General features: G+C 43.0%; 1 protein-coding gene and 1 long non-coding RNA gene across 2 annotated transcripts; one reads left to right on the forward strand and one right to left on the reverse strand.

The window, feature by feature from the left end:
- Positions 1 to 15,746: 15,746 nt before the first annotated feature.
- LOC141132956 (hexokinase-2) lies at positions 15,747 to 92,338 on the reverse strand. The gene is made up of 18 exons (XM_073621979.1): positions 92,079 to 92,338; positions 76,189 to 76,351; positions 56,820 to 56,968; positions 48,428 to 48,547; positions 45,495 to 45,590; positions 42,922 to 43,021; positions 42,368 to 42,551; positions 41,493 to 41,648; positions 37,994 to 38,227; positions 36,208 to 36,512; positions 34,778 to 34,926; positions 33,225 to 33,344; positions 30,659 to 30,754; positions 26,893 to 26,992; positions 24,556 to 24,739; positions 22,632 to 22,787; positions 20,747 to 20,980; positions 15,747 to 19,796 (listed from the first exon to the last, which is right to left on the reverse strand). Exons 1-18 carry the CDS (start codon positions 92,139 to 92,141, stop codon positions 19,652 to 19,654), a joined length of 2,754 nt encoding a protein of 917 aa, XP_073478080.1. The 5' UTR covers positions 92,142 to 92,338; the 3' UTR covers positions 15,747 to 19,651.
- LOC141134653 (uncharacterized) lies at positions 78,393 to 90,483 on the forward strand. Its single transcript, XR_012243258.1, has 3 exons — positions 78,393 to 78,591; positions 83,241 to 83,334; positions 89,899 to 90,483. It is a non-coding gene; the product is annotated as an uncharacterized lncRNA (long non-coding RNA).
- Positions 92,339 to 144,179: the final 51,841 nt, after the last annotated feature.

A 144,179-nucleotide genomic window follows, 5' to 3' on the forward strand; every position in this document is an offset into this window, starting at 1 on the left:
TTTCTGCAAGCCCTTTACTTCTTCTCTTCTTTTTCAGCCTTTCACTCTTTACTTCTTTTTCCTCCCTCCATTCCTTCCATTGTTTTTACTTTTCTATACCCTTCCATCACTCATTTCTTTCTGCCATTTGTTTTTTCTTTCTGACCAATTCTTCCCACCTACTTATTGCTCCTTCCTTCTATATGATTTAGGTATATCTAATTTTCTTTGATTATGACAGAATTAAATCATACAGCCTTCCAGTACCACCTTGAAGGTGCCGTAGTCCATCAAAGCATCCACAATGGAGGTCATATTCTCTTTTAATCTTTACAAGTTTCCAGAAGCATTACTTTGAAATCTATTAAATTGACTAGGTGTATAAGGAGACACCAAATTCTAAAATATTCAATATCATCATGTGGTGAATGCTACAAAAACTCAGCATGGTCAGGGGGCATCCAAGAAGTATTTCACACAGCCTACTTCTATTAATGAGTTTTCAATCAGCAGGTGGTTGATTTTTTAGAATAATTCATGTGCCGATGAATAAAAAGTATATGGTCTTAAAAACCCCCATATATCAATCAAATTTAAACACTCAATAATTTAAAATCTGCAGCTCCTTGTTTAATGTTTTATTGATTTAGCCAGAGATTTATTCAAGTAAGGGTTCATGTTTCTTTCTAAAGTAATATTATTTGGTGTAAATTTAGGGAATCTGGTAGACAGCTCAGATTCCAACAGAATAAAGCTTGCATGCTTCTTTTTGGTTCATACGGTATACACTTCCTAGAAAATATTGTTCTCAGATTACAGGCAAGAGATCGAAAAGTACTTACAATTGTACATCTTTGGAGGATTTCTCAGATTGCCTTAAACTTATATTTGTTTCCTCTAACATAAAATCTACCTTTAAAAGTTTTAAACATGCAAATACTTGCTTTGTTGATTGAAGTACTAAGTCCACTTAAGTTGTATGTGCTTATCTGGAATTGTGCCATACCAAATTAATAATTTAAATAGTTCAATACAGCAAAAACTTTTTTTTTAATTTCTCTTCTATAAAGTCCAACTGTAGTAAATGTTATATTTCTTTTTGAAATGCAATGTCTTCAATGGGGACACAGCCAAGGGCCTTTTTTATGGCGATAGGTAGTAAGATAGGTAGTATGTGCAGGAAAGGAGTGCAGAGGGTATTATGGGGAAGGAAGGGCAAATATGTGCAGGTCAGGCAAACAAAGGTTATGCCAGTGAGTATGTAGTGTCCCCATGCTGAGGGTTCATACTGTAAATCAGTTCCCACACAGAGGCCTACTGTCCACTTTTTTGTAATGGTGGGTCAGGGAACTGGCAATGCTAGAGGGAAAGGTGGTGCTGCTCAGAAATCACAGTTCTCATAAGATACAGGTGACCAAAGTCACATTACTGCTGTTTCCAATTAATCCCATCCTAGGGGGTCCTAAATGCTTTTCCCCAGTAGGAGGTGTGTTATAATGCAGATCTCTACGTGATTCTGTCTCTTCTTTGTCTCCCTTTCCAAGTATCCCTAACTCTTACCACCAGGTCCTTATACCTCCTCCTTGGGAGTATGGTTGAAAGACATACCAGCTACCTAGCAATCCCTGGATAGAGCTACCCATAAAGTAAAAATCTTTTGACTCACAAATGCTCATTACTAGACATGTGCACACTGAAATATTTTGTTTCGGAATTTCGGTTTTGTCCGAAAAATACATTTATTTAGTTACTCCCGAAATAATTTTTTATTTATTTAGTTTCGTTAAAAAATGCATTCATCCAAAAATCTGAATTAAGGTCGAATCTGTCACTTGAAGGCTTATGGTGTCTGTCGAATGTTCTAAGAAGATTCGACGAAGCAGCTAAACTGTACGACGTCGCAATCGTACATTTCCGGTCAAATGCTCCGCCCACAAGCTATAGTAGAATTCTAATTTTGTATGACTAGTAATAATTATATTTACTAGTCAACCAACATTAGAATTCTTCTATAGCCTATGGGCAGAGCATTTGACCATAAATGTCCGCTTGCAGCAATCGTATATTTTTAGCTGCTTCGTCGAATCTTCATGTCTCTATAATGTCGAATCTTTTCTCTCTATGTCGAATAATCTTGGACTAATAGAGTTAGGTTAGGCACATTCGACCGCAGATTCGATAGACAGAGATCGCTATTGTCAACATCATGTCTTCTATCTATATCGAACTGTTGTCGCAACAAAACGAAAATAAAGCATTTTTTATGTTGGTTCTTTCAGATTTTGGATTCTGCGTGTTCATTATTGTTTATTAAAACAAACGCGTAAATCCCCGAAATTCGGGCGAAAATGCATTTGGACAAAAACGAATGCACATGTCTACTCATTACTGATCTTTCCGTAATTAGCAATCAAACCAGTAAAATATTTGGTCAAAGCTATACAGATGAATGGCAAGTGCAAAGAAATTTGGATCATAATGTGTAAAATAGCAGTAATTATAAAGCAGCAGCATAACACAAGCTATTCATACAGAGTGTTTTATAAAGGAAGAATCAAGATTTAAATCAGTGTCCAGGAAATGGGCTCACTAAAATTTAACCAGGTAGTTCAGGGACAGGGTAGTTGGCCTGAACTCTGTCAGCAATATCGTGGTCATGAAGGTGGTGAATAATGAAATTGAAAAGGTTGGAAGTATCAGTGGAATTGGGGACAATGGAGGTAAAAAATGTTACACCAAATGTCATCATGTTAACAGCACTGATTGTCAGAACAGTGGAGGTAATCCTTGGCAAGGTTTTGTCGTCAGTAATTGCTTTAATAATTGGAACAGTGAAGTAGCGACTCCCACTAAGCCAGATTATGGAATAGAGCCTAAGGTAGACCAAGGTGTCATATCCCTTACACATATTTAACAAAAAAGAACAAAGAAACTGGGATTTTTTAATGATAAACAAAACCTGAAAAAAAATGACATATATTGAAGACCCATGTAAAAGATTACAATAAATACAGGGCTGATACAAAACTGCTGTGACAAAAAAGACCACCAATCCTTACACGTCATAAAAACATAGCATACCTCCCAACTTTTTGAGATGGGAACGAGGGACACCTATTAGCGAAAGTATGTAGGCATAGGACACACACTCTTGGCACGCCCCCTTAAAGGAGAACTATACAAAAAAAGATTTGTTAAACCCTCGTGCTTTATTTTTACCACTACTATTTCTTTATATTGGCATTTGAAATATACAAATGCAGCAATTTAGAAATTGGATGAAAGGTTTATCTCTGGGAAACACTTTTTGAAAGATAGAAAGTGCATTTACAGTTTTTCTCCATTATTTTGGCTCATTTCTTGAAACAGAAATGACATTCTCAAAACAACATGGACAAATCTCCAAACCACTTGGCAATTGCTCACAACTGAATTGAATTTCTCATTCATTTCATCAAATTGCAAATGTCTCAGTACATGTCTCAATGTCTCAGTACATCTTTCAAATGATTAAGTACAAGTAGCCTACATTTAGCATAATTTCCAAGTGAATAGATCTTGTTGATCTAAACTGATTGTCAATTCTCAGTCTAATGGTTGTTCTCTCCAAAACGTGTCAGCATCATTTCATTGTTTAAGTCATCACATGCACAATAGTCTGTTCAATATTCAAAATTATTCAGGAACATAATACCATGAATACCATATATGAATCTCTTGGAACATTTGATAAAATGATTACAGCAATTGACAGTCAGGTGTAACTAGAACTTGACTAACGAAGGAGGAATTGGAGTTGGTCTCAGATGACCAATCAAACAGTATGTTTAGTTACCTGACAGGTGCTGTCCATGATTGTGAATGCTGCCAAACATGTATATATAGAGCTTGACCATGCAGGACCAGTACAATTTCTGAACATGGAGGCACCTGGCCAAGTAAATGAACAAGTGCAACTGCCTGCTCGAGGAAGAGGAAGAAGAAGAGGAGGAGGAGTAAGGGAGCGTGGTGGTGGAATAGGGGGAAGAGGCCGAGGAGCACGAAGACACCATGCTGTCCCTGATGAAATTCGGGCCACAATTATAGACCGTGTCATCAACCATGGCCTCACAATGGCGGAGGCAGGTTGCCGAGTGCAGCCTAATGTGCCTCGCTCTACAGTCTCCTCTATCATCCAAACCGTTCGCAGGGAAAACAGGTATGTAGTCAGTCAATGATGAAATTATATAATGTATAGGACAGGACACTGCATAGAGCAGCAAATATGTTTATTTACTCATTTACATATTCATTTAGTGTGTGTGTGTGATAGGCCTACAGTATTACAGTAGTGGGATGTTACGTATGATACTAACAATGACAAGAAAAATATTGTAGAAAATAAACTATGGAATAGTATGTAATAGTTTATTTTTTTAGAATATTGATGATACAGTTTACAGTAGTATTCCAGTCACTGTGCAGTGATGCATTAGAATTGTGGTAAAGTTACAGTAAATAAAACAACAATACGATTACATTGGTAACTCATTCTGTATGGAATACATAAGGTAGAAATTAGGAATTGGGTGTTGTTCTTTGAATTCTATGTCTAGGATTGGAGAACAACCTGGCACGGGTGTCCGAGGAAAACTTCTCAGTGAACAACAAGAATAAGAGATCTGTAACATGGTGTTTGCAAATAATGCCATCACATTGAGACAGATCCGCACTGCAATCCTGCAAGACAATGCCATATTCCAAATTGTCAACTCTATAAGCATCTCCACAATAGCCCGCATATTGAAGAAGCATCAGATGACAATGAAGCAAATTTACAGGGTACCATTTGAGAGGAACTCTGACAGAGTGAAAGAGCTGCAGTACCAGTATGTACATGTAAGTCAGTCACTGGTTGTCCATCAAAATAACCTTTTTACAATTACTGTAAGCAGTGGTTCCCAAAATGTATTGGTTTCAGTACCCACTTTATCTGATTTCTGAATCCAGGTAATCCAGGTATGTAAGTATTTGATTTACGTATCTGATTTATAAACATTTTGCCTAAAAACTGCAGCTTACTATATGATGCAATTATCATTATAATCCTTATTTTGAAGAATATAACATACAATACAATACAGTTTTTCTCCATTGTTTTGGCTCATTTCTTGAAACAGAAATGACATTCTCAAAACAACATGGACAAATCTCCAAACCACTTGGCAATTGTTCACAACTGAATTGAATTTCTCATTCATTTCATCAAAATTGCAAATGTCTCAGTACATGTCTCAATGTCTCAGTACATCTTTCAAATGATTAAGTACAAGTAGCCTACATTTAGCACAATTTCCAAGTGAATAGATCTTGTTGATCTAAACTGATTGTCAATTCTCAGTCTAATGGTTGTTCTCTCCAAAACGTGTCAGCGTCATTTCATTGTTTAAGTCATCACATGCACAATAGTCTGTTCAATTGTCAAAATTATTCAGGAACATAATACCATTAATACCATATATGAATCTCTTGGAACATTTGATAAAATGATTACAGCAATTGACAGTCAGGTGTAACTAGAACTTGACTAACAAAGGAGGAATCGGAGTTGGTCTCAGATGACCAATCAAACAGTATGTTTAGTTACCTGACAGGTGCTGTCCATGATTGTAAATGCTGCCAAACATGTATATATAGAGCTTGACCATGCAGGACCAGTACAATTTCTGAACATGGAGGCACCTGGCCAAGTAAATGAACAAGGGAAACTGCCTGCTCGAGGAAGAGGAAGAAGAAGAGGAAGAGGAGTAAGGGTGAGTGGTGGTGGAATAGGGGGAAGAGGCAGAGGAGCACGAAGACACTATGCTGTCCCTCATGAAATTCAGGCTACAATTATAGATCATGTCATCAACCATGGCCTCACAATGGCAGAGGCAGGTCGCCGAGTGCAGCCTAATGTGCCTCGCTCTACAGTCTTCTCTATCATCCAAACCTTTCGCAGGGAAAACAGGTATGTAGTCAGTCAATGATGGAATTATATAATGTATAGGACAGGACACTGTGCATAGAGCAACGAATGTGTTTATTTACTCATTTACGTATTCATTTAGTGTGTGTGTGTGTGTGATAGGCCTACAGTATTACAGTATCTTACCTCAGTGGGATGTTACGTATGATACTAACAATGACAAGAAAAATATTGTAGAAAATAAACTATGGAATAGTATGGAATAGTTTATTTTCTACAATATTGATGATACAGTTTACAGTAGTATTCCAGTCACTGTGCAGTGATGCATTGGAATTGTGGTAAAGTTACTGTAAGTAAAACAACAATACGATTACATTGGTAACTCATTTTGTACAGAATACATAAGGTATAAATTACGAATGGAGTGTTGTCCTTTGAATGCTATGTCTAGGATTGGACGACAACCTGGCATGGGTGGCTGAGGAAAACTTCTCAATGAACAACAAGAACAAGAGATCTGTAACATGGTGTTTGCAAATAATGCCATCACATTGAGACAGATCCGCACTGCAATCCTACAAGACAAAGCCATATTCCAAAATGTCAACTCTATAAGCATCTCCACAATAGCCCGCATATTGAAGAAGCATCAGATGACAATGAAGCAAATTTACAGGGTACCATTTGAGAGGAACTCTGACAGAGTGAAAGAGCTGCGGTACCAGTATGTACATGTAAGTCAGTCACTGGTTGTCCATCAAGATAACCTTTTTACAATTACCATAAGCAGTGGTTCCCAAAATGTATTGGTTTCAGTACCCACTTTACCTGATTTCTGAATCTAGGTAATCCAGGTATGAAAGTATTTGATTTACGTATCTGATTTATAAACATTTTGTCTAAAAACTGCAGCTTACTGTATGATGCAATTATCATTATAATCCTTATTTTGAAGAATATAACATACAATACAGTAAGAAAAAGGGTCAAAGAGCTGCAATTACAGTAGTGCCTCCCATGTAAATCTATCTAATACTGTGGGTTTTAGTGTAACATTTCAGTAAGTCTACTCATTGATAATTTTTCCCCTCCCCTTTCTGTCAAATACCCCCTGTAGTACCTCTGCATAGGGTACATGTACCCCAGGTTTGGAACCACTGGAATACTGGCCAGTAATATATTGAACTTGTGTAGAACATTCCTATGTAACTGTCTGTAACTGTAGTGTATGACTCTTCTGTATGACTGATTTGATGTTTTCTTTTTTTACTCTATTGTAGAGAATAATGGCATTGGAAGGAAACGAGACCTCTAACATACTCGTGTATGTGGATGAGGCTGGCTTCAACCTGGCCAAGGGCCAGAAGACGTGGCCGAAATTTTATTGGCCACCGGGCCACGGTGGATGTCCCAGGCCAGCGAGGGGGCAATATAACTATGTGTGCTGCCATTTCTGAGAATGGTGTGGCCACTCACATCCCCAGTCTTGACCCATACAATACACAGAAGCTCCTCATCTTCTTGGACCGCCTTCATTTGGATTTGATCCCTGAAAATAAGAGAGGTCTCATAGGGCCTCACCTACCACAATATATAATTGTATGGGACAATGTGAATTTCCACCGTGGCCTGCTTATCAGGGCCTGGTTCACTGCTCATCCAAGGATGGATATGGTGTTCCTACCACCTTACTCTCCTTTCCTCAACCCTATTGAGGAGTTTTTCTCCGCTTGGAGGTGGAGAGTGTATGAGCATCGGGCTCAAGATCAGAGGTCCCTGCTCCATGCAATGGACGCTGCCTGTGAGGATATTACAGGAGATCAGTGTAGGGGATGGTTGCGACATGCACGCCGTTTCTTCCCTCATTGCATCGCAAGGGAGGATATAAGATGCGATGTTGACGAGAATCTGTGGCCAGACAGACAGCAGCGTGTGGATGGGCAGGAGGGCGAGGACGGTGGCCAGTGAAGAGATGTTACAGTAGTTGTGAAACTCCAGCTTTATTTACAGCATTGTAGGCTAAATGTAATTTTCCTTGTTTTTTTTTTGTGTGTTTATATTTTCGTATATTATGCTGTATACATTTTCTTTTTACTCTGATGTATGGAAGTTACTTTGTGTGTGAATGATAATGGTTACAATACTGTAAAGTAATTTTTCCTTGGCAGTATGAGTGCAATGTGTGATGTCAAACCTTGGAGGCTACTCTTACCCTAAAATCTTTTCTTTTTTCAGTATTATACACAATTGTATTCAGTTAGCTAGACAAAAACTGTACAGTAACCATTTTCAATGAAGGACTGGGCTAAGACTGAAAGGTGGACATGAGGGATATTTCAATGGTCCTCTGCCATAGAGACAAAACAGCTAAACATTTTGACTTGCAGCGCTTACACAATGCCAAAGGGACAAAGCATTTTGGGGGCACTGACTATTTGAACGAGAAAGAAATTTATTTTTAAGACATGAGTGAACTGTTTTGGGAAAGATATGAGCTTTTGAAGGTGAACCATGGTGTTGTGCTGAACCATCCAGGTTATTTTGGCAAAAGCACCAAGAGAGTTGAGAATGTCTGGTCTGTTTCAAGAAATGAGCCAAAGCAATTGAGAAGAATCTTTGCCATTTTGGGGGCACTGACTCTATATATGGGAAAGGAATATGGTTTTGAAGCATGAGTGAACAGTTTTGGGAGAGATATGAGCTTTTGCACGTGAGTTATAAAGTTGTGCTGAACTGTAATGCCCCGTACACACGGTCGGACTTTGTTCGGACATTCCGACAACAAAATCCTAGAATTTTTTCCGACGGATGTTGGCTCAAACTTGTCTTGCATACACATGGTCACACAAAGTTGTCGGAAAATCCGATCATTCTAAACGTGGTGATGTAAAACATGTACGTCGGGACTATAAACGGGGCAGTGGCCAATAGCTTTCATCTCTTTATTTATTCTGAGCATGCGTGGCACTTTGTCCGTCGGATTTGTGTACACACGATCGGAATTTCCGACAACGGATTTTGTTGTCGGAAAATTTTATATCCTGCTCTCAAACTTCGTGTGTCGGAAAATCCGATGGAAAATGCGTGATGGAGCCTACACACGGTCGGAATTTCCGACAACAAGGTCCTATCACACATTTTCCGTCGGGGCATAAGACTGTTTTGCCAAATGATCTTAGAGTTTTGAGAATGTCATTTCTGTTTCAAGAAATAAGCCAAAACAATGGAGAAAAACTGTAATATACAACTATATAGATCAGACCAAAATGAGAGACAAAGGAAAGAGAGACAGAGGGACTTTGTTCCTAATCAGGGACAGTTGGGAGCTATGACATAGTTTCCGATCAATCAGATCTTGACCGATTGTTACACGTGGGTCCGTCGCATTTCTGTTCCTAAAGAATCTTCATTAGGGATAGAAGAAAGGATGGTCTAAAATACAAAATATGTCAGACGCATGTTCATAGAAAGACAATATGTTATACAGTATATAGAATGGTTGTTAATTCATAGCAATGATCCTTAAAGTAACAGCTTGAAACATAAACAAAATCAGCCAAAATTCTAAATTGCTGCATAAGGATGGTTGCCAGTAACCCACACAATGAACTGGCCAAGGGGACACAATGAGTGGCAGGAAGACCTCCCAATAGGACTGTGTAAATATTGAATGAAAACATAAGTACTTACAGTATGTCTTCCCAGCTCACTTCTATGGGCTACGTGCACAAAGCTCCAAGAGGTTCTGCAAGAAGGATGGCACTAATGTGCTGTCTGAATGAGCCCTTAGGCAGTGGTGTCCCCTGTTTGAGGGGTTAATAATTAGAATTCTGCGTATTTATCAATCTAACAAATCACAGAGGAGTTAGCCCAGTTAAATGAGCTGGGGAAAGGTGATAAATGTTTGTAAGGACCTTTTCAGAGTGTTCTTTCCTCCTGCGCTTCTACTTAGGAGGAGTTGCACTGGTACTCTATGTTATCCTGGTCCTTTGCCCAGAGAAATTCTACCTGAGAACTTGAGTTATATCATCTGTCGCAATCAAGAGCACCTGCCCACACTGAAGTGGATCTAAATTCGCCCTCAGGAAGAAGAAGACTATTAAATATTCTAAGCTTACTTGCAATCAGGACCATCAATATTTTTTTTTTTGGGGGGGGGGGTAGCCTTGGGCACCTGGATTTTAATAAAAGGGCTGCGTGCGCAGTGTGCTATGGCACTTTATGGGCATGGAAAAATAATCCTAACAGTGGGAGGGCCTGAAAACTTGTACCTACTCACTATGTACATAATAAAATATTGCGCAGTCCTTAACCCAAAAAATATAATTTTATTACTGGGCCACTAGCTAGAGTCAGATACCTATAAAAGTAATCGGTAAAAAATGAAACTCTTCCAATACTGTACATATGTTTTTCTACACACAGCCTATCTTGATGAAGAACTTCAATAACATAGTCACTAAATACTGAGCAACTAGCAACTGTTGCATAATAAGCATAAAAAGTGCCGGAGTCAAGAATATGTCATATGCAGTCCAGGGGGCAGGGGTTAGGCATGCATAGTGTACAGAGCACAGGGATAAGAGTGTGTAACGCACAGAGCACAGGAGTCAGGAGTGCACAATGTACAGAGCGCAGGAATCAGGAGTGCATAATGCACAGTGTGCTGGGGTCAGGAGTGCAGAATGCACTGAGCACAAGAACCAGAATTGTGTAATGCACAGACTAGAGGAGTGTGTAATACACATAGTGTAGAGGTCAGGAGTGTGTAGCCAAGGGGTCATGTGTGCAGGCATAAAACATAGGGCACATGGATCAGAAATACATAACATTTAGAGCTCAGGAGTGCATAATCCATGCAACACACGAGTCAAGAGTGCATAATGCACAGAGCACAGGGGGCAGAAGTGTGTAACAAACAGAGCCAATCATTTATTTTATCCCTTGTATGGGCATCTTTTTTTATTATTCTATCAAATGATAACATTGTTATTTATTTACAAATACAGTACATAGTATTTATCTCTGTATATACCAGTTTGTTTATAATAAACTTTCTTATAACGATTCATGCATAAGGCCACGCGCCTTCCTTCTTCTTCCGTACATGTAATGAACAGAACGCAGGAGTCAGGAGTGTATAATGCACAAAACCCAATGGATCAGGAGAACATAACTAACAGAGCACAGGAATCAAAAGTGCACAATGCAAAGAGCACAATGATCAGCACTGCATAATACATAGAACACAGGGGTCAGTAGCAGTGGCGGCTGGTGCTCAAAATTTTTGAGGGGGCGCAAACAAACTGAAAAATTCTGTAAAAAAACATCAATTGCAGCCACTGTGCCATCAAATGCAGCCACTGTGCCATCAAATGCAGCCACTGTGCCAATTAAATGCTGCCAGTGTGCCCAACAAATGCTGCCAGTGTGCCCATTAAATTCTGCCAGTGTGCCCATCAATTGCAGCCAGTGTGCCCATTAAATGCTGCCAGTGTGCCCATCAAATGCTGCCAGTGTGCCCATCAATTGCAGCCAGTGTGCCCATCAAATGCTGCCAGTGTGCCCATTAAATGCTGCCACTGTATCATCGAATGCCGCCAGTTTGACCCCCCTACCCGCTCGCCATCTTACCTTGTCTTGGTGGGGCAGCGGGTGACAGTGACAAGCGGGGTCCTTCAAGCCAGCGTCTCCTGCCGTCCTCATCTCCTGTCTCCCATCCTCTCCTCCTGATAGGTATCCAGTAGCGGCGCCTGTGGTTTCAGCCAATCAGGTAACAGACCAGAGCACCTGATTGGCAGAGAGGCGGTTCAGTGTTAGGAAATATTTAATTTGCTTTCCTAACACAGCTGAGTGAACTGCGAGCGCCAAGCATGGCGCTCACAGGTCACCTTTTTTGACGCCTATTAGAGCCTGTGGCTCTAATCAGGTGCTTAAAAAACACGCCCCACCGCTGTAATTCAGGCGCCCCGGACCTGAAAAGGGGCCGGAAGCCTTAATGGAAGGTGGCCGCGGAAGCCATGGATAGATTCATGCAATGCATGAATCTATCTATAGTGCACAGAGGGGGTGGCAGGAGAGAGGGGGCGGCGCCTGTGCACCCTTAATGCACGGGTCGCCACTGTAGTACATAATCAATAGAGCTGAGGAGTGCATAACACACAGAGCACGTCATTACCACATTCTTATCTATGGACCTCTATGTAATTGCAGATTGAATAGGAAAGCAGACACCAGAACCTTGATCATATCTGCTGGGGACTTCCCTGTTGTTCTTAGCTATTATCATTTTGTTTTTAATACATTATTTGCTGTATCTTATTGTTTCTGATCCGCTTCTGCGGGCTATTTGCAGCCACCACCTGTCAACATGTACTCTAGCAATGGCTGCACAGCATTTCTCCATATGGATTTCCTGATGGTGATGACAATGGACCATACATGTGTACATGTGGTCTCCATCAGAAGTCCATGTGACAACACAGGAGTACAATTGAGGCACAGGAACAGAGTGTTGTCTAAAGAAGTGCCTGAACAAAGAACTTCATGGCAACATGCAAGGTAATATTTTATTGAAAGCTGACAATTTCATAAACATTAAAATCTACACTGACATGTTAAAACTTACATAAGATCTTAGTAATTACTTTACATTTACTTTAACAAACATCAAAGCGTCTGGTGCCTTCCTGACCAGAGGACCAGTGAAAATTAGTGCTTTCAGGCACAATGAATTGTAGAATCTGTTGTTGATTAGGATACTAGAATTTCATTTCCCGGGAGGCTGTTCTTCTGTCTGCAAATGTATGGAGTATGAGTCTTTGTAAATCAGACAACAATTGATTGTTTTTCCTGTTAACATGTTTTTTCCTAAAAAGAGACAAGGTAACATTAAGTAAATTCATTCTGGAAAAAATATGCTATTATGAAAACTTTTATGTGAATGTGCATGTCTCCATTATAAACATGACTGTCTTAAAAAAATGTCATTAGCCTTTTACCAGGGTAACCCTTCATGACCAGGCCATTTTTTGCTATTTAGCAATACGTTATTTTAACAGGAAATTGCTCGGTCATGCAACGCTGAAACCAAATGACATTTCTATCATGTTTTTCACTCAAATAGAGCTTTCTTTTGGTGGTATTTGATCACCGTTGGGTTTTTTATTTTATAAACAAAAAAAAGACCAAAAATTTGGGGGAAAAAAAAAACAATATTTTTTACCTTCTGCTATAGAACATCCAATAAAAAAATAAAATTTCTTCATAAATTTAGGCCAAAATGTATTCTGCTGTCTTTGGTAAAAAAAAATCCCAATAAGTGTATATTGATTGGTTGGTGTGAAAGTTATAGCGTCTACAAACAATGGTATATATAATAGAATTATTATTTTTTATATATACTATTAATGGCAGCAATCAGTGACTCATAGTAGTACTGTGATAGTGTAGCAGGCAATCTGATACTAACTAACGCAGTGGCGGCCATACGGGGTGCAGGGGCACCTCCCCCCTATTTCATGCACCCGGCCTCTAATCTACATGCAGGGCACTGGATGCATTGATTTCAATGTTTTTTTTTTTTTTTTTTAAAGTACATGATTAGAGCCTGTGTCTCTAATTGGCTTCAAAAAAGGGTGGGCGACAGAGCACTGCACCCTGAGCCCACCCAGTTGAGTTAATATTTGCCGAAGCTGCCCGCGACCTAGATGGGGTAAGTGAGAGGCTGGTGGATGAGCAAGCGATAGGGGGTGGGGTTTGACTGAGCAACCGACTGGGGGGTAGCGCCCCCCCCCCCCCAAATAAATATACAGCACCAGCTGCCACTGGCTGGGAGGTACACTAACTGACTAGCTGCCACTGACATCACCAGTGATGCTAATACAGTAATCAGTGATAATACTATACACCGTCACTGTACTAATGACACTGGCTGGGAAGGGGTTTACATCCCAGGGTAATATGAGGGTTAAGTGCCTTACAAGTGTTAATGTGTGTATTATGTGCTGCATTTTACTAAATATCTGTTTGTTCCCTCAGAAACAAACAGAGTGTTCCCTCTGTACAGAGCCCTGTGTACACCCCCTGGCAAAAATGATGGAATCACCAGTCCCTGAGGATGTTCCTTTAGTTGTTTATTGTTGTAGAAAAAAAGCAGATCACAGACATGGCCAAAAACTAAAGGCATTTCAAATGGCAACTTTCTGGCTTTAAGAAACACTAAAAGAAATCAAGAAAAATAATTGTGGTGGCCAGTAACAGTTAGATTTATAGAACAAGCACAGGGAATAAATTATGGAATCACTCAATTCTGAGGAAAAAATGATGGAATCACCCTGTAAATTTTCATTACAAACACTAACACCTGCATCAGATTAAATCTGCTTGTTAGTATGTAGGTAAAGAGGGTAAATTATCACGCGGTGTTGCACAAGATGTTGGTTGTTCATAGTTGGCTGTGTCTAAAACATGGACCAAATACAAACAATGCTGGGTCAGTAACGTCACAAGGGGGCCGTGCCTTACCTATATAAGAACTGTCAAACAGTCGCAGGTGGAGCTTTTTTTTCATTTTTCCGGGTCCGGCGGTGGCGGAGGGCGGCGTGATTGAGGATGATATATATCGGGGGACATTTTTTAAGAATTTTTAATAAAAGATTTTTCAAAAAAAGTCTGTGTTTTTATTTCTATTTGACACTTTTTTTTTGGTGAGTGGATAGGGGTACAATGTACCCCTTACTAATTCACATGGGGGGGCAGGATCTGGGGGCCCCCTGCCTGCAGACTCCCACAACCACAGCACTGGGTTGTGGAAATAAGGCTGCAAATTCGGGTGTTCGCCGAACAAGCGGTGTTCAGGCCAAACTTTTGCTTTGCTTGAACTGTTCACCCAACTCTACTAGCTATTACAGTTTTGTAACATGACCTACATGTTTGTGTTTTTGTAGCATGACCCACATGTTTGTTACTCCAATGTATAAGTGACATGTCTGTTCCCCTTCTAACCTTTCAGGGGACCCAAAGATGTTGGTATTGGGGTAAAACCTGACTACTTATTCTTATGCCAGTGAAAAATGTGATTGATTTGATACAACACAGTTTTACTTAGGCCAACTTGTAGTGTGCTAAAAAAAAAAAACACCTTTCTCCTTTTTAACCCTTTTGTGACCAGAGTTTATTAATGCCTAGATGCCCAGTGGGTGTTATACTATGTCATAGATAATAATCACATAATCAGGAACCACTCTGGTTAGCTCCTGGCCCTCAGTGGGGCCAGAGCTGGCAGTGACTGACAGAATTCAGAGCCAGTTGCAAAAGCTTCGGCTACTGTCTCTCAAAGGGAGGATGTTTATCAATGTATTGTATGTCCTCTACTGGAAAACAGTAAATAGTTTTTGGGTGGGAGGGGGTTAAACCTAAAACCCATGCAATTAAAAAGATAGCTTTGAAGATATATGATACAATTTAAGATGTGCAAAGATTGATTAAAAAGGCACATTAGTTGGCCATGAATTGTACACCCTCTGGCTCTGGGTATTTTTGTGGCCCCTATCTACCCCATTCATTACATTACATTCTTTTGGCCAGTAGCGTGTCCTCTATAGTAACAGGAAGTGCAGGTTTTCACAAGGCCTCAGATGTGGATATGGCCAAGACTGCAACCCCCAACACCACTCCCATATAAGTAGCAGAGAATAACAGGCCTTCCGTGATTTTTCTGTGCGTCGGGAAACTTTCATTTACTCTCATGTGGGCATTGGTCAGTTAAGCATTCTATGAAAGACCTTTAATTAAAATAATGACACATGTGGACATGTTTCATGTTTCTAAACAGCTTTATTAAGTTACAGCTACAAAAAAGTTATTAAAATAGCAAATATAAATAATACTCAGCTTCTCAAATTAATATATAGATGAAAATGGTGAATTCTTTTTTCTGAAACAATGATACGGTGCATTAAGATCAGCTAGTAAACCCAAATGAATGGAAGTAAAGCTGCAACTTAAAGAGCATAAGTCTCCACGACACCGTGGAGACATTCATTTTGAGTGTCAAGAGAGTATTCAGATTCATGGCTCTCATGCCTAAGGGGACTATGGAAAAATGCATCCCTGACATTAAAGCACACAAGTCCACATTTATATGTGTGACCAAACTAACTCAAATCTGTGGAACCCATTCATTATACAGTATATGTTGCAACCAAATGACAACTCCTTAGCCATACGTTGCCCAAGTGCAGAATGTAAATAGGATTCAGTGAATTGTGGTTTTGAGCAGCCTGCAGGAACCCAAACGTTTACAATGTTGTCACAGAGAAGCCTATCTAGCAAAAAAACCTATAGGCTTCATCCTGCAGCTCTCAACATGGCTGCATCCGAAGTATAAACATAACAGGTGTTCTTGAAGACCACATGTACCAATCGTGTTACATTCCAGCGCAAGAGTAGGATCCCATCTAAACAGTAGTGTGTCAGCAGATGGAAACAATTTATACAAGCATATGTATGCAGAAATACTGTATAAATCTACACAGTTGCATATTTAGCAACAAATGTCAATCTATGTGCTTTACAGTTACATAGACATGCAGGCTCTGTGTATAAATTAGATTTGTGCTATTTACATAATATATATACCGTATATACTGATCTCTTTGCATCTGATGGTTATGTAACATATTAAACAGTATTATTCTTTGGAAGAGGCAACTGTTGAAAGAGCATACAAAGGGTTACAAGTTGCTCCACACCAGTAACTTTTCCGAAAAAAGATTATCAACAAACTACACAAGCTTAATATAAATTAACAATATCATATTAATACCAGCAATAATAAACTACGACAACGCTACAATTAACATTTATGTAAAACATACAAACAGATCCTTGGGAGCTGTAGAGCTGCAAACCCAGACAGATGCCTTATTGCTGAATTTTATTGCCTATGCTTTAATTTGGGACAATCCTAATGGACATATAGTCCCATCCCTACAATGTACAGTCCTCAAGTTTGGTATAAGTTTTCAAGTGTCACAGGATATATTAACCTCATGTAAAAAAAAAAAATACTGGAAAGACAAAGTGGAGACGTGGCCCTATAAAAATGATGGGTGTAACCTGGGTGTTGAGGCCATCACCTTTACTTTACTTTCCTCCAAGTTTTAAAAATGAGACCAAAAAAAAAATCCATAAACTCACTCATAAACCTATATTCAAAATATATGTCAGCCTAATAATTTACAGGGGTAGTTATGTACAGATCATAAAAAAATACTTGTCAATATTAAGGCAGTGCATTGCCTGGTTTGAAGAAAATATATTCTATTTTTAGGGGACTTTATTGGATATAGGTAATAAAGAAATAATTGTTTTTTTTTTGTTTTTTGTTTTTAATTGCTAAATATGTGCCACATTAATTATACAGTGAAGAAGACTCTGTAAGCCATGACTAAATCCCAGGTCTTTTGAATAGTTATTTTCTCTAAATGCTCTCAACAACAGAACTGACTACAAATTTGACATTTGTAATGATCTGAATCTCCACTCTTGAACTGTTCTCATGGATTCCTCAATCTTTTATATTATTCACTTGCAGCCTTCCCCTGTGCAAACAGAAGTGTCAGAACCCCCTTAGAGGTTCTCCTTTCTTCTGCCATGTCACTTACAATTCTACTTCCTCATCTCCTCTTCCTTTCTCCATCAGGGTCCCCCAAGGTTCTGTTCTTGGACCCCTCCTATTCTCAATCTACACCTGCTCCCTGGGTCAGCCTCCCATGGGTTTTAATATCATTTCTACGCTGGTGACACCCAAATCTATCTCTCCACCCCTCAGCTCACTCCATCAGTCTCCTCACGCATCACTAATTTACTTTAACAGACATATTTGTCTGGATGTCACTCAAACTCAACTTGTCCAAAACTGAGCTCATAATATATCCTCCCGCCCCTTCCCCTGACGTCTCTGTCAAGAGCAATGGCACAACCATCAACCCATCCCTGACCCCTCCGCTACATTACTAACCTAGTCTCAAAATACCAACTAAATCGTCTTCTTCATTCCTCTCAAGACCTCCTGCTCTCTAGCTCCCTTGTCACCTCCTCCCATACTCGCCTCCAGAACATCTCCCATCCTTTGGAATTCCCTACCCCAATCTGTCTGACTATCTCTAACTTTATCCACTTTTAGTCAATCCCTGAGCAAGGAGTGTATCGTCTACTGCTCCAGTTTACAGCCTGGTACAAAGCTCACATTTAACTCTAACAAGGAGTAACTATATGTGAATAGCATCACACACACCTATCCCTCAGAGATTGGGCTATACATTGTAACAAGTTGAGAGTGGCAATTCCAAGTCTTGCAAATGCCCATCCAGCTTTGTTTCTTGCAGCACTTGCTTTTTAGGCTGCATTCACACCTGAGCGTTTTCAGCTCATAAAACGCTTATTGTAAAACTCCCAAAAAATTGCCCAACAAGCAAAATCCCATTAATTTCAATGGCACCTGTTCACATCTGAGCGTCTTGTCACCTGAAGCAAAACGCCTGAAAAACGCCCTATGCTCAGAAAAGAACATGAGCTTCTTTGGGGCAGATTACTAATATCACTAATATATGCTAAAAACAAAAGTGATTTTTTTATACAAAAAACAGTTTCGTAATTTCCAGGTCACCCATTTTTTTTTTTTTGTATACTGTGAGATTGCTTGGTGGTAATGAAATCTGTCTTTGTGAGGACAAATTCATTAAAAGTACATTTTAACTTGGATTTCAATTAATGCCAAGTAATGAAGGAACAATATATGCTTTAAAACATCTCTCATCAATTTGCTATGAGGAGCACAATGTAATTTATCCTTGTAAATTGTGTTTAGTAAATTAATTTCGAACTCCAAGAACTGCCAAAAACCACTGTCACTCAATGAGAGCAATGTGCAGGGCTGACAGTGGCACTATTATGTGCATTAAATAATCCCTACCAGCCATCTAGATGATCTAGATTTAAAAGCAACAAAATATCCAGAACAATACCAGAACAATGCTAGCCACACACAGCTTTTGACCAAGTTTTACCAACTGGTGTGTATTAGTCTTGCCAATTTCAATCTCACCAATTAGGCTCTAAAACCTTTCTTATTATTTGGTTATTGGTAAAACTAATCAAAATATTAATATGCGTTCAAACTAATGCTGGTCAATTCAGCCAATTATATAAATAAACTGGATTTAACAATTTAAGATTGGCCCACCATTAGGGATTTTTGTTGGTTATTTTTGGCTAAATGGTACTATGTATGCCCAGGTTTGTATAAGCAGATCTGTCACTCTTTACAATAAAAAAAAAATCTGATATTGTCTTTATCGCACTACAGTTTCTTGGGCAAGGAGTTTAAAGCAGAAAATTAATATTTAGCAACAACTAGCAGCAAAGCATGGAACTCAGTGTTCTGTAACACTGCATTGCCAATGCTATTTCCACTCATCTATCCTACAAAAAAGTGGAAAAATATATGATCTATGTACAATATATATTTCACTGGAACAAGTCTGGTCAACTACGTATTCCATATCCTCGGTGGCATAGGTGTCCAAGAATTTCACTGATCACCCAGTCCAGTGGTGTCTATGGTATGTGGAAGTATGACCATTTGTGGTGGCGTAAGGAGTCTGTAACAAGTCTTTGTACAGGAATGCAACAGTCGAATCAAAGGTTTCCTCTGCTCTAACGTTGGCCTGCCTCCCGGATCCTGCATGCTACGGCTGTGATGAGTGCTGCTCCCTTTCCACTGCCATCTTCAGACTGCATGAAAGTCACCTGGCACTTTGGAGACAGTTCTTTCACAGTTTGGTGCATGATGGTGGAAAAGCTGCAAAGAAATTTTAGAAAAGTATTACACCAATGAAGAGCGTTGTAGCAAACAATACAAATTTGTGTATGCACAAGTAAATCCCATAGAGATCTGTTGGAGTATATATCAATAGACATGCAGGGCTGAAACTTATTGGACTGTTAATGCATGATTGTTTGATTAAAATAAACAGCAGAGTTTGTGAGATTAACTGTGTACAAGCAAGGGTACAACTATAGCCATAGCAGGCAATGCAACTCTTCTGGGGCCCAGAAACACAGGTAGCGCAGGTAAATCTGGCTATCAAGTGATTGATGCAGGTGGCAAAAACATTTGTTTATATTGAATATATATATATATATATATATATATATTAGGGAAACAAATATACAATTGGTAGGAAAGCATTTATGTATTCTGTATTGCTAAAGGAATTAACCTGGAGAATAGAAAAGAAGCAGGAAAGACCATTGATTTGCTTGGGGCCCCAGTACACCTAGTTTTGGCCCTGTGCACAAGGATGGATAGCTCAGTTGTTTAAAGGCTAATCATTTTTATACCTAAAGATCACCAGCTATGACCTATAACATCACTTTATAGATGCTAGGCATTACATGATGTTATTGTACCAGTGGTGGGGTGGTTGGGCTGCTTGAAGCACCTGGATAGTTAGTTTAGCCAAATGCATTTTTAGCTGCATCTTTGACTAATGGCACTGCAAGCAGTATAAGAAAAAATGGATACAGCTACCACACCTACCACAAATCACTATACTACAGAAAACTGTGTCTGCTAGTTTACTCACAATAGCTCCATAATTCTTTTTATGGGGACATAAAAAACTAAGTTGCCTGAAAAATGTTATGTAAAATGACAATTTTTGGAGATGACTGAATCTAATTTGCCAAAATGCCATGAATCTCCATGACTTGATTATTCAAATTTCTTGTAAGTTTCATAGGACTTACTGTGGGTGAAGCTTATACAGAGTTCCATCCACACCCACTGTGACTTTTAGGTTTTCCAGTCCACGATTTTCCCTAATCTTGTCAACCACAGCGGCCACCCCAGCTCCACATAACTGCGCTGCTCTCCGGGCCACGACTGTGCACACCTCCTTCACAATGATACTGTCATCACATGTGCTGTCCAATCCAAGGTGCTGGAGAATGGAGCGCACCTGCAGCAATGCCAAACGGTCACTGGCAAGAGAAGACAAAAACGAATTAGGTACCATTTAAGACTTTTAATCTCCTTAGGATACATGCACACTGGCTTAAAAAAAACACTGCTTCTAGAGGAGTTGAATGTTTTGCCTGTAGAAGCAACTCAATGTTGTCCTATGTGTCCATGCAAAAAAAAAAAAAAAAAAACCCTTCTGCTTTGCGTTTCTGAGAGCAGTTTTCTGGCAGAAAAAAACGCTAAACGCTATTAAACGCCTGTACAAAAACGTTTTATATGTGCGTTTTTTTTTCAGGCATAGAATCAGCCCTGATTCGTCCCTGAAACGGGGAACAGGGACGCACAGCACTCCTGTGCGATCCGCAGCGCATTATAGTGTGAACCCGGGCCAAAACAATATGGCACAGAAGAAATATGACAGTTGCAGGTCTGCAGAGCTCTGCAGCATTCTCTGATTTGGATGAGGTGAAGAGCGGTCATGTCACGATTCACACTTTGTCCAATCAGAGAACGAATGTGTCTACATTTCAACACTACTGTTAACTTAGAAAGTTTTAAGTCATGTCTAGTCCACTTTAAGGAAGGCTAAAAACATACAGGTATGCCCTGTACAAGGTTGGATTTTCTGTCGGAAAAATTGCGATCAGATTGTGTTGTCGGAAATTCCAATCGTGTGGGCTCCATCGGACTTTTTCCGTCGGAATTTCCGACACAAAGTTTGAGAGCAGGCTACAAAATTTTCCGACAACAAAATCCGATCGGTTAAATTCCGATCGTGTGTACACAAATCCGACTCACAAAGTGCCACGCATGCTCAGAATAAATTAAGAGACGAAAGCTATTGGCTACTGCCCCGTTTATAGTCCCGACGTACGCGTTTTACGTCACCACGTTCAGAACGATCGGATTTTCCAACAACTTTGTGCCACCGTGTGTATGCAAGACAAGTTTGAGCCAACATCCATCAAAAAAAATCCATGGATTTTGTTGTCGGAATGTCCGATCGTGTGTACAGGGCATTACAGATCAGAGCTGGACTACACTATGCACGGGCACAAAGTATGTATTAGATGGCTTCCAGACTTAGGGGTTCATTTACTAAAGGTAAATAGACTATGCACTTTTCAAACTGCAGTTCTGGAGTGAAGTGCAATTGCTCCAGATTTTGGTAAATGAGTTAAAGATTCACTTTGTAAAGAATACCCAATCATGTACAAGGAAAATTAAAAAAAACAGCATTTTTGCTTGTGATTGGATGATGGAAGTCAGCAGAGCTTCTGTTCATTTACTAAGATCTGGAGCAACTGCACTGTGCAAAGTGCACCGTCTATTTATCTTTAGTAAATTAACGCCAAAGTTGAAAATGTGTGCAACTACCATCTCTACTTTTATTAAAATGTTAGAAACAAGTTTTAAATAGGATTGTTTCTGCTGTATTGAGTGATTTGGAATCCGTTTAATGTATTTTTTGTTGATTTCCTCCTTACATGTGCAACTATGATGCTAGTTTTGTAGCATCATAATATATATATTTTTTATTATTAACTATGTTTTAGTTAAGTGAAGGAATGTTTATCAGTAGAACAATAGATGGAACTCTTGTTATATGATCATTCTACAATGTGGTGAAAGAGACAAAAACTGAGTAAAGTGTCTTTCCCATGAACTTACCTCTCAATCTGAGACAGAAATTTTGTTTCAAAGATGCCCCTTGTCTTGAGCCTTTCAGAGATCTTTCCACGGAACAGGAGTCCTCGTTTGGTAAAGTCTATCAAAATATTCCTGACTATCTCCCCAAGGTACATGCCACTGATCATCTTTTCAAACCTGAAATGAAAAGGAAATTTACTCATTTTGTTCTGACCTTCATCACCATCATGCAGTACAGTATGCCATGGTAAAGCATGGAGAGAAGGTCGATTCTGTGTGTCCTATAACAGCCAAAGCAATTATATATCTTTAGTGCTTGTTTCAGAATATAGAATGATAGTTAGACCATCAGTAAGCCCTCATGCACACAGGCTGTTAAAAAAACGTTATGAAAACGCCAGTATCTTTGCAGTGATAGCGTTTTTGAGCGTTTTTCCGCGTTAGCGTTTTTGAGCGGTTTTTTTTTTTTCAAATTTTTATTTTTTTTTTCAATGGTTTAAAAACGCTAAAAAACATTGGTGAATGACGTTTTTGAGCGTTTTTGAGCGTTTTTCAGCGTTAGAGCGTTTTTACAGCTGAAAAACGTCTCTCAGAACCCACTGGTCCTGGGTTTTTTTTACAGCTTAAAAACGCCTATGCCACTTGCAGCTCAAAAACGCCTAGGTGGGCATGAAGCCATAGACTAACATAGACAGGCCTTTATAAGCTGCAAAAAAAGCTCAAAAAAGCAGCTGTAAAAACGTCCGTGTGCATGAGGACTAATAGTGAGATGTGACAGCTGCTCTACTTTTATTATAGGCTAGTACATGCAAAGGGGTTACAAACCACCCAGTCATTGATTGTTTTGTATATATAAAATGCAATGTCATAGCAACATGATTGCTGGCAGGAGGAATAAGCAGGGTGCCCTAGGTTGATTCCTGCTGACATAAGCATCCCTGCCTGTCAGTTTCTATTATGAAGGAATGCTCCCCAGGACTACATCTTGGTTCTTGGGAATCAAGGCAGTAGCATTGTTTTGATTGGAAATAATCAATGTCTGCATATGGACAGGTACAGGGATGGATGGGCTATGGTTAGGGTTGCCACTTTTTCTTCAAGCCAAACCCGAACACTTTAGCAGCGCAAAGCAAAAAAAAAAATATTTGTATACACTATAGGATTGTAACAGACCTAAGACACCTCTGGGTGCTCCAAAGAGAATAGTAATGCATAACGCATAGTGCTCCCTCGCCCTTCTGTCAGGTCCTGTTCTGCGCCACATTCCAGTCTGAATAATGTGTCCGGGTTTCAGGGGGACTAAAACCCGGACACATGATTCAAAACCCGGACTGTCTGGGTGGATCCTGGACAGGTGGCAACCCTAGCTATAGTAGGGATTTCAGTGCATCAGAGGCAGTGTCGTCAGACCCTTAAGAAAAATTAGCAGCTCACTGGATTTCTGGCAGGATAACCAAGAATTTTTTTTGTACTTGTGATATTCTTTGTTTTATTTTTTTGCCTAGAGATAAACTTTAAGTATTCACCATATACCAAATTAATTTATACTTGTCTTATGACAAGAACAATGGGCTGCTACCATGTAACAAAAATTAGAATGACAAATACTCTAAATTAACAAATACTTAGACCAGTCCTGTAGGTGGATATGTATTATGTTTGTGACATATATCCTTTGTATCTGTCATTGTAGAACCAAATCAGCAGTAATGGCTTGCAGGAGACAAAGCTAGAGATAATAAGGCCAGTAGAGAAGTTTACTCTCTAATCCACCCACTCTGGAGACACAGGATGGCACATCAGATATGCACACATGACACTTTGTCAAAATAAAGCCGGTGCTCCAATCTCGGAAATCTCACACTTGACTTTTCAGTGTTTCCATGACAGCTAGATATGATTACTTTTGTTTTCTGTTGGATTTTGGTGTCCAAAGGAGACATACCTCTGCTTTCCAGGGTTAAGAGACAGCTCATCCACCGACTTGTCAAACTCTGTACGGAAATCTTCCAGACAATCATTATCACCGAATGCTCCCCACTCCATATTGATGCACATTCTACCTTCTTCTCCCTCCACCAGATCCACATTCCTCATCTCTTCCATGTAACAGGCATTACTGCCAGTACCTGACATACACAAAGAAAAGAAATATTTAAAGAATGGTATTTTGTATATAAATTGATAAACTGATTACACATTAAGATCGTGAGTTTTTCAGGAAAAAATTATACCCCTACTACTAATGTCTTTACTAAAACTTCCTTTTTGCAGGGAGTTTAAGCCACAAGTTTAAAGAGACCCTATCAACAACTAGAAAAATGGCAGATAAATCCACAGAAAAATACATTTTAAATGCTTACCTGCAGTGTTTTTCCTATCAATAAATACATTGTTGATTTCTATGCAATGTGACTTTGAACTTGCTAGAAAATGTGACTACTTCAAAAGAGTAAATTCCTTAAAATAGTCTCCCCCCCCCCCTTATGCATGTGCTGGCCCAGCATCTCTGCTCCTCCCTTACTTCCATATACCCAGTGAAGTGAACAGCCTCAGGTGATACACAGGGATATGAAACAAATCCTCCTACACGAGTTGTACCTGTTTAACTGCAGCCCTCTCTCCTCTGTAGCTGTTCAAAGGGCTGATTTTTAAAGCTTATCTTTTTTAAAGCTTATCTGAGAGTTCAGAAAAAAGGGGGCGGAGAGCTACGCTCTGCAGAGCTCAGTAGGGAGAACTTTGAGAGCTGATTGGAGGGAAGGGGAACACCTCCCTTCACACAGCACACAGACACAGAGCTGAGGCTGTCAATCTGCTGGAGCTCCCGTCCCTGTCACCATTTTTCTCTTGGTGTCAGGAAAACTTGTCAAAAGTGATGCATGCAGATAGCAGAGGAACGAAGCAGCAGACAGAAATGACACTTATGCCGCGTACACACGGTCGGACTTTTCGTCTACAAAAGTCCGACGGACGCCGACGGACTAAAGCTGGCTGACAATCCGATCGTGTGTGGGCTTCCCCGGACTTTCAGCGGACTTTCAGCGGACTTTTCCAGCCGCAAATCTGACAGACTTTAGATTTGAAACATGCTTCAAATCTTTACGTCGTAACTACGCCGGACCCAGAAATCCGCTCGTCTGTGTGCTAGTCCGACGGACAAAAACCAACGCTAGGGCAGCTATTGGCTACTGGCTATCAACTTCCTTATTTTAGTCCGGTGTACGTCATCACGTACGAATCCGTCGGACTTTTGTGTGATCGTATGTAGGCAAGTCCGTTCGTAAGAAAGTCTGACGCAAGTCCGCCAAAAGTCTGACAAATGTCCGTCGAAAGTCTGTCGGACAGGCTGTTGGACTTTTGTAGCCGAAAAGTCCGACCGTGTGTATGCGGCATTAGTGATTTTAATTGAGACAAGTACACACTATAGGGGGATATGCTTTGTTCATATTTCATTTCTAAGGTTTACAACCACTTTACAGCAGAACTAAAGTTTTGCTGTCATAAACTGCAAGCAGGCAGCCTCTTTATTGCAGAACAGACACTGCATGTCTCGTCTGAAAAAAAAAATACACCTACCTGCCTGCTCGCTGTTTTCGCCGGCATGTAAAATGAGCTGCGTATGTGCAGCTCTGCTTATGTCACTGGCACGGTGGTCCCTGTGTGATGGGATGACCGACTCCTGCACATGTGCAAGAGTGCCGCAATCCAGCACCTGTCAGTGAAGACTGGCACCCAGCAGAAGATGCCGGCTCAGTGAGGAACAGGAACCATTGAAGGAAAGGTAAGTTTAGCTCTGCTTTAACCTTCTTGAATAATCTTTATATAATGGCCAGGGGAAGAGCAAAGAGGAATATACTATAGAGTTTCATTTGAATAACATTTTGGAGTCTGCTGGGGCTGCAGACATCATACCAAAGATAGTGGCATCCAGCAGCAGCTTCAGGGCTTTTGGATGTCTACACAAGGGAAGCTTTTACAATGCATAAAATACGTTAAATGCACATATAATCTTATGGAAAGATTTTTGTTGAAATGAATAGTCTGGTGACAAGGGCTCGTTAAGTATCCCCCATAGTGTCCAGTTTTGTTCTGCTTTGTAAGAAAAATCATACTCGAGGTCCATATCTAAATGGAAATTAATAAAAAGACCTACAATACTGTGACTGCTACAACTGCATATGTTCACTAGAGCATTCCCAGAAAAATAATTGGTTCTGTCCATTACATCCACAGTTTTCTTCCAGATGGCTTTTGTATTCATAAATGTAGATTTACAACTTACCGACAATCAGTCCCATTTCACAATATGGGTCTTCATAGCCACATGTCATCATGGTGCCCACTGTGTCATTCACAACAGCTACTACATCCAAGTCAAACTCCTGTGGAGAGCAGAGGAAGACTAACGTAACAACTAGTCAGGGATTTGAATGGGTACTCTAATTATACACTAAATCAAACTGCCCATATTAAACAGTCACAGCTTGGAATGTTGGATGAACATTATTTAGTTTGTATTTGCCAGCCAAACGTATATACAGTGCCTTCCAAAAGTATTCACCCCCTTGGCATTTTCCGTGTTTTGCTGCCTCACAACCTGGAATTAACATGGATTGTTTGAGGATTTGCATCATTTAATTTAAAGAACATGCCCACAACTTTGAAGATTGTTTTTTTTTTTATTGTGAAGCAAACAACAAATAGGACAAAATAACAGAAAAAAAATCAATTCACCCCCCCTAAAGTCAATACTTTGTAGGGCCACCTTTTGCGGCTATCACAGCTCCAAGTCGCTTTGGATAAGTCTCTATGAGCTTGCCACATCTTACCACTGGGATTTTTGCCCATTCCTCCTTGCAAAACTGCTCCAGCTCCTTCAAGTTGGATGGTTTGCGCTTGTGAACAGCAATCTTTAAGTCTGACCACAGATTTTCTATTGGATTGAGGTCTGGGCTTTGACTAGGCCATTCCAACACATTTTCATGTTTCCCCTTAAACCACTCAAGTGTTGCTTTAGCAGTTTGTTTGGGGCCATTGTCCTGCTGGAAGGTGAACCTCTGTCTTAGCCTCAAATCACACACAGAGTGGTACAGGTTTTGCTCAAGAATATCCCATCTTTCACTCAACTCTGACCAGTTTCCCAGTCCCGACTGCTGAAAAGCATCCCCACAGCATGATGCTGCCACCACCATGTTTCACTGTGGGGATGGTGTTCTTTGGATGATGTGATGTGTTGGGTTTGCGCCACATATAGTGTTTTCTTTGGCCAAAAAGTTCAATTTTAGTCTCATCAGACCAGAGCACCGTCCTCCATACATTTTGGGAGTCTCCCACATGCCTTTTCGCAAACTCAAAATGTGCCATTTTGTTTTTTTCTGAAAGTAATGGCTTTCTTCTGGCCACTCTGCCTTAAAGCCCAACTCTATGGTGCGTACGGCTTATTGTCGTCCTATGTACAGAGACTCCAGTCTCTGCTGTGGAACTCTGCAGCTCCTCCAGGGTTACCTTAGGTCTCTGTGCTGCCTCTCTGATAAATGCCCTCCTTGCCCGGTCCGTGAGTTTTGGTGTGCAGCCGTCTCTTGGCAGGTTTGCTGTTGTGCCATGTTCTTTCCATTTGGTTATGATAGATTTGATGGTGCTCCTAGGGATCATCAAAGATTTGGATATTTTTTTTATAACCTAACCCTGACTTGTACTTCTCAACAACATTGTCCCTTACTTGTTTGGAGAGTTCCTTGGTCTTCATGGCAGTGTTTGGTTAGTGGTGCCTCTTGCTTAGGTGTTGCAGCCTCTGGGGCCTTTCAAAAAGGTGTGTATATGTAAGACAGATCATGTGACACTTATGCCCCGTACACACGATCAGAAATGCTGCCAGCAAAACTCCGATGAGAGCTTTTGGTCGGAAATTGCGACCGTGTGTATGCTCCATTGGACTTTTGCTGGCGGAATTCCCGCCAGCAAAAGATTGAGAGCAGGTTCTCTATTTTCCAGTCGGAAAAAGTTCCTATCCGAAAATGCGTTAGTCTGTATGCAATTCCGATGCGCAAAAAAACACACATGCTCGGAAACAATTCGACGCATTTTCGGAAGCATTGAACTTCATTTTCTCGGCTCATCGTAGTGTTGTACGTCACTGCGTACTTGGCGGTCAAAAGTTCAGAGAACCTTTGTGTGACCGTGTGTATGAGCGGAAGCGGAATTCCGTCGGAAAAACCATCCAAGATTTTCCCGACAGAAATTCTGCTTGTGTGTACGGGGCATTAGATTGCACACAGGTGGACATCATTTTACTAATTATGTGACTTCTGAAGGTAATTGGTTGCACCAGAGCTTTTTATGGGCTTCATAACAAAGGGGGTGAATACATATACACATGCCAATTATCATTTTTTTATTTCTGAAAAATAGTTTTATGTATATATTTTTCTAATTTTACTTCACCAACTTAGACTATTGTGTTCTGATCCATCACATATAATTTAGATTAAAAAAAACATTGAACTAAAGGCTGTAATGTAACAAAATAGGTGTGGATCCCCATTCTGACAGGGGAGGAGAGAGAGATCAGCTGTTCCTAGTGATCAGGAACAGCGATCTCTCTCTACTCCCAGTCATTCCCTCCCCCTGACAGTTAGAAATAACTCCCTAGGGAACACTTAACCCCTTGATTGCCACCTAATGTTAACCCCTCCCTGCCCGTGCCATTTATACAGTGATCAGTGTATTTTTATAGCACTGATCACTGTATTGGTGTCACTGGTCACCAAAAAGTGTCACTTAGGGTCAGATTTGTCCGCCGCAATGTCGCAGACCCACTAAAAAAAATTGCTGATCCCTGCCATTATTAGTAAAAACAATAAAAAAAAATAAAAAGTCCCTAAATATTTCCCCTATTTTGTAAACACTATAACTTTTGCGCAAACCAATCAATATACGCTTACTGCAAAATGTTTTTACCAAAAATATCTAGCAGAATACATATTGGTCTAAACTGATGAATAAATTTGTTTTTGTTTTTTGGATATGTATTATAGCAGAAAGTAAAAAATATAGTTCTTTTTTCAAAATTGTCAGTCTTTTTTTATTTATAGTGCAAAAAATAAAAACCGCAGAGGTGATCAAATAGCACCAAAAGAAATCTCTATTTGTGGGGAAAAAAAGGACATAAATTTTGTTTGGGTACAGCGTCACGCGACCGCACAATTGTCAGTTAAAGTGACGCATTACTGGATCGTAAAAAATGGCCTGGTTATTAAGGGGGTAAATCCTTCCAGGGCTGAAGTGGTTAATGTGTACCATTTTCGTACGAGAAAAATCAGAAACAAAAGACTGTGCATTAACAGAAAACAACAAAAACAAAAGCCTTTGCCGCATGAAAATTTTTGTAAATTATTTCCTTCCTCGGTTCTGACTTGTGAAACAACGAGCAAAATCGGACAATCGTTCATCCAATTTTCTTATAGTGTGTACCCCACTTTAGTCACTAGCATCAATAAATATTAAGATAGATTACCAGTCACACAGAGAGTGCATTTTTCTCAGTGAGTTAGCTGATTTCAAAAATTGGAAATACATGTGGCAACTCTCAGTCACATTCACAATTGTAGGTATGCTGTAGAGAAGGTTCCTTGCTCTCTTTGTGGAAGCAGTGGTCTCTCTGTACAGGTCTGACCCAGCAGGGGGCATACAATTGGCTAAACTCATGTTCCCTGCTGATTGGAGACTTCTGGGTCTGGTGTGTATTAGACCTCTGAAGAGAGACCACTGCTTCCACATAGTGAGCAAAGGTCTTTGGGACAGACTTTTCTACTCAGGCTGTGACTACTTTTTAAAGTAATCAAACTGTAAAGCCGGCCATAGATGGCTCAAATGGTTTGAGATTTGATCCATGTATGGGCAGGCTGACTGTACAATCCATCGATCGACTTGGGTACAACCAGGATTTCTAGCATGTGATTATTGCCAGCGGCTAATAATAATTAATAATAACCACTGTGTTCTCCCAATAGGGATGACTTGTCTGGATGTACAAAATAGTCTGTACTCACTTCTCTTCTGTGGATAGCTTCCTTCAAGAGATGCACGACATCCTCTCCTTCACAGCCAGATGCCTTAAAACCTTTAGTCCACTTCAGAAGAATGCCCTGTGGAGAAAGAGAAATGATGTAGCAATGATAGTGGCATATATCCTAGTTAATTATTGTGTATTCAATAATAAATGTTCTCTGTGGGTTATCTTGATCAAAGCCTGTTGATCAGCACATCTCTGTGAATGGAAAAGCAGCTCAGAGGCTGCAGGAGTGCTTGAAGTTGCACTTGAAAACTGACTGAATGCCATTGATTTTTCAGGCAAGAGATCTGTAGTTTAAAAAAAAAAACTGGCCAGCTTTTATCAGCCCTCAAGTAGCCCAAAACTGTTTTTTATCAATGGAGAACAGAGGCTTGGCAGAGGTCTGGGCAAGATGACCCCGCCCTTCAGCACCGATTTGTAGCTCAAGGGGTTTTCCATTTTATAGCAAAAGTTAGTAATGCCTGTATTCGCGTTTTGAGATTTGTTGTTTACAAGTTAAAAACTGTTTTGTTTTTTTTTGCTAGAAAATTACTTAGAACCCCCAAACATTATACATTTTTTTTTCTAAAACCCTAGAGAATAAAATGGCGGTCGTTGCAATACTTTCTGTCACACCGTATTTGCACAGCAGTTTTACAAGCGCACTTTTTGTGGAAAAAATTCACTTTTTTTAATTTAAAAAATAAAACAGTAAAGTTAGCCCAATTTTTTTTTATATTGTGAAAGATAATGTTACGCCGAGTAAATTGATACCCAACATGTCACGCTTCAAAAATTGCGCCCACTCGTGGAATGGCGACAAACTTTTACCCTTAAAAATCTTCATAGGCGACGTTTAAAAAATTCTACAGGTTGCATGTTTTGAGTTACAGAGGAGGTCTAGAATTATTGCTCTCACTCTAACAATCACGGCGATACCTCACATGCGTGGTTTGAACACCGTTTTCATATGCGGGCGCTACTCACGTATGCGTTTGATTCTGCACACAAGCTCGGCGGGACGGGGCGCGTTTAAAAATTTTTTTTTTCTTATTTATTTTACCTAAAAAAAAATTTTCACTTTTATTCCTATTACAAGGAATGTAAACATCCCTTGTTATAGAAAAAAAGCATGACAGGACCTCTTAAATATGAGATCTGGGGTCAAAAAGACCTCAGATCTCATATTTACACAAAAATGCAATAAACAAAAAATTGTCATTTAGAAAAATTAAAAAAAAAAATTGTCCCTTTAAGAGCTATAGGCAAAAGTGACATTTTGACGTCACTTCCACCCCGCAATGGTATGGAGACGGGTGGGGGCCATCTTCCCCTCACTTGTCTCCATACCCAGCATGGAAGAACATCCGATCGTTTCCCCTGCCCCGTCGGCTCCGGTAAGCGTCGGAGGGCAGCACTGTTCAAAGAAATAGAGCCTGACCGTCTCGGAGTGCTGCCTCTCCCTCTCCCAGTATGAGAGATGCTGTTCAGAAGATTAACAAAGGCTGAAATTAAGGTTTCATTCATTTTTCATGAATACATACATTTATTAAATTGCATACTTTTATATATGTTTGTTAAGCTTTAATAATCCATGCATTTTTTGCTCTACTGGTTAACTGCAAGGTGGTTTACACCATGCAAAATGTGTTCACCATTTATTATACTGGTTGCTGCCATCATTTTATTAGTTGTTGTGAGAATTGCAGAAAACATATCTGCATTGCAGTTTTTTTCTGTACGAAATACATGCTTATATAGTCTAAATCATTCATGTCTTTTCTCCACTCAACACTGTCAGCTCCCTTCCTATTGCATTATATAAAGCTGCCCATACACTATTCGAGTTTTTTCGTTCAGTCGGCTGAACAAAACAAAACCACCAGATTCCTCTATTTATGTTATACAGCATTAATGGACGAATCTCCTGCTGCGGCTGTTATATTTTTCAACCAGTCTCAGCGCCCCCCCCCCCCAGTGACTGAGGACATATAGTAAATTTATCAGGCCCTTTCTCTGAAGCCTCAGCTGCACAGGTGAATGAATAAGAAGCGCTCTGAGGCTTCGAAGCGCTCTGATGCTTCCTGCTCATTAACAAACTGAAGCATAGTAAACACAGTCTTATGCTACAGTGATGAATGGACACAGGAGTGATTGGTACCAATCACTCACTGTGTTCATTCAGGAAAGGAAGGGGCCAGTAAATGACATATTTACTGTCTCCTTTTCTTTGCTCTCCATCCTAAAACATTCCCCTGTGTGCCCATAGGAGAAGCCGGCAGCATTGCAGGGGGAGGCAGAAGATAATCAGTATCTGCAATAAAACAGTACAGCCAGCCCTCTTGCTCAGCAGATGCCTGGGCCCCCATTTTGAACTGACGGGGCCTGGCCCCAGTACAGGGGGGCTGGCTGTACTGCCTTATCAGCGGCCCTGACATCAAGAACCATCCGGGTACAACCAGCTAAAGCTTTTTTGCTTTGTCCTGCTGATTTCTCAAAGAAAAACCAATGAATGAAGTCACATATTTACATGATAGAGAATAAGCAAAATTATTGATAGTTACCGCATCTAGGCTGTTCTGATGACAAGGAAAAGAGAATGTGAACCCAAGTGGTAGTGACACTCCTTTCATGCCCATGTACTCCAGGAAGTCGGCAATGCAGTGCACAATATGATCAAACAGCTGCAAAGAATTTCAGGTTTGTCAGTGGGATATCATAAGTTCTGAAAGCATTATTCTACACATTTCCACAACAATGCCACTACTGTCAGGAATCATTTACTGATAATCAATTCGATCAGTCTGTATGGTGATTGGAAAAAAAAGAACGGATTTCCCCAGCCACCCAAGCCAGATGGATGGAGGAATCTTTCCCCCCCTGTGCCATTGGATTCTGACAATGGGACTCCTCTGCTGCAGCCGCAGATCGACAAACGTTTTCCAACATCATCAATCGTTAAATCAACTTCTGTTGAGCAGGAATGGCCATACATCGATCGAAATTTCAAATGTAATAATATACAAATGAGCGCTCTTAGAGGAAAAGCAGCTTGTACAAAAAGGTGACACACCGACCTTATGAAATATGAACCAAAATAAAGTGCAGCACTCAAACAATGATTAAAGATACTCAAAAGGTGCTACCCTTTGACCTGTTTGTGCATCATAGGTCATCATTTAATTACTGCACCTTATTCAGCACTAGAATTTTAATAATAATTTTTTCATCATATTTTTGCATTTATCACCGTATGAATTGATGTATTTAACTATTTATCCTTTTGAGTATTTTTACCCATTGTTTGAACACTGCATTTTATTTTGGTTTATAAATTAAAACTTGTCCATTCCCTGCTGAACTGGGCAAATGTCTATGGCCAGCTTGAGCTCTGCTGTACTTGGGATTGCAAGAGGCCGATACCAGGTCAAATTCTGATACTTGCATTAAAAGTATATTTAATTATGTTTATATAAAGGAAGAATACTGCGCATGTGTAAAAACATAAAAATAAATACATATTTAATTATGTAAACAATAAATTCAAGATTAATCAATGCACTGGTAACAGTAATAAAGCAGCTGCATTAATTGTATGGTGACAATAAGAAGCAAGAACAATATAATGATATGCAGCGGTATAAATGTAGTATTGCAAATAAAAAGTCCATAGTGTTTCAAATAAAGGGGAGGAGTTCTGACATCACGACATTGTAACGTGTCGACCGCGGCCATCTTTGTAGTTGGAAACAAACGCTGCTCATAGAGACTGCTGTCTTTTATATGCTTGTTTTTATCTGATGAAATACCCAGCCATCTGTGATCTCTATTAATGGTTTTGTGGCTCTGAGGATTTGTATTTCTGTCTACACTGTGGGTGATTCCAACGTTTTCTCCTGAACAAGGACTTTATTTCAAACACTATGGACTTTTTATTTGCAATACTACATTTATAGCGCTGCATATCATTATATTTTTCATATTTAATTATGTATCAATGAATACAGAGCTACTGTAATCTTATATATCTGTTCAGCTTTAAAAATATTTGAACAATTTTTCAGCCAACCACAGAGGTGAACAAACTGTTCCCACCATTTAGTTAAAAAAATCTCACCTCCTCTCCGGTCCCCTGCATGGCATCCTGGGGGATGGTGTAAATCTTGTTGTGCATTTCCACTCCGCGTCTCATTCCATTCCGAACACGCACCAGGAGTACCCGGAAATTTGTGCCACCGAGATCCAATGCCAGGAAGTCACCCCTCTCTGGACAAAATGGAATATTGTGTCATTACATCTTACATGCCACATTAGCTATTGTATTGCTGTGCATTGACTTTGTGATAAAGAACTATCCAAACATCCTGACTGACTTCTCACTAGTTATAACCACTAAATATTCACCAAAATGGTCAATGCCATTGAAATAAAGGTTAAAGCAATCACTGATCATTAGAATTCTGTTTAAAAAAATAATGGCATCTCAGGCTACAATTAATTTTATGAGAATAGGGTTTGGGAAATACTGATTTAGGCCCCTTTCAGACAGAGCGGAATCCGTCAAGCGGATCCGCCTGCTCACCGGGGGATCTCTCAAGCAGATGGATGACAGCCTGCTGTTCTCTATGAGGCGGTGGGATGGAAACAGACGGCCTGTCTGTTTTCATCTGACTATCATCTGAGTTGATCCGCCGGATGGATGGTGAACAGATCCCCATCCATCTGTTTTTAGCGGATCAGGGCAGGCTGGCCCCGATTGGTCTGCTGGTGTGAAAAGGCCCTTATGCCCCATACACATGGTCAGACTTTCCGACGTAAAATGTGTGATCGGAGCTTGTTGTCGGAAAATCCGACCGTGTGTAGGCTCCATCGGACAGTTTCCATCAGAATTTCCATCGCACAAAATTTGAGATCTGGTTCTCAAATTTTCCAAAAACAAACTACGTTCGCGTAAATTCCGATCTTGTGTACACAATTCCGACGCACAAAGTGCCACGCGTGCTCGGAATCCAGCAGAAGAGCCACACTGGCTATTGAACTTCATTTTTCTCGGCTTGTCCTACGTGTTGTACGTCACCGCGTTCTTGACATTTGGAATTTCCGACAACTTTGTGTGACCGTGTGTATGCAAGACAAGTTTGAGCCAACATCCGTCGGAAAAAATCCATGGATTTTGTTGTCGGAATGTCCGATCGTGTGTAAGGGGAATAATGCTGAAAGTGAATCGAAATCACAAAGAATGTTATCTTCCCTTGCAGGCTGTTTTCTCTAAACTATAAATACCACCCATGTAATGGAGATTAAGAAAGAAGGACGTGTTTGTAGTCCAAATTACGGGAGCAACCTAGGTGACAACCATGACTTCTCTATTGATACAGTGGAGAAAAGAGTGTTGCCACCCTAGGACAGGAAGTATGTAATTCCCAATTACCAGGTAAAAATGAAACAAAAAAATGAATGCAGCCATCATATCTAAGGACCGGGAAGCTGAAATATATCAAATGTTTGGTCTACAGTTCACATACACTTTGTTAGTGGAAATCTTACCTGTTCCATCGGGGGTAGAGCGCACATATGTGGGCAGCATCTTCACTGTGGCCTCATCATGACTTGTCCTTTTCAGGCCTCTATCCATTTCCACTCTCATGAGTCTCTTGACCTCTAGAAGCTGCTTAGTGCTCAGTTTCAGAGATTCAAGAGTCTTCTCACGCTCGTGACGCTGGTCAGCCAATCGGTGTGCTACAGCTGTCACCATGGCTGCTCCTTTACCACTGCCATCCTCCGAACGAATGAATCGGACATCGCAGTCAGGCACAAGTCGGCGAACAGTCTTCTGAAGAAGCCGGGCAAAACTGCAGAGAGTAACAATAAGAACGCAGACTTAGCCTGGTGTGCACTATGGAAGGTTTACCAACTGCCCTAGGCTCCCTACTGAATTTCTAAAAATACAAAGCAAATCACCTAAAAATTATAAAGTATGTTGGAAATAATACCACTTAGGCCCCTTTCACACTGGGGCGGTAGGGGGCGTCAGCGGTAAAACAGCACTATTTTTAGCGCTGTTTTACTGCGGTATTCGGCCGCTAGCGGTGCGGTTTTAACCCCCCGCTGGCGGCCGAAAAAGGGTTAAATCCACTCGTATAGCGCGGCTATAGCCGCGGTATTGCCACGGTATAGCTGCGCTGTCCCATTGATTTCAATGGGCAGGAGCGGTTTAGGAGCGGTGAATACACCGCTCCAAAGATGCGGCTGACAGGAGATTTTTTCTTCTCCTGCCAGCGCACCGCTTCAGTGTGAAAGCCCTCGGGCTTTCACACTGAACAAACAGCGGAGGCTGTTTTGGGGCGGTTTGCAGGCGCTATTTTTAGCGCAATAACGCCTGCAAACCGCCCCAGTGTGAAAGGGGCCTAACAGAAGACCTAGAATTTTTAGCACTGTAACCATACCTCCCAACTTTTTGAGATGGGAATGAGGGACACCTATCAGCAAAAGTATGCAGGCATAGGACACACCCCTTTCCACGCCCCCTTAAAGGATAATTGTACAAAAAAAAAACAAGATTGGTTAAACCCACGAGTGCTTTTTTTTACCACTGCTATTCCTTTATATTGGCTTTTGGAATTTACAAATGCAGCAATTTAGAAATCAGATGAAAGGTTTAGTGCTGGGAAATACTTTTTGATAGATAAAAAGTGCATTTTATATACATCTATATAGATCAGACCAAAATCAGGGAAAAATGAGGAGGAATGAGGGACATTGCTCCAAATCAGGGACAGTTGGGAGGGAATCTGTAACATGTGTATAAATAAAACTAGAGATGAGAATGACATAGAATCCAAACTCCAAACAGCCAATCAGGTATGTGTAATATTAAAGGGATACAAACATCCCCTTAATTTGATGGCCCTGGAGAACCATTGTAAAATCAGCAACACGCAGATATTTCCTAAAACAGATCTAAAACTAAATAAGTTTATCAGATGTATGCAGTGGGTATAAAACCTATTGCAACCTACAGAGAGCTGGAACTAACAAAGCTGGCAGGATCAGTCCACGATGGCCTCACCTGCTATATTATACAGTATACCATACGTGGAACAGCGGCATCTAAATGGTACTTGTTTACTCACCTTCAGGGCTGGTTGTCAACTATATTCCCCCTGGCCAAGGCCAGTGTGTCATCCCATAAGATCTATCCCTGTCTGTTGATTTTCTACATATGTAAGCCTTTGCGTTCACACATATTGCACGGTATATACCTAGCTTAGTCATCTCTCCACACTTACACTCCATCAGTATGTACCTAGCTTTCAGATGTCTTCACACTTACTGGGGATGATTTTTGTACACAGATCCATCCACGCCCACAGTTGATTTCAGCCGTTCCACACCCTTGTTCTCCCGAATACGCCTCAGAACTGCAGAAAGTGTGGCTGCACATAAATTGGCGGATCTGGCAGACACAATTTGGCAAATTCGGTGGGTTGCTACACAGTCCTCGTGTGAAGGTTCCAGTCCCAGTTTGCTCAGGACTGCATGTGCTGTTTTGATCCCTTCCTTATCTCTGTAAAAGCAGAAGGAGACAACGGTGCAAGTCCATATTACATCTGGAGAACAATGACCTGCTACCCCAAACACAGAATAGAATGTTCCAATATACTTCAAAGGCAATTAGCTTAAAGAGGAACTGCAGTCTGCTCACATAATTTGTAATAAAAACATATTTGTCATTCTGAAACTTCCCTCCAACCACTTTGCATATTATTTTATATATATTGTGATTCTGTACTTGCCAAATATGCTGCAGAAATCTCCCTCCACGGAGTCTGGCTGCATCCATTTTAACTATAGGCAGCTGAAGCTGCTGCCTGTTCACTTCCTGGATTTACATAGACACACAAAGGCACACCTCCAGCTCTGCAGCTCTCATTGGCCCTCTTACTCATCCCCCCCCCTTCCTGGCAAACTCTCACGAGAGTGAGAGAGAGAGCTGTGCATGATGTCATAGGCTTGGGCTTTTTACCAGACAAGAAACAGGAAGTGGCTTGTATAAGGGATTTTTGGCAGAAAAAAAAATGTTTTACTATCCAAAGTTAAAACAACAAGGAGAGAAGATTTAATAGATGGAATGATGAAAAAATGATTGAAATTCCGCTTTAATGCCAGAAACACTTTTAAAATAGAGTGAAAGGACTAGAAACGAACAGTGGCGTAGCGTGGGGGGTGCGGAGGGGGCCGTGGCCCCGGGCGCAACATTTAGGGGGGGCGCAATTCCGTGCCAGTGTGTGACTACTGGCTGCCTCCTCCTAAATTCACTGCCCGGTGTCCCCACGCTCTGGCCGCCATGTTCAGTCTCCGGCGCCCTGTGATTGGCCGTATGGGGTCATGTGCGGCGGCGCGGCTGGCCTATCCATGATCGCGGTACATCCTGGAGTCCCGCCTCTGCACATGTTCAGTCTTTGGCACCCTGTGATTGGGTAAATGGGGTCATGTGCGGAGGCGGGACTCCAGGAGCAAGCGCGAGCGTTAACAGGCCAGCCCCACCGCCGCACATGACCCCATACACCCAATCACAAGGCGCCGGAGACTGAACATGGCGGAGCGCAGGGGACACAAAAAGATTGTGAGCGCCGCTGTCTCCTCCTCCTGCTCCCCTCCGGACCGATGGGAAACAAAGAAGAAAAGGTAAGACTCCCTCGTGATGAGAGTCGTGTTGCTGGCCCGGGGGGGGGGGGGGGGGGCGGGACACAGTCTGGGAAGAGGGAGCACCCAGCCAGAGAGAGTGAGTAGAAGAGCAGCTAGAGTCATGCAGTGTAGTAGGCAGTATATGAATACTGTAGGTAGGATAGTGTAGTGGACAGTAAAGTAGTCAGTGCAGTATAGTGGACAGTATAGTTTAGTGGTCAGTGTAGTGGACAATATAGTGTAGTGGACCATATAGTGGTCAGTATAGTGGATAACATAGTGCAGTGGACAGTATAGTGTAGTGGGCAGTATAGTGGTCAATATAGTGTAGTGGACAGTATAGTATAGAGGTCAGTATAGTGGACAGTATAGTGTAGTGGACAATATAGTGGTCAGTATAGTGTAGTGGGCAGTATAGCGGTCAGTGTAGTGGACAGTATAGTGGTATAGTGTAGTGGGCAGTATAGTGTAGTGGACAGTAAAGTGGGCAGTATAGTGTAGTGGCCAGTATAGTGGACCGTATAGTGTAGTGGACAGTATAGTGGTCAGTGTAGTGGACAGTATAGTGTAGTGGACAGTATAGCGGTCAGTGTAGGGGGCAGTATAGTGTAGTGGACAGTATAGTGGTCAGTGTAGTGGGCAGTATAGTGTAGTGGACAGTATAGTGGACAATGTAGTGGGCAGTGTAGTGGACAGTATAGAGGTCAGTATAGTGGATAGTGTAGTGGGTAGTGTAGTGGACAGTATAGTGGTCAGTGTAGTGGACAGTATAGTGTAGTGGACAGTATAGTGGGCAGTATAGTGTAGTGGACAGTATAGAGATCAGTATAGTGGACAGTATAGTGTAGTGGGCAGTATAGTGGACAGTATAGTGTAGTGGGCAGTATAGTGGTCAGTATAGTGTAGTGGGCAGTTTAGTGGTATAGTGTAGTGGGCAGTATAGTGTAGTGGGTAGTATAGTGGACCGTATAGTGTAGTGGGCAGTATAGTATAGTGGTCAGTGTAGTGGGCAGTATAGTGTAGTGGACAGTATAGTGGTCAGTGTAGTGGACAGTATAGTGGTCAGTATAGTGCAGTGGTAAGTATAGCGGACAGTAAAGTATAGTGGACAGTGTAGTGGTCAGTATAGTGTAGTGGGCAGTTTAGTGGTATAGTGTAGTGGGCAGTATAGTGTAGTGGGCAGTATAGTGGACCGTATAGTGTAGTGAGCAGTATAGTATAGTGGTCAGAGTAGTGGGCAGTATAGTGTAGTGGACAGTATAGTGGTCAGTGTAGTGGACTGTATAGTGGTCAGTATAGTGCAGTGGTAAGTATAGCGGACAGTAAAGTATAGTGGACAGTGTAGTGGTCAGTATAGTGGATAGTGTAGTGGACAGTATAGAGGTCAGTATAGTGTAGTGGACAGTATAGCGGTCAGTGTAGTGAGCAGTATAGTGTAGTGGACAGTATAGTAGTCAGTGTAGTATAGTGGTCAGTGTAGTGGACAGTAGAGTGTAGTGGTCAGTATAGGAATCAGGTTGGTTAGTACTATTGTAGGAAGGGAAGGGACAGGACTCTGGGAGTGCTAAAAGTCCGCAGGTTGGGGGGGCGCAAATTACTTGCCTTGCCCCGGGTGCTGACAACCCACGCTACGCCACTGGGAACAAATAACAGTTTTATATTTGTCAAAAGGTTTAATGTTTCATTTTACTAAGAGACACATTATTGGAGTTGATTTACTAAAACTGGAAAGTGCAAAATCTGATGCAGCTCTGCATATTAACTGGCTTCTAACTTAAGCTTGCCCAATTAAGCTTTGACAAAAAACCTGGAAGCTGATTGGTTTCTATGCAGAGCTGCACCAGATTTCATATCAACCCCATTGAGTTGGTTCTGTTAATAAGTCATATGCCTGCGTGGGTTACCTCCGAGTACTCCAGTTTCCTCCCACACTCCAAAAACATGCTGGTAGGTTAATTAGCTCCTGTCTAAATTGGCCCTAGTATGTGTATGTATGAATGTGAGTTAGGGACCTTACATTGTAAGCTCCTTGAGGATAGGGACTGATGTGAATGTACAATATATATGTAAAGCGCTGCGTAAATTGATGGCGCTATATAAGTACCTGTAATAAATAATAAATAAATGCATTTTGATGATCTTACTTTTCAATTTCTGATACATAGCGTGTCTCAAAGTGTCCAGTGGTCAACAGATCGGCGGTGATTCTTCCACCAAACAGCAGATCCTCCTTGGCCATCTTGACTAGAATGAGCCGCACCAGCTCTCCCATGTACATCCCACTGATCATCTTCTCAAACCTAAAAAAGAGAGGAAGATCTAACTGTCAGCACCACGCACTTCTCTGAGATCCAACGCAGCTACATGGGCACGGTGCAAAGAGCAGTTATGTGTAGTATTATACAGCAACCACATGTCATCTACCAACAGACTAATTTATACTAATGAAATCTGACTTCTGATTGGTTATCCCTCATGACAGCAAAACCAATAAGTCATGCTGTTGTAACAATCTATAAAATCTACTTTTATTTTACACTTCATTGTTACCTCGCTTAATTACTCTATAGCAGAGTATCAAAGTTATTTTTGTATTACAATACAGTAAATGATCTTCTACATTGTAACATCTTGTCGCTTGCCAAAGCCCATGTGTCAGTTCTGCAAATCTTGTCAACCTTCATATGGTGTAATAACACAAAATGGCCACTGGATGGCAATCTTGCAATTGTGACATGAATCATGATTACTATTACATTTGCTAGATAAAATAATGAAAAGACCAAATGGTAATGTGTATTACATTATAAACCTCAATATTTATTTTTTCTTAAATTAAATATTAATGCATTTACATTCTTTAGCTTTTTCAATGGCATCCATTGCTTTCTGTTTGCATTTACCGTCCATCAATAATTTAAAGTGGGAAGACACTTTGATTTTATTTCAGGGATGGTAAGTATGACTTGGTCCTGGACTTACAGTATATAGAGATACAGAAACAATGTAAGATACTTACATCTGCTTTCCAGGATTAAGAGATCCCATGTCAATGTCTCTGTCAAATTCAGTTCTAATGTCATCCAGTATTCCATCGTCTCCAAATGCCCCCCACTCCATGTTCACACACATGCGTCCCTCGTCACCTTCCACCAGTTCGAAGTGACGCATATCTTCCATGTAGCAGGCATTGGTTCCAGTACCTGGGAAAAATGCAGTCATTAATACAGGTCCAAGCAGACTTAAGGATTGCTGATAGGAGGATCTTCACATAAACGCTGGGTGCCTGGCATGCATGTATATTGTGTCAATACCCATATGGCATGCATATATAATAAAAAAAATTATATATATATATATATATTATAATAAAAAATATTATATATATATATATATATATATATATATATATATATACATATAATATATATTTTATATATATATATATATATATATATATATATATATATATATATATATATATATATAAAATATACACACACACACAGGCACAGGCACACACACACACACTCACACTCACACACACACACTCACACACACACACTTCCTTACCTATAATAAGTCCAATCTCACAGTTGTGATCATCAAACCCACATGTCATCATTGTCCCCACTGTGTCATTCACCACTGCCACAATATCAATGTCAAAATCCTGTACAAGAATTAAGAAAAAAAATTTTAATGTCACTATAAAAGCAGCAGTGAAAAAGGTTAAACTGCATCCGTAGGGTAAAGTCATTATACAATGTGCAGGTGGAACTTTTTAACTTTAACCACTTCAGCTCCGAAAGATTTACCCCCCTTCCTGACCAGGCCATTTTTTGAGATACGGTACTGTGTTATTTTAACTGACAATTGCACGGCTGTGCGACGCTCTACCTAAACAAAATGATTATCTTTTTTTCCCCCCACAAATAGTTTTCTTTTGGTGGTATTTGATCACCTCTGCGTTGTTGTTTTTTTGCGCTAGAAACAAAAAAAGTCGGATAATTTTGAAAAAAAAACAATCAGGGGCGGTCAAAGGGTTAACCGTGTGCCTAGCTGGTGTTTTTTTCCTGTGGGCGAGGTGTTTGTGCTAGGGGAAGGCATGGATAGGTGACCTTGCTTTGCAGAGATACAGGATCCATGTCTTCTGTGCTGACAGAATGGCGATCTGCCTTGTTTACAGATTGCCATTCTCCCTCAGTACCGAAGCATCGGCAGGTGCCAGCGGACATCGAGTCATTGTACCCGCTGTCACACCGGGAGCAGGCGTGGCGCAGATGCACGTCCCAGACCCAGAAGTGCAAGATCACATGATCCTTTACAGCAAAGCCGCCCTGCCGCTGTATATGTACGTTATATGGTTGGCAAGCGGTAAAAGAGTAAATCCTAAAAGTCGCACATCTAGGTGTCCTGGAGCAGTAGAGTGGCAACCTCAGCCTGGACTCCAACAAGGCCACATCCCCAAAGCGTTTCACTCCGCCCCCTGGAGCTTAGTCATCTATCCTTATGACTAAGCTCTGGGGGGCAGAGTGAAACCCACTCGGGGCGTTGCCTGGTTGGAGTCCAGGCTGAGGTTGCCACTCTACTTACTGCTCCAGGACACCTAGATGTGGGGCCACCCCATTGTTCTTTGAAGATTTATAGGAACCAGGACAGGTTCCATCCCCTGTAAGCACTCTAGCAGCAGCTGTGGAGGCATTTACTACATATCCCTTTACCACCGAGCCTGAGCGGCACACACACATTTCCTAGGTCATAAAGAGGCAATCCCCTCTGGGTAATCAATGTATATTGCAGGGATTTTACCAAAATTTGTTGCAGATTCCTACTGGTTTCTGGTCTAAAGAAAACAGTGGTTTGTTCTACTTTGTGTCTTTGAATACTGATGAATGGGGGTGACTCAGTCATTATTAATCAGCTGACACACTTGCAGTGTTCCAATGATGAAAGTTGCAGTGTTTGCAACACTTTAGAGGTTTTAACCCTTCGGGAATATCACACCAAAAATGCATTTTTGTTGCAGAGGATGTACATGAACTTTAACGGCACCCCAGTCTTAGTCCGTAGGGTTCAATATCGAGTTGGCCCAACCTTTGCAGCTATAACAGCTTCAACTCTTCTGGGAAGGCTGTCCACAAGGTTTAGGAGTGTGTCTATGGGAATGTTTGACCATTCTTCCAGAAGTGCATTAGTGAGGTCAGGCACTGATGTTGGAGGAGAAGGCCTGGCTCGCAGTCTCCGCTCTAAATCCTCCCAAAGATGTTCTATTGGGTTGAGGTCAGGATTCTGTGCAGATCAGTCAACTTCCTCCACCCCAAACTCACTCATACATGTCTTTATGGACCTTGCTTTGTGCACTGGTCCAAATCATTTAGTGGAGGGGGGATTATGGTGTGGGGTTGTTTTTCAGGGGCTGGGCTTGGCCCCTTACTTCCAGTGAAGGGAACTTTTAAGGCGTCAGCATATCAAGACATTTTGGACAATTTCATGCTCCCAACTTTTTAGGAACATTTTGGGGATGGCTCCTTCCTGTTTCCACATGACTGCACACCAGTGCACAAAGCAAGGTCCATAAAGACATGGATGAGTGAGTATGGGGTGGAGGAACTTGACTGGCCTGCACAGAGTCCTGACCTCAACCTGATAGAACACCTTTGGGATGAAGTAGAGTGGAGACTGCGAGCCAGGCCTTCTCATCCACATCAGTGCGCTTCTGGAAGAATGGTCAAACAATCCCATAGACACACTCCTAAACCTTGTGGACAGCCTTCCCAGAAGAGTTGAAGCTGTTATAGCTGCAAAGGGTGGGCCAACTCAATATTGAACCCTACGGACTAAGACTGGGATGCCATTAATGTTCATGTGCGTGTAAAGGCAAGTGTCCCAATACGTTTAATAATATAGTGTACAGTTTATAATAATGAATATATTGAGGGCAGGTAGGCCTGGAAGGAGCCCGCTCCTCCTTAAAGGCACGGGGGCGCACTAATAGCACAATGGCAGCAAAGTTGTCCAATGCGCACTCCCCTCCACCAAATATCATATACACAGAACAATTTCTGCCAAAACATTCCCAAGGATCCAGCATACTTGAAATAAGGGAAACAAATTACAAGTGAACAGAGTAATAAAGAACTCACCCCACGTTTCTTAATTGCCTTCCGTAAAAGGGTTACCACATCTTTTCCTTCCACACCGCAGGCCTTAAACCCTTTGGTCCAATTTACCAGTATGCTCTAGAAACAGAGACAGAACAATTACAGATCATGTACAGCTATACCAACAATCATCTTCATCTGGCCAAAGGTTAATGAATCATATAATACAAACGTCATTGCCATGTCTACTTTTTCATCAGGATATGTTCCTTTTAAGATAATACCAAAATAATTGGGACAATCTGAAACGTGAATGCCGGTTATTTTTCATTATTTCTTTTACACATTTTATGGCAGAACTGGAGGTAAAAACATCATTGTGAACAATATATTACGATGATCCGAGAAACTCTGGTGTGCCCAGGTTGATTTAGGGTTGACCTTCACAAGGTCACATCCCATACCTCCCAACATTTTGAGATGGGAATGAGGGACACCTACTAGCAAACAAATTTGGGCTTAAGACATGCCCCCTGCCACACCCCCTTAAAGGGGACATATCCAAAAAAAAGGGTTAATTAAATCCACAAGTGCTTTTTTTTACTTCCAATATTCCTTTATATTGGCTTTTAAAATTGACAAATGCAGCCATTTAGAATTTGGATGCAAAGTTTAGTACTGGGAAACACTTTTGCTATAAAGATAAAGAGAAGATAAGAAGATAAAAAGTGCATTTTATATACATCTATATAGATCAGACCAAAATGAGGGACAAATGAGGAGGAAGGAGAGACAGAGGGACATTGCTCCAAATCAGGGACAGACCCTCGAAATCAGGGACATTTGGGAGCTATGACATCCTAAAACAAGAAGTATATATATATATATATATATATATATATATATATAGCAGGCTGGTAATTCGAAGATGTGTAGCCAGGGAAATGTATATGGAGAAGGCTCCCTGTACATATGATATGTGATTTTCTAAATACTTGAGATACATTTGAGGCCACATTAGAAAGGACATGCAGTCAGCAACGCGTATGATTACTGAAGTTTCTATCTGTCATCATATCTTCACTGACGCAGACCGATTACAGAAGATAGTGGTTGGCTGTCTGCCAGTACGTTATGTAAATGACACCCTGCCCTTACTTAAACATGGAGGAACCGGTTTATTGGGAAACGAGGCACTCTTTCTTGCCTGAATGTACTTGTATGTAAAATCTACACCGACCTGAAATCTGAACGGCATCTAGATAATGGTCACATCGTTACAGGCTTATTAGCTGCAAATAAGAGTTGCAGGATAGCCATAAACTGTCACAGAGCACATTCAGTCCTCCAAAACTGTGTAGTTTCCAGCACATGTACAGCCAAAGCTCATGTTGGAGCTTATTTATTTATTATATGTATATAATGTTTATAACACCAATAATTTGCACAGCACTTTACATAAATATAGTGCACATTCACATCAGTCCATTTCCTCGAGAAGCTTACAATCTAAGATCCCTAACTCACATTCATACATACAAGGGCCAATTTAGACAGGAGCCAATTAACCTCCCAGCATGTTTTTAAAGTGTGTGAGGAAACCCAAGCAAGGAGAACATGTTGGTTTGTAAAATGTTCATGCTTGATTGGTGCAGTGAAGTTGAAATTGAACATCTTCACTGCATTAGATCACTACCCTGGAAGGGCACAGGCATGAATAATGTCCAAAACTTTGGGGTATACTTATAAAAAAAAACCTACTGTGGATTTGGCCAGTCGTCAAGAGTAATTCCAGTAATCTGCCTAATAGGTTTAGTTCCTGTGATCATCAGCTCCATCCAGTGGCCATAATGTGGTACTTATCTAATTGAGGAACTTTAGGAAAATACTGCATTATGGTCACTCGATGGAGCTGGTGATCATAGAAATAAACATGTTAGGCAAAAAATCATGGGAATTATTCATGATGGCTGGGTGAATGCGTGAGGTTTTCATATAGCTATTTTAAAAAGAAATAAACCCCAAAGTGTTTGATCTGAGCTTAAGGATTTTTAAGCCCTTTCTCAAGCATAGAACATAGAGGTTTGAACTGAAACTTTAATTAAAAGTTGATACTTTCATTGTAGTTTTCTTTCAATCTTATTTTATTTCAAAGAGAAACAAGAAAATACAGGATTTAACAGAGAAATACTGTTCTTTACAGTAGAACAGCACATATAATATACATAGAGTAGCAATGTGTATCATAACCATACATATATAGGAATGATCAGTCTGACATGTATTTTTCGGTGAGTTACTGGTATATCATATTGTACATATAGATTTTTTATACAGGACAGGAATAACATGCGAGTGGGAGTCAACATATATTAAACCTTACGGTTTCGCGTGTTAGTGTTATCTGAGGGCTCCTTTTCATCAAATTAGAATGCTGTATGGGTCGTGTATTCACCTAATATATATATTTAAATCATTTAACTATTCTGGGTATATGATCTTTAGTTACATGTATGTGTTGTTGGTTCAGTACTTAATAAAAAAGAAACAGAGAAAAAGTTGGGAATGAGATCGTGTGTAGAAGTAAGGGGTGATTCCTGGGGTGTTAGGCACCCCAGCATGGCTAGACGGCGGTTGAGGGTGTTTCATTGTAGTTTTAATATGTTTACAGGGCAAGGAACCTGCATTACTAGCATGCTGGTAACAAAGAAGCCCTGTTGGAGTAATTTATTATGTTGAAGTGATGAGAATATGGGTTCACATGAAACACCCAATCAGATAATAGGAGTAGTAAAAAAAAAAAGGCCTCCTGCACACAATTACATGTTTGAAGAGAATACAGGTTCCTTTTCCTTCATTCACTAAACCAGCCCAAGTGTTCCCAGATAAAACGATGTCATGGAGCAACGGGTGTGCCTGTCCCAGTAGACAGGCCCAGTAGACAGGCCAGTATTGTAGGACTCATTTCCACTCACCTCATCTAGTTTAGTCTGGTAACAGGGAAACGAGAAGGTGAATCCTAGAGGAAGCTTCTTGTCTTTAATGTTTAGTTTCTCCATGAAGTTGGCCAGACATTCAGCAATGTGGTCAAACAACTGCAATACATAAACATGCATTTAATGAGAAGCAGAAGGAAAACTCCTGTGACCTCTTGTAATAAGCCATTTGAGGAGATGAAAATTACAGTTTGAGTTGTCCTGATGTCAGCAGAACATTCAAGCACTTCAGCAGCCTAACGTTTGTTACGAGTCATGATTATCCATTTGCAATAAAAAAAATGCTGAAGAAGGTACACAACTAGTTCAGTATTTGAATTTTCAGTCACTGGTGGACCTCTTTCATTCATCTTTGAATGATATGCCCTGTACACAGGATAGGAATTTCCGACAACAAATGTTCGATGGGAGTTTGTTGTCAGAAATTCGACCGTTTGTAGGCTACATCGGACATTTTCCATCGGAATTTCCGACAAACAAAATTTGAGATCTGGATCTCAAATTTTCCGACAACAAAAATCGTTGTCGGAAATTCGGATCGTGTGTACACAAGTCCGACGCACAAAATTCCAGGCATGCTCGGAATCAAGCAGAAGAGCCGCACTGGCTATAGAACTTCATTTTTCTCGGCTCGTCGTACGTGTTGTACATCACCGCGTTCTTGATGTTCAGAATTTCCGACATTTGTGTGACCGTGTGTATGCAAGACAAGTTTGAGCCAACATCCGTCGGAAAAAAATCCACGGTTTTGTTGTCGGAAAATCCTATTGTGTGTACAGGGCATTAGAGTGTTTGTGGGAGAAACCGGTACTGGCAACCAGGAACCCAAGGACCTAGATTGTAAGCTATTGTAGGTATCAAAAATGTGGTGTCTTCTCAGCATTTCTATTATCCCAAGGCAGTATGGGACCATACAAAATAATCTGCATTCTATGCTCAATTCAAACAGTCAAAAACTTTGCTAAATAAGTACCCCTAACATTAGGATTAGTGGACAGAAGAGAACCGAGCACAGTAAGCCACAGAAACCAATCACTGATCGTCCTCCGGAACTCTCACTGCAGTTCTTGAAACTGAGAAGGTGGTTTGCTGTTTTAAATAAATCAAATGTGTCTCATGTGTTGAAATGTATTTCTTTCTTAGCAATTTATGTACCTATCATAGGCATGTGCACAGGGTATGCCAGGGTGCCTGGGTACACCCTAATCACCCTATGTGGCTCAGATGCCCCCTGTTTAGACCCCTGATATTTCACCAAAGCCCCCTAATGGCTTTTCTAAAAAAAAAAAAAAATTTAAATAATTAAAAGAAATAATATTGTAAAAAAAAAAACAAAAAATAAAATAGTAAAAATAAAAACTACTGACACCATCCACTGCTTTACTGACACCAATCTCTGCTCTACTGACATTGTCCATGGCTATATTGACACTGTCAGTATATACACGTGCACACACATGCATGTGTGTTTGAGCTTTGGGGTGCACACCCTAATGCAATACGCTGCGCACACCTATGGTATGACTAAGCACCATATCTGGTGTGAAATGCGTCAAACGCTGTGCAGTTAGTCTGTATTGACCTGTGATGCCTTGATATTTAATTTTAAAATAAAGGTGAATTTTTTGGAGTGCGGCTATCCAGCGTTCCATTCTTCCAGTACCTGTATTTAACTTGGTATCAGTTGCTTGCAGTCTTTGTGCAGCAGCACTCTGAAGAGTGGGAGATGAACATGCTGATAGGACAGGAGAAAAGGATGAGCAGTGGGGTGACCTCATCAGCCTACCACTGCTCTTTTACTGTCCAGTCATTGGGCATATTTATAAATACTTTCATCTACCTGTAAAACCTTGGACTAGATGGACTGAAATGCAAAGCCTTTGGAAGGTAAAACAGTCCCCTTACATGTATTTAATCTGTGTATTTAAATGATTGCCCAGAGTATGAACATATCTAAAACTAAAAAAAAAAAAAATGTATTGCAACTTCCCATTCTTTAGATGCAGTGGCTACATTTGTTTATGTATTTATTTATTTATTCAGGTTTTTTCCCTTTATTTTCACTTGGTAACCTTTTGAATAACATGCTTCCTTTCCCTTTGGGGTTGATTTACTAAAACTGGAGAGTGCAAAATATGGTGCAGCTCTGCATAGAAACCAATCAGCTTCCAGGTTTTATTGTCAAAGATTAATTAAACAAGCTGAAATTAGAAGCAGAGCTGCACCAGATTTTGCACTCTCCAGTTTTAGTAAATAAACCCCTTTGTGTCTACCTACACCTTTTTCTGCATGTATGGAGGAAGCCATGTTTGCCATACAGCCTGGAGTGCCTTTGTTCATGTCATCTGCATTTCTCAAACATGTTTGTACATTCTGATATATTATTTCTTTTATTCTTAAATACTATGAGTGGTGTTTTCCCGACAATTTGGGGATTTGATCTTTTTTGGCCACCTATCAGTACTACATTCCTTACTTCAATATAACCTATGTTATGATTGTTAAGCTATTCCTCTAAGTCAGGAATATGCAATTAATGGACCTCCAGTTGTTACAAAACTACAAGTCCCATGCTTGTGGCTGTCAGAGTCTTGCTATGCCTCATGGGACTTGTAGTCAAGGCCGTCTTTTCGCATAGGTACGCCCAGGGGCCCCACTTGCCTGGGGGGCCCCACCTGCCCAGCGACCCCAGCCAGGGCCGGACTGGCCTACCGGGATACCGGGAAATTTCCCGGTAGGCTGCCTGCCCTGGGTCCACTTTGAATTGTGGCTGCAGCGCTCCGCTCTTTCCCTCTCTCCTCTTCCTGTGTATCACAGAGCTGGCTAGGTCTGTGTTCGGCAGCCGCGCTGTAACAAGGTCCCACTCCCCTAGACCGGCTTGTGTAATAGTAGATTGAATCAGTGTTCCGCCTATCACACAAGCCGGTCTAGGGGGGCGGGACCTTGTTACAGCGCGGCCGCCGAACACAGACCCAGCCAGCTCTGTGATACACAGGAGGAGATGCCCGCTGTGTGTGTGTTACCAGGCGATGGTGAGTCTGTATTAATTGGCACAGTGATGCTGCATTCATGGGCACAGTGAGGGTGCAATTGTGGGCACAGTGAGACTGCATTCATGGGCACAGTGAGGCTGCAGGGGTGGGCACAGTGAGGGTGCAATGGTGGGCACACTGAAGCTGCAATGGTGGGAACAGTGAGGCTGCATTCACGGGCACAGTGAGGCTGCAATGGTGGGCACAGTGAGGCTGCATTCATGGGCACATTGAGGCTGCAATGGTGGGCACAGTGAGGCTTGCATTCACGGGCACAGTGAGGCTGCAATGGTGGGCACAGTGAGGCTGCATTCATGGACACAGTGAGGCTGCATTTGATGGGCACAGTGAGGCTGTATTCATGGGCACAGTGAGGCTGCATTCACGGGCACAGTAAAGCTGCATTTGATGGGCAATCGTGCGTGATTTTGTAGACAGGGCCCCGGTGCACTGTATTGCGGGGGGCTATAATGCTCTTAAGATGCACTGCTTGTAGTTCTGCAACAGCTGGAGGTCCGCTAATTGCATATCCCTGCTCTAAGTGTTCATATGACTTCTATTTGTATTTTCCACAATTTCCACTTCCACTTTGTATGTGGATTATTTCTGTAAACTATGCTTTTGTTTATAAAAAAAAGTATACTGTTTAAAAAAAAAAATAAAATTTAATGAGTAAATTGAATTTCATATTAAATGGTCCTTTAAATTTATTTACCTAAAGTACTTTATTAGCAGCACACAAAGCTACCTCAAGGGGTTTTCAGTGTTTCTCTAATTAAAAGTAAATAACTCAATAAGTGTTAGGCTGGGTTCACACTGGTGCGACACGACAGCCGTCCTACTTTGGATCCGACTTTGCCCTGCGACATGAAGCCGGCATGTGTCCGACTTTCAATGAACGGGGATCCGACTTGGATCCCCGCCCATGCCGGCACTGTGTTTGGTATGAATCTTTAGGGGGGAACTCCGCGCCAAATTTTAAATAAAAAACCGGCATGGGTTCCCCCTCCAGAGGCATACCAGGCCCTTGGGTCTGGTATGGACCTTGAGGGGAACCCCCTACGCCGAAAAAACGGCGTGGGGGGTCGCCCCCAATCCATACCAGACCCTTATCCGAGCACGCAGCCCGGCCGGACAGGAATGGGGGTGGGGACGAGCGAGCGCCCCCCCCCCTCCTGAACCGTACCAGGCCGCATGCCCTCAACATGGGGGGTGGTGCCTTGGGGGAGGGGGCGCGCTGCGGCCCCCCCACCCCAAAGCACCTTGTCCCCATGTTGATGAGGACAAGGGCCTCTTCCCGACAACCCTGGCCGTTGGTTGTCGGGGTCTGCGGGCGGGTGGCTTATCGGAATCCGGGAGCCCCCTTTAATAAGGGAGCCCCCAGATCCCGGCCCCCCACCCTATGTGAATGAGTATGGGGTACAGCGTACCCCTACCCATTCACCTAGGAAAAAAGTGTCAATTTAAAAAAAAACACTACACAGATTTTTAAAGCATTTTATTAGACAGCTCCGGGGGTCTTCTTCCGACTTCGGGGGTCTCTCCGGTTCTTCTCCACGCTCTCCGGATCTTCTGCCAGGCTCCTCCGCTCTCTTCTGCTCTTTTGCCGCTCTTTTGCTAAAGCGGAGGAGCCTGGTCTTCAATCTTCTGCCTTCTGCCTTCTGCCTTCTGCCTTCTGCCTTCTGCCCTCTTCTCCTGATGTTGACACGACGCTCTCTGGGGCTAGAATGCGCTCTGTGCGCTCTGCTCTGACTTATATAGGCGGTGACCCCGCCCCCTTATGCCGTCACAGTCCCTGGGCATGCTGGGACTGTGACGGCATAAGGGGGCGGGGTCACCGCCTATATAAGTCAGAGCAGAGCGCACAGAGAGCATTCTAGCCCCAGAGAGCGTCGTGTCAACATCAGGAGAAGAGGGAAGAAGGCAGAAAATTGAAGACCAGGCTCCTCCGCTTTAGCAAAAGAGCGGCAAAAGAGCAGAAGAGAGCGGAGGAGCCCGGCAGAAGATCCGGAGAGCGTGGAGAAGAACCGGAGAGACCCCCGAAGTCGGAAGAAGACCCCCGGAGCTGTCTAATAAAATGCTTTAAAAATCTGTGTAGTGTTTTTTTTTTAAATTGACACTTTTTTCCTAGGTGAATGGGTAGGGGTACGCTGTACCCCATACTCATTCACATAGGGTGGGGGGCCGGGATCTGGGGGCTCCCTTATTAAAGGGGGCTCCCGGATTCCGATAAGCCCCCCGCCCGCAGACCCCGACAACCAACGGCCAGGGTTGTCGGGAAGAGGCCCTTGTCCTCATCAACATGGGGACAAGGTGCTTTGGGGTGGGGGGCCGCAGCGCGCCCCCTCCCCCAAAGCACCAACCCCCCATGTTGAGGGCATGCGGCCTGGTACGGCTCAGGAGGGGGGGGGGGGGGGGGGCGCTCGCTCGTCCCCACCCCCATTCCTGTCCGGCCGGGCTGCGTGCTCGGATAAGGGTCTGGTATGGATTGGGGGGGACCCCCACGCCGTTTTTATCGGCGTAGGGGGTTCCCCTCAAGGTCCATACCAGACCCAAGGGCCTGGTATGCTCTTGGAGGGGGAACCCATGCCGGTTTTTTATTTAAAATTTGGCGCGGAGTTCCCCCTCAAGAACATCTGAGCACAAGTCACGTGCCAAAGTCGGATCATGCAAGACGGCAATCCGACTTTGATCCGACTTCAATGATAGTCAATAGGCTGAAGTAGGATCAAAGTCGGACCAAAGTAGTACAGGGAGCATTTCTAAAGTCGGAACGACTTGTGTCGGACCAGTTAGGACGGCTCCCATAGGGAAACATTAAATTTCACACGTCATGCGACATGAGCTCCCAATGTCGGAGCGTTTGTCGGACCAGTGTGAACCCAGCCTTATACCAAGAAACAATCAGTATAATAATGAATACATCAATATTAATTCCTAATTCCCATATCGTATTAAACATGGTTTAATAGGGATAATAACTCAAAAATATTTGCGTGTGGCGAGGTTTTTTTTATGCAGCCCTTTGCCAGACTGTAATATTGGAAGACTGCAGACTGGCTCAGTCATTTCAGGCTGATGGCTTCTTTTTTATTACATTGTTTTCTTTGCCAAGCTCCTGACAAAACATGTCACAGCTAATCAGAGCATTAAAGATGGCAGGAGCTGAGCAGAGTGAAGCCGGATTGTGCAAGTTATTGTAGTCGAGCGGTCGTGTTGAAATTCCTGAAATCACTCATTGGCAGGAAAATTACCCTTGTGTGCAGGGGGGGAGCTATGAGCAGCACGCAGGAAATGCTGAGGAGGGCACATTCTGTAAGCTGACCGCATTGTGCATGACTTCCAGGCGACTGCACCTGTATTAATGCACCTATTACACAAGACCCCATAAAAGGTGAGCCGCCGGGGACACAACTGGAATTCATTTTTTTATCAGACTCCTAAGACACTTGGTGCCTGTGTTGATGGGATTTTGTTCACTACAAGTCTATAGCAATGCAAAACCTGCTTGATGCAAGTCAAACACAGGTCAGCAGGTCAAATGCATCAATGAATTCTTAGAGATGGTCTCAAAAGTGTCTCAAACTGATGCCATGGACACAAGCCCAATGCCCACTGACACAGGCCCTAACAGACTTATTCCATAATATACAGAATCCTTAAAAGCTGAGTTATTTTTTTCTTTCAGTTCACAAGGAAGGTACTTACATTGAAAGATAAGTGTCCCTTGTGCCGGTGGCTGATCTCTTACCCCTGCAGTGGTAATTTTCCAGTGGTGTTGTGGTTAATACAAGCTGATGGACCTGTCATAGGCACTTATTAAAAATGCCCACTATGCCCACCCTTTCAGCCCCCCTCTTCCATTCATAGAAGCTGTACTATAGCTTCCCATTAGGAAAAATAGATTTACTATTGCTATAGTACAACTTCTAGGGGGAGGGAAAGCGTGGACATAGTCGGCACTCTTGACAAGCACCTATAACAGGTCCATCAGCTCGTATCAACCCCACCAGAACCAGAAGAATACCACTGCGGTGGTATGAGGGGCAGAGGATGAAAGAGAGCAAACACTTGCACAAGGGACACTTCTCATTCAATGTAATTACCATCCCTTGTGCTTATTTGTAAAAAAAAAATGCCTGAAGTTAGGCTCTAGGTGCTAATTTTTGAAGCACAGCGATCAATGGCAACCATTCAGAATTCATCTTCTACTGGTATGATTTTGGCAATGCGAATTCTAATTGGTTCTGTACTTAGAAATAGGCAGTCTAGAACACTATTGGAGAAGACTGTCAGGTATACATAAAAAAAGAAAAGTCATCAGCACTCTCTTCTAATTCAATAATTAATGCGGTTTTATTCTTGTCACATCACATAAGTCAAATACGGTTAGCGTTTTGGGACCCCAAAGGGTCCTTTCAACTATGTGAGGACCCTGCAAGGCACCGGAACATTGGCTATATTTGACTATGTGATGTGACAAGGATAAAACCGCATTATTTATGGAGTGCTGGTGACTTTTTCTCTTCCATTGAGGTATTATACAGCGCCTGTTACTGTCACTACAACTATGATCCAGCGATAACGGCCACAACACTGTATGTGCAGCCCAGAACTTTATTACTCTAATGCCCCGTACACACGATTGGACTTTTTGACAACACAACCGTGGATTTTTGTTCTAAGGTTGTTGGCTCAAACTTTTCTTGCATACACACAGTCACACAAATGTTGGCCAACAATTACGACTGTGGGAACGTACAAGACATACGGTGAGCCGATAAAAAGGAATTTCAATAGTCATGAGCCACCCTTTGGGCTCCTTCTGCTAATGTTGTCTTTGGTGAGTATTGATTCCGAGCATGCGTGGACTTTTGTGCGACGGACTTGTGTACAAACGATCGGAAAGTCCGACAACAAAATTTGTTGGCAGAAAATTTGAGAACCTGCTAGCCAACATTTGTTGGCGGAAAGTCTGACAACAAATGTTCGATGGAGCATACACATGGTCGGATTTTCCAACAACAAGCTCACATCCAACATTTGTCATCGGAAAATCCGATCCTGCGTACGGGGCATAAGGCAGCATTTCTCAACGTCTTTTCAGTTGTGGCACCCTTTAAGAGTATGCAAAAGTGTGAGGCACTCCAGTCTAAAATGTATGGTATGGTATGGCTAGATGGGGAGACATCTATAAAGGTAAATAAAGTGTGACCGAGAGTAAAACGTCTGGACACACACCCTCAGAGAATGGTATACAACTCCTGATACAAACTAGCAGCAAGTCTGTATATGTATTTGGCTAAGATACTCCAGACAATCCCAGCCAATGGTCTCACCTGTGACCCGCTTCCCCTCATTAGATCCTCAGGGATGGCATAAATCTGATTCTCCATCTCTACTTTCTTTGTTCCATTATCTGAAACTTTCACCCGTAAGACACGAAAGTTGGTTCCTCCCAGATCCAGTGCCAGGAAATCTCCATTTTCTGTGGATAAAGAAGAAATTCATGCATTAATATTAACCCTTCAGCTTAGCGTCTGAACTTTTTATTAGGACTATGATCTGTGAATTCACCCATTTTTCCAGAACCAAAGTAAACTACACGGCAGTGTGAAGAATATTACATGTGGCAGTTTGGAAACGTTCGCACTAGAAAGGAGGTATATACCCAGAACTCAGAAGGAAGGATTCCACTATTGGGACAATTCATTTTCCTACTACATTGTGAGCATGTCTTCTTTTTTTTTTATTTATTAAATCTTTCTGTACCATGAAAAACAAAACTTTTGCTAAAAATACTAAAGAGTATACTGCATTCATAGAAGGCAGCCTCTGCTTGGCTTTTCCAGATTTTGAAAGTAAAGCTTTAGGAAGCATACAGAAGCATCATCTACCTCCTTATGGCTTCTGTAGTTCAGATAGGCATGACTGTAGTGCATCAGTCCACTCCACATTCATATGGCAGTAATCTTGTGATTTCATCTGCTGGATCTTAAACTCATTTATTGGTTTAATTAGCTACCCAGAATTGTTCATTAAAACGTATGTGCAGGTAAAACTTTTGTTGTAGTTTTTGATAAAGCATGGCAGAGTTACAACCCTTTCCAGTTTGTATTTTGCTTTCTGTTTATCATTGAGGAAATTTCCCTTCGCTTCCTTACAGCAAAGGCAACAGGAAGTTAGAGTGAATCCCGTTAAGCGACGAGAATTCCCCCTTAGGCCCCTTTCACAGGTTTTTAGGCAGACCCGATCAGACCCTCCATTCACCCCTATGCACCGGCTGGTATAAATGTACCCGCCTACCTCCAATCCGATCTGGTCCGCTAAAAACAAACAAAAGGGGAGCCACCCCCCTATATCTAGTCTGATCAGATCGGAGGGCAGTCGGGTATAAATGGACAGGCAGAATCCACTGCCCATAGAGCAGTGGACAGATCCCTTGCTGATCTAAACGGTGTCCAGCAATCATCCCTGGAACAGGTGCCCCATTCGAAAATTTCTCATTACCTCTTGTTTTAGGGACAACTTAAAAAATGTGGATTTCCCCTGACAATGAGCACATGGACAGATGGGAAAGATGAATATTCCCACTGGATATAAAATCACAATCATTGAAAATGTAAAGCTGAACTCCAGGAAAAGCAAATATTGTCTAAATAAGAGAATCATGTGCATTCTTCCTTGAATCTTAGTGTACACTGTATATTTCTCCCAGATCTGTGCAGTGATCCAGTGTGAAACTTTGCCTCTGTGCAGGAGCTTCCTGTAATAAAGACTGATCACCGCTGCTCTCTCTTCTTGTGCAGGGTGGTTGGTCTTGTCTCCACCCCACCTGTAGTTTTCTACAGGCAGCCTGTAGTGGGTGGCCCTGATGGGCCCCTCCCATTGCTCTGCTCCCTGAACTACAGCACAATGATGATGTCACTGCTACTTTTACAACATAAAACCTAGGTTTGCAAAAATATTTGGTGCACACAAAGTGCATTTATAACCTTTGTGGCTATTGAGGAGTATATTTAAAGGAACATTTTTGTGCCTAGAGTTCAGCTTTAATTATGTTATGTAATATAGTTACATAGTTACATAGTAGGTGAGGTTGAAAAAAGACACAAGTCCATAAAGTCCAGCCTATGTGTTTGATGATATATCAGTATTACATTGTATATTCCTGTATGTTGTGGTTGTTCAGGAGCTTATCTAACAAACTATCGATGCTCCCCGCTGAGACCACCGCCTGTGGAAGGGAATTCCACATCCTTGCCGCTCTTACAGTAAAGAACCCTCTACGTAGTTTAAGGTTAAACATCTTTTCTTCTCATTTTAATGAGTGGCCTCATGTCTTGTTAAACTCCCTTCCGTGAAAAAGTTTTATCCCTATTGTGGGGTCACCAGTACAGTATTTGTAAATGGAAATCATATCCCCTCTCAAGCGTCTCTTCTCCAGAGAGAATAGAATCAGTGTTCGCAACCTTTCCTCATAACTAACATCCTCCAGACCCTTTATTAGCTTTGTTGCCCTTATTTGTATTCGCTCCATTTTTCAGTACATCCTTCCTGAGGACTGGTGCCTGGAACTGGAGAGCACACTCTAGGTGCGGCCGGACCAGAGTATTGTAGAGCGGGAGAATTATCATTTTATCTCTAATCTTTTAATGCATGCCAATATTCTGTTTGCTTTGTTAGCAGCAGCTTGGCATTGCATGCCATTGCTCAGCCTATCATCTACTAGGACCCCCAGGTCCTTTTCCATCCTAGATTCCCCCAGAGGTTCTCCCCCAGTGTATAGATTGCATTCATATTTTTGCCACCCAAATGCATTATTTTAGATTTTTCTACATTAAACCTCAATTGCCATGTAGTTGCCCATCCCATTAATTTGTTCAGATCTTTTTGCAAGGTTTCCACATACTGTGGAGAAGTTATTGCCCTGCTTAGCTTAGTATCGTCCGCAAATACAGAGATTGAACTGTTTACCCCATCCTCCAGATTATTTATGAACAAATTAAATAGAATTGGTCCCAGTACAGAACCCTGGGGGACCCCACTACCCACCCCTGACCATTCCGAGTACTCCCCATTTATCACCACCCTCTGAACTCTGCCTTGTATCCAGTTTTCAATCCATGTACTCACCCTATGGTCCATGCCAACGGACCTTATTTTGTACACTAAACGTTTATAGGGAACTGTGTCAAATGATTTTGCAAAATGTAGATACACCACATCTATGGGCCTTTCTTTATCCAGATGGCAACTCACCTCCTCATAGAAGGTTAATAGATTGGTTTGGCAAGGACGATTCTTCATAAATCCATGCTGATTACTGCTAATGATATCGTTCTCATTACTAAAATCTTGTATATAGTCCCTTATCATCCCCTCCAAGAGCTTGCATACTATTGATGTTAGGCTAACTGGTCTGTAATTCCCAGGGATGTATTTTGGGCCCTTTTTAAATATTGGTGCTGCATTGGCTTTTCTCCAATCAGCTGGTACCATTCCAGTCAGTAGACTGTCAGTAAAAATTAGGAACAATGGTCTGGCAATTACTTGACTGAGTTCCTTAAGTACCCTCAGGTGCAAGCCATCTAGTCCCAGTGATTTCTTAATGTTAAATTTCCCAAGTCTAATTTTAATTCTGTCCTCTGTTAACCATGAAGGTGCTTCCTGTGTTGTGTCATGAGGATAAACACTGCAGTTTTGGTTACTGAAGCCAACCCAATTCCCTCGTGAAGACTGAGAAGAAGGATAAAATCAATACCTTTGCCATCTACCCATCCTTTGTAATCAGATGTCCTTCCTCATTCTTTATGGGGCCAATATGGTCTGTCCTCCCTTTTTTACTGTTTACATAAAAAATTTCTTGGGATTTTTTTGCTCTCCTCCGCTATGTGTCTTTCGCGTTCTATCTTAGCCGCCCTAATTGCACCCTTACATTTCTTGTTGCATTCTTTATAAAGTCTGAATGCTGATAATGATCCCTCAACCTTGTATTTTTTGAAGGCCTTCTTCTTTTGCTTTTTATGCATTTTTGCATTGAAGTTAAGCCATCCAGGACTTTTGTTCGCTCTTTCAAATTTATTACCCAATGGCTAATGCCCTTATTTAATATGCTCTTAAAGCAAACCCATCTCTCCTCCGTGTTCTTTGTTCCTAAGACTTTATTCCAATTTATGCCTTCTAGCAAGGTTCGTAGTTTAGGGAAGTTGGCTCTTTTGAAATTCAGTGTCTTAGTATTCCCCTTATGTTTCCTATTTGTATGATTTATACTGAAGCCAATCGACCTGTGATCGCTGTTTCCTAAATTGCCCCATATTTCCACATCCGTGATCAGGTCTGTATTGTTGGTAATCAGTAGATCCAGTAATGCTTTATTTCTAGTTGGTGCGTCTACCATCTGACCCATGAAATTGTCCTGCAAGACATTTAGAAACTGGTGACCCTTAGATGAATGTGCGGTTCCCTCCGCCCAGTCTATGTCTGGATAATTAAAATCCCCCATTATGATAACACTTCCCATCCTTGCTGCTAATCCAAATTGTGATAGAAGATATGGTATGGTATGGTAGATATGGTAGTAAATTAATCAGTTGTCTTGCTATCTGAATGGCTTGGTACTGCCTAGGATGTGAGACCTGGAATGGCCTCTCTCAGCACTCTATTGCAGGCAATGATTCTGCTGTGCTGGCTCCAGTGCGAGGGATTACACTGCCCAGAACCATTGTGTTTATACAATGAGGAGGCCATATAAATCAAAGATAGCTGGGAGTGTTTAACCCCACCGAAGTCAGGAAGCTGGATCCGCACAGTATTGTTGTATAGACCTGTTTCATTGTAAATAATACAATTCCCTGGCATTGATGCACTATCTTCCCTGGAATGATGGAAAACACATGTTTTCTAGGAATATCTCCATAGAGACTCCACTTCTAAATAGCCCCTCATCTAAATAGTGACCTTTTTGCTTACCCTCCGGGGATTTTATTGGTAAAGCCTGGTATAGTATTTTATAATTCATTTGTAAAATTCACCATATGTATAGATATGAGCTACAAATATATTTATAATAAAGTACAAGTGTATTTTATTTCTGAAGCTATGGGGTTGATTTACTAAAACTTGAGAGCGCAAATTCTGGTGTAGCTCTGCATAGAAACCAATCAGCTTTCAGTTTTTTTTTTGTCAAAGCTTAATTGAACAAGAAGCTGATTGGCTACCGTGCATAGCTGCACCAGATTTTGCACTCTCCAGTTTCAGTAAATCAACCCCAATGTGTCTATGTATGGGCGTCCCCAGCAACCTCATCATATGACCACAGAGGCAACACAAGCAACCTTCTGCTGTCGTCAGAGAAGCACCACTGCCGGATCACTGTTTATTCATGTTTACACTACCTGACTCCTGCTAATTCTGAGACTCTGATCTCATCTCTACCCAGAACTAGTATGGTCTACATTTTAGCTGATGTGATATCATTAAACGGATATAAAATATACATTAATGCAAGTCGGTATTGGTTACATATATAAAAGACACATTAATGCAGGTTGATATCATATATAAATGACACATTAATGCAGGTCGGTATCACATATAAATGACACATTAATGCAGGTTGATATTCACTATTAAATCATTCAAAGTATTTTTTAATTTACATCTATCAAGAGTACCTGAATTTAACATGATTTGGCCTTTTTTAATTCCCTGTACAGTAGCACTTACACTGGGAGAGGGAGGACCGGGACTGGGAGGCAGTTAAGCGAGTTGCATGCTAAAAAGTATTAACCTGACAGGTGGTGCAGGCAGAGGAAACAAAAGGATGACCTCATCAGTCTTCTTCTGCTACTTATCGGCCCAATTAGCAGGCTGAGTGCAAGGCAGTGAAAGCAGGGTATATGAAAATGACAACCATCCCCAAAGTATAACTAGCTGTACTAGCTTTTGAAGTACAGTGCACATGGAAGCTCATGTTGTGCAAAGCCCTTCCATGTGCACCCTTACTTTAAAAATATTTGAGATTTTTGTATAGTTTGCTGATATTGTTGTGAGACGGATTGAATGCCTTCAGCTGCTATTGCACTTTTCTGAGCTTTTAATGTGTCGCTGCACCTTTGGGCTGCCTCCATTCCTGCCCTTAAAGTGGTTTTAAAGAACGCATTAAGGTAAAAAGTCTTTTAATAGCAGCTCCCCCAGCACCACCAATTAAATACTTACCTGAGTCCATGCTTGATCCAATGCTTTGATCCAGTCGCTGGAGGCTCTAACAGCCGCAGGAGCCATTTGCTCCTGCGGCTGTTAGTCAAATCCTATGAGAAGGGAGTGGGGGTGAACGAGACAGAGCCACGCTTTATGTGTATATGGACACAAACAGCTCTGGAATGCACAGTAAGCAGCTTGCTATGGGGACACTCGGAGAAGAGGAGAGTGCTGGCGGGGGACCCCAGAAGAAGAGTTTCGGGTCCGCTCTGTGCAAAACCACTGCACAGAGCAGGTACGTATAACATGCAAAAAAGTATATAAAATAAAAAACAAACATTAAAGATTGTCTGTACCTTCACTTTAAGTATTAAGGGTTAGGCAATTTATCTCCTGATTTTCACTGCATCCTCCTGCCTTCCCCTTGCACATTGTGTGTGTAATCACGGCCACAAATGTCTAAACATGTGTACATATTCAACCATCCATCTGCACACATGTTCTAGCTTTTTGCACTCCTTGCAATCTTGTCCACTTAATTTCTTAACTTCCCTGTTGGTCAATTCATGTTCCTGTTTACACAGATATTTACAGAGCCAGAGCTATAATTTATTATAAAAATACAATTTACACCAACAGGAGTCTACAGTTGGCAGGAAGACATTAATTTCCATAGACACAAGTGCCATTTTGAATTAGGTTCATTCCTGATAAAACAGTGTTTGTGCCTGAAAACCAGGGGTATATGGTACCCATGTAGGGGGTGAGCTGTAAAGGATCGTGTATAAAGTCTGATCATAGATGAGCAGATTAACAGATGCCAGTGGGAGGTGAGACTTCCACCCTTACTCACACCAGTTGGGACCCATCACACTGAGGTCTATGACTTGGCCAACAAGTAGAGCAGCCTACTTGCAATAATACTTCCAACAGATTTTTCTTACAATAAGAAAGATTACTAGACAGCTGAAATATCTGTGAGATTACAGAGGATTCTACTGGTTAGAAAAGCTTATTACTGTCTCTTAAGATTGCGCTTCACAACCTGGTCCTCGCCCCATAATGATATCAGGACAATCAGGAACTGAGCCACGTATGACTACCTTCAGTAATCCATAAGATTGGATGCACCAGCCCAATATCCTGGTCTTCTTTATACTTGAGTTCTCAACACAAGCACTGAAGTTTCTGGATTTATGTAACTGCCGTACAAACAGTATTTTGTCATGTTGAGCAGTTAAGCTATCTCACTATGGTTCACATAGTTAGAATACATGAACAGAACTGTTCTACAATGTAGCCCTAAGGCTTGTTCTGATGTGCGGCAGCCCTTTCCTCCCCTCCTAAAAGTGATCCACAGCATTTGACAGTGAGGAGGTAACATGTCACCTCCTCATCACCTGTTTTAACCCTAAAATAACTGAACCACCACAATCCAATTGCATGCAATGTAAGATGGTTGTGCCACTGCCCCATTAACTTGAATGTGTCCCATTCTCCGGCAGTACTGCTGCCAAACATGACCCAATTAAGCGCAAGGAGCCATGCCGCAGTTGTGTGCATTGCACATGTGTGCGGTACGGCCCCATATGTACGTGAGTGGGTCGTGTTTGGAGATAGTACAGCCTCCCAAAAGCGACAGGCAGTTTCATTCTTACCATGCCATGTGTAAAGCTCTGAATGGCTGAATGCCCTTCTTTAGTTGGGTAGTCGGGGAGTGGTAAAACAACAGCTGAACTGCATGCATTTACTGCGCCTACCCTTTCTTGGCTGCCCATGTGAACGAGCCCTAAGGCAGGCCATAGCTGATACCACGGGTTGTAAGGGGCACGGGGAGCCATCCCAGCCAGTAGAACACAGTGATTATTGCTATCGACTGGTAAAAGTTGCATGTAAAAATCCAACATGCTGGATTGCACCCAAGTCGATCGATGGATCGCCTTGGGAACAACTAGTCTGCCCATAGATTGTCCCAATCTCAGCCGGTCCCTGCCGAACCGGCCAAGATTCCAACCATCTATGGCCAGCTTAAGGGGACATCACCAAGCCTCAATATTTAAAGTTGTGATAAAGAGTTCCTTACATAGTTTTCATCTTATGGCCACCTGAACATCTGTGGCTACATTCATCAAGGGCACTGCAGGGGAAGGTGGTGAAGGGGGTAGGGGTACTGAGAGAAATCCTAAAGCAAATTATTGTTAAAGTGGTAATAATGTCTACACATTTTTTTTTACTTGAATCTAGTCTCTGTCTATGGACGCACATAGCCCAACTCAGGACCCAACAGAACCATGCATGCACAGGTGACTCCTTAGCACCCCGCTTGCTACAGGACCTGAAGGAGGGATGAGCCGACAGTGCCAGAGGGGGACTGCCAAAAGTGAAGAAAAGTGATTTTTCTGTGCAATATCATTGACAGAGCATGTTTTACCTGTTTTTTTAGTTAATAAAAAAATGCCTAACACTCTAAGAACATAAAACCATCCTTTACTATTGGTGTTTTGTACCATTGAAAAGTAATTTTGCATAATGAAGGAGACCCCATGCTGGCTCCAATAGATGATTCTAGGAGTAGTTTTTATTAAAATGATCACATAACGTGTGCTTGCAGAAAATAGGCATCGCTACTCAGGATTGTCTGGAGCAGTGTGATGTCTTAAAAAAATATATGTACAAAGCCCCTATAGTCAACTTAATGTTCTTGTTACCACCGTCCCGGACAGAGAAAGGTCTCGGAAAACCTTGAATTGCCCTGTAAGCAGTCACTGTAGCAACCAATGAGATCCTGCTATTATCCTCTAGGCTAGACTAGAGCAGACTACCAAATAAAAGCAAAGATTTGATAGGTTGGACTTTGTAATACTACCAGTGTCTCTCAGTATATTCCAAGGTCACTTGCAATGACAACCTGAAAAGATGCCGGTGTTAAGCAACTAGAAAATAAACTTCAACCCTGTCCCTGATTACTTAACTTCCTATTAGTAAGTAAATGGCGACTAATGATCCATGTTATTGCTGCTGTAAAATCTGGAGTAATCTGGAGAGAGCGTGTAGTCTGCTGATGCAATGCTTCTGTAATAAATAATTCTATGCTAGATAACCAGTTATGACCATTACAATAGGGCCTTCAACAGAGGAAGTCATGTCTAGCAGCTACTTATTGGAAAGTAGGTTAAAAGTAACAATTAAATGTAAAACATATGCAGAGCTAACATACAGCTGGTGTGCAGGGGTGACCTCTCTGCTGCCTTCATTAGACAGAGAGGCGAACACATCTGGGTAATAATATTCTATTGGATTCAGTATAGCAAGGAACATAGTTAGGATTCGGACAGGAATCTGCTCAGTTTTTTCTTTAGCCAATCAGGATAACACATTCTATCAAACGCTGTATGGTGAAAAACTCACTATAAATATGTTTACAAAACAATGTGCATCCTAGGATTTTTTCAGACGGATGTTGGCTCAAACTTGTTTTGCATACACACGGTCGCACAACGTTGTCGGAAAATCCGATCGTTCTGAACGCGGTGGCGTAAAACACATACGACGGGACTATAAACGGGGCAGTAGCCAATAGCTTTAGTTTCTTCATTTATTCTGATCATGCGTGGCACTTTGTGCGTCGGAATTGTCCATACACGGTCGGAATTTACGCGAACGGATTTTGTTGTCGGAAAATTTTATAGCCTGCTCTCAAACTTTGTGTGTCGGAAATTCCGATGGAAAAAGTCCGATGGAGCACAACAAGCTCCGATCGCACATATTCCGTTAGAAAGTCCGACCGTGTGTACAGGGCATGAGAGCTGATTGGAGGGAAGGGACACACACTCCTCCACACGGTACACAGAAACAGAGCTGAGGCTGTCAACCAGCTGGAGATTTCTCCTGTGTCACCTTTTTTCTCTTGGTGTCAGGAAAAACCTGTCAGAAGTGATTCATGCTGACAGCAGAGGAATGAAGCAGCAGACAGATGTGACACTTAAAGGGGTTGTAAAAGTAAGTGTTTTTTGCCTTAATGCATCCTATGCATTAAGGTGAAATAACACCTGGCAGTGACCGGCCCCCCTAAACCCTCGAACTTTGATGCGCTGTCTCTCGGCTGTTGATTGGATAGATTGATAGCAGTGCAGCCATTGGCTCACGCTGCTGTCAATCAAATCCAATGATGCGGCCACTGGGTGGGGGGGGCGAGTCTTGCATTCGGCATCTATGGATGCTGAATGCTGGACTCAGGAGCATGCCCGCAAGGTAACCCCCCGGGAGAGCACTTCTCCCAGGGGGTTATCTAATGTGGGGAGGAGCAGAGAGAGCTGCCGAGAGGCCCCAGAAGAGCAGGTTCGGGGCCACTCTGTGCAAAACGAGCTGCATAGTGGAGGTAAGTATGCAGCGTGGTATGCTTTGTTCATATTTCATGTCTAAAGTTTACAGCCACTTTAAAGCATACTTATCTGCCCCCAGTTTCTAGGAGCACCCCTATCCTAAATCCAATCAGATTGCCATTATTAATCACAAGGCATTTCATTGATAACAGAGGAAACAGGACAATGTGCCAAGGCACAGGCATACGTCATAACTAAATCTTGGGGGGACAGTCTGGGGAATTCATAAAGGGAGTCATAGATACGCTTTAGAATCCTGTTGGTGCGCATTAATGCCCCCGAACACTGTGCCCATTTTGTAGTGGGGTGGGCGAAGCTTTATGAGGAACTGAGATGCTAGTTCCCCATCAGGTCCGCTCTAATTTTGATTGGCTGTGCACCGCACTTCATGCAGCTTTGGGATCTGCCCACTGTCATTCAATGGCATGATGCCATCACTAGCTCCCCATCAGCCGTGAATTTGAGTTGTCAAGTGGGCGGAGCCTTTTGGGGAATTCTGGGACTAGTTCCCCATCGCCTTGCCTGTGATCTGCCTCCAAAAATCTCATCCCCCCTCCTACAGGGCTAGTCTCACTTCTCTGGTTGGATTCTCTGTAACATAAGATCAATGTGAATTCTAGCAGGAAGGGTGATAGGTGATTATATACAATAATAGAATTCTGCTACAATGAAAGTAAACCATTTAAACTTTCTTCACATTTAACCTTAAAGTATAATAAAAAATGCTCTTCTTTTTAGTCCATAACAATAAAGCAATGTAGTTGCAGTATGTAAATCATGTAATATGAGGCCATGTCATTTGATTTTCCCTTCCCTGTATAGAAAGGAAATCCATGTTAGGTATCAGTGAACCTGGTGACCTTGCAGTGAAGTCATTGTCACCATGATGGATCCACGCCTCATTTTTACGTCAGGAGTGGCTTTCTTTCCACAGTTGCTGCTACATTGCAAGAGTCTATGTTTAATGAGAGGGTGTCTGCAGCAACCCAACACAAAGGCCCGCTCCCTTTTCTCTGTACACACAGCTGTAGAAAGAAAACCTCCTGATTAAACACAAGCTCACATGTAGCAATTATCTGCCAAGTATGCTGCGTCAGAGCTGTGCTGTCCACCAAGCTGGAGAAGTCAGCAAGGACGTGCAATGGGAACAATCTACCCACGTCTCTAATGATCAACCTATACTGGAAGGAGACAACCTGACTTATACATAGGAGGAAAGTCATCTAGGCTTCAGGGGTTGGATTTTCTACAGATAGAACATCACTGTTTGATCGTTGTTATAAATTCATATGGTATATGCTGCTTTACTTATTAAGACAAACTTGAGTAAGGCTGGCCATACATTAAACAATGTTCTTGTACAGTAAAACCTTGGTTTGAGAGTAACTTGGTTTGAGAGCGTTTTGCAAGACAAGCAACATGTTTTAATACATTTTGACTTGATATACAAGCAATGTCTTGATATAAGAGTAGCGTCATGTCACAACTGAGTATAAAAGAGAAGAGAGGCGCCTCTAAGTGTAGCGATATGGTTACATTAATTGAAGGTACAACATTTAGCAACATATCGCTACACTTAGAGGCGCCTCTCTTCTCTTTTATACTCTGTAGCTCCTGCTGGATTTTGCTCCTAATCCCCTTGTGGAGGCTTCCATTTGAGGATGGACATTTTATGGTTACACAACCTGGTCACATTACTATAATCTTTTTATATGGACTATAAACTGAAGGACCTATGAATAAATGGTTGTGGAACAAATCGTTTCAGCTTCCATTATTTCTTATGGGGAAATTTTCTTTGATATACAAGTGCTTTGGATTACAAGCATGTTTCTGGAACGAATTATGCTAGCAATCCAAGGTTTTACTGTACAACTTTTCTTTAGATTTACCAAAACCATATTAAAAGAGGTCAAACCTAAACACTTTCAACTTGTATGCAACCAGGCAAGCCCTTGCACTACATAGTTGAAGGTAACTCTAAAGTAAATGGAATAAGAAAATTGTATAATGTATGGCCGGATTAAAGCCTCGTACACACGATCAGATTGTTGGCCAACCAACAAAGCATCAGCCTTTTGTTCAAAGGGCATGTGCCTGGATTTTGTCTTGCATACTAATGGTACACAACTGTCAGCCAACAAACACAAATGTAGTGACGTACTACGTGGAATTTCAGCTCTTGAGCGCCATCCTTTGGGCACCTTCTGCTAATGTCGTGTTTGGTGAGCATTGATTCCAAGCATGCGTGTTTGTACTTTTGACTTTTGTGTGATGGACTTGTGTACAGACGATAGGAAAATCTGACAACAGACCGTTGTCCTCCGAAAATTTACTAGCCTGCCATCCAACATTTCTTTGGCCAACAACTGTCTGATGGAGCGTACTAACGGTCGGATTTTAGGCAAACAGCCTGTCATCACACAATTCCCTGCCGAAAATCCGATCGTGTGCATGAGGCCTTAGGCTGGGTTCACACTAGAACACAAAGCGGCTCACAGCAGGGGTCCGGTGCGTCTCCATTCACCATTTCAGGTCTGATTTTAGTACAAATTTTGGGCTGAATTCAGACCTGTAACGGACCAAAAGACGCACAGGGTTCCTGTCAATTCGCACCGGAGCCACTCTGGAGATGTGTGAACGGTCTCCATAGAGAGCTGGTCACAATCTCCTGCTATGCGAATTGGATGTGAGGAGTTTCATGATCCTATTACTAGATGAAGTGGTAGTAAAGACTAATACTAACTATTCTAAAAAATGTCCCCTCCCCCCTCCTCCTAGCTATCCTGCATAAAAAATATTTGTGTACTTACCGTTTTTTTAATCAACTTCAGTCCAGTCACGTGACCCTGCAGCTTTGGCTCCCCTGTGTAAGGCCTGGTTTACACCTATGCAGTTTGCTTTAGATCTGGTTCGGCAGTGCTTTTTTGCGGTACATTTTTGCACACATGTTTTTGAAGCTTTTTATGCATTTTGCAATTTGTATGCTTTTTTTGGCCAATTTGTTGTTGGGTGGTTTAAAAAACACAAAACTCAGCAAAATCACAGCAAAAATGCACTACATACTTTTCTGCAGCTTCTCCATTAAAGTCTATTGAACCAAAAAACGCACCATTTTGCTTTTAAAAAAAGTCCCTGACCCTTTCCAAAAACACAGCGGCTGAAAAAAGCATAGATGTGAACGTGTCCCATAGGAAACCATGTTTAATGGACTGTAGTGCGTTTCTGCAAAAAACATTAACCACTTGCCAACCAGCCGCCGCTGTTATACTGCGGCTGGGCGGCTCTATTGCGCAAATCGCCATACTGGTACAGCACTTCGTGTAATAGATACAGGGGGCGCATGTAGAACGCCGGAGGCGCGCGCCCGAGGCATGGCGCCAGAGCCGATGGCCGCCGGCCACCCGCGATCGCTTCTCATAGAGAGACAGAACGGGGATCTGCCAATGTAAACAAATCAGATCCCCGTTCTATCAGGAGAGTACAGTGTGATCGTCTGTTCCTAGTGATTAGGAACAGCGATCTCTCTGTACTCCCAGTCAGTCCCCTCCCCTACATTTAAAAAAACCTCCCTAGGACACACTTAGCCCCTTAATCGCCCCCTAGTATCATTTTCCTGCCAGTGTCATTTATACAGTAATCAATACATTTTTATAGCACTGATCACTGTATAAATGTCAATGGTCCCAAAAAAGTGTCAAAAGTGTCTGATCTGTCTGCCACAATGTCGCAGGCCTGCTACAAATCGCTGATCACCTCCATTACTAGTAAAAAAAATAATAATAAAAATGTCATAAATCTATCCCCTATTTTGTAGACACTATAACTTTTGCGCAAACCAATCAATATATGCTTATTGCGATTTTTTTACCAAAAATATGTAGAAGAATATTGGCCCAAACTGATGAAGAAATTTCTTTTTTTTACATTTTTTGGGGGGCATATTTATTATAGCAAAAAGTAAAAAATATAGTTTTTTTTCAAAATTGTCAGTCTTTTTTTGTTTATAGCGCAAAAAATAAAAACCCGCAGAGGTGATCAAATACCACCAAAATAAAGCTCTATTTGTAGGAAAAAAAAAGGACATCAATTTTTTTTTTTTTGGGTATAGTGTCGCATGACCGCGCAATTGTCAGTTAAAGCGACGAAGTGCCGTATCGCAAAAAATGGCCTGGTCATTAAGGGGGGAAATCCTTCCTGGGCTGCAGTGGTTAAAAAAAACATAGGCGTGAACCAAGCTTAAGTGAACGCTGTAAATTCCTGTAGCGGTGAGACCACCCATAGGCTCCCATGTCCCTCCATTGCTGGTGCTTCCTCCTCTCCCCTGCAGCAGCAGCTTATTGACACAGGGGAGCCGGAGCTGTAGCATCACATTACTTGACCGGAAGGCATTAAAAATAGTAAGTACAGATCTTGTTTATGTAGGATAGGTAGTATTAGCCTTATCTTCCACTTTATAGCTGAGCATAGACAGATCAAAATTCGACCAGTACAGCAGGAACCGGCAAAATTTAAATCTGTGTGTGGTCCTCATTGTTCAACAGAAGTTGATCACTAGATCTTCTAGACTTCTATCGAACAGACATGCTGGAAAACTTTTGCCGATCAGCGTCTGCAGCCAATCGGAGCCGCTGTCAGAATACAATGTCCCAGGGGTAGATGAACTGGCCAGCGCCGTCACATTGAGGGCACGGACCAATCAGAATCCATCTGGTTCGCCCTGGAAGCGCTGATAGGGGAAGAGGGAGAACAGTGGGGATTTAAATCTGATCTAAACAACAGTACAAGGAAGGTTAAATAAATTTGTGTCAAATACAAAGTTCCATCTAGTGTTTAATATAAATCTTTATTTTTAGGCTCACGGACAGTGATGATGAACCTTTGCACCCCAGATGTTTTGAAACTGCATTTCCTATGATGCTCATGCACTCTGCAGTGTAGTGGAGCATCATGGGAAATGTAGTGCCAAAACATCTGGGGTGCCAAGGTTTGCCATCACTGCTCTAGGCATTCTTGTGCCTATAGCTGCATAGATGTATGCAATGGGGGTTATTTACTAAAGGCAAATCCACTTTGCACTACAAGTGCAAACTACAAGTGCAAAGTGCACTTGAAATTGCACTGAAAGTGCACTTGGAAGTGCAGTCCCTGTACATCCGAGGGGGGCATGCAAGGAAAATAAAAAAACAGCATTTTAGCTTGCACATGATTGGATAATAAAATTAGCAGAGCTTCCCCTCATTTCAGATCTACCCCTCACATTTACAGCGACTGCACTTCCAAGTGCACTTTCAGTGCAATTTCAAGTGCACTTTGCACTTGTAGTGCTAGGTGGATTTGCCTTGTGTAAATAACTCCCATAATGTCACTACTAATCACTGCTGCTTGTTGGAGAGGAAGCTGTACCTGAGAACCTGTAATGAAAGGATTTCCCTGCTTCTGCTTTATTCTGTGGATCTGTCATTTCAGCACTTCTGCTGCTTCTCTATCATCCCTCCACCAGTCATCAGATTCCCAGTAATTGGGGAGCAGCTCTGACATGAGGGAAACAAGCCCTGATTCTTTACCAAGATGCCTGCCTCCACACATAGGCACAGTGCAGAACAAGGCATTGAAAGTCAGTAATGGAGAAAAGATCAGCAAGGAGAGTACAGACAATACTGGTGACAAGTCCTTTGCCCTTGGCTATTTAGTGTCCTCCATTTAGGTTCTCTTTGGGGATCTCTACAATCAGATTATAATTTTTGTGGCTAGCCTTAAGCCCCGTACACACGGGCTGAATGTCGGGAGACATTCGACCTGTGGGTATGTCAGCCGGTCAGACAAGCATATTGGACAACCAGCAGCCGACTGGCTCCCGATCAGCGCTCTCAACCAATGGCGGGGTGGCTGTCCCCTTGTCAGAACACAAAAGCTTAGCGGGGGGAGATAGCTGTACTAACATCGGATCGTTAGTACAGCGGCTCTGACCAGAGCTGGCAGTTTTAGTGTGTACCAGGCATTAAACTCATGTAAATTGCTCTGATACACATCTTCTTCTGCCCTAAATAAAGAGAATCATGTGATAGAAGTTTTCCTTAGCACTGATAGCACGTTGTCTCACCACAAAGACATGTTTTCAGAAGCGTCTGCCTAAAGCCCTCCCTGTACTTGCGTAACCATGACAGATGCTAGAATTCCAGACTTGGGCAGGTCTGCTGCTTATTTCTTCATTATAATTTATAAACATTTAGACATTTATCTGTAGTGCTTACGGCCCTGAAAACACTATGATTTTAGCAAGGAGCTTAAACGTTAAATGTTTGCTGTGTTGCAACAAAATACAGGTTTGTACAGATTTTGCTTGTTACTACCTATATAAAAAAAAAACAGAAAAATCTAGCAAAAGATTCCTACAATCGCACTAAGTTCATATACTAGCTTCTACATGAAATGGCACAAGAATGTGTGTCTATATGTAACTGCACTAGAGACATTAGACTGTAAGCTCCACTGGGACAGACACTCAATACTAACTATTTATTCTCCAAAAACACTGGGTATTGTGTTTGTGATATGTAATAAATAGAATAGATATTCATTCAATAATAATAAATTATTATCTACTAAAGCCTCATGCCGCGCTATAGCAGTCATCATGTCCATGCACATTGTGCCATTTAGATGTGTATTTTACAACAGCATTCAGGGGCCTTAAAAAAAATGCCCCAAACCTGCATTCGGAGAGAAGCCAATTGGCATAAACGCACATAAACGCATGCAAATGCATGTCATTTCAGTGTTGTGCTTCGAATAAATAAATATTCTCTCTACTAGATTGTAATCGTGTGCAAGACCGAGCATTTTTTACGCTAGATGTCTCTGCCAGCTCCTGGCAGAAAGATCCCGCATAAATGGATTATTTTAATATACCTGTGTGCATGATACCTAAAGGTTTAATACAGCAGCAAACCTGTGTTTACATCCCTGAAGTGTCGGTTGTTCTCCAAGGCATAATCTGACCACTGAAAGAGCTACACATTGATATTTTTTTATGGAGAGGGAGAAAAGCATGGGATCTTGTGAGAAAAGAAAGGGATCTCCTAGAAAAATCTAGCCTGGCCAATCAATTCTCCCCCAAAACAGTCAGTAATGGCATGCCCATAGAGGCGCCAACAACATGCAAGCAGTTCCCATTCCAACTGAGACTAGCATGATCAGGATAATATTCTCTGATGTCTGTGCTCACCTTTTCTCAATAAATAACTAATATATGACACATGCACACTTATTTCCACCATTAAAGCGGAGTTCCACACAAAAATGGAACTTCCGCTTTTCGGAACCCTCCCCCCCTCCGGTGTCACATTTGGCACCTTTCAGGGGGGAGGGGGGTGCAGATACCTGTCTAAGACAGGTATTTGCACCCACTTCCGGCATAGACTCCCATGGGAGTCTATGCCTCTTCCCGTCCCGACCGCGCTGTCTGCTGGGAACACACAGGTCCCAGGAGAGAGCGGGGACCACTAGGGATGCGCAGCACGACTCGCGCATGCGCAGTAGGGAACCGGGAAGTGAAGCCGCAACGCTTCACTTCCTGATTCCCTCACCTAGGATGGCGGCGGCAGCTGCCGAGAACCGAGGGGGTTCTCGGCGTCCCCTCCTGACATCGCTGGACCCTGGGACAGGTAAGTGGCCATGTATTAAAAGTCAGCAGCTGCAGTATTTGTAGCTGCTGGCTTTTAATATTTTTTTTTTTGGCGGTGTGGGTGAACCCCCGCTTTAAGAACATGGCACTACAGCTTACATCTACCAAAGCCTTGTGCATACTGCTTTGTATAGTGGAGTTGATTTACTAAAGGCAAATACACTGTGCACTTTGCAAAGATCAGTTACTCCAGAGCTTAGTAAATGAGTAGAAGCTCTGCTGACTTTCATCATCCAATCACCTGCAAGCAAAAATGCTGTTTATTTTCCTTGCACGTGATTGGGTATTCTTTGCAAAGTGAAGCTTTACCTCATTTACTAAGCTTTGGAGCAACTGCTCTTGCAGAGAGCAAATGCACTTCACAAAGTAAATCATCCCCAGTGTGTCAGATGCTGGCAGTTGTAGTTCTGGGCTTTCATTGGCTCTTCTCCCAATATAAACACAATGCAGCAAAATAATAAGCTAGTGAATAGATTGGCCCAACCTGCTAGGGATGGACATGTCAACCCATGGAGCACAGTAGACCAGCTAATGTTTTTATTACCAATATATGCTAAGTGCATTTAGGAGAAAATACTATTGAGCTAGTACAGTACCTGGAACCATACTTTGCCATGTACAACAGCCCCCAGAAAGTCACACTAGTCCTTCTGGGAATGTCGGAGCTGCCAAATCTCCAGTCTGAGGTTGTGGATGGTTGTGTGCAAGTCATGGTTCATAAAAACAAGAAATGATGCTGCTTCTCAAATCCAGACCCAGCAGACATCTAGGGGGAGCAGTTTTAGTCAACTGATCCCTTTCTGCATACTTGTGGTATGTAGATCTGTTTGATTTAAGGGGACCTGGATTTGAGTGGCTATGTCCACTATATTAAATAGATACTGTATTTATTGGCGTATAACACTCACTTTTTTACCATGAAAATCGGGTGCAAATAGCGTGTGCGTGTTATACGCCAATACTTCAGTTTTAGCTGCCTCGGAGGGGACAAGGAGGGGGGCCGGACGAGCGCTGTCAGATTACATACAGCGAGAATCTCCTGTTTACTTGGCAGCCTCTGTAATAGGAAGTCCCGTCTCCTGGGCCGCCATTGGACCACTGTTCTGTCTATCATAGGAGATTCTCACTGTATGTAATCTGTCGGCGCTCCTCCCGCCCCCCTCCCTGTCCCCTCTAGGCTGCAGGTGGACGTCAGTCAGGTTGCACTGATGGCAATGGTGAGGCTGCTGCATTGAAAGCAATCGTGAGGCTGTATTGATGTGGATTGATGAGGCTGCAGATGGGCACTGACCCTTATTTTGCTCCAAATTTCCTTATTTAAAATTTTAGTTTTTTTCCTGAAACTTCCCTCTTAAAATGAATGTGCGTGTTATACGCCGATAAATACGGTATATAGTAACATACAGTTAAGTGACTCTAGGTCACATTTATTCCTACCTGTTCCATCGGGTGTGGATCGCACAAATGTTGGCAACATCTTCACACAGGCAGTGGGGTTGGTTTCCACCCCAAGTCCCTTTTCCATTTCTTTGTAGAACCTGTTTGATATCTCCAGGAGTGTCTCATCAGACAGGCGCATGTGATAGAGGTATTTGTCCACCTGCAGAGAGACAACAAAAATCACAATTCTAAGCATTGGATATTGTAAGGCATGCAAAGAATACCTGTCATACTATACTCACCCTCGTTAATTATATGGCGGGTTTTGTTTTATTAGTGCAAACCTATGATCTCTGATCTCTCAGATGATTATAGACAGTGGATGATATTTACTCAGTACTGCTGCTTTTAACAGGTTTGGGTAACAATTTCTGTCAATATTTCCTAATATAAGCAGAACCAGTGGACATTACATCTTCGTAATCTATCAGCAGAAGTGAATCACCCCCCCCAAGATAACGCCCCCCATTAGAGGTGTTTAGCTGAATATATACACATGCAATACATTTCAAATGTAGAACAGGGCAGTATTCTATTGTTCCATTCTATTGCTTCTTATAAATAGTTGCTCTTTGCAACTAGGGCTTGATAAAAGATATAAAGGCCCAAAACCATTGCAGGAGGATAGTATTTATCTGCCGATCTGATAGTTGTTGCTGCATTTGATTATCTATACCCAAACAATTAAAGTTCTAGTTTTACATTGAAAGGTTCAGTTCCTTGGGTTGGCTGTTTCTTGCCATTAGTATGGTATACTAATACAAGGTGCAAATTGCTCTCATTCAGCTCACAGGCACCCTAAAAACCCAAACAATGACAGCATCTGATAGCAGAGCCCCTCGTGGCTTGATCTTTATTCAGCAGGAATTGGCCCACACTGTTAGCATGGAAGGGGGACTCAACTGATTCATGTATGGCTACCATAACAGAGTGGACGGAGGAATCTCCATTACCGACTATTATATTCAGGCAGCTGCAGCACCCTAAAAAGCTGAACAGTGACAGCATCTGATAGCAGTGCTCCTGGTGGCTTGATATTTATTTAGCAGGAACTGGCCAACACTGTTAACATGGATGGGGGGCTCAACTGATTCATGTATGGCTACCATAACAGAGTGGATGGAGGAATCTCCATTACCGACTATTATATTCAGGCAGCTGTGGAACCCTAAAAACCTGAACAGTGACAGCATCTGATAGCAGCGCCCGTCGTGACTTGATCTTTATTCAGCAGGAATTCACCCACACTGTTAGCATGGAAGGGGGTCTCTACTGATTCATGTATGGCTACCATAACAGAGTGGATGGAGGAATCTCCATTACCGACTATTATAGTCAGGCAGCTGCGGCACCATAAAAACCTGAACAGTGACAGCATCTGATAGCAGTGCCCCTCGTGGCTTAATTTATGTTACGCAGGAATCAACCCATGCTGTTAGCCTGGATGGGAGGCATGTACAGCTAGACTAGACTAGACTAGACTATAATATTCATACAGCCTCGATACCCAAAAAATCTGAGCAGTGAACAGATCTCATAAGTAGCGCCTCCAATGGCTCAATTTTTGTTCAGCAACAATCGACCCACCCCGTAAACATGGATGGAGAACTCGATTGATCTTTTGTCTTTTTCTTTTTCAAAGATGTTACCATATCATTGCATTCCACCCTGACATTAAATAGTCCTCTTAATCGAATATGAAAACTTTACGTTTCACTATTAATTCATTGTAAGGTGTATTACGCCTTTGTGTTAAATAGCATAGGCTGTACAGTGTACTCTATAAAATGATAAATATATGGTATTAACTGGCTGATGGTAAAGAAATTGCTTAAGAAATGTTGCGTGAGTTATCTCACATGGCACCAAATGAAGTCAGCTGTAAAGAAAAGGATGTGTACGCCTCTCAATGTCACATGCTCTGCTTTCATAATGTCTTGGTGGACTGGGGCTGCTGTCCCTGTGCTTGGATTAGTGTGAGTCAACTTCCTCCACCCTAACAATCTGGTTTCATCTCTAAGAAACGTCAAGGGGGGGAGCCAGGGAACTTCTCAAACAACTTCTCGGAAACCGGAGGTGTGTCAGACGTGAAGGGCTGCTCTTTGTAAAAGTTTAGAAACGACTATATCAATGTCACCCAATATTCACCAAACTTTAGAGTGATGAAATTCTCAGCTTTTCTCTATTGTTCTACCTACATGCTTTTGCTAAATGCTTGAAAAAACAGAAAAAGAAGGAGGGCGCACTAACCTAGTGCATTACCACTGATAAACTTTATTAAAGCATAAAAACAGCAAAACATCTGCACCGGTCTGACCCTCTTGGCAATAGGTCCTGGTGTGTCGATCCACAGAACAGCGCATTTGCGCCCTTTTCAAAGCTGGTTTCGATAGCTCGTTTGTGAGTATAATTTTTGCTGTTTTTATGCTTTAATAAAGTTTATCAGTGGTAATGCACTAGGTTAGTGCGCCCTCCTTCTTTTTCTGTTTTTTCTAGCTTGAATACCCATTGTTCAGAGGAGGGCTGCAAGACGCTAGGCAATACCTTGTTATAGGTGGTCGCACCACATGTTCAGTTCCTGGACACCTGAGCGCAGGAGAGATTTGTTTTGTGTTTGCTAAATGCTTAACATACCATTTAAACCCGTCACATATATAAATTTTTGCCATCTATTGTCCATCTATTCCTTTTACTTCCTGACTTGTAGCCACAACAAAAAGTAAAGTGGGGGGAAATCTCCTCTCATACAGTTGTCATCGCAACACTGGAAAATTTCATCTCAATTCCTGTTCTAGTGTAAACTCAAAGTTTGTGATTTTTCCTCACTTTCTCTGGTGGTATGTGTCACCAGAACAAATGGACTACTGGCACTTAATGAGTTAGAGCTCAATTGGGACTCTTGTCTTTTCGGCCAATCAGAAAACGGGTCTCAGACCTGCTTCTGATTGGCCGGATTGAGGATCAGTGTTTTAATAGTGAATATTTATTCGCTGTTGTAACACCTGGGTGGGCTCCTGGCGCAATGCTCTGTGCCACGAGCCCACCCTATTTTGAAGCCCATTAGAGCCTCTGGCTCTAATCAGGTACTTCAAAAAAACACAACCGCCGCTGTAATTCACGTGCCCGCCATCCTGAAAGGGGCCAGGTGCATGAATAGGGGGTGGCGGTGTCCTGTCAAAATAGCGGCCGTGGATAGAGCATGGGGGTGGCGGCCGTGGATAGAGGGGGCGGAGCTCCTAATGGACAAGCCGCCACTGGTTAACATGCAGTGCAGTGAATTGTGCTGTGGAAAAATGCAGCTTGTCTACCTTTTTTTTCACACTGTACATCACCATTGTGTTATGTTGTGTTGTGAGTAAGACACAAAGAAAACACTTATTTCTATGTGTCCCTGTAGGGACCCACAGACCCACAGGGACTGCACATGGTGTGAGAAACCCCTTACAATAAAGACTCTATGCAAATTATCGTTTATTATCACCTTTTTACTCTGTAGTTTCCTGTTGCTGTAGTAAACGTATATAGTAACACGTATTGCAATGGGATATCTCATCTCTACCCCTGACTCATTATGAACTCTCTGATCTCAAGTGACTGGAATTTACTACTCACAAAGAGTCTGAAAGCTATTTTTGAGATGTAAAAAATCATGCAGCTTCCCAACAAGGGGCCAGTTCAATGCATCTTCTACAGTATGTTCTTCATTACATAATATACATCACATATAAGTGCAATGAAAATACTGTAGATCTATAGTCAGACAGTAAAGTTAATGAAAAAAAATAAACAAAACAAAACAAAAAACACAAAAAACGGGCAGACTCGATGGACTACTAGCCCTTTTTCTGCTGTCACTTTTCTGTGTTTCTATAAAAAAAAAATGGTTCCCAAAGTTAATAGCCTAAATAGCCAAAGTCTAAAAAAAACACACATGTCATACTTACATGCTCTGTGGAATGGCTTTGCCATCCTCCTCTTTTGGGGTCCTCCACTGGTGGTCTTGGCTCCTCCTCTTCTCTGAGTGCACCCATAGCAAGCTGCTTGATATGGAGGCACTCTTGTAGGACCAATACCTAGCCTTAACCTCCCTGGCGGTATGATTATTTCGGATTTTAGGTGCTGAAAGCGATACAATTATTTTGTATGGAAATTTGGCGTTTTATATTGTAGGCCTGTAATTCTTAACAATAATACACTTAAATCTTTCCACCAAGAGTCTAGTACAGGGATATGCAATTAGTGGACCTCCAGCTGTTGCAGAACTACAAGTCCCATGAGGCATAGCAAGACTATGACAGCCACAAGCACTACAAGTGCAATTGGAAGTGCAGTCGCTGTAGATCTGAAGGGAAGATCTGAAATGAGGGGAAGCTCTGCTGATTTTATCATCCAATCATGTGCAAGCTAAAATGCTGTTTTTTTATTTTCCTTGCATGTCCCCCTCAGATCTACAGCAACTGCACTTCTAAGTGCACTTGTAGTGCAAAGTGGATTTGCCTTTAGTAAATAAACCCCAAAGTGTCTAACCTTCCCCTGTTCTATCCCAAATAGAAAAAAGTTTTGCTTTTATTCATACTTTAATTTTTCCTCGGCAGTCGAAAGGATGTAAGAACCAATTGGTTCGATTGCAAGTTTTTAAGAAAAATAAAGCTCTAATGAAGACCTTCTAATGAAAAAGTTTGAAAGGGAGGCCCACTGACGCAAAGAGCCATACACGTGAGTTCTATATTCATTCTGCAAAGGATGCAGGAACAATTCACAGTTCAGCACTAGAATGAGATTTTGCAGAGGTGCGCACACTTCATCCTTTGTCCAATCACAGGCTGAGAAAGAGCTTTGACCTCTGCAGCAGTCATCCCTGCCTAGTGCCCTCATAATTACAACCTCCTTACATCAACTGAACACTGCAGGGGAATAATGCAGTGGGGGCTGTGTGCACGAACACTTTACTAACCCTCCTGATCTATGGGAATTTAGGTTTTTATATATATATATATATATATATATATATATGAAATTATTTATTTGAAGGGTTTAGCACAGCTGCTTTGAAATTCTGTTGGATGGAACCATCAGCACCCAGCCTCTGCTGTGTTTTGCATTGATAGTCTCCATAGCTAGCAATAGTAGAACTCGTTTCCACTAGCGGAGGAGATGTGCTGATGCACACATCAGCCAAAGACGATGGCAATAATCCATCCATCCTCCCGTAATGTGCCTGTAGAGGACTCACATTTATAATGAGAATAAATATCAGAAAGTGCAGGTTTATTTCAGCTTTAGAGGCATGGGATCATACTTCACAATAGTCACAGTTGCGCTGGGACACTACCTTTTTTTTTCATAAAGTAGAACACACTAAGCAGATGGATGCTGAAGACCACCCATCCTCCATTGCAGAGCTAATGGTGACTGCTGCAGAGAGCAGGGACTAGTTGTAGGTAATCCTCCAAGCTGAGGTTATCAACTTGATACCCTGCGTGGCTCTGCCATGGGTAATCTTTCAGGTAAAGAACCACTTTACCCAGCGTACTCTGCTGTCAGCAAAGCGTTCCAAGATTGCTCCAGGCTTTTTCCAGCAATAGCTGCACCATTGATCAGACTCATGTTGTTGTAAATATATTGGCAGATTAGACAGACATATCCAGATAGATAGGCTAAAGCTGGTGGAACAAAAAAAATAGCAGATTCCACCATCTACACCTGGTGAATGGAGGAGTTGCTCATTGCTCAGGGAACCCCTAGCAACCTCTGGAGGAACCCTGGTTGAGAAACCCTGTGCTAGAGTATTACGGAAATAACATTACCAGAATGAACATAAAATTACTGGCAGGCACTTAGGATTCAGGCATGTACTGAATGTTAGCAATAGGAAAAGAAAATGCTGCTCCAGGTGAGTGATGGAACCAGGTAGGCTGGGGAATGGACTCCTCCCAGGGGTGCTAGCCTCAGCTCACTGGCCATGCAATTTGGATAAAAGGAATGGAAGGCTGCACACCGAGGTAGTGATGAATCTCTTTATTGTAAAATCCGTAACATGAATAACACCACAGGACAGGCAAACAGGTACAGGTAGAAGTATTTCACACAGCGACGCTGCGCTTATTCATTACGGTAATGGTAATGAATAAGCGCAGCGTCGCTGTGTGAAACGCGTATACCTGTTTGCCTGTCCTGTGGTGTTATTCATGTTACTGATTTTACAATAAAGAGATTCATCACTACCTCGGTGTACAGTCATCCATTCCTTTTATGCATACGTACTGAATGTTGGCAGTCTCTAGAGCAGGGGTCTTCAAACTATGACCCTCCAGTTGTTCAGAAACTACAATTCCCATCATGCCTAGTCATGTCTGTGAATGTAAGAGTTTTTCAATGCCTCATGGGACGCGTAGTTCCGCAACAGCTGGAGGGCCGTAGTTTGAGGATCCCTGCTCTAGAGTATGCCTTCCGAAGAAATTCACTGGAAGTTCCTCCTGAGCTCTTAGTTATGCTACTGATGTTTGGGAAATGGATCCAAACATATCAGATCTGCTAAAAAGAAAGAGCTGCAACAGCAACCTTTTTTTCATTGCTCCAGTTTCCATACAACTCAAAGATGTGCAAGAATCTTGATTTGGCTGTATGATCCAGTTTTCTCCATTCCCTCTGTGAATGCCTGCCTTGGGGGAAAGCTTGGAATTAGAATTACAATATGAACTAGTTTGGTTACTTTCCAGGGTTGGGTGTCTGTCTTTAACCAGTTTCTTATGCTTTAATAAGATGATGCAGTTTAATCACTTCTCATTCAGAATTGACAACGGGTATTCATTTTCCTGATGCGGCTTTTACCAATTTTTTTTTTTCTATTTGTGGACAAAAGATTGTTTGCACAGTTGTACTGAGTCATTACCGACACATCAAGTCAATTCCAAGAAAGGAAATTCCATTTCCTCCGACCACAGTGTACGCTGAGTTCTGTGGGCAGGAGGTATCACACAAACCCTACATTAGCAGGTAGTTGTGATAATGTTGGAATGTTTACAATTTGCATTTCTTATCCTTTTCAGGAATTTGAAGCTACTTATCACATTACGGGATCCCAAACATGGAATCTGGAACTTCAGATGAACTCTTCAGTCAGTTTTCATAACTTTCTAAACTGTAAGATATTATGTTCCTAGAATCATCTAAATGTAATCGCATCTGCCATGATTGCCATTTTTTTTTTATAAATCAGTTCTTAAGGACCCCTTCCTCTTGAGCTGACATAACTAAAAGTGTTCTGTATATGTATGTCTCATATGAGCTACAAGCCTCTTGCTATGGCTTCTTTCCCTTAAAGTGTATGCATAGTAAAAACTTTTTTCCTGGCGCCAACATGGCAGCATACATGTGGTAGGCTAGAGATACTACCACATGTATGCCATGGGTTGGCACCAGGAAAGGAAAAATTATGGTAAGTATTAAAACAATTTTACGTTTTCCTGGCACCAACATGGCAGCATATTTGTGGAAGTATCCCTCACCTACAACATGTATACTGCTGTGGATTAGCACCAGGAAAGGAAAATTATAGTAAATATTTGATACAGTTTTCTATTATTTTTGGTTTTGGTATCAAAGGGAATGGTTAAAGCCACTATAGTTTTATATTTTGCTGCCTATGTACTGTTGGGGGATTTCCCTTCTCTTCCTGTCCCAAAGACACAACAGGAAGTTAGAGGAAAACTCCCAACATGAAGATAATTCTAGGGCTCATTTACACCTGTGTTGGACCACCGCAGATCGCTTTTTACAGAGTGGTGCAAGCGTGGCTGACAGGCTGGCATTTAGGGGGTGATACTGCCGCCTCCTAAATGCCTGTGTTTTTTTTTCTCTTTTGAACCGCCTTTTTTAATAGGAATATCGCACCACAACTGCAAGCCTAGCACTTGAGTGGCTCACATTCAGCCCACTGCGACAGGGGGGGGTCATTTTTTTCCACTCCTTAATACAGCAGCATGTGTATACCCCTTTTTGGCTCCCTTTGAAGCCTGCAAGTATAAGCTAAGCTGTACCAAGAACAGGTATCCCCATTGAAAGGTTTCCCCTTAGCTCTTGTTTTGGGGTAAAATCTACAATTTTAGATTCCCCCTTAATCTTATTTCTCGGTAACAATGGTCACCAGCACAAATAGAAAGTGGAATCTCCCAGATAGGGACACAGACAGCAATAAAAACTTGATGGAGGCTTTTAGCCCTTCCCCACACTAATTTAAACGGTTTTACCTAGAGACGCACTTTAATCTTCTGTGATTTGAGGAACATAGGCAAGGTCAAAACTTTTCTTAGCAAAACACAGATTCCTATATTTCTTTGTAGATTTCAAGAAGTTTCCAGTCTGCTAGTAGATGTGTAGATCCCAAATGAGAAAGACCTCGGGTCAGATGAGAATTTGGGTTTGGACCAAACCCAAGCTCATCTCTAGTCCCAAACGCGCCTCCCAAAGGATGTCCTAAAATATATATTGTTGGCATGTTGAAACATTAGTCAATGAATATTAAAAAGTCAGTCTGAGCGCCGCAACATTTCAGTTTTTTTGTGGCTTCCCACTATTTGGATACCTCTTTAACTTCTTGTAGGTCTTTGAAATCCAATAAACTCAATCAACAATTACAACTGAGATGTTACTCTTGCTTCTGGACTTTTCATTCATTATCCACATCAAAGAGCAGAATTACATGCAATAAAACTTCTGTACGTACCCTGCAATGGGGCAGTGAGGTCCTAAAAAGACACCCATGATGTACCCACCACAGAAATCATTTTCGGTAGACTTAATACTGGTATATTATTAACACCAAAGATAATATTTAAAACATGGGACAGTTCTAAGAATGGGGATAAAAACCTTTGACTGTCCTTCAGAAATCAATGTTTATAACTATGTTGTTAGTACAATAACCCCTAAGAGCAAAGAAATACAAATCCCATCACATCTCTGGTTGACAGGTCTTGCTGGAACTTGCAGTTACTCAGCAGATGGAGGGGTTCCTGCAGTTATAGAATATAATAACACCCATTTATTTATTGAATAGCCTGCTTAATTGCTCTTATAATGCCACATGGCTTTTCTATACATTTTTCTTTAGTATCTTTGTGCTCTTTTATGTTTAAAAGGTCATCACTCAACAGTCAAGGATAAGCCATTCAAACAGCATCCTCATCCCTGACATATCTTCCTATGGAAATTCTCCTACCAACACCCTAGCAACGTTCATTATCAGTCCTTACCACACTGGGGCAACTAGCACACTAAATCAATGTGCAATAGATAAGAATAAATCAGATGGAGCAAAGCCATTATCCTAATACATGGAATTTTTGGTTTTCTGGCCACTGAGCTAAGTCAATAGACATAAGCACCATAAGGAACTTAAAAGTTGTACATTAGTAGTGATATCATAAAAGCACACTTAAAATTAATTACAGCTGTTTTATGAAAACTTAAGACAATAGCAGCCAATCAGATAATCAGATTTAAACCCCTTTCACCCTGAGACAGCTTTCAGGCATTTTAGCACTAGAAAAAGCGCTTGTAAAGCGCCTGAAAACTGCCTCCCATGCTGCCCGAATGTGAAAGCCCAAGTGTTTTTACACTGGGGCGGTGCGTTTGTGGGACGTTAGAAAAAGTCCTGCAAGCAGCATCTTTGGGGCGGTTTGGGAGCGCAGTATGCAGGCTCGCTGTATGAAAAGAGGCTAAAAATAAAAGACCAAAGCAGAGTCTTGAAATTTTAGTCCATAGGTGAAAAATGACAACAACCATCCTGCTTAGTATAGATGATAAGCTGTAGGAGAGGAAAACGTGAAAATCCTAAAAAAAAACACTTACTTTAATTGACAGCAGCGGGAACCAATGGCACCCACTGCTGTGTCTCAGCCAATAATGAGAGAGAGTCCCGGCCAGCCGAGACTCTCCTGCAACATCGCTGGATCAAGATGGGGCTGGGGTAAGTATTAGGGAGGTAAGTATTAGGGGGGCTGGAGGGGGCTGCTGCACACAGAGGGTGTTATATCTTAAAGCAGAGTTCCACCCAAAAGTGGAACTTCCGCTCATTTGTCTCCTCCCCCCCCATTCCGGTGCCACAATTGGCACCTTTCGGGGGGAGGGGGGTGCAGATACATCTCTTTGACAGGTACCCTATCCCCACTTCTGGGAGACTGGGCCACGGCTCCTTACGTCAGCACTTCGGCTCCCTCCTTCTTTCCCCGCTGCCGGGCCAGTAGGAGAGTGCAGCGGGGCCTTGTGCATGTGCAGTAGGGTTCCCAGCGTGAAGGCGTAATGCTACACTACTGGGTTCCCTTACCGGCAATGGTGGCGGCAGCACCCGAGAGCTGATGGAAACATCACCTGCGGTGCCAACATCGCTGGACTCCAGGGCAGGTAAGTGTCCTATTATTAAAAGTCAGCAGCTACAGTATGTGTAGCTGCTGGCTTTTAATTTTTACAGGGGTGGGTGGACCTCCGCTTTAATGCATAGAATGCATTAAGATTAAAAAAACCTTCTGCCTTTAGAACCACTTTAAAGTGACACTAAATGATATCCATATTCTTAAAAAATAACCCATACATATCCACTACTTAATGTCCCTGTAATCTATTGATAAAATAGGTTCTTACAGTCTTTTCCTGTGTCCTTGTAACAGCCTCCATGAGCTCCCTCTCCTTTTCTCCCTCATTTCTGGTTGTTTGGAACAAGTGGTTTTATTTTATTTTTTTTAAATCAGAGATTAGTGTCACTGTAATTCTTTGCTATCCAAATTTCCATATATATATGCCTATTATATGTGCTAATCTGTCATGTGACTTGATTATTTTTTCCTTTATCCCCAGCTCGGGAGTCACATTCAGGTAGAATAAGTCCTACAAGTAATGTTAAGGGTGCATTTAAATGGGTGATCAGACCCGTCCTCTGATCTGAGCTGCTGTCTGCTGCATGCAAAATTGTGAATCTACCTCTAATCTGCATGCAGTCAGACCATACAAGTGGATACACATGCAGGGGCTGCATGGACACAATCGCATGTCAGAATTTTACATGCGGCTCTGTCCACCCAGTCCCATGACATGAATGACTAGACTAATATACCTCACTAACCGATCTGTGACTGCTGCCCCTCTCTGCCAATCCCTTCACTGGCTTCCACTACCCCACCATATAAAATTCAAAATACTAACCACAACATACAAGGCCATCCACAACATCGCCCCCAGCTACATCACCAACCTCATCTATAGATATCACCCAAATCGTCCCCTCCGCTCCTCCCAGGACCTCCTGCTCTCTAGCTCCCTTGTTACCTCCTCTCATGCTCGTCTTCAGGACTTCTCCAGAGCCTCTCCCATCCCCTGGAATTCCCTTCCCCGGTATATCCAATCAGCCCCTACCCTGTCCACCTTTAGGAGATCCCTGAAAACTCACTTATTCAGGGAAGCCTATCCCACACCCACCTAACAACCCCATCAAATCATTCCCTGCATCTATTACCTTTTGTACCACCACCCCCTCACTTTAGAATGTAAGCTCTACGAGCAGGGCCCTCCTGCCACTTCTGTATTGCACTGTAATTGTGCTGTCCCCCCTTTACATTGTAAAGCGCTGTGTAAACTGTTGGCGCTATATAAATTGTAAATAATAATAATAATTCACATGCAGTAGACAACAGCTCAGATCAAAGGATGGGTCTGATCGCCCATCTGAATGAGCCCTAAAAGTGTGTTGAATGAATAAAAAATGTATTTTTTTTGCTTTAAGCTGTGAATATGAAAAGTTTTTAAAACAGCTGATAATCAGACAGCCAAAAGCGCCTTCTAACAAAAGCAACATCAGAACTAGATGTGAGATTCAAATGGCTCACAAGCCACTGGTTGGAGATTACTTTCCGGAGTCAAGTGCTACAAAAGTGAAGTCAGCAAGTTCCAGAATCCAGCCCTAGGTCACAGAGGTGAATTGGCCCAATAAAGATGTCACAATGACCTTGAGGCTACAATACACTGGAGAGATGAACAGGTTGTTAGTTAGACTTACGGATGTGCTTATGCTACAGAGGGACACAGCAAAAATCTTAAAGTGATAAACTTTAGTTTAAAAAAAAAAGTAAATAAACTTCACTTCAAGTATGTATTCCTACTCAAAAAATACCATCTAAAAAAAGTACCTTCAAGAAGCACCTACGTTCGTTCTCCATGGTCCCGTTTTATGTAGGCACATAGCCACTCTCTCTTGTGTGCTCCGGAAATGGACTATGGCATTTGTAGTGTCTACAGAGCAATACACATGACTGCAACTAACGTGCTCTGCTTGTTCCAAACAAATGGAAGTGGGGGGAGAAAAGGACAGGTTTGGGAGCTTACACAGAACATTACAAAGAGGCAAAAAAAAGCACAATAAGAAGCTATTTTCTGAAATTGAGATTACAGTGTCATTAAGAAGTTGTTAGGTATGGATATGAATATAGTTTATGTCACTTTAAAGTATATGTGAACCTTTACCTTGTAAAATATCCCACTCAGTTTAAAATAGAAATGCAAGGCAAAAAAAAATTGTGTATATCTATTATTATAAATACTTAAAAAAAAAAGGTTACATATTCTCTGTTCTAAACTGCATAAGGGGCTTAGAGAGCAGTGGGTGAAGACTGCATGGGGTGTGCAAGCAGGAGGCATAGAAACAGCATTACACTGATCTTCCCAGTGATTAGCTGTGCAGGGGGTGTGTCAGTAGAAGTCTGACCACTGGAGTACAGGCAGGGTGTTCTCTCCAGTGGAATTTTTATACAAGTACATGGCGACACATATTAGAAATATGAACTGTTGGGGTAACATACACTTTAGGATCAGTTGTACTACAGCAACTTCTAATGCAGAAAATTAGTAATGTGAATAAACTCTATCAGGATCAATCTTGTTCAGTTTCCATAGTGCTAGACAAACTTCCTGCTTCAACCGGACCTTTATTTTTCCATTTTGCCATGACTGTAATTAATGGAGGATGAAACAAAGCATTTTATGTTGGGGAAAGTCCCAGCCTAGGTAAAGACTGCAGTGCTTCATGTTACCTTGCTGTAAAGATTTCCTTCACTAATACATGACCAGTGTGAGCCTGGACTACAATCACTAGCAGATCATGGACTATGCTCTCACAGGACATCATCCATAGTACATGGATCAGGCTCACTTCTTCACTGTGCCATCTGATCATTGTATAGATGTCACAAAGACATGACATGCCCCCCAATCCTAGTCCTGATGTATTCATACTGAAGAACAGCATCTGCAAAGGCATTATATCAATGTAATTACAAGAATGAGCAGAACATTACTGGAAGTTCTCAGTGTTGGCTCTCTAAATTGCCCTGTTAGGAAATCCATTGGAATCTCAGGCTCGGGTATTAAATGACATTTGAATATGTCTGGCTCATGTCATACTCTCCAACATGTATGTCCAATATGTATGTCCAACATGTATGTCCAATATGTATGTCCAACATGTATGTCCAATATGTATGTCCAACATGTATGTCCAACATGTATGTCCAATATGTATGTCCAACATGTATGTCCAACATGTATGTCCAATATGTATGTCCAACATGTATGTCCAATATGTATGTCCAATATGTATGTCCAACATGTATGTCCAACATGTATGTCCCTGCTAACCTGAACGCCCCTTCCTGTCCGCAGACAGACACGTGGAGCTGCTACAGGACAAGGTGACATGCTGGGAGTCCCTGGATTTCATCATCACACTAGACTAGATCAGAATACATCCTTCATGTCAGAGGTGACCTTCATTCCACAGAAATGAACACACAGTTGGAAACTAAATTTACGGAACTGTTACTCAATGAATACGTAAGAGAGAGAGAGGGGGAGAGAAAGAGGAATAGAAAGAGAGGGGGAGAAAGGGATGGAAGGAGAGGGTAGAGAGAGAGATAGAGAGGGGGATAGAAAAGGGAGGCGGGAGAGGGATAGAAAGAGAGGGATGGAGAGAGAACGATAGAGAGTGGGATGGAGAGAGAGAGGGGGGAGAGAGGGATGGAGAGGGGATGGGGAGAGAGAGAGGGATGGAGAGAAAAGGGTGAGAGAGGGATGGAGAGAGAATAATGAGAGAGGGATGGAGAGAGAATAAGGAGAGAGAATAAGGAAAGAGGGATGGAGAGGGGTGGGGAGAGAGAGGGCTGGAGAGAGAGGGATGGAGAGATAAGGGTGAGAGAGGGATGGAGAGATAAGGGTGAGAGAGGGATGGAGAGAGAGGGATGAGAGATAAGGGTGAGAGAGGGATGGAGAGGCAGTGGAGAGAGGGGGGTGAGAGAGGGATGGAGAGAGGGGGGTGAGAGAGGGATGGAGAGAGAGTGGAGAGAGGGGGGTGAGAGAGGGATGGAGAGAGGGGGTGAGAGAGGGGAGAGAGAGGGATGGAGAGAGGGGGGTGAGAGAGGGATGGAGAGACAGTGGAGAGAGGGGGGTGAGAGGGGGGTGAGAGAGGGATGGAGAGAGAGGGATGAGAGATAAGGGTGAGAGAGGGATGGAGAGAGAGTGGAGAGAGGGGGGTGAGAGAGGGATGGAGAGAGAGTGGAGAGAGGGGGGTGAGAGAGGGATGGAGAGAGGGGGTGAGAGAGGGGAGAGAGAGGGATGGAGAGAGGGGGGTGAGAGAGGGATGGAGAGACAGTGGAGAGAGGGGGGTGAGAGGGGGGTGAGAGAGGGATGGAGAGAGAGGGATGAGAGATAAGGGTGAGAGAGGGATGGAGAGAGAGTGGAGAGAGGGGGGTGAGAGAGGGATGGAGAGAGAGTGGAGAGAGGGGGGTGAGAGAGGGATGGAGAGAGAGTGGAGAGAGGGGGGTGAGAGAGGGATGGAGAGAGAGAGGGATGAGAGATAAGGGTGAGAGAGGGATGGAGAGACAGTGGAGAGAGGGGGGTGAGAGGGGGGTGAGAGAGGGATGGAGAGAGAGGGATGAGAGATAAGGGTGAGAGAGGGATGGAGAGAGAGGGATGAGAGATAAGGGTGAGAGAGGGATGGAGAGGCAGTGGAGAGAGGGGGGTGAGAGAGGGATGGAGAGAGGGGGGTGAGAGAGGGATGGAGAGAGAGTGGAGAGAGGGGGGTGAGAGAGGGATGGAGAGAGGGGGGTGAGAGAGGGGAGAGAGAGGGATGAGAGATAAGGGTGAGAGAGGGATGGAGAGAGAGTGGAGAGAGGGGGGTGAGAGAGGGATGGAGAGAGAGTGGAGAGAGGGGGGTGAGAGAGGGATGGAGAGAGAGAGGGATGAGAGATAAGGGTGAGAGAGGGATGGAGAGAGAGTGGAGAGAGGGGGGTGAGAGAGGGATGGAGAGAGAGGGATGAGAGATAAGGGTGAGAGAGGGATGGAGAGAGAGGGGTGAGGAAAGAAGAGAAAGAGAGCTGATAGAGGAGACAGAGTGATAACCAGATAAGAGAGAAAGAGAGGGTAGAGGGAGGAAAGAGAAGGATAACCAGAGGGAGAAAAGGAGGGAGAAAGAGGAAATAGTAAAAGAGAGGGAGATATTAGAAAAAGAAAGAGATATAAAGATAGGGGAGGGAGGAATACAGAGAGGAGATAAACATAGGTGAGATGGAGGGTTGAAAGAGGAGATCGAGGTATAACAAGAGAGGAGAGAAAAAGGGATAGGAAGAGTGAAAGATAACAAAAGGGGGAGGAAGAGAGGGGAGAGAAGGGGAATTGTTGGGGGGATAGATGGGTGGGGGAGAGGAGAGAAAGAAAAGAGAGGGGTAGAGGTATAAGAAAGGGAGAGAAGGTGAGGAGAGAGAGATAGAAAGAAGGGAGACAGAGAGGGGGTATCAGGGGAGACATGTGGTAGGTGTGCGGTAGATGAGGTAGGTGCGGTGACTTACCTTCTGTACTTGGTCATGGTTGAGCTCGGTGAAGAAGTATGCCAGTAGATGAGAAGCTATCATGACTAGGAATGTCGGTGATCTCCTGTAATGACAATAAATAATCTATCTATTGTGTATATAGATCTCTCTGTATGTATAGATGGGGTGTAGTAGTGATGTCCTCCGGTGTGTGTGCCGGCTTCCCTCTGACTGGCGATCTATTACAATGCTCTCCATTCAGTGATGTCGGAGGTGCCAAGCCCCCAGTGATGTCACTGCTTCCCATTAACCCGTTTCCCGCCGGAGGCACGTCCTCCTCATCATCATCATCCCGCCCGGCTGTGACTCATGTCATGTATGTGATCGGGCTGTACCGGGGAATGGAGGACGATCTATACAATGTACATAGACGGTGATACTTTGTATGGATTGTATATGAGAAGATCGGGGGGGGGGGATGGAGGACACTCCTCATCTTATCATTCTTACAGAATACACAATGGGCTCCATTCACAAATCTGTCATATCTTTAATGAAGACACGTCACTGTCATCTACACATCTGATTGGTCTATACTGATAATAAACTGTCACTTTGTATGAAATCCTCACCCCGGATCATTAGATTAGTGATTAGAGCTTGTGACACAGTAATATATTTATATCTGTACTCCGCCATCTCTGTATTGTGATAGATGGGGACTGGTTGTTCTCATACATGTCCCGCCATACTGATGATGGTGTCAGGCCGCTATAACATTTGCCGGCAGGCAGCACGTGAAGTGTACGGGTTAAAGATGTATAGGAACCGGCTCGGCAATCTATTGGCTTAGCACGGGGGTGTGTGGAAGGCAGCCCAGCAGAGAGCCAATCAGAGTGCTCGTGGGCGATAGCCACCTAACTCGATGTGCAAGTCTCAGCAGCACGCTGGAGCCTTGGTGTAGGCGGGGCAGAGAGATGCCGGAGAAACCCCGCCCTCCACCCTCCACTGTGCGCTATGAGTGATGCTGTATAGAGATAGATGAGGGAGAGAATAATTGTACAAGACATTACTATGTTCATTGTAGAAGACATTACTATGTTCATTGTAGAAGACATTACTATGTTCATTGTAGAAGACATTACTATGTTCATTGTAGAAGACATTACTATGTTCATTGTAGAAGACATTACTATGTTCATTGTAGAAGACATTACTATGTTCATTGTAGAAGACATTACTATGTTCATTGTAGAAGACATTACTATGTTCATTGTAGAAGACATTACTATGTTCATTGTAGAAGACATTACTATGTTCATTGTAGAAGACATTACTATCTTCATAGAGCATACATTACTATGTTCATTGTAGCAGACATTGTTAGATTTGTAGTAGAAGACATTACTATCTTCATAGAGCATACATTGCTATATTCATTGTAGAAGACATTGTTAGATTTGTAGTAGAAGACATTACTATGTTCATAGTAGAGAATACATTCATTGTAGAAGTCATTTCTAGATAGTAGAAGGCCTTAGGGTCCTTTCATATGGGCTTGTTCCTGTACAGACTCCGCTTTGCTCAGCAGGGATCGATCCGCTGATACGGAGATGGACCTGTCAAAGCCCCGCTGTCCTCTATGGAGATCGGATGAAAACAGACCGCCTGTCCGTTTTCATTCCATCCTATCCGATCTGATTCTCCAGACGGATGGAAAATACGGTTTCCATTCATCTGGATTTCACGGACATGTCACTGCTGACATCCGCCGATCCATAGGGGTGAATGGAGCATTCGATCAGGTCTGCCTGAAAAACTGACAGGCAGACCTGATCGGAAAGCCCATGTGAAAGGGGCCTTACTATGTTCATAATAGAAGACATTGCTAAGTTCATAGTAGAATACATTAAAGCTCTCCTCCCTTCAGCATGAGTGATGCTGCATAGAAATAGATAAGGGAGAGGCTCAAAGTAGAAGACATTTTCATTGTAAAATAAATTGTTACATTAATTGTAGAAGACATTGCTAGATTCAGAGTAGAAGACATTGCTATACCCATAGTAGAAGACTTTACTATGTTCATAGTAGAATACATTACTATGTTCATTGTAGAAGACATTGCTAGATTTATAGTAGAAGACATTACTATGTTCATAGTAAAGAAGACATTGCTATATTCATTGTAGAAGACATTGCTAGGTTAATTGTGGAAGACATTGCTAGATTCATAGTAGAAGACATTAATACATTCATAGTAGAAGACCTTACTATGTTCATAGTAGAAGACATTGCTATGCTCATTGTAGAAGACATTGCTAGACTCATAGTAGAAGACATTAATACATTCATAGTAGAAGACCTTACTATGTTCATAGTAGAAGACATTGCTATGCTCATTGTAGAAGACATTGCTAGACTCATAGTAGAAGACATTAATACATTCATAGTAGAAGACCTTACTATGTTCATAGTAGAAGACATTGCTATGCTCATTGTAGAAGACATTGCTAGACTCATAGTAGAAGACATTGCTAGATTCATAGTAGAAGACATTATGCTCTCCTCCCTCCACTGTGTGCTATGAGTGATGCTGCATAGAGATAGATGAGGGAGAGGCTCAAAGTAGAAGACATTTTCATTGTAAAATACATTGTTACATTCATTGTAGAAGACATTGGTAGATTCATAGTAGAAGACATTGCTATACCCATAGTAGAAGACTTTACTATGTTCATAGTAGAAGAATACATTACTATGTTCATTGTAGAAGACATTTTTAAATTTATAGTAGAAGACATTACTATGTTCATAGCAGGGGCGGATCCAGAGCCTAGTCTCGGGAGGGGCAAAAAACAAAAATATGTTTTTTTGGGGAGAATTTGTCGGGGAAACGGCTGGTGTTGGCGCTTCAATCATCTCGCCACCATGGTTGATATGGTGTCGGGATGATTGAAGCGCATTAATTCTATTAATACATTGTTATAAAAAATAAAATAGTTCAACTCACCATAATGCAGAATCAGTGGGAGCCCTGAGCGTGTCACTTGCCACCGTCGCCTGCCACCAGATGCAGATTGTCACTTGCCACATCACCTGCCACACGTTGAGGATTGTCACTTGCCACGTCACCTGTCACCAGATGTGGATTGCCATTTGCCACCTCGCCTGTCACCAGATGCAGATTGTCACTTGCCACGTCACCTGTCACCAGATGTGGATTGCCACTTGCCATGTTGCCTGTCACCAGATGCGGATTGTCACTTGCCACGTCACCTGTCACCAGATGTGGATTGCCACTTGCCACGTCGCCTGTCACCAGATGCAGATTGTGACTTGCCAAGTCACCTGCCACACGTTGCGGATTGTCACTTACCACGTCACCTGCCACACGTTGTGGATTGTCACTTGCCACGTCATGGATTGTCACTTGCCACGTCACCTGCCACACGTTGAGGATTGTCACTTGCCACGTCACCTGTCACCAGATGCAGATCATCACTTGCCACGTCACCTGCCAGTGGTTACGGATTGTCACTTGCTACGTCACGGATTGTCACTTGCCACGTCGCCTAACACATGTTGCAGATTGTCACTTGCTGTGTCACTTTCCTGTGTCCCAGAGTCAGGCAGCAGATTATCAGTCAGGCAGCAGAGAGATGATGTCATCTCTCTGCTTCCCGCAGCTGCCTGCACAGTGAGGGTGGAACTGTACTGCAGGGATTCAGGGCGGGCGCCGGGCAGTGAGACACAGCTCACTGCCTCATTGGCCAGCCGTCTGCTCACCCACGAGCCGCCCAGCTGTTCGCCTGCTCTCACAGGTCCCGAGCCGCCTGACAGCCTGTGGAGCCGCCCGCTCTCTAACACGCAGAGCCGCCCGGGAAGCCGCCCGCTCTGTCACCTGTGGAGCCATCCGCAGAGCCACCAGGGAAGCCGCCCGCTCGCTCTGTCACCTGTGGAGCCATCCGCAGAGCCGCCAGGGAAGTCGCCCGCTCTGTCACCTCACCCGTGGAGCCATCGGCAGAGCCTCCCACTCTGTCACCTGCATTTCGGGGGGGGGGCAATTGCCACATTGCCCCCCCCCTGGATCCGCCCCTGGTTCATAGTAGAGAAGACATTGCTATATTCATTGTAGAAGACATTACTAGGTTAATTGTGGAAGACATTGCTAGATTCATAGTAGAAGACATTAGTACATTCATAGTAGAAGACCTTACTATGTTCATAGTAGAAGATATTGCTGCTATATTCATAGTAGAAGACCTTACTATGTTCACAGTAGAAGAATACATTACTATGTTCATTGTAGAAGACATTGTTAGATTTATAGTATAAGACATTGCTAGGTTAATTGTGAAAGACATTGCTAGATTCATAGTAGAATACCTTACTATGTTCATAGTAGAAGATATTGCTAGGTTCATAGCAGAAGACATTGCTAGATTCATTGTAGAAGACATTGCTAGGTTCATAGCAGAAGACATTGCTAGACTCATAGTAGAAGACATTGCTAGGTTCATATTAGAAGACATTCCTTGGTTCATATTAGAATACAATGCTAGATTCATAGTAGAAGACATTGCACGGTTCATATTAGAAGACATTGCTAGATTCATAGTAGAGGATGTTGCTAGATTCATAGAAGAAGACATTGCTAGGTTTATAGTAGAAGACATTGCAAGGATCATTGTAGAAGACATTGCTGGACTCATTGTAGAGGACATTGCTAGGATCATAGCAAGCCAGGAGGCATTGCTCAGCTCTTTCTAGAAGCATTGCTGGGCTCATTGTGGAAAGCATTGCTAAGCTCATTGTAAAAGACATTGCTGCACTCATTGTAGAAGGCGTTGCTATGTTCATAATATAAGATATTGCTGGACTCAATGTGGAAGGCATTGCTGGGCTCAATGAAGAAAACATTTCTAGGCTTAATGTCAAAACCTTTGCTAGGCTCTTTGTACTAAACATTGCTAGGGTCATTGTAGAAGACATTGCTAGGCTCACTAGAGAAGGCATTGCTGGGCTAATTATCAAAAGCAATACTGGGCTCATTGTGGAAGGCATTGCTAGGCTCTTTGCTAGCCACCCTCCAGCTTATTTTACTAGTATTACCAAAGAAACAGCTTCACACTCTGGGAGAACTTGGAAAGTACACAAATTCTATGAGGCTGATGTCTACTCATTTTCCAGATATTGACGCATTAGTACAGGATGCCCATTCTCCTATATAAGATCTTCCCCACTGTTTCACCTCTATGTTGGCATTGCCAACAAGATACTAATACCCTTTTACATATTTTTTAGTTATGTCCTAAGAGACGCTCCTTCTGAGAGGGGATCCAGTGACTAGTCCATAAACTCACAATTTTTTTTGTTAGAGAACCCTCCGGAGTCTTTCCTACTACATATTACTCCACTCTCACAGATAAAAGAGATCCTTCCTGATCCACTTGCTAAATGCGGCCAAGGTCTACATTCCACAAAAGTGGAAAAATACTGACCCTCCTACTATTGGGCAGTGGATTGTGAAATCAATGAGATGGAAAGCCTGATGGCCGGTATAAAATGCACAGATGAGCAATTCTATAAAACGTAGTTTTATTGGCACGATTTCCAGTGCTCACAAGAATACGCATCATATTTGTCCGACTTAATCATACAGGCCCTGTCTTAGTAAGGGGCAAATGGGCATTCGGCAGATCAGCCCCTATTGTTAGAATGGCTTCCAATTACTCTTATTACTCTTTATGCTACAAACCCCCTTTTTTCAGTCCCTTCCTCCACCCCCCACCCCCTTTTCATTTGTTTTTTCTCTTTTCTCTCTTCTCACGTTTCCTTTATTTTTTTTTTCTATGCTTGTCCTTTATAGCCGGCCTTGACTCTCACTTTCCTCTTTTTTTACTTTTAGTCTAGTCATTTTACGATCCTTTCTCTACTATATTTCTTTATTAAAAACAAGTCTTTTCAAGCATGGCAAGTCTGACACCTTATCTGTTTAAGGGAGGACTAGGTGGGAGCGACAGTTTGCCTTTTTCATTGTACATGTTATAGCACTGTATATTTTGCTGATACATTCCTGCTAATGTGTTCCCTTTGGGTAACTTTGTATATCCATCAAAGTGTAATTTGCGTTTATACTATTGGCTACAGTTGGGTGTACTGTTTTATATGCCATGCTTAAAGACGAAATGCAAATGTAATAGTATTTTCAGCAGTGCAACATTAAAAGAGAAGTCCAGCCTGGGCTCGTTTGGCTGGGCTTCTCCTAAGGGTCACAGGAGTGCATTTTGCACTCCTGTGACCCGTTTTCAGCAGAGAGCTGTCTGAAGTCCACTTTCTGCTGAGGTCACCAAGTTCAGCCCAGGCACCGTGTCATCCCAACTTCGGAATGATGGATCGACCAGATGCCTGGACTGATGGTCTCTGCAGCTCAGTGCTCCAGTGAGCGTGGAGGAGCAGAGCAGGAGAGCTGCTGATTGACAGTCAGTGGCTCTCCTCTCGGGAGCCGAGAGAACTGAGCCATCAGCGATGTTCGATGGCTGGGTTGTAAGTGAAGATATGCCGGGGGACAGATGCAGCATCGCACCGATGCTGCATCTACCTAGTTAAGTATGATTAGGGAAAAAACCCCAAACCCATACTTCTCCTTTAAGGTGGCAATTGACAATGTATTTCTATAGCAAACATTCTCAAGCAGGGTACTCCCAGAAGTAACATGAGCTGTAGCTATTAGACCTCCCATCTGAGAGTGCCTGCTTAAAGTGGAGAGTCACCCTGAAAAAAAAAAATCACCAAAAATCCTAAAAAAAAATTTAAAAAAAATAAAAAAATTAAACTTACCTGAACCCATGTTGTTAGGCAGTCTTCCTAATCTGCCTCTTCCTATTCCGCGGTGAGTTCTTCTCCCCGTTGTCTTCTAGGAACTGTGTGTGTTCCCAGAACACCACGGGGCCATTCACAGAATGGAGTGCCGCTCGCGCATGCGCAGTAGGAAACTGGCAGTGAAGCCGCAAGGCTCCACTGCCTGTTTCCCTTTCCCAGGATGGCGGTGCCGGGACCCGAGAGCCAAGGGACGGGTCAGCCTCGGGCGGCCGACATCGTGGGCACCCAGGACAGGTAAGTACTTATTTAAAGTCAGCAGCTACAGTGTTAGTAGCTGCTGACTTTAAAATTTTTTTTTTTTTGGACGGAATCCCCCTTTAATTGTAGGACCAACTCCACTTGGCAGAGCCAGCAGCATCACATCAGTGATCTTTTTAACTGTCTGTAACTGTACTATTCTGATCACCACTGTAAGGGATGCATTTTACCTACTGACCAACAACTTAAGAGGTATTCCCACTGATCCCCAATAAATTTGTTATATTAGGGATTCAAACATAAAATATGAACATGAGCTCAGTTGAATACTCAGCACCACATCCCAGTATAGATGCAAATAGTAGAAGAAAAAAGGGTTTGGACTCTAAAGGTGTAGAAGCCTCCTCTCAGAATGATTATTCCGACATGTACCAGATGTACCAAGCAGATAAAATAACACTTTTTACACATAGTGGGAGAAATCACTACTCTCAGGGGTGTTGGGGTCTGGAATGAGAGGGTATAGGTTTTGAGATATTTATTCATTGGTGTTAAGGGATTGAAATCCCTAATACAAGTTTAATGATTTTTGTATTAATAAAACAACCTTTTTAATCTATGTTTGTGTCGGAATGATCATTCTGAGAGGGGGCTTCTACACCTTTAAAGTCCCAACCCTTCTTTCTTCTACTATATTAGGGATTTCTGAAAGTTATATTAAGAGTTCCTTTATGTTAAAAAGGTTGAGAAAGACTGCCCTATAGAAAAAGGGTAGGCTCACCTAAGTCTCTATTCAATTTGAAGGTCTTTTTGTCCAAAAAGGCAACTGAGTGCAATGTTGCTGGGTCCACCTGGGCTAAATTGGGCTTCCCTCTGTCCCAAGTGATTTTTGTTACCCTTTAGAAAATTACAGAATTCATGATAGTACCTTGACTGGTCATTTGCTGCTTATACACTGAAAATCTGGAGAAGACTCCCACTCTTGTGATCCACTGCAATGCGTTAACGTGTGTTACATTAAAACAGCCCATTCATTCTAACACACCACAACAGACTAGAAAGGGCACATGACCTCCTCTTCCACTACAGTTCACCACAGCACATGATAAGCACATTGTGGTGCGTTTTCTACTACTGTAAGTCTGCTGGGGGGGCATTCACGTTAAATGACACTGTATCACAATAGGACAGGTGCTTTGACACACGTTATTACGATGTCTGACAACACATAAGTCTGAATGGGCTTGCGCTTAAGAAAGTGATGAACTTCGCATCTGATTTAGCAGTCAACTGGCTGTAACAAATTTAGTGGATAGAAATGTTGGATAATCTTGCTTCCTATTCCCAGGAGAGATGTTTCTATGTGTTCATGCGTACAGTGAATGTGACTGGAATGGAAGCATTTCCATGTGGAGGTTCTCCCAGATATTACTAGAATTCTGTTAGTAGGCTCCTATGCTGCAAACCCTGGAGTTTCAAATACATATTGGAAAACCTTCTCTAGGGCCAGCCCAATGCATTCAGTTTCTGAGTTTACCTCTCAACCCAGCCTTTGGTAGTTCTCGTAGAAAAATTTCAGTCGTCATTTAAGGAAATTTTAGGGAAGAGATGGGTTACTGCCAGAAGACTAGTCGAACTCATAAACTGATATTACTTCTTGGTCTCTAGTGAATTAATTGTATTGTAGAGGGCTACAGTTCATCCAAATGCTAAACTTTCCATCATAAATTTGTGGACTTACCTTTTAGGTCTCCCTTGTTAGGCACAGGAAGAACTGAGAACTTGGCTCCAGGCTCTGGCATTCTCCTCCTTCTCTCCAGCGCTCTTGTCCTCCTCACATACCATGTATGATTATTGGAATACTGGTTAGAAACATTGAAGATGGACTTTATAGACACTCCACTACACAAAGTTTAAAAATAGAATATTTTATTGCAAAAGATTTAAAAAGGAAATAAACAAATATTGCTAAAACATCATCGCTATCAAAGAATTGCCTAAATGGTAAAGGTCACACCACCACATACACCAACAATTGTATTGTGTATAGTCATAGAAAAAAGTCTTGAAAATGACGAATGATTTTATTCCGACAACCTTGGTGTAGGTTGGTTGAGCGCCTTGGGCTCGGCTCTACATGTTACACGCAAAAGCGCTTCTTCAGGAGCTTAGGCATATATTCTACCTGATTAAAAAAGACAAACAGTAAAACTTAAAATAAATAATAAACATAGATATAAATAGATAAACTTATATAATATGCTGGTTGTCCACAACCCCGACACACAAAAGACTGGAAGCCATGAACCCAGTGTAGAGAAGCAAACCACAGCTATGGGGACACATGCAACATGATCTTGCAAATATTAAAAAAATATGAGACAAATATTGCAACAGATAGGCAAATAATCCCATGGTAATAAATTAGACCATAAGGGGAAATGATCCCATGACCAAACATATTGGCAAACACCAAACAACATAAGCTGCATGCAGACAAAAAAGGGGGAAAAAGATAAAGGGGATTGCAGGATAGAAGCTCACAGTGTTTTCATCATAGTAAAAGGCAAATAGTAATATGGTAAATGGATGTCTAGGATGTCCAGGATGCAGATGAGGCTATAAAGGTGTACCATCAATTATTTTATTATTCTGTATGGAAAACAGAGATATGGTCTAATACTATAAACAGTATAATATAATATTAAACAAAGGGGGATTCAATTAGCAACAATACAGGAAGGGCAACTTACCCAGCAGAGATAGGTAAAATATTTGACCGAGACCCATTGGTAATTGACAAATATATCACATAGTAGCAAATCCAAAGTATGGTAGCAAAATAGCTCAATACAAATCCTGTATGGTAGCTAAAGTTTTGATAGGTTAGGTCAGAAAGCCCTTAAAGCCTAAGGTAATACGATGACTGCCCCAGGATACCTAGAAGGGAAAATCATACAGTCCCATAAGAAAAGTGCCAACATCCAAAACATTCCTGTAACAAACAGGTAACTGCACTGAGGACTAACACTAACATAATGACATATCAGGTAAAGGAAGCCTCTACTTGTGGCATCCATCGCTCCATAGACCATACAGAAAAGTAATTATGGCTAAACAGGGTGCACACGCACCTATTTGAGCACCTGTCCTGGCTTGGACACTCAGCCGTCATGGCCGGATGTAGCGTCATCCAGCCCGCCCATATGCCACAGCGCATGCGCTGCGGTCATGGGTATGACTTACTGAGCAGCAAGGAGAAGCAGGCCGGAGGAGCAGTGGTAAGGAGGTGGCCAGCCAAGGAGAGAGTCCCTCCCAGCTGATCCGCCGAGCGCCGCAGCCAAACCAACCATCATAGAGTGGTGGGCAGCCGAATCTGCGGCGATGGGCGTCTGCATAACAGTCGGATGAGAGGTGGGAGTAAGTGGCGCTTGGAGAGAGACGGATGGGTGGGAAAGTTATTTTTTCCGTTTGTTTGCGCCCCCCAAAAAATTTTGAGCACCAGCCGCCACTGTAACTGGTCCACTGAATTCTCCATCTATTGTCTTTCCTACCCCTGTTACCTACCTTATGTAGGCAGAATTACTAGAACTGTCAGAAAGAGATTTGGTGAACACAGATGGTCAGTAGAAAATGGCACTGACGAACGTAGTATTGTCAGACATTTTCTAGAATTTCACTATCAACAATCCACAGGCCTTCAAGTTTGGGTGTTGGAAACCATCTCCAAGAGCCTTCCGAAATCTGAATGGTTTTGGCGCCTTTATGCAAGAGAAACTTTTTGAATATACACTCTGGGAAGTATGGCACCAGGAGGCCTCAACGCGGATCTGGAGGTTCACGGGGTCTTATAATTAATTTCTCTGCATAAAGTCATCTAGAGCCTAATCCACTGGCCTATCTAATAATAATTTTCATAATTTCAATTATCTTCACACATATTCACACTACCTACATCTATATTCATACATACAGTCAGGTCCATAAATATTGGGACATCAACACAATTCTAATCTTTTTGGCTCTATACACCACCACAATGGATTTGAAATGAAACAAACAAAATGTGCTTTAACTGCAGACTTTCAGCTTTAATTTGAGGGTATTTACATCCAAATCAGGTGAACGGTGTAGGAATTACAACAGTTTGTATATGTGCCTCACACTTTTTAAGGGACCAAAAGTAATGGGACAATTGGCTGCTCAGCTGTTCCATGGCCAGTTGTGTGTTATTCCCTCATTATCCCATTTTCAAGGAGCAGATAAAAGGTCCAGAGTTCATTTCAAGTGTGCTATTTGCATTTGGAATCTGTTGCTGTCAACTCCCAATATGAGATCCAAAGAGCTGTCACTATCAGTGAAGCAAGCCATCATTAGGCTGAAAAAACAAGACAAACCCATCAGAGAGATAGCAAAAACATTAGGTGTGGCCAAATCAACTGTTTGGAACATCCTTAAAAAGAAAGAATGCACCGGTGAGCTCAGCCAAACCAAAAGACCCGGAAGACCAAGGAAAACAACTGTGGTGGATGACGGAATAATTCTTTCCCTGGTGAAGAAAACACCCTATACAACAGTTGGCCAGATTAAGAACACTCTACAGGAGGTAGGTGTATGTGTGTCAAAGTCAACAATCAAGAGAAGACTTCACCAGAGTGAATACAAAGGGTTCACCACAAGATGTAAACCATTGGTGAGCCTCAAAAACAGGAAGGCCAGATTACAGTTTGCCAAACAACATCTAAAAAAGCCTCCACAGTTCTGGAACAACATTATATGGACAGATGAGACCAAGATCAACTTGTACTAGAGTGATGAGAAGAGAAGAGTATGGAGAAGGAAAGGAACTGCTCATGATCCGAAGCATACCACCTCATTAGTGAAGCATAGAGGTGGTAGTGTCATGGCGTGGGCATGTATGGCTGCCAATGGAACTGGTTCTCTTGTATTTATTGATGATGTGACTGCTGACAAAAGCAGCAGGATGAATTCTGAAGTGTTTCCGGCAATATTATCTGCTCATATTCAGCAAAATGCTTCAGAACTCATTGGACCACGCTTCAAAGTGCAGATGGACAATGACCCGAAGCATACTGCGAAAGCAACCAAAGAGTTTTTTTAAGGGAAAGAAGTGGAATGTTATGCAATGGCCAAGTCAATCACCTGACCTGAATCCGATTGAGTATGCATTTTACTTGCTGAAGACAAAACTGAAGGGAAAATGCCCCAAGAACAAGCAGGAACTGAAGACAGTTGCAGTAGAGGCCTGGCAGATCATCACCAGGGATGAAACCCAGCGTCTGGTGATGTCTATGCATTCCAGACTTCAGGCTGTAATTGACTGCAAAGGATTTGCAACCAAGTATTAAAAAGTGAAAGTTTGATGGATGATTGTTGATCTGTCCCATTACTTTTGGTCCCTTAAAAAGTGGGAGGCACATATACAAACTGTTGTAATTCCTACACAGTTCACCTGATTTGGATGGAAATACCCTCAAATTAAAGCTGAAAGTCTGCAGTTAAAGCACATCTTGTTAGTTTCATTTCAAATCCATTGTGGTGGTGTATAGAGCTAAAAAGATTAGAATTGTGTCGATGTCCTAATATTTATGGACCTGACTGTATAATGTCCTTTTTTTTTTTATCCCTCTATATACACATGTGCACACATATATGTATACATGTGTATGCATCCAAAAGTCTCTATATAGAATTTTCCCACTTTCAATAGAGCCTTTATGGCCACCCTCTGAATCTGCACGACCCTAAACAATTTGTGCTGTACTTATCCCCTTTTTTGGCTCATGTATTACCAATATCCACCATTAGAGGGCCAGCCCCATATCCATCACTCAAGTAGTTCCAGTCCCCTCTATACAAAATATCTCTTTCCCACCATTCCATATAACCTTGCTTACTCTTTTGAAATACAATATTCATTCTTAAATCCATTTTTTATCCCCAGCATCCATGTACACCACACATCCCCCTATGCCTTTTTCGCTGCACTAAACATGTTACCTCTTGACCTCCGTAGCAGCTCGCAAAGGGCACTGGGTAATGTAGTTCCTTCCTCCTCCATGTAACCATATAAATACTGCCTCATTCCATTATGATACTATAACAGCCTGAAGAAGGAGCATGCATGCTCCGAGCGTGCGCCTGCTGGCCCTGTGCCCCACATCCAGTGAAGTCATAGCCGATGGGGAGACGACTGCCAGGTTGACTCAGAGCCTTGGAAACCCCTGCAGCTAGCGAGACAACAGCAGCACCCCACACCGCCGGCTATCGAAATCAGGACTACACAGCGAGCCTCCCCTTGTGACTAGCCATTTTAACCCTTACCCTGCGAGTTAATTCTTATTTTTCATCTTAATAAATTCATCATTAATCATTTTAATATACTGCACTCAGATAAGCGCCGCTGTTCTCCACATTGCATAACAGTCGGATGTCACCTCGTCCTGGACACAAGGGTCAAATGGAATTGCAGTCAGTCAGCTTTTGTGCGTAATATGTAGAGTCGAGCCCAACACGCCCAATCAACCTACACCAAGCTTGTCGGAATACCGTCAATCGTCATTTTAAAGACGTTTTTCTACGACTATACACAATACAATTGTTGGTGTTGTGACCTTTACCATTTAGGCAATTCTTTGATAGTGATGATGTTTTATCATTTTTTGTTTTTTTCCTTTTAACTCTTTTACAATAAAATATTCTATTTTTAAACTTTGTGTAGTGGAGTGCCTATAAAGTCCATCTTCAATGTTTCTAACCAGTATTCCAAATAATTAGGACTCGGCACATCTTTATAGTTCTTGCATGCACAGTACCACCCTGTGGTCATGCAATTAAATTCATATGCATGTATAATTATTGGTCTTTCATTGCACTTGGTGACATCTGTGTGCAACCAGCTGTTCTACTTTTTCTTCCTAAAGTGGGGCTTTACTGGAATGCAGTGAATTCAGCCTTTGCTCTTGGCATTTTGCACTGTCTACCTGTCTGGAACCAGTTTCTCTATTCCTGATCAGCCTACTCACCCTGCTATTCTAGACTGCATGCTCTGATCTTTTATGTGATCAAATTGCATCACCTTGCATTTGTTGTGTCTTTTGCCGGCTGTTGCTCCTGGCAGAAACAAAGTGTCAACCAAACTCTGTAACATTGTACTTCTTGTGGAGTTCAGTTTGATTAGGGATATCCTTCTTTATAGACTGTTTAGTTTAAACATAACTGTAGAATTTAGAAAGAAAACTGAGGTTGAGTGGCAAAATTCAACAAAATAATTTTATCTTTTGAAAAATTGTACATACATTTTCTTTCCCATGCATTTTGCAGAAATGTTGTGTAAGTGAAATATATAAATTGAAGGGAAAATGATTAAACATTTGTTGAAATGCGTTGGAGTCAACGGGAAAGCACATTTTTTTAAAAATTTTGCCAAAGGGAAAATGAATTTCGCCCCTCATCACCAAGAAAACTGCCCAGCATGTCTTTATTGCTTGTCCGCTATTTAAAGCTTCTTAGACTTATGCTTTTGGCTGTTAGATGTTTTGAATCATGTTGGTTAATTAAATACTGACCACTTTTAACACTACTGTTTGAGGGGAGCAGTTTCTGCTTAAAGTGGATGTAGACCCAATTCATTAAATTTGAGCTGGGCACATATATCTGCAGTGTTTTCTCAATTCAAAGCACTATATCCTGTAGCTATCTCCTGCTAGTTCTTCTGTTATCAGCCTGATAACTCCTGACAAGTTCTCTGTCAACTGAGATAAAAGCAGCTGGAGTTTTGTGTTGGGGAGGATTTTATAAATAGATTAGCAGAGCCCTGAACTATTCAAGATCAACTCTGAAGGTCTCTACCTATGAGGAGAGGGGTGTGTGCCTTTCTGCCAATCAGCTGTCTTGGCTGTTTTCCCAGGCTTCACTGCAGTGCTGAACAGGAAGAGAAAATTTCCTAACACTATCTGAACTTTCTAAAGAATATATAAAGCTGAAGACAGCAGATATACATGTAAAACTTATGTAGGGAGATTTGTTTTATCTATGTGTATCATCTGAGGCTGTTCACTTCACTGGGTATATGCAGGGCCGTGTTTAACGTGGGGAAAACTGGTCAGCTGCCCCAGGCTCAATCTTCATTGGGGGGGGCCCAAAGCAGCTGTCGCTTGACCCTGCACTGCACGCAAATTGGGGCCCTGATTATGGGATTGCAGAGCACAAGCCGCATGGAGAACACGGGAGGTAGCTCTGTATTCCATAGCCAGCCAGCAGGAAGGGTGGCGGGGCAGGGCCGGGAGCTTCACTGACGTTCTGACCCCCACCCTCTGCAGCCTGTATGCTCAGAAGAGAGCAGCTGCATCAAAATAAGAAATCAGAGTGGGGGGCCCTGCCCCCGGATGTCTGTAGGCCCCAGCCAATAGAGAGGGGGCAGGGCCAGGAGCTCCACTGATGCTTTGACCCGCCCCATGCAGTCTGTATGCTTGGGAGGGAGCGGCTGCAGAGAGAGCAGAGATCAGCGTGGGAACCCTGCCCCCTGGACCTCTGAAAGTGTATGAGCCCAGATGGCCAGGTATGTCCTTACCCCCCCCAATAGAATGTCTGACTGCTAACCAAAACGCTGAGCTGTGTTATTTAATTGTAAAGCTGTGCATTGCTAAAAGTTCTCTAACTGTCTGCTGTAGTATGTCGGCAGTCACTGACCATCTCCTGTAGTATGCTCGCAGTCTCTGGTCATTTCCTGTAGTATGCGCACAGTCTCTGACTTGCCGAGGCTTTCCGAGTTCACCCGAGCTGTCCCCGAGTATTTCCAAGGCTTTTCCGCGCCCCCCACCTCTGGCCACATGAGGTATTGCATGTGTAGCACCCTCTACTTTTAGGTAGGTGCTATAGTGGCATTTTGATAGTGTAGGACTTAGCTGTAGGTAAATTTTGCCAGGCCTGTGTTTTTTTTTCTAGGCCTGGTTGTTTTGATTCAGGAGTGGGAGTGTTAGGATAGCCGGGGGTGTGGCCACCTACGCTTAGGCTCAGAGATACCTTCTGTGCTAAGACTAGAGATTGTTCTGGAAAGCGAAGGATGCACTGAGACCTGAGTGGCAGGGAGCTCATGTGAGAGTTCTGACCAATCATTGATTTCCTTGGTCGAGAGGAGGTCTCTCATATAAGCTGGGGGTCACATGTTCTGAAAGAGAGAGAGGTGGTGGAGTCAGGAGTTCAGGAGAGGGCGAGGCCAGGAAGGCCGAGGGCCTGGGTCCCTGGAGGAGGAGAACCTTGAGCATGCCTTCAAGGGGAGTCCGGGGTGGATGCCTGAAGCCCAGAGAAGCCAGCATGTAGCGCTGGGGAAGAGATGGGCATTCCCGTGCGGGGAATGTGCCGTGCAAGCAAAGGGGAAGTAAGAGTGAAGCGGAGGAAGTGAACTGGCGAATCAACTGTCTGTGAACAAAGAACACAGAACGTTGATCGTGGAGAACAGGTCAGTGAAACTTAAAGAAGCAAGTGCAGGAGCAAGAGAAGTAATGCTGTGTGACTATGGTATGCAGTACAAGCAGTAACAGACAGTAACTTCCAAAGACTGAAGTGTGTTAGTATGCGGGTCATGAAGAAGGCGGCGCAGGCCTTTGACATTAAAGAATTAACACTCCAAAGGAATCATATCAGTCAAGCAGAGAAACTATTCAGAGTAGTACTTTCTGTTCAACTTGGGAGCACTGTACAGGGGAATTTACAAAGTGTATAGTCCAGAGAAGCAATAGATTCCAGAATGGATCTACAAGATCAGTAAGTTCAGTAACCCACAAAATGGCTACAGTTGGATTATACCCTCATAAAGTGGGGTCTGGTGGAACATCTCATATCTGCCTATAGATAACCCAAAACATCCCCGCAAATAAAGCGCAAGAAAAATTAACTATTGACTGTTGGTGTGTTATACTTGGTGATGGGAAGGTCAGAAGCGGGGTGAATGGCAAATTGTTATGAACTACTCAGAAGCCCCTCCGGGGGAACTGCTACACATGTAAAAGAAGTCAATGCGGAACGAATTATCTTCGTTTCCATTGACTTGTATGGGGAAACTCGCTTTGATATGCGAGTGCTTTGGATTGCAAGCATTCACGGATTATGCTTGTAATCCAAGGTTCCACTGTTCCACTGTACTTAGTATAGTGCAACTCTATCCACCGCACTTTATGACATTTCATTCAAATTCACAAAAAACATGTTACTTTGCAGTGCAATTTGCTTTTTCCAAAATATGGCATTGCAGCCTTCTTGCGCTTACCAGCAGGCCTACTTGCAGTGTTTTTGAGTGCGCTGGGGCTGATTAAACCAAATCCAAGATAATGGCAGCCAGCAGCAGTCTCAGGTCTTTTGGATTTCTATATAAGGGAGACTTCTACAAACATGCATAATATGCGTTAAACACACATGCAATCTTATTGGAAGATTTTGTTGAATATAACTGCAGGAAAGAGCCAACTGAGCAGGTCAATTCCAAGGAACATTATCATCATCTGTTTTTAATCACTGCTGTGTTGGCTACTTTCTTCATACTATGTTTCCTGTTTCCTAAGAACTGTTTCAGCCACATTGGTACTTTCTCTCTCTGCTGTTCTTATTTTTTTCTGTAGAATTATAGAAATATATCAGTGATTATGGTTTACTTTATGGTTTCATTAATTTTCCATTCTCCTTGTTGCAGCGATAAAGTAAAACTAGAGCTACAATATACACTATAAGCTAAACTATTTTAGTTTGTAAACTAAAGCTACAATATAGCTTTATAAACTAAACAATAAACTAAAGCTACAATATACACTATATTGTTTCTAGCGCCCGAAATTTGCTTAATGGGTGGCCCTGTTGGATGCCTCCCTCCCAACATTCCCCAATTGAAAAATCGAGGTGAAAAATTGTCAGCCAAAAAGTGGCTGCATTCAAAAAGATTCAGGAGCTGTTTGGGTATTTTGGCAGCCGGTGGTGCCAGTTGTAAAAATACTATCAGCCAGCTTTAATCATAGAGGGGCATAAAAGAGGCATTTCAGGTTCATAAAGATAATACCAGGAGCATTGTGGTGTTTGCTGTTAGGTCAGACTTATGCCCCGTACACACGATCGGACTTTCCGCCAACAAGCTGACATCCAACATTTGTTGTCAGAAAATCCGATCGTGGGTACGCGGAATTATACTTTTAAAAGTTTATAATAGAGTAGGATCACTTTACATAATGGTTAAATTACATTTCTCCTCTGTATAGCCACAATGTAGTTACCCAACCATTGCAAGGGCATAGAAAGTAGTGTATGTAAACTCTAACAATTAATTCCTCTTATTTTCCTGCTTTTCATTTCCTAAAGTGGAACTAAATCGCTGTGTGCTGGGTGGTGTACTGCCACAGCATAATTGCTCATTATGACACACTTACCTTACAAGTGTGCCTGCCACCAGCACTGTCTGATTCCGACTGTCAGTAGCTGGTCCATCACCACCCCTCCATGTTAAAGAAATTAGGAGAGGGGAAGTGTTCTGTAGTCCAAACACACTTCCTCCCCTAGGGTGGCATTTCTGCTTCTTCACAGATACTGTACACTGAGTGAGCATAGGACAGGAGGTGTGTTACTGGCAGGATCATTAGGTTAAAATAAAATGAATGCTGCCACCACATCTATGGACTGCTAACATGCAATATATTTCATGTTTGTTCATGGGTTTAGATACTGTACATTTGAATGTAAAATTTAATTCAAACAGCTTTTGGCCCTTTCACATTTTTGTTCTATTCATCAGTTTTTCATTTGTCCATTTTTGGATGAAAAACGGACAGCAATTCATTTCCATGGGCTTTCTGATTTAAAGGGATGATCGTCTCTTTTCATTCCCCTACAATCATAACAATCATTCCCATTCAGGTCCATTTTTTAACACTTCAGATCTGGAAGATTTTACCCACTTCATGACTAATCAATTTTTTCCTATTTAGCACTGCGCTACTTTAACTGGTAATTGCGCGGTCATGCAACACTGTACACAAACTAACTTTATATCATTTTTTTTCACACAAATAGAGCTTTCTTTTGGTTGTATTTGATCATCACTGGGTTTTTTATTTTTTGCACTATAGATTAAAAAAATTAAAATTCCTTAATAAATTTAGGCCCCAATGTATTCTGCTACATATCTTTGGTAAAAAAAATTCCAATAAGTATATGTAGCTGTACCCCCGTGAGGCCTGATAATAGACTCTGTACCCCACTGGTTCCCTCGAATCTGCAAATCCTCCATCACCTCTGACGCACTGGGTTCAGTCATCTTACCAACTATACTATAATAATGAAACAGTTCAAGTTTGTTTACTGTATTAGTGAGGACACAGAAATAAGTATATTTCAACACTTTAATATGAAAAAGGCACACTTATATGAACACTATGGCTATATTTATGAGAAGGTAATATAGTGGTTTAACCACTTCAGCCCTGGAAGATTTGGCTGCTCAATGACCAGGCCATTTTTTGCAATGCAGCATTGCCTCGATTTAACTGACCATTGCACGGTTGTGCGAGGCTGTACGCAAACAAAATTGATGTCCATTTTTCCCACAAATAGAGCTTTCTTTTGCTGGTATTTGATCATCTCTGCGTTTTTTTATTTTTTGCGCTATAAACAAAAAAAGAGCGTCTATTTTGAAAAAAACAAAATAAATATCCCCATTTAAAAAAAAAAAAAAAAAAGCGAATTTTTCCTCCTTTGTTTAGGCCGATATCTATTTTTCTACATATTTTTGGTAGTAAAAATTGCAATAAGTGTATATTGATTGGTTTGCACAATATTCATAGTGTCTACAAAATGGTGGAAAGATTTATGGCATTTTTATTTATGTATTTATTTATTTTTACTAGTAAGAGCAGTGATCAGCAATTTTTATCAGGACTGCGACATCATGGCAAACAGATCGGACTCTTTTGACACATTTTTTTGACCACTGACGATTATACAGCGATCAGTGCAACCCATAGGCCATTAAGAATTTCACAACATGAAACGAACAATATGCAAACTATTATATTCAAATTGGCTTGCTCCCTTAAATAGAGTCCAAAGAAACTAGAGCAGATGAAGAAAGGTGGAAGGGTTATTCTTTGAAATCAAGATGTCTTCAGCTAGCTTAGATGTAATGTGATTAAGGCAATCCTTGATAATAGGGTATAGCAAATTTGGCAGATCTTTTGGGTATCCCTATTTTATTTTAATCTCCTCTTGTATGATCCTAGTGGTGTTGTATCCAGTAAAACTACAAGAAGCAATAATGTGAACAAGGCATAGATGTCTGCTTTTGGTGTTTATTATAGTATGAGAACTGACTTCCAGTGGCACTACAAGTACCACCATGGGGAGCTGAATAAAAGATGTCTGTAAGCAGTGTCTTATAGCAACTAAATGGGCTATGCCCGCTCACCACACTGGACCTAGATACAGCTGGCAATGATGTAGGTGATGAAGAAGACTCGTTCAGGAACTCTCTCTCTGTATCCTGGCTCTGGGAAATGGCGTCTTCCACGCCACGCTGCAGTCTTCCCGGATCTGAAGTGCAGGTATCTCTGGATAACCTGGAACAGCCTCTGGTCCGCTGTAAGAGAGAAGCGATGCTGTCCACAGAGGTCCCTCTGGGTATAGCTGAACGACTACCCACTGTGTAGGCCGCGAATCACAGCAGCTCACTTTCACACAGACCTCCTGCTGGCAGGGTCAAGCCGGCATCCTAAGAGAGCGATGCAGGCCATGACCAGCCCTTTTATATCCTCTCCCAGCAGTCTGTTCTGTCCTTTCAGTATTCTGGTAGTCGCAGTTCAGAGCAGTCCTGCTGGCATTGAGACTTCAGCATCTGAACTACACATCCCACAATGCTTTGCTCTAAGTTTTGCCAAAAGAAAACGGAAATGACACATGGAGTCCAGCCAACTCTAGAGGGAGACAACCCCACAATAATAACACTGCACAATGTCTCTGAATTGCAGGCATAATATCCAGCTCATGGCTACATGTATATTGATTGGTCTGTGTGAAAGTTATACTGTCTACAACTGATGGTATGTATACTGGAATTTTAATTTCTTTTTTTCTATACAAGTAATGGCGGTGATCAGCGACTTATAGTTGGACTGTGATCATGTGGCAATCAATCTGACACTAGGGGGAACTGACTAACTGACACTGACATCAACAGTGAGTGTGCCCTCTACCTAGAACTGTAAAATCACATACATGTACATGATCCACGCTGCACAGTTGCCCTGTATAAGTGCAGTGGGTGGTCCTGAAGTGGTTAAACGGAACAAGGCTGCATCCTTAGGAGGATCTGAACAGATGTAATAGACTTTTTTGGTTTATGCTTTTGTCCCCTATGATAAGTTTTTCAACAACCGAGAAAAATGGATGCAAAAACGGATCAAAACTGATGCAGACTGAACCACACGGAACCGAAGACGGATTTGCATATTCATTTTACCTAAAACAGTATTCATTTGTTTTTTTTAGCAAAAAACCTGACCGAACTGATGACGTCTGTGTGAAAAGACTGTACTTGATATGTGTAACGCTCTACTATTTTAAAGCATAATACTTCCTGGTGATCCAATGTTTAAATACAGACAGTGCTTTATATTACTATCTACATATACCTTCCAGGTTCCATAGTAACAGGTTACATTAGTTGAATGTTTATACACTACATGCTTCATATATAATGGGATGAGTGGCAGAGCTAGTGGGGAATGGGATCAGTGGAAGTCCTGGGTGGGGATGGGATCAGCGACACTCACCTGCTGTCATCTGTCAGTCAGTGTCCACACAGTTCTCCCTACCTGTATGGGCGGGGGGGGGGGGGGGGGAGAGGGGTGAGAGAGAAATGGGGATGAGAGAGAGGTAGTGAGAGAGAGGGGGTGAGGGAGAGAGGAGAGAGAGAGTGGGGTGAGAAAGAGAAGGAGTGAGAGAGAGAGGAGCATGAGAGAGAGAAGGTGGTGAGAGAGAGAGAATAAGAGAGAGAACGGAGAAAGAGGGGGTGAGAGAATGAGGGGGGTAAGAGAGGGGGAGAGTGGGGTGAGAGAGAGGGGGAGGTGAGAGAGAGGGGGGTAAGAGAGAGGAGGGTCATAGAGAGAAAGGGGGAGAGGCAGGATGAGAAATGGGTGCGACAGAGAGGAAGAGAAGTGGGAAGGAGGGGGGGTGAGAGAGAGAAGGGGGAGGATGAGAGAGAGAACCCTAGCCCTATCTGCAGTCTCTCCTGTGCCCCCATTGTGCCTCCCTGTCTCAATCCCAGTCTGTGGGTAGGTGCCCAGTATCTGGCTTGCCATCAGCAGGCAAGGTTCATTCTCATTCTGCTTATCTGCTTCCTGTGCGGTCCCTTGCTGCCTGTGCTCCCACCCATCCTCGTCCTCCAGGCCCCTGGTCAGCCTGTCCTTCAGGCTGAAACTGCTTTTGTTGTTGGAGCCGTGAGCCAGGAGCTCCATGCTCTAGGAGGCGCCAGGGATGCTGCGCCCGCTGCTGCTCACCTCTCCAGGGGTCACGGAGGCAATGGAGGTCTCTCAATCCTAGCTGCCCTCGATGCTCGCCTTCCCCCTGCTTCCGCCGCCACTGGCCAAGGACCCTCGAAGACAAGGGGTTCAAGGGGCAGCTGCTTTGGGCCCCACAACAATGACTGGACTCAGGGCAGCTGCCCCTTTTGCCCCACGTTAAAGACAGCCCTGCACAGGAGATCAGTCTTGCACCAAAATTATTCGTCTCACTTTGATGTGTCACATTTCACTTTGCAATAACTCACATATGTGATGCGATCACCATATACACATGCCTGCAGGACTTATATTTGCATGGGAACATGGGGGGAGGGGGCACTTAAATTTTTTTTTTTTTTAGTATTTATTTTATTTAAAACTTTTTTACACTGTTCTTTTATTTTTTTATTCACTATATTGAACAACATCCCTTGTGATAGCAATAAGCTATCATGAAGGATAAGACCCGATATCTCTCTCTATATACCTTCAGCCTCTCTAGGTGTGGGGGGGGGGGGCGCCCATCTACACCCTGTAGAAGTGATCAAGCAGCTGTATACAAAAAATCCCTTCGCCTGCTGAAAATTTTGATACTAAGTTGATCTATCAAATGACTTTTTGCTAAAAATACACTAAAAGCATTATTTGTGGACACAAACACAACAAAATTCCTGCTAAAGCTCTGTGTGTCTTATTCACATGGGTGTTGTGGCCTGTATACTGATAATTAGCAGTTTGTTTGAGATTGGAGCTGCCTGGAGCTGTGTGCAGGCAGCCTATGTTACTCTATGGAAACGCAGCAGCTGTACAAACACAGCTTCAGGTCCTAATTTGCAAGGCATGTGCATGTAGGTGCACTGCCATGAACATGGGCAGTGTGCATTCAGGGCCACTCACCCAGGCCTGCACACCTGTCAAATTAGTACCTGGGGCTGTGTCCCCTTAGAGTAACAGGTGGCTTCAGCTGCATGAACAATCCCCTCATTTACACGACCAGTGTGAATAAGCCTTTTTGACTCATACACATGTGAGATTGGGGGGGGGTAAAGAAAACCCCCATGGTTGAGCTGCACTTTTACTGCCCACCAACCACTTCCTCCTTTAGCAATAGAGACTATGTCTAGGGATGTAGCCATGCCATGGCTATGATACTATCCTGTGCAGCCATGGCAAAAATTATAGAGAGTAAAGAACATGTAACAATTTTTTTAGAATGTTTTATTTTTTTACATTGTTTAAAATATTTCTTTATTGGGGGCTTTGGTAAAATATCAGGGGTCTAAACAGACCCCTTATTCCTTGAATTTAAGACCGAACAAGAGACTGAGGACAGAGATCCATTAGTCCCTTTCTCTGCAGCCTCAGCTTAGCATGCTTCAGTAATGAATGGACACAGGAGCAATCGGTACTAATCGCTGACTGTGTTCATTCAGAGAAGGAAGGGGCCAGTAAATGAAATGTAGCAAGGTCCCAGGCCTCCTTCGGTCTAATGATAATCTCCTGGGCCAGAGATAGCTGACATCCTTCTGTGTATAGTGGGTTGTGAGGCATGGTGGGTGCAAGATGACTAAAGTCATTGGGCGCCAGACACTTCTTGAATGCATAAGAGAGTTTATTTCTCTTATTAAACTTTTAGGGGAAAGAGGGTTAGGGCCAGGACACGCTTAGGTAGTTGCAAGTTCAATTGGCAGACTCCGAGACTTCAACGGGAGGACAGTTGTGCAGGGAAAGGCATCCAGCAGGACACCACATCTGCATGTGCAGGAATGCTGTCTCCTATGGCACCAGTCTTTAACAGTTCCTAATACAAACATTACAGTTCCTTTCTCTTTCACTACAACCTCTCCTTATAGTTCTTCATCCCACCGGTCTTTGACTAGACCCACTGATTCACTGCCACTGAATCCCTTGAGCTCCTCCAATCTTCACAGTGGTATCTTCCTCAAGCGTCACCCCCGCTTCTCTGCTGGGTCCCTAGCTTGGCACTCAAGATACCTCTCAAGCTTCACCCCACTGGCCTGCTCGGTCCCTGGCTTGACACACAAGGCTGCTTTCCAAGCGTCACCTCCGCTGGCTGGGTCCCTGGCTTGATAACCACTGAAGTTTTCCAATTCTTCACTGTCCCCGGGTGGTGAGAATACTGCTCCGGTACTTGCTTCAGTTACTCACTGTGGTCCCTGGTAATAAGGTGGTTGGTCCCTTAGTGGCGACAGCTTCCCTTTTACCTCTGACCACGACAGGTTCAACGGCCGGCACTATGCAATCTGGTGAAGGCAAACACACTGCATTTGTGATCTGCGTTTGGGGTGTCATTAAGACCATATTGACACCCACAGCAGATTGCACATCCGGTGCGTTTTAAATGCGGTACGAAAAACGGGCACAGAACGTGCCTTTCCTGTATCGTGCTTCTTAAGCTCCTTAAGCTGGCTATGCGCTAGTAGATTTTCGAAAAAAGGTTCATATGAATTTGTGTATGAACATTCGTACAAAATTTCCTTCTACATTCAAAGACTGGTCAAATGTCGTTTGAAAGTACTTTAACAATTTGTTTGCTGTTAACATAGGAATGAATGTAATTTGCTGGTCAGAAACCACATAGATTGTTAGAAATTCATTTGAGAAAAGTTTTCAATACTGCTCCATCAAATTTTCTTGCCGCTGTGGTCAAAAACAAAAGTAGATTTGACCCCACTAACGATTAGAAAATTGAACGAATGTTCTTAAAACTAAACATCTTGAAAGAAGTTCCCCTAGTGTATAGTCAGCCTTATACGTAAAGGCCAAAATATTTCATATCCACACCTCTCCTCTTAGCTATGTCTAGTGGCTTCTCTTGAAAAGGTTTGTCCTGAATACGACAGAGGAGACCCGAGGCTCCAGAAATTTCTTGCACTTGTTTAACAAGTTCCCAATTATATATGTCATTGTCATCTCATTACTTACATGCTAAATACTTAGGTCTTATCTGATAATGAAGATGAAAGACAAGACTGACTGGTGCACTCATTTACCGACAAGATAGGTGTACATTTCTATCATTATTTTTCTGGTGTTGCTTCAACATGTAAATTGTGCATCTACCCCCAGTGCCAGCCTTATCGCTGGTCGAAAAAAACAATAGCAAGTGGTCTGAAGTAGAAGACCTCACAGGGACAGCATTAAATGGTTACAGCTAATTCTGGCCTTTCCATGCCACCATGTCCAAATCTGACAACTTTTAATTAGATTGAGAAGGTCATGTTCAGTACAAACATTGGACAACTACCTGCAGATATCCCTGATGCGTTATATGATTCACCCATGTCACAGACCCCAGTGGTAACTTAGACCTTGTATTATTTGGATGAGCCCGGGAATACCAGCCAGCCGAGTCGGTAAAAGCAAAGGATCTTTTTTTCCTCAAAAGATAACCAAAAACAGCTTATTTTAGCAGGAAACAAACAAACCAGTCCATCCACCTCTGACATAAAGCAGAACTATGGCCCACCGCTGTTACAATCTTGTCCCACCTGTGTTGCTATGGTTATTAATCGTGACTTTAAGAATAATATAGAGTTAGATTTTTAAGAGCATATGTTTTCAGGGAAGCCAGGCTTCCCGTCCCCTCCATTGATATGTAAATAAACCAGCTGGATAGGTTTTGGAACTGAGCAAAGGACAGGAAGTTGATGTGTACAGGAAGTTGGTGGGAGGGGCTTGGGGTCTTTTGAAAGAAACGTGTGGTCAGACAGATGTGTTGGGAAGGACAATGGATTAACTTATGACTGCCGGAAGCTGGATAACTTTGGAGACATTTTGAGTTTGACTGAGCAAGAAACCATGAAGGACATTACATCTTGACCCCTAAGTCGAGTAACTGTTTACTTCCAGCCCACGGACGTCATATGACGTCCTGGGCTTTGGGTCGGTATATCTGAATGATGCCTGTAGTTACAGACATCATTCAGATATTGCCGGTTTCAGCCGGCGAATCTCTACACCATAGGAATGATCATAGCGGCCGTTCCGCCGCTTGATCGTTCCTATGGGAGGCGAGAGGGGACGTCCCCCCCCTCCCGCCGCCCTCCGGTGCTTGCTCCGACTCACCGTTAGGATCGGTGAGGCGGAGAGTGGATCCACCGGCGCCGGATGTAGATCATAGAGATTTCCGGCGGACCAGATGGTCCCCGGAGTCTCTATGATCGTCGGAGGCCGGGCGCGATGTTATGACGTCACGCCCGGCCTCTCCATTCAAAAAAACGGCGCCGCTTCGGCTGGGAAGCGGCGATCGTTTTATTTTTATTTCAGGCTTCCCAGCCTAGTGGTGAGATATGGGGTCTTATTGACCCCATATCTCACTATTAAGAGCACCTGACATGTCATATTGCTATTACAAGGGATGTTTACATTCCTTGTAATAGGAATAAAAGTGATCAATTTTTTTTTTTTCAAAAAAGTGTCAAAATAAAAAAAAATAAAATATAATTAACAATAAAAAAAAAAATTTTTAAAGCGCCGCTGTCCCCGTGTGCTCGCACGCAGAAGCAAACACCCAAGCAAACGGTGTTCAAACCATACATGTGAGATATCGCCGCGAACGTTGGAGCGAGAGCAATAATTTTGGCCCTAGACCTCCTCTGTAACTCAAAACGTAACCAGTAAAAAAATTTCAAGCGTCGCCTATGGGGATTTTTAAGTACCCAACATTGGCGCCATTCCACGAGCGTGTGCAATTTTGAAGCGTGACATGTTAGGTATCTATTTACTCGGCGTAACTTCATCTTTCACAGAATGCAAAAACATTGGGCTAACTTTACTGTTTTGTTTTTTTTTTAAACACAAAACTGTTTTTTTCCCAAAAAAAACGCGTTAGAAAAATTCCTGCGTAAATACTGTGTGAGATAAAAAGTTGCAACAACCACCATTGTATTCTCTAGGGTCTTTGCTAAAAAAACATATATAATGTTTGGGGGTTCTATGTAATTTTCTAGCAAAAAAATGATGATTTTTACATGTAGGAGAGAAATGTCAGAATTGGCCCGGTATTGAAGTGGTTAATGCGTACATATTGTACATGCTTATATTTGTAAGCATATTTTGTAAGCTATGAATTGTGTTATTTTGTGCATCCTACAGTTGTATGTGCAACTTTTCTGTTTAGTAAAGCATAGATACACTACTGAAGTCTAAGCTATCGTGTTTTTTACTGCAAGAACCATAATAGATAGACGCAAGGAAAACACCACCATAGGGTTCCTGCCTGCTTCAGGGGTCCAGAAATGTAAAGGAATTTTAAGGTACCAGAAAGAGTCAAAAAGTGCATACAGCATAATAAAAATGGTTGTTTCTTTTTCATACTTCATGGGACACAGTTTCAGGCTAATATTCATTACCTGCTGGGTTATACTTCATCATCAAGTGAATGGACACTGGTAGACCAAAGGTCTTCAGACAGGAAGTGATCCCCTATATGGGGATCCCCTATATGGTGGAATCCGCTTATACTAATGCTGATTCTTCGGATGACTAGTTAACATTTGGATAGGTAATTAACAGTATATATTGTTGTACAACTCTACAGTTATGCTTCATTAGTGGGAGTCTTTCCTGACACATAAGATATGGGAGAGTGCGTATTTTCATGAATTCCTGAGTTTAGCTCTGGAGGATATTTGTGCCCCCGTTCACACCTATGCGAATTATATGCGGCTTACACCGCATCCAATTCGCAGGACATTTTAAAATACATTCATTTGAATGTATCTGGTTCACATACGTGCGTTGCATTCGCACTGCGCATTGCACAAAAAACATGTGTTTTTTCTGGGCATTGCGGTGCGAATTACAAGCCATTATCTTCTATGGGAACGCATCTGATTGGATGACTATTCATGCTTGGGTAATGTGTGTGGGCGCATTCATCAATGACCAGGACCAGGTGGGCCACTTTCAGGTGAAAGTCCACCTTAAGGTGTAAACCCTGTCTTAGAGATGAACCATACATTTACAGTAGTGCAATGTACAGAGTCTCTCTGTAAAATGTATGGTTCCATGTTACTGCACACCTTGATGGATGGATGTTACCTTTAGGAGGGACACTGCTGAGCCAGTGCCCTCTCCACTGGCCACCTGTCCACCTGTCCAGTGTAGTTCTGCCACCTCACTCCAAGTGACAAGTGATAGCTGAAAGCTAGGCCTGTTTGTTTTGATCTGTGGCTGGGAGTGGCTTAGAGTAGGCTGGTGACTCACAGCTAGTTTCACCTTTCAGTTACCTCCCTTCTGCTTTTAGAGACTTCTAGAAAGAAGGAGGGGAAGAAGGGTGGAGCTGTTTGGGATTTTTTAGGGAGCCCTGACCAATCCCCAATCTGGATTGGCAGGGGGCAGGCCTCCTTAAATACCCAGGGTCAGCCAGCTGGGGAGTTGTTGTTCGGGTAGAAGAACTGGAGATGGAGTGTTTGGCTGTCGGGGCCTGGAGGGAGCCCCCAGTCTGGGGGGGTGACCTTGGGCCGGGGATTGGAGCTGTGAAGGAACCCCACACAACCCAAGGGGTGTCCTGAACAGGAGCAGGAGAGGACAGCGGGGAATACTGCCCGGCAAGTCTCCAGGAGGGATCCATCGGGTGTCGATGAGTGACAGGTACAGTTGGGAGAGCTGGGAGAGGCATGCCTGAGAGGACTGGGAGGTAAGCAGAGATGGGTGTAGAGCCAGCAGGAGAGACTGTGATGTTACTGGCAAAGTCGGGCTGCTGCAGCTGGGAGAGCTTTCAAGGTCTGCAAGGGGCTGACTGGGATCAGTAGTCCATCAAAAAGGTCAGCTAGCACTAAAGACCTTTCCTATTTTTGTTCCTACACTAGAAGGGGCCTGCGGTCCCTGCCTGTAATAAGGAACTTTGCTAAGGCCTGGTTTAAACCAGAGTTAGACCAAACCATGTGCTAGCTGAGCCTGGAGAATTGCTCTGGAGGGAGAAGGAGAGATGGTCTGCAGCAAGTGTTGTGCAGAAGGAGAATATCTAAATTGTCCCATACCACGCAAGAATCATTTTCTGGGCATCCCATGAATTCCTTTACCCCATCCAAGTTCTAATCCCTCAATAAAATACAGCTGCAGCTGGGAGAGTTGTCAGGGTCTGCAAGGGGCTTACTGAGATCCGCAGTCCATCAAAAAGGTCAGCTAGCACCAAAGACTTTTCCTATTTTTATTGCTACACTAGAGGGGCCCGCGGTCCCTGCCTGTAATAAGGAACTTTGCTAAGGCCTGGCTGAAACCAGAGTTAGGCCAAACCATATGCTAGCTGAGCCTGAAGAATTGTGCTGGAGGGAGAAGGAGAAATAGTCTACAGCAGTGGTCTCAAAGTACCGGCCCGCGGGCCATTTGCAGCCCGCGGACTGGTTATAAATGGCCCGCCGAGCAGGGCGCTCTCTGATGTGTGAAGTTGGGGAGGTGTGGGCGGCCGGGCATCCATCGCTACATTGCAGTGAACAGCGAGGGGCCGGCCGAGGGCAGATAAGCCCGAGAGCCCGGGACTCGGGAGAAGAGCTCCACCGTGGCACCACCTCCTCCTTGACCTTGCCCCCTGACCCCGCCTTCCCTAGGAGGCAAGCGGGCGCAGCGTACCCCATGCTTCAAGTTCCTCTGCACGCTCTGATGTGAGGCCCGAAGCTGGAGGACAGGCTGGCTGCTCACTGGGGGCACAGAGCTGTCACAGAGGACAGGAGGCGCAGGCTGCTGCGGGAGCTGCTGGAATTGGACAGATCGAAGCAGGAGACTGGCATCGTGGTATGGATTGTTATCATCATACACACCTGCAGACAGAGACTGGGACAGAGTTGGGACTGCAGGAACAGGGCTAGGGGTCTCTCATCTCCCCCCAACTCCCCCTCCCTCTCTCTAAGCCACCCTCCCCCCTCTCTTAGCCCCCCTCCCTTCTCTCTCAGCCCCCCTCTCTCTAAGCCCCCTTAACTTCTCTCTCAGCCCCCCTCTCTCTAAGCCCCTCTCCCTTCTCTCTAAGCCCCCCTCCCTTCTCTCTCAGCCCCCCTCTCTCTAAGCCCCCCTCCCTTCTCTCTAAGCCCCCTCCCTTCTCTCTCAGCCCCCGTCCCTTCTCTCTCAGCTCCCCCTCTCTCAGCCCCCTCTCTCCAAGCCTACCTCACTTCTCCCTCAGCCCCCCCTCTCTTCAAGCCCACCTCACTTCTCCCTCAGCCCCCCTCTCTCCAAGCCCCCTCCCTTCTCTCTCAGCCCTTCCCCCTCTGTCAGCCCCCCTCCCTCTAAGCCCCCTCACTTCTCTCTCAGCCCCCTCCCTTCTCTCTCAGCTCCCCCTCTCTCAGCCCCCTCTCTCCAAGCCCACCTCACTTCTCCCTCAGCCTCCCCTCTCTCCAAGCCCCCTCCCTTCTCTCTCAGCCCTTCCCCCTCTCTCACCCCCCCTCTCTCTAAGCCCCCTCCCTTCTTTCTCAGCCCCCCTCTCTCTAAGCCCCCTCTCTCTCTCAGCCCCTCCCCTCTCACCCCCTCTCAGTCCTCCCCTCCTCTCAGCCCTCCCCCCTCGATTAGCCCCCCTCCCTTCTCTCTTAGCCATCCCTATACTCTCAGCCCCCCTCTCTCTCTCAGCCATCTCCCTCTCTCTAAGCCCCCGTCCTTTCTCGCCCACCCGTCTCTCTCAGCCATCCCCCCTCTCTCAGCCCTCTCTATTCTCTCAGCCCCCCTCTCGCTAAGCCCCCTCCCTTCTCTCCTAGCCCTCCCTTTTCTCTCAGCCCCCCTCTCTCAGCCCACCCTATTCTCTCAGCCCCCCTTTCTCTAAGCCCCCTCTCTTCTCTCTCAGCCCTCCCTATTCTCTCAGCCCACCTGTCTCTATCAGCCCACCCATCTCTCTCAGCCCCCCTCTCTTAGCCCTCCCTCTCTCAGCCCCCACTCTCTTAACCCCCCCTCTCTCAGCCCTCCCTCCTACCTCTCTCTCTCAGCCCACCCGTCACTCTCAGCCCACCCGTCACTTAGAGCAAACTTGGCTCATCTAACACAGAGCAAACACTGCCAAGCATCTGGCAGTAAGCAGTGACTGATAGCAAGCAGCAACTACAACTGTGTATAGTTTATTGTTTTTGAAGTTTGAAAGTTTGCATGCGGCCCCCATGGGATATGAAAATTTGTCATGTGGCCCTCAGGTAATTTGAGTTTGAGACCCCTGGTCTACAGCAAGTGTTGTGCAGAAGGAGAATATATAAATTGTCCCATACCATGCAAGAATCATTTTCTGGGCAACCCATGAATTCCTTTACCCCATCCAAGTTCTAATCCCCCAATAAAAGGAAAAAAACCCAAAGCTGACTGTTCATTGTCTGGAGAGTAACTGTTAGTGAATGCCAGGCTGGGCAGGGTGATGGGTGGAACTACTACATTCTGCAGCCCTTACGGGGGTACAGCTACATCACTTCCCATGCGGTCTAGCTGGGCCCTGCTGAGCCCATCCTTCCCCCTATTTATGTGTAGACCAGGGTGAAGGCCAGGACCCAGAAAGCCTGGGAAAACACAGATCCTGAATTAAACCTCTCCCCACCTGGACAGTCTAAAACTAACTGAACAATAACTCCACATTTGTAGGTACCTGTCTACAAGTGGAGTAAAACCCTGTATAGTAGCTGCTGGAATAAAATATTAACTAATAACATTTGTTGAATCTGAGTAGATGTAAAAGGCACAAGTTAATGCATCTCTGCAATCACTAAGTCTGAATTTCATTTTTTTTAAATGCAAGCAGGGTAAGTGAATTAGCCCTGTGGTCCCTTTACTGCAGAGTTCAGAGTGGGGGATGAAGAAGCAGTACAAGGAGTTAATCAAGTGTATGATCATAAAAGGAATATGCTAATAGGAGGGGAGAGGAGATTTACAGTACAGAGAGTTAAGCTCATCAGTGTGCTGCTTTTCCTTTCATGGTCTAGTTACAGAGTGAGGTTGGGAGGGGACCTGTAAGTGAAAGTGAAACTGCAGCAGAAAAAAAAATCAGCTCTGCTCCCCTGCCAAACAGGGCTATGCTGTGAGGCAGAGCTGTGTACATCTCAGAGCTGGATGGACAGGAAAACAAGTCCTTTGGCAGATTAAACAGCTCACATGTTTTATCTCTGTATTTAGCTTTTTGTTTCAATGATTTGAATCCTTGCACTGTAAACACAAGTTGGTCAGAAAATGAGATATTGGCTATTGTTCCCAATGTCAGCTTCCAGGGAACTTGGACAATCAGTTTGCATTCCTAAGTATTAGTCACAAAGAGCTAGTTTGTTAGCTGTACTAATCAAAGAAAGATATCACACTCTGTTCTGAACAAAAATCTGTGTTGTATTGTATGTTGAAGATAAATGTAATTGTCTTTTTTTAAATATACAATGAATAAAGTCAAGTTCTAGACAACAAGTAAAACCAGTTTGCTAACAGCTTATGCCACCTAAAACAACGCTACATTTGTCTGAAATGGGTGTTTTTGGGAAGATTTTTTTATGCATTACAAATAACAAAGCAAAAAGGGGCTGCAGATCATGAAAATAATGATTTGGGCCCTTTGCACACGGGTTCCTGTAGCTGCAGTGCATCCCTCCGGATATTTTATGCCACGTACACACGGTCGGACTTTTCAGCTACAAAAGCCTGACAGACTTTCGACTGAGTTTTGGTGGACTTTCAACAGACTTTCTAACGTCCGGACTTGCCTACACACGATCACACAAAAGTCCGACGGATTCGTACGTGATGACGTACACCGGACTAAAATAAGGAAGTTGATAGCCAGTAGCCAATAGCTGCCCTAGCGTTGGTTTTTGTCCGTCGGACTAGTATACAGACGAGCGGATTTCTGGGTCCGGCGGAGTTATGACGTAAAGATTTGAAGCATGTTCCAAATCTAACGTCCGTCAGATTTGCGACTGGAAAAGTCCGCTGAAGGTCCGGGAAGCCCACACACGATCGGATTGTCCGCCGGATTTGGTCCGTCTGTCGGACAAGTCCGGTCGAAAAGTCCGACCATGTGTACGCGGCATTATTGCACGCAGAAGGGATAGGCGCAACATCTAGCCCTGCTGCCTCCGTTATGGCAGACTGTGGCTGGGTGGGGCTGAACTCTGTACCCCCATTTAGGGTCCTATGCAGGGCCGTCTTTAACGTACGGCAAAAGGGGCAGCTGCCCTGGGCCCTGTCATCGCTGTGGGGTCCAAAGCAGCTGCCACATAAGCCCTGCATTGCCCGCAGTTTTCCGGAGTAGCGGGTGCAGCCAATCCCACCTTCCCTGCTGTCCCAAGCAGCGGCCACAATATGACAAGAGAGCGGGACAGCTGCGGGCTTCATGTGCTATAGCCCACTCGTCCCGCTTCTCCCTCTGTCAGGAGCTGCGGACCGGAGTGACAGGGAAATGACAGAGCGGCGCTCCATGCTCCTCCTGCCACCACCCCTGCCTCACAGACCTGTGTAGCACACAGCCGAGTGAAGTGTTCTGGCTGTGTGCTACAGGTCTGATAGGCGAAGACTGTGTTGCACCGCTGTGTCCTCAGGTGAGAAAGATCACCGTGGAGAGAAAGGGTAGGGGATTCACATGTGCAGAGAATTGGGGGTACAGAGATGTGGTGGAGGAGGGGGGGTACAGAGGGGAACGTGGATGGGGGGTACAAAGGGAGGGTACAGGGGTGAACGTGGATGGGGAGTACAGAGGTGGTGGAGGGGGGGTACATAGGTGAATGTGGATGGGGGGGTACAGAGGTGGACGTGGATGGGGGGTACAGAGGTGGATGGAAGAATACAGAGGTGAACATGGATGGGGGTACAGAGGTGAACATAGATGGGGAGTACAGAGGTGGACATGGGGGTTACAAAGGTGGACATGGGGGGGTACAGAGGTGGAAGGGGGGTACAGAGGTGGATGGAAGGATACAGAGGTGAATGTGGATGGGGGGGTACAAAGGTAGACGGAAGGATACAGAGGTGAACGTGGATGAGAGGGGGGTACAGAGGTGGACATGGGGGGTACAGAGGTGGACGGAGTTACAGAGGTGAACGTGGATGGGGGGATACAGAGGTGGACGGGGGGGTACAGAGGTGGACAGAAGGATACAGAGGTGAACGTGGATGGGGGGTACAGAGGTGGACGGAAGGCTACAGAGGTAAACGTAGATGGGGGTACAGAAGTGGACTGGGGGGGTACGAAGGTGGACAAGGGATACAGAGGTGTACATGGATGGGGGGGTACAGAGGTGGATGGGGGGGTACAGAGGTGGATGGTAGGATACAGAAGTGAACTTGGATGGGGATACAGAGGTGGACAGGGGATAGAGAAGTGAGCTATGGATAGAGGGGTACAGAGGTGAGCTGTGGATGGAGGGGGGTATAGAGGTGAACTGTGGATGGAGGGGGTAGAGAGGTGAGCTGTGGATGGAGGGGGTTACAGAGGTGAGCTGTGAATGGAGGGGGTACAGAGGTGAGCTGTGAATGGAGGGGGGTACAGAGGTGAACTGTGGATAGAGGGGGTACAGAGGTGTGCAGTGGATGGAGGGGGGTACAAAGGTGAGCTGTGGATGGAGGGGGGTACAGAGGTGAACTGTGGATAGAGGGGGTACAGAGGTGTGCAGTGGATGGAGGGGGGTACAAAGGTGAGCTGTGGATGGAGGGGGGTACAGAGGTGAACTGTGGATGGAGGGGGTACAGAGGTGAACTGTGGATGGATGGGGTAGAGAGGTGAGCTGTGGATGGAGGGGGGTACAGAGGTGAGCTGTGGATGGAGGGGGGTACAGAGGTGAGCTGTGGATGGAGGGGGCACAGAGGTGTCCTGTGGATGGTGGGGGTACAGAGTTGAGCTGTGGATGAAGGGGGTACAGAGGTGAACTGTGGATGGAGGGGGGTACAGAAGTGAGCTGTGGAATGAGTGGGCACAGAGGTAAGCTGTGGACAGAGGGGGGTACAGAGGTGAGCTGTGGATGGAGGGGGTACAGAAGTGAGCTGTGGATGGAGGGGGGTACAGAGGTGAACTGTGGATGGAGAGGGGTACAGAGGTGAGATGTAGATGGAGAGGGATACAGAGGTGAGTTGTGGATGGAGGGGGTACAGAGGTAAGCTGTGGATGGAGGGGGGTACATAGGTGAACTGTGGATGGAGGGGGGCACAGACGTGAGCTGTGGATGGAGGGGGGTACAGAGGTGAGCTGTGAATGGAGGGGGGAACAGAGGTGAACTGTGGATGGAGGGGGTACAGAGGTGAGCTGTGAATGGAGGGGGGTACAGAGGTGAGCTGTGGATGGAGGGGGGCACAGAGGTGAGCTGTGGATGGAGGGGGGTACAGAGGTGAGCTGTGAATGGAGGGGGGTACAGAGGTGAGCTGTGGATGGAGGGGGGTACAGAGGTGAGCTGTGAATGGAGGGGGGTACAGAGGTGAACTGCGGATGGAGGGGGGTACAGAGGTGAACTGCGGATTGAGGGGGGCACAGAGGTGAGCTGTGAATGGAGGGGGGTACAGAGGTGAACTGTGGATGGAGGAGGGTACAGAGATGAACTGTGGATGGAGGGGAGTACAGAGGTGAACTGTGGATGGAGGGGGGTACAGAGGTGAACTGTGGATGGAGGGGGGTACAGAGGTGAACTGTGGATGGAGAAGGGGACAGAAGTGAGCTGTGGATGGAGGGGAGTACAGAGGTGAACTGTGGATGGAGGGGGGTACAGAGATGAACTGTGGATGGAGAAGGGGACAGAAGTGAGCTGTGGATGGAGGGGAGTACAGAGGTGAACTGTGGATGGAGGGGGGTACAGAGGTGAACTGTGGATGGAGGGGGGTACAGAGGTGAACTGTGGATGGAGAGGGGTACAGAGGTGAGCTGTGGATCGAGGGGGGCACAAAGGTGAGCTGTCAATGGAGGGGGGTACAGAGGTGAACTGTGGATGGAAGGGGGTACAGAGGTGAGCTGTGGATGGAGGGGAGTACAGAGGTGAGCTGTGGATGAGGGTGCAGAGGTAAGCAAAGTGGTGTGCAGGGGTGACCAATAGCCAATAGATGGTTACTTTGGGGGAGGGGGGGAGAATATGCAAGTACTGCCCCTTGTGCTGTTTTTTTCCTGTGCCCTGTATGATACAAACACCTCACAGTACACACTCCCAATTCCTGTGTGTCACCCTGGACTCCTCTATCTCCCCCTTACCCCCATCATCTTGGACTCCCCTATGCCCCCCGCATCATCTTGAACTCCCCCATCTCTCCCCCTCCCCCAATTATCCTGGACTCCCATATCTCCCCCATCATCCTGGACTCCTCTATCCCCCCCCCATCATCATTATTATTATTATACAGGATTTATAAAGCGCTGACAGTTTGCGCAGTGCTTTAGAACATGAGGGCAGACAGTACAGTTACAATACAATTCAATACATAAGTTAAGCAAGGATCCTGCCATTTATCACAGTGTGCTGGAGCAGCAGAAGTGATCGTTCCAGAGACCCATGGAGGAGGTAACCGAGGACTCCTGGTCGTTAATAAACGGAACAGCGTGACAGCGGGGTTGTGGCTCCATACGGACTGAGAACTGCTGAAACAGAGACATCCATCTGTCCGGATCCGGTGCGGTGAGAGGGGTAACGCCCAGAAGTTTGTTCAACACTACACACATTTAGAGCTGTTACAGAGTGTTGCTGGGACTGATAGTCTCACGGCACAATTTAGTTGGAAAGCATTACATTTACACAGACTTCAATATCCATGGATTGATATTAGATGTCCGTCTCCTTTAAGTAAGAACACTCAATCAATTTGCTTGATTATAGTTACTTTTGTGTATCACCTTGCATTGCGCAACACTCCAGAAGAACTCTCTTGTGGATTACAAATACTAATTTATAGCTAGCTGAAAATTGAAGACGACAGGACTGTCTCTTCTATTGCAGGGCCCTGCATTTAGTCATAAAGGATAGTGACTTTATTGTTTAAAGCAGGGGGAGCTCTCTAGTATCTATATTGTGGGATATTTGCATTCCTGTGTCTTTGCGCTTGCTACAGTGTGCTGGAGGTGGGAAGGTGTCCAGAGTTAAGACGATTTCACTTTGAACACTGGTCCCACCTGGAGACGCACCAATAAGGGGACTTTTCAGGAAGGTTCTGTGTGTGTGTGGATATATTTATGTATATCTGTGTATGTGTACAAAGACTGTTGTAAATATTTACTGTACTGTCACACTATGTTGGTGTGATAGTGTAGTCACTGTAATACCCTTTATATATACATATCATTTAAGTAAAAAGAAGTCATTTTGGTTATCACAGAAGTTTGTGTGCAGTGTTGTTTTTCTCCTGCAGGTGGAGTCACAAGCACCCAGGTAGAGGTATATATATATATAAGTGTCATATAAATATATATATATATTGTGAGCTATAATTGGTATTAGTGTTACTACAACACTGCATTACAGTTGTGTCAAGGGGATTGAACAAGTTAAAGAGGGGTGAAGAGATCAGAGAACAGGCCCAATTTAAATCAGCAGCTCCACCGTGAGTTATTGCTACACCGGATTGGCTGGTAGGAGAAGCGACTGCTGGGACTCGGGAGGAGATGCAGGGGTGAAGCCGCCAAAGCCGCGACCTGGATAGTGGAAGTGTGGGGCTGGCAAGCAGCCTGATGGGTGACGGGCAAGCGAATCGGCGATCTTTCGACGGGGGCACCAGCCACCACTGGAGTCACTAGGTAGGTAAGCGTAATCAGTAGTCCAGGCCAGGGTCGGTAGCAGGCAGGCAACAAGCCTGAGTAGGCAAGCAAGAGTAATCCACAAGCAAGGTCAGAGAGGAAGCCAGGTCAGTAACAGGATCAAGACTGGGTCACAGAACCAAGGCAGAAGACCATGCAGCAAAGAATTAGCCTTAGTCTGACAGTCGGCTTAATTTTTGGGCAGCACAGCGTCTAAATGGTTAGCAATTCTGCCTGGCAGCACTAGGTTGTTGGTTTGAATCCGAACCACCAGATCACCAGACCTAGTGTCCCCACTGGAAGATTTCCACTATATTTCTTTTCTGGGGACAACCCAGAATTTGGGATTTCCTTTTACTTTCACTTTTAATGATAATGGTAAAAAGGACAAATAGAGAGGGTGAATCTCCTTAACTAGGGCACAGACAGCAATACAAACTGACAGGTGTTCTAATCCCTCTCCATTCTGTCCAAAAGTTAAAAAAAGTGTTGCCTTTAGTTATACTTTAATTGCCCCTAGTATGTGTATGTAATAATGTGAATTATAGACCTTAGATTGTAAACCCCTTGAGGGCAGGGACTGATGTGAATATACATTATATATGTAAACTGCTGTGTAAATTGTTGGTGCTATATAAGTACCCGTAATAAAAAAAATTAGTGACAGACTCAGAGAAGTACCAATAACCTTTAATCACAAAATGGAAAGTTTCCACATTAGACTCAAGAAACTGAAATACCCTGCACTAGAGGTCCAGTGCTAAATAGCAGGGGTCACCAAGCTCTGCCCTCCACTGATCAGCGGTTTTCCAGCAAAGAGAAAAACTCTGCTGAGAGGAGTTGGAGGACCTGGAGCTGCTCAGTCTTGTTTGCTTTAAAACAGCTCAGCCCTTCAAACACATAAACTTTACCAGTTGACTTCAGGCCACCAGTGGAGGGGATTTCTTGTTGAAAGCGCCTTCAATAATGGTATGATGAACGCAGTGCTAATGTAATATCTAAGCATAGTGTTAATCTTAAAGCAGCATGTTCTAACAACCCATTTAATAGATGTTATACATTCCAAACGCCGCTGTATTAAATCTTCGGTCATTTTAGCTAATTACAATAATCTCAGTATGTTATCCTGCATTTATATATAATCTGTACAAAGCATCCAGCAATACAATTTTAACAAGCATGTTCCTGCCTGAACCATTTATATTATTTCCTGGTTATTACAAAACACACATTTTCAATCTCTGCTATGTGTGATGCATGTTCTATTCATGAAGTACTTGTGATTGTTGAATAATAGCAGCATAACCGTATCAAAGAATAAATCATATATTAAATACACATACAGGATTTAAAGTATGTAAACACAATTGGAGATACTGGTAATTGATGTACATACACTATGATACAAAAAGTATTGGGAAGCCTGTCTTTACATGCACATGAACTTTAATGGCATCCCAGTCTTGGTCCGTAGGATTCAATATTGAGTTGTCCCGCTCACTGCAGCTATAACAGCTTCAACTCTTCTGGGGAGGCTGTCCACAAAGTTTAGGAGTGTGTTTATGGGAATGTTTGACCATTCTTACAGAAATGCATTTGTGAGGTCAGGCACTGATGTGGACAAGAAGGCCTGGCTCGCAGTCATCCCAAAGGTGTTCTATCAGGTTGAGGTCAGGACTTTGTGTAGGCCAGTCAAGTTCTTCCACCCAAAACTCACTCATCCATGTCTTTATGGACCTTGCTTTTTGCACTGGTCCAAATCATTTGGTGGAGGGGGGATTATGGTGTGGGGTTGTTTTTCAGGGGTTGTGCTTGGCCCCTTAGTTCCAGTGAAGGGAACTCTTAAGGCATCAGCATACCAAGACATTTTGGACAATTTCATGCTCCAAACTCTGTGGGAACAGTTTGGGGATGGCCCCTTTATATTCCAACATGACTGTGCACCAGTGCACAAAGCAAGGTTCATAAAGACTTGGATGTGGAGGAAGTTGACTGGCCTACACAGTCCTGACCCCAACACGATAGAACATCTTTGGGATGAATTAGAGTGGAGACTGCGAGCCAGGCCTTCTCGTTCAACATCAGTGCCTGACTTCACAAATGCACTTCTGGAAAAATGGTCAAACATTCCCACTATTAAACCATGTGGATAGCCCTCCCAGAAGAGTTGAAGCTGTTAAAGCTGCAAAAGGTGAGCCAATTCAATATTGAACCCTACGGACTAAAACTGGCATGGCATTAAAGTTCATGTGCGTGTAAAGGCAGGCGTCCCAATACTTTTGGTAATATAGTGTACATCAGAGTGGACCTTGAGACAAAGTGACCTACACAAGGGAGAACGTGATAAACTTTGGCTTTTTTAAAGGTACTACATACTTTATTAATATAAAGAAAGACTGCTAGAGAGATAACTATCTCACTGTATCTCATGCTGTGATTTGTGCTAGCATAGGAATTAGGGATGAGCCGAACACCCCCTGGTTCATTTTGCTGCAGAACATGCGAACAGGAAAAGAATTTGTGCAAGCAAGCGAACACCGTTAAAGTCTATGAGACTCGAACGTGAAAAATCGAAAGTGCTCATTTTAAAGGCTAATATGCAAGTTATTGTCATAAAACATGTTGGGGACCCGGGTCCAGCCCCAGGGGTCATGTATCAATGCAAAAAAAAGTTTTAAAAATGGCCTATTTTTCCGGAGCAGTGATTTTAATAATGCTTAAAGTGAAACAATACAAGTGAAATATTCCTTTAAATATCATGCCGGGGGGTTGTCTATAGTATGCCTGTAAAGTGGCACATTTTTCCCATGTTTAGAACAGTCCCTGCACAAAATGACATTTCTAAAGGAATAAAAGTAATTTAAAACTGCTTGCGGCTGTAATGTAATGTAATTTTGCCCCCCCCCCCAGCCCATTACCAAGCCCTTTGGGTCTGGTATGGATATTAGGGGGAATCCTGCACCCAAATTAAAAAAAAGGTGTGGGGCTCCCAGGCCCTATATACTCTGAACAGCAGCAGTATACAGGAGGTCCCCGGGTCCCCGGGTTACAAACAAGATAGGGACTGTAGGTTTGTTCTTAAGTTACACCTGTTTGTAATTTGGAACAGGTACATTTTGTAAGTGTAGCTCCAGCCAAAAAACATAGGGAAGGGTTATCATCACCCCTCTAACATTTGTTTTGCTGTCTGTGCCCCTGTTCAGAAGATTTCACCTTACTTTCTGCCCCAATGACAACTGGATTTTGAAAATTTTGGGTTATTAGGGAAACAAGGATTGGTGATAAAGCATCCGTGGAGACACCTTTTCCCCATATTAACTCTTATAGGAGAGAATTTCCCTTCCTAGGGGTAGATTTACTCTCACTTCCTGTTGTCTTCCTCCATTCTAAATAGGAGACATTTGTAAGTCGGATGTTTGAAAATAGGGGACCGCCTGTATATACTTTACGGCCTGCCCTATACACTCTGCGGAAAATTGGGCCTTAGGTGTTGGTGGTACCAGAACACTGTAAGCCGTCACAGTTACTCTTGGTGGGCGCTGGAATGGGCCCTGCTGTGAAATATTATATCAAGAATTGTAATTACGCGCCCCTGTTAAACAGGGGCATAAAAATTGGGCCTTAGGCAGTGGTGGTGGTGGTGGTGGCACAACACTGAAAAGCCTCACAGATACTTTTGTTGAGTGCAGGAACAGGCCCTGCTGTTAAATTACGCGCCCCTGTTAAACAGGGGCATAGATCAAAAATTGTAATTACACGCCCCTGTTAAACAGGGGCATAAAAATTGGGCCTCAGGCGGTGGTGGTGGCACAACACTGTAAAGGCTCACAGATACTTTTGTTGAGTGCAGGAACAGCCGCTGCTGTGAAATATTAGATCAAAAATTGTGATTATGTGCCCCTGTTAAACAGGGGCAGAAAAATTGGGCCTTAGGCGGGGGTGGTGGTGGTGGCACAACACTGTAAAGCCTCACAGATACTTTTGTTGAGTGCAGGAACAGGCCCTGCTGTTAAATATTAAATCAAAAATTGTAATTATGCGCCCCTGTTAAACAGGGGCATAAAAATTGGGCCTTAGGCAGTGGTGGTGGTGGCACAACACTGTAAAGCCTCACAGATACTTTTGTAGAGCGCAGGAAGTGGTGGTGGTTCCCTGAACCAAAAATAAAATATTCCTAGAAGCTATCATCATGAAGATTGAGGAGGAAGGCAACGTCCTTGTCCATGCCTGCTGGACCATGAGTCAGCAGTAATATGCACCTTACTGCTGACCGTCCTGTCCAACAAGGCCAAGACATTGCCTTCCACATGCTGGTATAGAGCCGGAATGGCCTTCCGTGAAAAGAAATGGTGTTTGGGAACCTGTCACTGAGGTACCGCTCATTCCGCAAATTCATGAAAGTGGCCAGAGTCTACCAGCTGAAAAGGCAGCAGTTGCAGTGCTAGCAATTTGGCCAAGCTAGCATTCAGACGCTGAGCATGTGGATGGCTGGGACCGAACTTCTTTTGATGGTTTAGCAACTAGGGTAGGGAAATCTGCCTGCTAAAATCCGATGTTGGTTTACCGCTAGCAGATTGGCCGCAAGTACTTGGGACACCTATTTCTATACCTTCATTCCTCTCAGTGCAGGTTTCTGAGAGGACTGGAGGTATAGTGGGGTTGGAGATCCCAGCTGATGAGGAGCAAGGAGAGGTCCGCCTTGTTCTTTGATGCGGGTCTTTTAAGTGCTGTTGCCAACGGACTGCATGGGAGGTCCACATATGTCTGATCAAGCATGTGGTGCCCAAGCGGCTGCTGTTTTGGGCACGCTTGATACGCTTCAGACATATGTTGCAAACAGCAATGGTGCGATCTGCTGCACACGTGTCCAAAAAGGCCCACACCAAAGAACTTTTCAAAATATGTGGGGAGTCAGCAGCGCCCTGCACCTGCTTAGCTCTGCGGTGTGATGCAATAGAGTGGCTGCCCTTAAGTTGCCCCCTGGAGGGCATCCTGCCTCGTTAGAGATGTGCCTCCTCCTCCTCCTCTCTTCTATCAGGCACCCAAGTAGAGTCAGTGACCTCATCATCCCCTCCCTCCTTGTCACTGGAGCAAACTTGGCAGTATGCTGCAGCTCGGGGAACATGGCTGCCAGTTTCTTGACCTTCTTGGGCACCCCCTCCTTCTAGGCTCACGTTACTCCCTTGCTCAACCTGGGTACCATCATCGGAGCCTTCAAATCGCTGCATATCCTCCTGCAGCATGTACCCGAGACTGTGGTTGAATAGTTCGGGGACTCCTCTGTGCATGATGGTGGGGCTAGGGAAGGAGTGACTGTTGACATGGAGCCAATGGAATAGGCCGCTTTGGCAGCTGCATTGGCAGGTAAACTACTCTGAGCCTGGGTAACAGAGGATGAGGAGGTCTTTGTTATCCATTCCACCAACTTTTCTGCATGTTGTGGCTCAATAACACGGCCAGCTGCAGAAAAAAAGGACAAGCGTGCTCCACGGCCACATGCTGAGGATGCACCGTGTCCACGACCAGCACAGTCGACTGTAGACACAGAGCCTGCTTGCCCTCTTTTAGTGGCCTGTGAGCGTCTGCCGCTCCTTGGTGGCCTTCTGGACATGCTGTAAATATTATTTAGCAAAACCACACTGCACTGTATTGTGTACTGTGTACACCACCAGAAAAGTAGTATCAAGTGCACTAGGGGTGCACGGCACTGTGTACACCAACAGAAGTTTAACAACAACTAAGGGTGTACTGTATTGTGTACACCACCAGAAAAGTAGTAGCAACTGCACTAGGGGTGAACGGTACAGTGTACACTAACAGAAGTGTAATAACAACTATGGGTGTACTGTATTGTGTGCACCACCAGAAAAGTAGTAGCAACTGCACTAGGGGTGAACGGTATTGTGTACACCACCAGAAGTCTAATAGCAACTATGGGTGCACTGTATGTATTGTGTACTGTGTACACCACCAGAAAAGTAGTAGCAGCTGCACTAGGGGTGCACGGTACTGTGTACACCAACAGAAGTGTAATAAAAACTATGGGTGTACTGTATTGTGTACACCACAAGAAAAGTAGTAGCAGCTGCACTAGGGGTGCACGGTACAGTGTATACCAACAGAAGTGTAATAACAACTATGGGTGTACTGTATTGTGTACACCACCAGAAAAGTAGTAGCAACTGCACTAGGGGTGCACGGTACAGTGTACACTAACAGAAGTGTAATAACAACTATGGGTGTACTGTATTGTGTACACCACCAGAACAGTAGTAGCAACTGCACAAGGGGTGAACGGTATTGTGTAAACCACCAGAAGTCTAATAGCAACTATGGGTGCACTGTATGTATTGTGTACTGTGTACACCACCAGAAAAGTAGTAACAGCTGCACTAGGGGTGCACAGTACTGTGTACACCAACAGAAGTGTAATAACAACTATGGGTGTACTGTATTGTGTACACCACCAGAAAAGTAGTAGCAACTGCGCTATGGGTACACGGTACTGTGTACACCAACAGAAGTGTAATAACAACTATGGGTGTACTGTGTACACCACCAGAAAAGTAGTAGCAACTGCACTGTGGGTGAACAGTACTGTGTATGGTGTACACCACCTGAAGTATATTAGAAAGAGTACACCAGGAACGGCCTGCAGTCAGATATAGCTAAACTGGATACAGTGGATATATATATATATATATATATATATATATATATATATATATATATATATACACAAGACTGTCTGTACAGATATAGCTAAACTGTATGCAGTGGATATATATATATATATATATATATATATATATATATATATATATATATATATATATATATATATATAAGACTGTCTGTATATATATATATTAAATACACTGCAGCTAACTGAATAACCTGCCTGTCTGAAGTATATTAGAAGCGGTACACCAGGAAAGGCCTGCAGTCAGATATAAAACTGGATATAGTGGATATATATATATATATATATATATATATATATATATACGAGACTGTCTGTATGTATATATATATATATATATATATATATATATATATATTAAATACACTGCAGCTAACTGAAAAACCTGCTTGCCTGCTCAATTATTATGGGCCGTTACGCGCTGCTGGAATTTGGCGCGAACGGCCCATAATGTTTGGTTTTCGAAGAGCAGGCCAACAGCCAATATTCGAGTCTAACTCATGTTTGACCCGAACAGAAAGCTTATCCCTAATAGGAATGAGTATTTAAATTGAACCCATGCTTTGCTCATGTAGGGCAAAGGAACAGGTTAACTTTTTAATGCTGATCCTACCTGCAACATGTTACATACATTCCATCTTCCTGGAAGGAACCATGTGACAGTGCTGCTGCTTTCTGATTTGCTGCTTAGGGACCAAGTGCTGTCACTTGGGGCATGGATATAGTCCTCAGCCCTGAGCCCATCTTCCCTGGCTGTATAAACTGTGAAACTGGAAATGCTTAGTGCTTCCCGCTTCATTTACTGTAGAGGTGATCGAGGAATGAATGTTACTCAGTCTCCTCCCGCTCGAAATGCTGAAATCCATCAATGTGGTCCCAGGAGGAGTGAGAGAGTCCAGATACCATGGAGGAGGGGGATTGGGAGGCTATAAAGCCATCCAGGTCACATTTATATTCCAGCTGGGAGCCAGCTGAACAAAAGGAGCACAAACTTATGACTGCAACTGTAGCCATGAGCTTATGCTCTTCACATCCAGGGAGCTGAAGTAGTTAACTGATCATATCCCTTATTCTGAACATCTACATATTAAGCCCTTCATCCCCAACTTCCTATGTGACCTGTACATTTACTCCTCCACCTCCTGTACAAGCAGTATAAAGTGCACAATTACCTGGTTCCATGTTTGAACATCTAAAATTCCAGCATGTTTATTCATTTCCAAAAAACGTGGCAAATTATAAGGTTACCTTGGAGTGTCTATTTTGCAAAAAGGGGCCATTTTGGTTTCAGTTTTAGTTTTTGTACTGTCCTGGCAGTTTTACTTTAACAAAAAGTAAGTCTTCTCCCCAAGTTTTTGGTCTTTTTCTCTTTTTATAGTTAAAAAATGTAAAATTATAATAGTAAATACTAGCAAAAGAAAATGAAAAAAAGAAACTGGTGTCTGAAATTGCTCTAGGCACCATATCCCTAAATAGAACAAATGACTAAAGATGTAGATATGTGTCAGGGTTGGGCTCCCAGACCTTCTCCGTGCTCAGGTTGCTCAGCTGTCGGCTAATTGCCAGAACTCATCGTTCCACAGTGGTTCACCTGTTGATCATCTCCTGCTCGTCAGTCAAGCTCACAGCCAGCCCCTCCTGGCTATTTAAACTGCCTGGTTCATTTCATCAATTTCCTTTGCCTTGGTCAAACATATCTAGAGACTCTCTGCTGTGTTCCCGTTGAAGCCTGGCTGACATCCCTTCTGGTTCCTGATCCTGTCTGCTGCCTCTGACTACGCTGATCTCTGGCTCCCCAATTTCCTGGCTTGTTCTGACTACCCAATTTGGTTACCGAACCCTGGCTATGTTTTGACTACATTTACCAGTTGTACCATTTTTACCATTTTATAAAAAGGTGTGATTTTTACTGCATTTTTCTGTCTCCGTCTGTTTCATGGTTCTTGACAATATGGGATTGTAAAGTATAAAAATAACTTTTTATTTTAATCATTAAAATGTTTTGTCAGATAAAAACATTGAGAAGGGATTTATTCCTACAGTACTGCTGCAATATATTCATCTCTACATGTTCCGCCAGACTATGGCTTCTTCAGGAGATTTGCTAGAGTACTGCATAAGAGTTCACTATAAAAGTAAGAAAAAAGTATTTGGACACTAATATATTGCTCTTTTTATACTGAACTGTTATGCAATACTCTTGAAAATCTCCTGAAGAAGCCATAGTCTTGTGAAACATGTAGAGATGAATACATTGTGTGTGTGTATAAACAGTATTGCATGATGGATCAAAATCGTCAGTTAAACTATGACTAACTCAAAAATGGCCTAGTAATGAAGGGGTAATACAGGCTGGTGCTCAAGTGGTTAAAAAAGGGAGAAAAAATTATTCCTTGAAAATCCCATGTATGAAATAAACCCTGAATCTTTGTGTTGATACAAGTACCACTCCACTAATAAAATAACAAATATGTTTTTTCTTGTTATTCTGTTATAATGTACAAGGGGTAAATGCTGCTTAACAGGGTGACAGCGATGTTGTGTGATTTTAGTGCAGAAAGAACAGTGCTCTATTACAGTAAGTGGGAAAATACGTGCTCAACCAGATCAGCATGTAATAAAACTATGTTATTGCAGAATTTAGTTTGTTTTTTTATTTTAGCCATAGCTAAACTTAAGGGTATTTAGGGAAATAAAGTCCTGCAGTGATGACCACATTGCAGATTTTTGTGGTGTGTTTTATACTAGATTCCTTACAGCTTGCTAATCTTTACATTCTGCATGTAATATTATTACAGGCAGTCCCCTAATTCACACTCAGAGACAGCGTGGCCTTTATTCATCGCGTCTGCACATACCTATTAATACTAGTAGTGGATAAGGGTACAAGATGCCTTTTGTGGCAGAGAACTACTTAACCCCTGAATGACTCTTCTTTACTCCAGGGAATGTCATTCTGTCTATAGCTTGTCCTGGAAAGGACCACACAGGATGACAAGGGTGGAGTGAAAGGACGTTGCAACAATAGAGCTTTTGCAATATATAATCTGTAAAGGATGAGAAAAATAAAATTCTACAAAATCCAAAGGGGCAATTTTTATACATTTTCATATCTTTACATCATAGAAGGTCGATTGGAAAACAAATAAAAAAGGTTTTACTTTTTACTTTTACTTATTTTCTGTAACAGGTCACACTGTCAGACATTACGTAAAACAAGAATGAGACATGTGGGTGCACCCAGCTAAAATTGGCCATACACTAATAGAGTTTTGTATGAAAATTCTCAGTACATCTGATGACTTGGCAAAATATGTGAAAGTACTTCAAACATTTGCTGTTAAAGTGGTATTAAACCCAAAAGCAACCATTTATTATATTGCAGCTTACTTACCAACTCTTATATGTGATGGCTGCATTCGTTTTTTTTTTTTAGGCTTTCTGACTTCTATTTTCATCTGATCATCCAATTTTTCAAAAGAACAAGCTCTCCAGCAAAATGTGTGACAGAGATGAGACAAGCCATTTAACACTAGTGGGGATGCTTACAATGTTCAGCTTTTATTTCTGTAAAACTTTCATCCCAAAAGAAAAAAACTGTCCCTATAACTGCTTATAAAGTATTATTTGGAGTTTAGCTTCAATTTGTTAGCATATTTAAATCTGCTAGTACATCTAACACTCCCCTCCCCCCCAGACTGACAATGCTGCTGTTCAAAAATAATAAATACACATCTTTTTGCATTTAAAATTATGACAATGGGTATGGGGAGTAGATCCACGGCCTGCTGTCACAACGGGGGCTCAGGGGGTGCGGGGGCAGCTCAGTTAGTAACATGTTACTTGTTACATCCTATATATGGATGTAACATGTAACTTGTTACTAAAGGTGAACTTAGCTTATAAAAATAAAACATTTTAATAAAATGCTTCTAGTGTACTGCCAGCTTTATGCATTATATGTTACATATTGCAGCTTACCAGTCTTTAGACATGGAGCCTGCATTGGTTTTCTGTCTTTTTATCCTTTATATTTACCTGGTGATCCTGCCAGTAACACGCTTCCTATCTCTGCTTGGCTCTGTCACCCTTCCACTGTATCAATGGAGGAAGCCATGGTTGTCATCCAAAGCTGCTCTGCTGATATGGACTACAAACATGTCCTAATCTGATCTTCTCCATTATATGGGGGGAAGTCAATTGGTAGATTACAGAAGATAGCTCGGAAGGACAATATTCTTCAATCCTACTCACAGGAAGTGACAAAGACACATTTCTGGCAGGATCAAGTATTTGCTGAAAACATTCTTAGGTTTAAAAAAGAAAAGAAAACAAATGCAGCCACCACATAAAGCATCACTTAAAAACCTATGCCTGTCATTTCATGCGGCAGTACTATTTTGGGTGACAGTTCTTAAAGCTTGTCAGTGCTTGTCTTCCATAAATTGTAATAAGGAGAATCGCACACCTTTGGCCAATCTAAAAAAGGTCTTTACTGATGTATCAAATAGTACAGATGCACACTAACATGGTCCCCACCCACACCGCTTCTCCTCAACGCTTTTCACCAAACTGCTTGATCGCATATCTGAGGACTGGTAGGCTGCCATATTTTTTTTATTTTTGGTTTTGAGTTTAGAAACCCTTTAAGGCAATGCTTGTTAATGCATGTAAAAAAAAACGTGCTTTATCATGCATAGATGTGAACCTATCCTTAAAAAAAATCTATTATTTGGTAACCTTCTAAAGAATTTCATCTCTACATGCCTGCAAACATTAAATTTGTGAGTATTTTATGTTATTTTATATTGAATTTATACATCTATTTCAATGCCAGTATGCTGATCATTTTTTACATTAGTTTTATCATTTCTTACAGTTGTATACCATGCAATTTATACTACGTTCATGCTGAATTTATAATGAGTCGGTGTTGCTATGGCTATTGACTATTATGGAATAGATTTGCATTTTTAATGGTAAAGGCATGATGCGGCAAGTCTGCATTGAACACAGGTCTAATTTCTGCTACACAAACCCTTAGGGACTTGTGACATCATAGCACATGAATAGTCTTGTGACAGGTGCACAGTGAGGGCTGTGGGGGAGGGATAGGCTAAGAATCAACCGTAATCTGTTTTTAGCGCCATCCTTCTATTGGAATGTAATACCATTGTTTCATTTCCTTTAAAAACTTGTGTACGTGATCTTTCTTTCTGGTGTCCTCTGCTGACTTAAACTGAGCATAAAGAATGACCCCACTTTTATTCTATGATGCCATGTATCTGTGTTTTGGTCTTTTGCTGACCATACACTGGTCAAAATTTGTTCTGTTCAGCAGGGGCAGCAAGGGACATGCTGAAAACGTTTTGTCGACCACTTTCAGAATACAATGTCCCAACAAGGGGAATCCTTCATCCAGTGCTGGGACAAGGTCATCTAGAGCCCAGGGAGAACATGCTAAACTGCGCCCCCCCAAGATGTATGAGCAAATCCCCCCCCCAAAAAAATATTGAGCACTAATCTGTTTGCCTACCCTCTAAGCATAAATTCCCCCAGTACAAATCCGCCCCTCTAATGAAATCCCCCTTCCAGCACAAATCTTTACCCCCTATCCCCCAAATCCCCCAACACTAATGCCCCTACCCCAAAAAAGTCACCCCCCAGCACAAGTCATCTACCCCTTAAAATTTCCCCACATACGCATCCTCTCCCCCTACTCCAAACCCCCCCCCAGCACAAATCCCCCCCCAAAACAAAAATGTCCCCTCCTAGCACAATTCTCCTCCCCCCTTCACCATATCACCTCTTCTAGCACAAACCCCCCTCTTAGTACAAATCCTCTTCCCCTATTCCCCCTCCCAACACAAATCCCCCAAAATCACCACTCCCAGCAATTCTTACCCCCTCCCACCACAAATCTCTTTCCCCTCAATTTCTTCACAGTGCCCCCACCCCACATAAAACCACAGTGCCCAGGGCAGCTGCCCCTCCTGCCCACCCCTTGTCCCGGCCCTGCCTTCATCAACCTTGCTTGTGTAGATAGAGGAATCCCTTCAATTTTTTTGTTTGGCCTGCATCTGTGGCCAGTTTAAGTCTATTCCTTTAAAGCTGATATCCAGGTTAGTTCCAGTTTAAGGCTCCATGCACACTGGGCTTAAAAAACATCAGAAATTTCCAACTGTGTGCCAGAGCATCTAGTAACAGGTGAGAACTTTTCACCTCCCAGGAAAGCCCTAAGAGATCATGGCTCCCACCAGAGGTGTTCCTCTGGCTGGAGGAAACACAACAAACTGATGGAAGCAACGTGGAGGCCTCCTGATAAAGATTTGATTGATGGGGTGTTTCCTGTGGGAGGAGGAGCCATGATCTCTCGGATGCTGTCCTGAAAGACGTTTTGGGAAAACAACTTATACTCACTTAAGTGGATGCAACCTCAATCCAATGCTGCATCAGTCCCCCGCCGCCTCTACACTGATAACTGAGCGATCAAGCACCGCTGATCGCTCAGTTCTCTCCTCCACTCTGAGGAGAGAGCACTGACCGCCAGTCACGGCGCTGGGCTGCAGAGAGGGCTGAGAGGCCAGGCATCTGGGTAGATCCCGACTGTAAAGTCGGGATTTCTCCCCAGCCTGGGCCGGCTGAATGACGTCAGCCAACAGCAGTTGAAAAAGGGTCACAGGAGTGCAGAACAAACTGCACTCCTGTGATACATAGAAGAAGTATGGCAAAAAAAAGTTTTGCCCATACTTCTCCTTTATGTGTGGCCACCGGTTGTGCTGTATAAGCTGCACACCTAGCTACATACAGCTTATACAGCACACCCAGTAGCCATACATGGAAGTGAGGGAAATAGTTTGTTTGGGACAGCTTGGCCCGAACAAACTATTTAACCACTTAAGCCCCGGACCATTTGGCTGGCCAAAGACCAGAGCACTTTTTGCGATTCGGCACTGCGTCGCTTACCTGACAATTGCACGGTTGTGCGACGTGACTCCCAAACAAAATTGACGTCCTTTTTTTTCCCACAAATAGAGCTTTCTTTTGGTGGTATTTGATCACCTCTGCGGTTTTTATTTTTTGCGCTATAAACAGAAATAGAGCGACAATTTTGAAAAAAACGAATTATTTTTTACTTTTTG

The sequence above is a fragment of the Aquarana catesbeiana genome, linkage group LG03, assembly GCF_042186555.1.
Source record: "Aquarana catesbeiana isolate 2022-GZ linkage group LG03, ASM4218655v1, whole genome shotgun sequence".
NCBI lineage: Eukaryota > Metazoa > Chordata > Amphibia > Anura > Ranidae > Aquarana > Aquarana catesbeiana.

Excerpts from the sequence above, each read along its gene's own strand:
- LOC141132956 (XM_073621979.1), bottom strand. The coding sequence starts at position 92,141 with ATGATAGCTTCTCATCTACTGGCATACTTCTTCACCGAGCTCAACCAT. Across the intron at positions 48,548-56,819 it reads TGAGGGGAAGCGGGTCACAG|TTGTTTGACCACATTGCTGA; the intron begins GTGAGACCATTG and ends TATGTATTGCAG. Across the intron at positions 26,993-30,658 it reads AAGCTATCCACAGAAGAGAA|GAGTTTGACTTGGATGTAGT; the intron begins GTGAGTACAGAC and ends TGCTCTCCACAG.